The 144,179-nt window shown below is 40.5% G+C and overlaps 2 protein-coding genes across 6 annotated transcripts in view; both read left to right on the plus strand.

Moving 5' to 3' along the window:
• Positions 1-22,229: 22,229 nt before the first annotated feature.
• STAM2 (signal transducing adaptor molecule 2) lies at positions 22,230-83,919 on the plus strand. Of its 4 annotated transcripts, none has more exons than XR_011560714.1 (15): positions 22,239-22,578; positions 44,845-44,929; positions 45,980-46,055; positions 46,168-46,266; positions 47,163-47,309; positions 49,299-49,368; positions 49,974-50,160; positions 56,124-56,218; positions 58,448-58,527; positions 58,662-58,749; positions 60,544-60,598; positions 64,205-64,358; positions 67,051-67,220; positions 69,103-79,915; positions 83,786-83,919. XR_011560714.1 is itself a non-coding variant. In XM_070767856.1 (14 exons), the coding sequence occupies exons 1-14, from the start codon at positions 22,539-22,541 to the stop codon at positions 67,337-67,339; spliced, it is 1,368 nt and encodes a 455-aa protein (XP_070623957.1). In that variant the 5' UTR covers positions 22,230-22,538; the 3' UTR covers positions 67,340-69,088. The 4 variants fall into 4 exon arrangements, 2 of the variants coding, with proteins under 2 accessions (XP_070623957.1, XP_019828190.2); XR_011560712.1 differs by having other exon boundaries at positions 22,241-22,578; positions 58,445-58,527; XM_070767856.1 differs by lacking the exons at positions 69,103-79,915; positions 83,786-83,919 and adding an exon at positions 67,321-69,088 and having other exon boundaries at positions 22,230-22,578; positions 58,445-58,527.
• Positions 83,920-88,508: 4,589 nt separating this feature from the next.
• The window catches only part of CACNB4 (calcium voltage-gated channel auxiliary subunit beta 4), a 279,581-nt gene continuing 223,910 nt past the window's right edge, over positions 88,509-144,179 (plus strand). Inside the window, exons 1-2 of one of the 2 annotated variants that reach the window (XM_019972642.2) lie at positions 88,509-88,818; positions 89,305-89,388. In XM_019972642.2, coding sequence (XP_019828201.1) covers positions 88,756-88,818; positions 89,305-89,388 — 147 coding nt within the window. In that variant the 5' untranslated portion in view covers positions 88,509-88,755. Of the gene's footprint in view, positions 88,819-88,946; positions 89,079-89,304; positions 89,389-144,179 lie in introns of those variants that run through there. The other variant, XM_019972649.2, reaches the window with a different exon arrangement.

Genomic DNA, 144,179 nt, shown 5'->3' on the forward strand with positions numbered 1-144,179 from the left:
TACTGGAGTGGGTTGCCATTTCCTTATCCAGGGGATCTTCCTGACCCCGGGATCAAACCAATGTCTCCTGTATTGCAGGTGGATTCTTTGCTGCTGAGCCACCTGGGAAGCCCTAGTCACTTAGTTTTAATACAAAGTAAAATCATGTCTATTATTTTTTTTAAAAAAAACTAGTGTTTAAATAATCCTACCAGTGATTCTTTCTCTGAGCAACATTATATATATATGTGGATATATTATACCAAACCTAAGATGTATACATACATAAAATGAACTTTTAAGAATTCATTTTGAACCATTTGTTTATGGTTTATACAAATGCAATGTACTGATATTGATGTATTCAGCTGTGTGCCATATTTTGAAATTATTTTTAGTAATTCATAGATTACTATAAGTTCTATTATTCTGGAACAATCATATTACTTGCAAAATGGACTTTTCGTTTCTTCCTTTTCATCTCTATTCCTTTTCTTTATGCTCTTCTGTGTTGTCTAGGATACTCAGTATACTACTGAATGAAATAGCTATTGTGGATATCCTTGCCTTTGCCTGATATCAAGAGTAAGCTTTCATTGTTCCAGAAATAAAATTTTGATATTTTACTTTATTTACATCCTTTATCAAATTTAGAAAGTCCTTTTTTAGTTTTCTTAGAGTGTGATCACAAATAAATGTTCAATCAAATACAGTTTCTGCATTTATGAAGATAACCATATGATTTTTTTCTCCTTTAAACTGTTAAAGTGGTAAATTAAACCATGTATTCCTGAAGTTAAACCCAATTTTGTGAAGAATCATTATCTTTTTTACCTGTATTTGATTTGCTAATAGCCTTACGATTTTTGCATTCCAATTCATGAATGATAATGACTAGTAAATTTTCTGCCTTACACTGCCTTTTAAGTTTTCTACATAGATTTGCTCTTTTGGCTTCTTTGGCTAAAGTTTAGGACATTGATTTAAAACTTTTCTTCTTTTCAAATATAAACATTCAACATCACCGATTAGGCCAAGGTGGTTAACAATGTTCATAATCAGTATGTCTTTGCTGATTTTTTTTCCAATTGCCTTATCAGTTCGAGAGATCTCTCTGTGTTAAAATCTCCAGCTATAATTATGGATTTGTCTATTTCTCCCTTTGATTTTTTTCAACTTTTATTTATGAATTACACATGTTATATTGTTTGATATTATTCCTGTTCTTTATATTTTTAACTCTTTTTTTCTTTCTATTCTTCAGATTGAACAATTTCCATTTTCCTGTCTCCTAGTTCTTTAATTCTTTCCCCATCATTTCCATTTTGCTTTAGGTTGACCCAGTGAAATTTTAATCTCACATGTTGAATTCTTCAGTCCAGAATTTCTATTCTATTTATTTTTATAGTTTCTATTTCTCTGCTGAGATTTCTTATCCTTTCATTCCAGTGACATCTTCCTTTACCTCATGAGCATAGTACAATAGCTGCTTCAAAGTCTTTGGAATTTCCAACATGTGGGTCATCTGGGATATCTGATTATCTTTTCTCTTACATTTCTTTGATACTTTGAATGTCAAGACAATTTGGATTGTATCCTGGGGATTGTCAGTGTTACACCGTGCGATTCAAGACTCTAGATTCTTTCGTATTTCTCCAGAGTGTGCTAAGGTTTTGTTATAGCAGGATACTAATGGGTTAGACTTAAACGACAAGCTCTTTCTTGCATGGAGTGGCTGGAGTCTCAAATCTCAGTTCAGATCTTCTCTTTTAGGGAACTGCTTGCAGTCTGCCGTATGTAGCTGTTGTTCCGAGGTCAGCCTTGAGCAGAGTTTATACACAGGCATTTGGGGTCCCCTCCTTAGGCTCTCTCTTTTATGGGATTTTTGTCTCACTTACTGAGCTGTCTCACTTCAGGGAATAGAACCCGGGGTGACAGTACCCTGGGTTCTGTTCCCTGGCTTCTCAGGACAGAAGGCTGACTTTCTGTGAGAAAGTTCTGTGAAAGCTGCTCAGAGCATGCTTTATCTGCAGTTGCCCCTGGAGCCAAGCTATTAAAAAGCAAAAAATTTACCCCAGGCTAGTCTTGTTTTCCAAATTTTAATTTCTCTCTCAAATTTGCTGCCTTTTGTTCATTCTGCAGAGCTCTCAGTAGCTAGTTTTTATATTCTGTTATTTGGTTGGAGTTTCAGTCTATTAGGAGTTTATTCCTCAGTGCTGGGAGAGAAACTTTTCCACGTCTTAAGTTACCAAATCATGTTTTAGGAAGAAATGTTAGCCAAAGCGACTCAAAATTTAGTGACGGCTGACATAGTAAAATATGCCCTGGCACCCCACTACAAATTTATTGATGAGGGTTAATAGGGCTTTTGCCCTCCATTGTAGCAATGCCACAGCTGGCCAACCCACCCACTGTCTTTTTAGGGTTGTTCCTAAAGGCAAGGACAACTGTGAATAAACTGGGGCTGGTTTTGTCCTAAGCCTTTCAGATGTCCTTCACAACACAGTTTATTGTAAATCACTGACTTTCAGTATGGAGAACTAATTTCTTAGAGACAGCCCAGAAACTCTGGCTTTTTCATGGTCATCATGGTCACTGGCGGATTTATAATGTTTCAGCAACAATCTCCCAGAGCAGACATCACTTTATTAGCGCTTTCTAGGTGGCAGAGTTCATTTACCTCAGAGACCCTTCAAAAGCACTCATCGCTGTATTTTTGTTTTGAAGGATGGAAGGGTGAATTGCCTGAAGGCTGTACAAATCACTGTGGTTAATGTGTGGTAGGCTGACCCAGGCCCCTAGGAGGACAAATCGCATGTTCGAAAGCATCTAATGATACACTGTATATAGGATGTTGGACATATATTTAAATATAAAACTTGTCAAAAATATTATTTTTTTCATTCTTCTCATGTTTACAAATGAAATCATCTCAGTGAAATTTGGCAAGTCTGAAAATGTTCCAAGATCCTTAAACTGGCCTATACATCTTGTAATGACAGCTATGGGAAGAGAGAATGCTCATGACTGTAAGAAAAAGTTGTGTCCTTTAGATCTCAAATGTTGTTTTCTTTTCAACAGGTAGCTTCATGTCATGTTTAAATATTTTAAAGGAGTGTTTCTCAAAATGTGGCCCAATAACCTCTTGCATTAAAATCTCCTATGGTGTTGCTAAAAATGAGAATTCCTAACCTTACTTTAGCTCTAGAGAATGAAAATCATGAGTAAGGGGGGCAGGAGAGATGGGCCCTTCAATTTGCATATTTGTCAAGCTTCCCAGATGAATCTCATGCATCTGAAAGAGAAGAGAACAACTACATTAGATTCTTAGAAGGATATTCTTCAGCATAACCATGCCAGTAAAATGACGTAACACATTCTGAGAATTTTTTCTTTTTATCTGGTACATTCACTGTGTGTCTCCTAACTACAGGAAGCCATGCTAGGTGCTGGTGGGATGAGAAGATGGATAAAGCATAGTTCCTTTCCTGCTAAGGGAAGAGCAGAGAGCCCAGAATAGCTTGATTGGGGAAAAAAGTGCTGAATGTTCTAACTGAAATGTGATTTGTAATGAATATGTCTCATCTTAATGAATTTTTCAAGTTGTCTGGATTATATATAAAATAGAAATCAAATTAATGAGGGACTACACTATAGATCCATCTCAGAGACTGCTATAAAATCTGAGACCCACAAAAAGAATGGAATTCCAAAAGGTATTTCTTCTCGTTCAAAGACTAATGTATTTTAAACTATATTAATATATATATACTTTTTCATATTATTTTACATTAGAGGTTTCAAAAGGTATTTTTAAAAGATTTTGATGTGCATCATTTGTAAAGGCTTTATTGAATATGTTACAATATTGTTTCTGTTTTATGTTTTGGTTTTTTGGTTGCAAGGCATGTGGGGTCTTAGCTCCCTGGCCAGGGATCGAACATACACCCCTTACATTGGAAGGTGAAGTTTTAACCACTGGACTGCCAGGGAAGTCCCATTTAAAAGGTATTTTAAAACAAGTTTCCTCAGTGTCTCAGCCAGGTTCTAAGAAGCAGAGCCTGAGACAGAGATTCATTCAACTGGTTGATTGAGAAAATGCTCTCCTGAGACACTATAAAGCAGTGAGGCTAGTAGGAGAGGACAGGAGAAGAAGTCACACAAACATGTAGCTCGGGAAGAGGTCTAGCCCCAGCCTCTCCTGCCCCTCTGTAAAGTACTCGAGCAAAAGTGCGTGTGGGGCACAGCGGCCTTCTGCACACCTGCATAGCTACTGATGACCAGGAGCCACCACAGCAGCCTCCCAGGCCTCCTCATCATCTCCTGTCAGCCAAAGGCAAGCCTTCCCCAAAAGGTGCAGCTGTGAGCTGCTGCTGCTGCTGCTAAGTTGCTTCAGTCTTGTCCCACTCTGTGCGACCCCATAGACGGCAGCCCACCAGGCTCCACCGTCCCTGAGATTCTCCAGGCAAGAACACTGGAGTGGGTTGCCATTTCCTTCTCCAATGTGTGAATGTGAAAAGTGAAAGTGAAGTCGTTCAGTCGTGTCCTACTCAGCGACCCCATGGACTGCAGCCTACCAGGCTCCTCCATCCATGGGATTTTCCAGGTAAGAGTACTGGAGTAGGGTGCCATTACCTTCTCTGCAACTGTGAGCTAGTAGCAGCCAACATTCGAGTTGGCTAGGGATGGGTACACTGCCCAGTAAGGAGATCAGGGAGGATACCAAAAGCATATGTCTTACTCCCTCAGTGCCTGAAATGATTCTTCCTCTATGCTACACTGATTCTGCTATTCAGGCTCTGCAGTCAGACTGCCTGGGTTGAAAGCTCATCTTTTATTTTCCATCTTACAGTAGCCTCTTTGTGCCTCAGTATTCTCATCTTCGAGCTTCTCTGATGGCTTGGACGGTAAAGAATCCGTCTTTACCAAGACGGTAAAGAGTCCTGTTACCTGCAGAAGACATTGGTTTGATCCCTGGGTCAGGAAGATCCCTTGGAAAAGGAAATTGCAACCCACTCCAGTATGTCATGCCTGGAGAATGCCATGGACAGAGGTAGCCTGGTGGGCTACAGTCCATAGGGTCGAAAAGAGTCAGACATTACTGGGTGACTAAGCTTGCATGCACGCATTCCCATCTTTAAAATGCAATTTATAAAGTTAACTACTAGAAGACTGAGAGGAGATAATAGATAACCCTCACCAAGTATTCTGCACAGTACCTGGCATACAGTAAGCACGCAATATATTTTAGCAACACTAGATATTATTTTCATTCCAGGTTCTTAAGACCCTTAAGGTAATTCATGAAAAAATATTTTGTTTTCATGGTCCTGTATGTACAGCTGGGAAGCCATGTTAACCTTTAACTTGGCTGAGTCCTATCTGAAAGATTATTATGAAAAAAATATTAACACCTCATGAATGTCATATAAAAACAATGTCAACTACAAGATTACAGTGGAGTACTTAGGAACTATATTTTCCTTTCTTTGGCTCTAACTCAATATCACAACATGATTTATACTTACAGATAGACTAGGTGTATATAGTCCATAAATTAAAAAATTGGTATCTAGAGACTAGATAATGAAAGAGATGTATTTCTCATTTGTCTTTGTTTAAACCTCTAGATCTTTTTATGAACACAAAAGTCATGAACATTTTAATGGGGGCACAAATAGGAACACATGTGATGAGTGTTAGAGTGATAAAATCATTCATTTGTTACACTTAGGGTTTCATTTTGATATTTCTCTAATAAGTGAAATGCCAGGTTCTGCTAATGTGCTAATGAATCTGGGGAAAAAAAGGTTATTTCATATTAAGTGGAATATGGAAGATTTTACTCTTATGACTAAAGGTTAGTCCTAAAATAATAATTTGATAGTAGATTAAGACTACCATACAGGGTATTTAAAAGAATAGATCAATTTATTTGATTTTGTGTGATAATAGTTTCAGCACCTAAGTTTTGACTCTTAGACCATGGGGATGTTTTTGGAAGAACATTGTCCTCTATTTTCTCCTAACAGCTCATTGTGGATGGATTATTTACAACTTGATTTTAATTTTCTCTGGAACCACTTAACTTTGAGCTTGAGGTTTTAAAAAGTATATTGTGAATTCCCTAGTGGTCCAGTGGTTAGAACTCAGCACTTTCTCTAAGAGGGCCTGGGTTCAATGCCTGGATGGGACCAATAAATTAAAAAATAGATAAAAGTATCTCAACTTTATTGTCCACAGTATTAAGTGTATTTTGTCAAATTAGGCTCATTGTCTTAAATGTATCTCTTATAAACTACAAAGAAATCTTACCCACTTGTAATATATAAATATTTAGTTAAGAGGTGTATAATCACTCTGTTGATCTCCTTCATGGTTTTATATGCTATTTATTTTTTTAAATGAAGATTATAATGCTTGATTTTACTGATTTTTTATAGGCAAATGAAATAATGCAAGACTGTTGAAAAATAATTCCAAATACATATGAACTACAGTTTATGACCTCTGATCATATTCCTTCTTAACACCTATCTTTCTTTAGTTACTTTAGTTTAGTTAGTTTCTTTCTGTAGCCCTACTCATTTGGCTGGTGTTCAGAAAGCAGACCTCTTTCAGTTTATCATTCTATCACTCTGGAGATTGCTTTCTGGATATTTTCAAGTCATTATTTTCATGAAGTACCATATAATTAGAACCATAAAATGTATTTCCACAGCTTTTAGAGTACAGTTTTATTTTTTTAAAAAAAAGTAAGTTAATGTTTTCCACATTCTTTCTTTTTTTTTGGCCTCACTGTGCGGCTTATGAGATATTAGTTCCCTGACCAAGGATCGCACCGGTGCCCCTTGCAGTGGAAGCAGAGTCCTAACCACTAGACAATCATGGAATTCCCTTCTTATTTCTAAATGTATTCTCTATTTAAAAATCTTAAATACATTAAAAAGTGGAGGGTTATCCACCACTACTAAATTTGCTTGTCATGTAAGCTCAGCAACGTCACTTGCTATTTAGGAAGCTTCTATTTATTATTCAACTTATTAAATAAAGCAGTTTAGCCTAGTAGAGCGATAGACAGAAATAGTAAAATTTTTTGAGGAGGGAGCTTCAAAGAATTCCTCAGTCAATTCTTGCCACTGTTCTTTTCCTATAGCGATTGTACTGGTATCTCTCGAATGGAGACCTACGCTTGGATGTGCCCTCCTATGTTATACTGACCCTATGATAATTACAACGTCTTTCCTTATTTTTCTAAGTTGGGCCCATTATCTTTATAGAATTCCCTTTTACTTCTAGTCCAATGACTTCAACTACTGAGATAATATACATTGTTTTAAATGTGCTAGTTCACACCTACATTCATACATTTGCCCTGCATTTCCCTCTCATATTAAATGGGGGGCTTGATGACCCAGGCTGACTTAATATATGAGGGTAACAGAATTTGATGTCCAGGAGGATCTGAAACACAGAACAGTCAGCAAAGCTGGAGTAAGCCTGGTGGAGAGTTGAACTGGCATGAGTGTTGAATTTGCTTGTTGCTAACTGTAGGGGTAGTTAGACGGGATACAGCAGAGAATGCTGGGAATGAGACATACATAGGAATTAGAGACACTGAGTGCTGCAAGCGGGTTCACAAAAGAAAGTAGGAGGGAGACGCCAAGAAAGATTCCTCAAGGGGCTTAAGGATTGCCACAGGGCTTCTAGCAGGGTATCTGAGGCCCCGTGGGTGGAATCGAGACGTTCCGGAGACTGATACTATTCAGGTGCATTTGTTCAGCCAACAGTTGTCTGCACATCTGTGGAGCCAGGCTCAGGTAATTCTGGATTGGCCAAAAAATTCATTTGGGTTGTACCACTGCATCATATACAAAAACCCGAATGAGCTTTTGGGCCAACCCATTATAATGACTACTAAGGTGTCGCTCTTAGCACACTACGGAGGTATTATTTGATAATACTATATCTTTTTTGGTAGCAAACAAAAGAGTGTTTTTAGGACACCTTGTCTCTATGGTTAATCTAAGATCTATAAAATATCTTTTTAAAAACATGAATATATTTGTGGACAACATGATGAATCCCTGCAACAAATGTGGTTTCTTGTTCTTTATATAAATCTTTGAAATGTCCTTGAATTGACAATTGCCCTTGACTAGAAAGAACAGATTTTGACTAAAGTAAGAACAAGATAAGACTTTTGGGAAAAAGTAACCAAGCTGCATGCACACTGAGTTAAAAGGCATGCATTAATTATGCCCAAGAAAGGGATAGAATTTTGAGGTTGGTTTGAAGTTATAATTGTGAAGTTGGTTTCCTAAAACTATTGGTTCATGCTCAATATCCTCAAGAATTATTGAAAACCGAAAATGAAAATATAATCCTACCTGATATATCTCTGCTTGGAATATTTCACTTCAAAGACTGCAGTGTTTGTAGAAAGGATAAAAAAAGGGAACCCAAACTTGACAGGAGACAAAGGCAGTTTTATTAAAGAAAAAAATTTCTTCTTTATTTTAGAAAAAGAAAGATTTAAAAATATAGGAGCTTAGGAGCATATAATAATAAATTTAGAATAAATTCTGAATACTAAAATTAGGCTGGGCTTTCGAATCTGCCTGCAATGCAGGAGCCACCGGAGATGCAGGTTCAATCCCTAGGTTGGGAAGATCCCGGGAGGAGGGCATGGCAACCCACTCCAGTATTCTTGCCTGGAGAACCCCATGGACACAGGAACCTGGCGGGCGACAGTCCATGGGACTGCAAAGAGTTGGACACTACTGAAATGACTTAGCACGCATGCATTAAAATTAGGTTGCACCCTTTAAAGCTAAAAGAGGTATATCTTAGAATAACTAAAAATGACTACTCCATAGCATGCATAAACTGTGGCTGTATATTGCCTGAAAGCAACGTTTTAAATTTCAAATGTGTGTTGAGCTTTTATCTGTCTTTTGTGCTCAGTCCAAATAACTGCTCTTCTGACTGTACCTCTGCAGAGATTCATGGAGTTATGGTCATTGTGGGCATAACAAACATGGTTAAATGACTGGCACAAATGAAATTATGTATTAATAAATACTATCTTTACAGTAAAACTAAAATGGGGATAATTTATTATATTCTCCTGATGAAAAATAAGTAAATAATTTTTAAAAACATATGCTGGTTTATTGACATTCATTGGCAAAATGAATTCATCAACAAATACTTTTTATTTTTTTATTTTATTTTTTTTTAACAAAATCCAGCTCCTGGAAGTTATTTCTTGGGAGCTGAGATTTGGGGCTTCACCGTAGTTCACAAACATGGCCGTCCTAACTCAGGAGGAGGTAATGACCAACAAATACTTTTTATTAAACTCAATGTAGGATGTATACAAATTTGGTTTATTATAATGCGGTATCATTCCTATGACTTTTTAAGATAGATAGAAACGGCAATGTTTGATTGGCCAACTGAGTCCCTGAAATTGGTTTCAACATTAGCTTCTGTATTTTGTAGTTAAGGCCAGTCCTGTTGCTAGGAAGTGAAGCAATGCTGCCACCTACTGTGCAGGGCTTGGTAACGACGATGATTAAGGGAAAAATAAATAATTCTCAGAGGGAGACAGAGGAGCCTGGTAGGCTGCAGTCCATGGGGTTGCAAAGAGTCGGACACGACTGAGCGACTTCACTTTCACTTTTCACTTTCATGCATTGGAGAAGGAAATGGCAACCCACTCCAGTGTTCTTGCCTGGAGAATCCCAGGGACGGCAGAGCCTGGTGGACTGCCATCTGTGGGGTCGCACAGAGTCGGACACGACTGAAGCAACTTAGTAGTAGTAGTAAGTGAATTATGAAGTAGAAATTAAGCTAATTTTTGGTGTAATTACATTATGTTGTTGTTTAGTTGCTAAGTCGTGTCTGACTCTTGCGACCTATGGGCTATATCCCACCAGGCTCCTCTGTCCGTGGGATTTCCCAGGCAAGAATGCTGGAGTGGGTTACCATTTCCTTCTTTCCAACCCAGGGATTGAACTGGTGTCTCCTACATTGGCAGGTGGATTATTTACCACTGAGCCACCAGGGAAGCACATAATTACATTATCAGTTCAGTTCAGTTCAGTCTCTCAGTCGTATCCGACTCTTTACGACCCCATGAATCGCAGCAGGCCAGGCCTCCCTGTCCATCACAAACTCCCGGAGTTCACTCAGACTCACGTCCATCGAGTCAGTGATGCCATCCAGCCATCTCATCCTCTGTCGTCCCATTCTCCTCTTGCCCCCAATCCCTCCCAGCATCAGGGTCTTTTCCAATAAGTCAACTCTTTGCATGAGGTGGCCAAAGTACTGGAGTTTCAGCTTCAGCATCATTCCCTCCAAAGAAATCCCAGGGCTGATCTCCTTCAGAATGGACTGGTTGGATCTCCTTGCAGTCCAAGGGACTCTCAAGAGTCTTCTCCAACACCACAGTTTAAAAGCATCAATTCTTTGGTGCTCAGCCTTCTTCACAGTCCAACTCTCACATCCTTACATGACCACAGGAAAAACCATAGCCTTGACTAGACAGACCTTTGTTGGCAAAGTAATGTCTCTGCTTTTGAATATGCTATCTAGGTTGGTCATAACTTTCCTTCCAAGGAGTAAACGTCTTTTAATTTCATGGCTGCAATCATCATCTGCAGTGATTTTGGAGCCCAAAAAAATAAAGTCTGACACTGTTTCCACTGTTTCCCCATCTATTTCCCATGAAGTGATGGGACCACATGCCATGATCTTCGTTTTCTGAATGTTGAGCTTTAAGCCAACTTTTTCACTCTCCACTTTCACTTTCATCAAGAGGCTGTTTAGTTCCTCTTCACTTTCTGCCATAAGGGTGGTGTCATCTGTATATCTGAGGTTATTGATATTTCTCCCGGCAATCTTGATTCCAGCTTGTGTTTCTTCCAGTCCAGTGTTTCTCATGATGTACTCTGCATATAGGTTAAATAAACAGGGTGACAATATACAGCCTTGACGTACTCCTTTTCCTATTTGGAACCAGTCTGTTGTTCCATGTCCAGTTCTAACTGTTGCTTCCTGACCTGCATACAGATATCTCCTTCAATTGTATTTTCAGTAAACAGGGTTACTGAATAGACTCAACCAATTCTGCTGGGAGTCCTATGAAGCTAGGCCTTGCGGCCATGGGCTTTTAAGATAAACCTCCTCTCAGTATTTTTCTTTAAAAAACATACACATGTGCACACATAGAATTTTGTGAATTCATACATCTTTTTTCCTTCTCCAACCCTTTTAGTTGATCTTTTAAGCATGATCTTTTAGAGTATTCTTTACTTTTTCCATGTTATTTTTTTCTTTTTTTAAGCTTAACAAATTTTTTCTGTGACATATTTTTTATTTTTAAATTTATTTATTTATTTATAGTTGAGCCATGTTTTATTTTTCATAAACTGATTTGCAAAATGATTTTTTTCTATACTGTCCATAAATAGTTTCCTGTTTAATTTTGCTAAGGATTCAACCTATCTGATTTGTGAAAGTTTAGTTCAAGATAAAATTTCTCAATTAGAATCAGAAGCATTCCAAACACCAAATTTGTTAGGTTGCTGCTGCTGCTGCTAAGTCGCATCAGTCATGTGCGACCCCATAGACGGCAGCCCACCAGGCTCCCCCGTCCCTGGGATTCTCCAGGCAAGAACACTGGAGTGGGTCACCATTTCCTTCTCCAATGCATGAAAGTGAAAAGTGAAAGTGAAGTCGCTCAGTCGTGTCCAACCCTCAACGACCCCATGGACTGCAGCCTACCAGGCTCCTCTGTCCATGGGATTTTCCAGGCAAGAGTACTGGAGTGGGGTGCCAGTGCCTTCTATCCTCAAGTAAGCAATTAAAATGTTTTACATAGCCATATACCAAAATACCAGTGGTCTATATTCCACCATCACTTGGTATTTCCCTGCTTTTTCCAATGTATTCTCCTCCATTAATCGATCATTTTCATAAATCACTCTCTCCTTCTGAATATAACTTATTTGAGGGCAGCTGTATATCATTTTCATGCCCCCATCATCAACTCTTGCCTGTGCCACTGGTTTTTGAAAACAGGAGACACCCAACGTTTACTAAATTACATAGGAAAACTGTAATGTCCCTGAAAAAAATGCTTTTAGTCACTGTGCAGGAGTGGGGAGGATAAAGGAACACAAACTTAGAAAAGGTTAAGTATTTTATTGGATATTTGGGCATTTCTTTCAGCCAACTTGGTGGTGGGAACTGGAATGTGAGTGGAATGAGTCCCAGAAGTAAAGGACAAGTAATCAATCAAACACAGAGTTACTCAGCGGCTCAAAGTGTCAGAGAATGCATGGCTTATAAACAACAGAATCTTATTTCTCACAGCTCAGGAGGCTGGAATTCTGAGATCAGGGTGCCAGTATGGTCAGGTTCTGGGGAGGGTCTTCTGGGTTTCAGACTTCTGATTTATTATACCCTTGCATGGCACAAAGAGAGTGAGCTAGGCTCTCTGGCCTCCTATTATAATGGCACTAATCTCATTAATGACAGCCACACTCTGCTGATGTAATTACCTGCCAATGGCTCCACCTCCAAATATCATCACATTGGGGGCTAGATTTCAACAGATGAATTTGGAGGAGACATACACAGTTCACAATGCAGTGTTCACATATTTTAAGTAATGGGCATTTAATTGCTGTGAAGGGGCACAGAGTCAAAAACCACACAGATCCTTATATTGTGCTCTTATGGAGTTACAACTACTACACAAGCTAGGTGAGGGGAAAATGAAGTGCAGCGTTCACCATTAGTTCAATAAATGAACCAAGTGAAAGACATGAACTGGGACCAACTAAGGAATGCTTCTTCAGAATGTGGGTGTTGAACTGGGTCTTAAATTTCCAGATATGAAAAATGAAAAGAGGTAAAAGATGAAGATGGGTGAAAGAAAGAAGCATGTATTTTTGGAAAGAGAAGTATCATGAGACATAAATAATACATACAAAAGACACCTCTATTTCCTTCAACTGATTTTCACAATGTTGACTAGTGCTAGCTCTGTCTTAAATACTAGCCACTAGCCACATGTGGCTACTCAATGTTAATTAGCTAAAATGAAATAAAATTTAAAATTCAGCATCTTTTCAAGAGATCAATAGCCACAGATGCCTAGTGGCTACTGTACTGAACAGTACAATTATAAAACACATCTATCATTGCAAAAAATTCTTTTGTAAAGGCTGTAAGTGCTACTGACCACATACTATGCAAAAAGCTCTGATGATCCCATTTAATCTTCATAGCAAACTTAAGAAGCATATATTCACAAATAAGAAATCTGAGTTCCTAGAACTTAAGTATTTTTCCAAAGTCACATAGTCAGTGGCAAGGCCATGATTTGAAATTTCCTCTGACTCCAAAAACTGATGCTTTAATCCATGGAAAATAAGGTTTACTGGATAGGGGAAAATTGAGTTATTTACCAGGGACAATGACAGCCCAGAATGAACTTTCTGTGGCAGGTAAAATCCAGAGTTTCTCATGTAAGGGAACAAAATCATAAAGCTGTTGCTTCTGGAGAATTACGTTGGTTTTGGATGCAGGGTTAGGCTAGCCCATGAGATGTCTTGAGAAGAAAAAGGCTCCCACTCTGGGAGAGATGTAGCCTGTGGGTTAAAGACTCAGTTAACAGAGCATGAAGTTCATCCCAGACCCCTCCTCACTCCCCTACAATGGATGCCCTGTCTCAAAGGGAAGAATTAGAAGGCGTGGAGGAAAAGAGAGAGCCTGGGAGAGAACAGAGGTGATGTCAGGGAGAGGGAGCGAGTGGACAGCAACAATTTTTAAGAAAGAAGTGAAACAACTGTGTTTTTAAAAATTGGAAAAATAAAAGCAGAGTTAGAGCTTCTTCAAAGGTTTCTAGTATGTTGGTCCAAAATATCATGCTTGTGACAGAAAAGAGGCAGACAAAAGCCAATTTCCACTTTCTAGTCCAGAATCTAAGGATCTTAGGAGTTGTCACCCTGGTCCACATAACAGGAAGAAAATCACTGAACTTAAAATCAACAACTCTTCTTAGGTCCATCAGAGAACTGAAGTCACAGGGCAAACTGCTGCCCTAAAGTTGGAAAGACAGGCAGACATAGAGAATCACAACTTAACTAGAGCAGAAGGCCCTGCCACAACCAGTGCTGAGGTAGGAAAACCTGAACTGTAATTGATGAACTGCTGGAGGCTTGCCGCAGACAAGCGTGAGAGTTAAACACTCCAGGAGGACCCAGTAATAGGGAGGCGCCCACATTTTTGTAACCTTTAGCCCTAGGAGCCCTATCAGATTCCCATAATGAAAATCAGAGAAAATCCCCTTTTGCTTCTGACAGAGGGAGGGGGAAAAGTAACCATATTGAAGTAAGCTCAAAGCATTCTGTTCTTCTTAAGGAAGTCTGACCTCAAAAGAAACTATTTTACCAGATTCTAACCAACTAGGGGTTTATCAGAGCCTAAGAAAGCTATGAAAAACCTAGACAGTGTATTAAAAAGCAGAGACATCATTTTGTCAACAAAGGTCTGTATAATGAAAGCTACAGCTTTTCCAGTAGTCATGTATGGATGTGAGAGTTGGACCATAAAGAAGGCTGAGTGCCGAAGAATTGATGCTTTTGAACTGTAGTCCTGGAGAAGACTCTTGAGAGTCCCTTGGACAACAAGGAAATCAAACCAATCAATCCTAAAGGAAATCAACGCTGAATATTCATTAGAAGGACTGATACTGAAGCTCCAATACTTTGTCCACCTGATGTGAAAAGCTGACTCATTGGAAAAGACCCTGATGCTGGGAAAGATTGAGGACACGAGGAGAACAGGGTGACAGAATGAGATGGTGGGATGGCATCGCTGACTCAATGGACATGAGTTTGAGCAAACTCTGGGAGATAGTGAAAGACAGGGAAGCCTGGGATGCTACAGTCCATGGGGTCGCAAGAGTCGGATATGATTTAGTGACTGAACAACCACCACCACCCACTTGGCAGAAGGGAACCCCCCAGCTCCAGCCCCGCCCCTAGCCTTCCTGTCTCACCTAAGAGAAGAGGTAAACCTGAGAAGCACTCTTTACCTAGTCCCAGCCCAGACACACAAGCTCAGTGAAGACTGAGACTCAATTATAGCACCTTAGAATACATCCCCTCCCCCAACACCTCACCACATCAACAGGGCTCCTGTGATGAGGACTACAAGTGAAAGCTACATATCTCAGATTGTGTTTAAGTCTCTCAGGAACCCAAAGACAACAGGACAGACAAAAACAAGAACACCAGAGGAAATTAAGTCTCTGACACCTACAGCTACAGCAAATGGTAAACACAGCCTAACATTTAGCTAGATAAACAATTGTCAGAACTAGACTCAGATCTGTCAGGGATGTCAGAATTATCACATCAGTAATTTGGATGAACTATGATTAACATGCTAAGGCACTAATGGGAAAAGTGGACAGCATACAAGAACAGGTGAGTAATTTAGGCAGAGAAATGGAAATTCTAAGGAATGAAAAGGAAACACAGAAATCAAATAAAAATGTGAGTGCGTGCTCAGTCATATCTGACTCTCTGCAACTTCATGGACTGTAGCCCACCAGGCTCTTCTATCCATGGGATTGTTCAGGCAAGAATAGCCCACCAACCTTCTCTATCCATGGGATTGCTCAGGCAAGAATACTGGAGCATGTTGCCATTTTCTCCTCCAGAAGACCTTCTCAACCCAGGGAACAAGGCCCCGTCTCCTGCATTGGCAGGATTCTTTACCAGTGAGCCACCTGGGAAGCCCAGAAATCAGACATACTATAATGGAAATGAAGAATGTCTTTAATGTGCTTATAAGTAGACTGGACATGGTCAAAGAATCTGTGAGTTTGAAGAAATGTTTAACATCCGTGCCATGTCTAAGTCTAGTTCTGATGTTGTTCTTCAAACTGTTTTGTTTTGGCTTTTTGTCTTCTAATATGCCTTGTGAATTTTGGTCAAAAGCCAGACATGACATACTGGGTAAAATAAACTGAGAACAGGGCTTTTTCGTGAGGTTTTATGTTTACCTGGCTAGGGGTTAGGTTGTGCTCCACACAAGACTTACTGTATCAGAAACTCTGCAGGAGGCTCCAGAAATCTGTGTTTTTAACAAGCTCTCCAAGTAGTTCTGATGCCAAATGTTGAGAACTACTTCTGTAACTTCACAATTACGAAGATCATGGTAAATTGGATTTGGGTACAGGTAGAAGGGCATGCACTGGCTTCTAACATTTGAAAGAGGTGAAAAGTATGAAAGAAGCCCTAACATTTGAAAGAGGTGAAAAGTATGAAAGAAGCTCTAACATTTGAAAGAGGTGAAAAGTATGAAAGTGTCAGTTGCTCAGTCATGTCTGAGGGTTCATGACCCTGTGGAGTGTAGTCCCTGTCCTTGGAATTCTCTAGGAAAGAATTCTCTAGGAATGGGCAGCCATTCCCTTCTCCAGGGGATCTTCCCAACTCATGATTGAACTTGGGTCTCCCACACAGCAGGCAGGTTCTTTATCATCTGAGCCAACAGGGAAGCCCTTGAGAGAGGTGAAGAGAATTATAAAAACTGTGGAACTAGCTGGCTGTTGTTAATTATTGTTACAGTGCTACAGGGAGGAAATGACAAGCTCAGGTTAGGCAGCTCTCTACTCAAGGCACATCATGAAAGCTAGGAATCTTCTATGGAAGCCTTTAGAGAGAGTGTCAGAACCAGCTTGTCTTTGAGAAATATTTGATTCTAAGACTACCGCAGAGAACATACAAGATTAGCCTAGAGCATCTTGTAGCACCAGAAAGTAAAGAAATGCTCAAAAAAAAAAAAAAAATAGTGACACATCAGAGGGACATAGAAGTCAACTGAAAGAGCTCCCAACGACCAAAGCTGGAACACTTTAAGCAAAAACAAACACAACGGCAACAAAACGTATTGCTGGATTATAACCCAAAGTATAAGATAAATATACATGAGTTCATATTGATAGAAACAATTTAATAAATAGGTAAATATGAGAGAAGAGATGAATTTTCCTTATAGGAGAATTCCAATAATGTGCTTATTACAAGTATTCCCCTCTACAGAAGGTGAAGTTTATGGCCTTCACTTTCCCTTGAGGGTGGACTAGACTCTGTGACCTGCTTCCTAAGAACAGAGTAGGGAAAGGGAAAAATATTAACTTTGAAGTGGAGAAACTTGGCAAATGCTGCATTTACCAAGTGCTAAAAGTTGCCATCACCAGATACCATGTACTCATTACAGTAATGTGATGAGGACACTCCACCTTTGTGATTTTCTTTCCAAAATCCCACAACACTCATTTAAGCATGAGAAAGACATTAGACAAACTTAGATTCAGGGATAGTTTACAGGATATCCGGTCAGCACTTCTCAAGACTGCTAAGGTTGTGAAAAGCAGGGAAAGACCGAGAGACTGTCAAAAATCTGAGGAGACTAGGGGAGGTATGACAACTTACATGAATTGTGAAACTCCTGTTTGCAGAAAAGGGTTAGCCTAGCAGGTCTGAGACTGCAATCCTTAGAGAGGCCTGCTTGTCAGGCCATTATATAAAGTAAATCAACAACAAGGATTTATTGTATAGTGCAAGTAACCATAATCAATATCTTGTCATAAACTATACTAACGGAAAAGAGTCTGAAGCTGTACACCCAAGACTAACACAGTATTGTAAGTCAATTAGAGTTACAGTTTTAAAAAGCAACTAGAGATTATCATATTAAGTGAAATAAATCAGAAAAGAAGGGCAAATATTGATATCACTTACACGTGGAGTCTAAAATATGACATAAATGAATCTATGAAACAGAATCAGGGACATAGAGAATAGACTGGTAGTTGCCACAGGGGAATAGGGTGGAAGTGGGTTGAATTGAGAGTTTGGGGGTAGCAGATGCAAACTGGTACATATAGAATGGATAAATAGCAAGGTCTATTGTATAGCCAGGGAACTATATTCAATATCCTGTGATAAACCACAAAGAAAAAGACTATGAAAAAGAATGTATGTGTGTGTGTATAAAACTGAGTCACTTTGCTGTACAGCAGTAACCAACATGACATTGTAATTCAACTGTAGTTCAATAAAAAATAAATTTAAAAAAGGGAAAATCCTGCTTGCAAGGTTGACCCTTGATTGGTATCTGGGAACTTAGATTTGGGGAAAGTTGCCACAATATCCCTGATAAGGATGACTCCTGGTGCCTGAAGTGTTTGTACAAACAATATGGTTTATGCTGAACATCTGCTTTCCTTCTGAGAGTCTGGAAGTATGGGTGGGTGTTAGGTAGAAGGTGACTGTGTGACTAGCCCCCAATAAAAAAACCCTGGGCATTGAATTTGCAATGAGCTTACCTGGCAGATGACATTTCACACAAGTTTTGGGTTGATTTAGGCAAGTCCTGTGTGCCGCCTCTGAGAGAGGACTCTTGGAAGCCCATACTCCAGACTTTACCCTATGTACCTTTACCCTTTGCTTATTCTGTTTTATATCCTCTAGTTGTAAAAAAAAAAAAAAAATACAGTCATGAAGGTGACTATATGCTGAATCCTATGAGTCCCAATGAATCATTAAACCTGGTGGTAATGTTGGGGACATCTGGCACACCAGAATTGGATTCTGGAAAAAAAAAAAAAGAGGCCATTAATGTAAACGTTGGTAAAATCCCAACAAATCTGGGGTTCAGTTAATAGTAATGAGCTAATGTTAGTTTCTTAGTTTTGACAGATTTACTATGGAAATGTAAGATGTTAACCACAGGAGAAAGGAGCGAGGAATAAATGAAACCTCTCTGTACTATCTTTGTAACTTTCTTGTAAATCTAAAATTATTTGAAAAAAAAAATTTTATTTCAAAAATACTCAAACCCACAGATTGAACCCGCATCTCCTGCATTGGCAGGCAGGATCTTTATCACTGAGCCACCTGGGATGCAATTGTGAGAGTGTGTTTAGTTGCTCAATTTTGTCCAACTCTGCAACACCATGGGCTGTAGCCTGCCAGGTTTCTCTGTCCATGGGGATGCTCCAGGCAAGAATACTGGAATGGATTGCCATGCTCTCCATCAGCAGATCTTCCCAACCCAGGGATCAAACTGTGGTCTTCCACATTGCAGGCGGATTCTTTTCCAACTGAGCCACCAGGGAGGCCCAATTGTGAGAGTAGCAGAACTTAAAAGAAGGTTGAATTCACGACCCATAGCAGAGTGTAGACTAAAGTCAGGGCCCTGCAGGGGAAAGGATGAGACCCCAAGATCTAGGATGATGGGGATATCTAGGATGAGACCCTGAGATCTAGGATGAGACCCTGAGATCTAGGATGATGGGGATATCTAGGATGAGACCCTGAGATCTAGGATGATGGGGATATCTGGGTGGATACTCTGTAAACTCTGAGCTGATAGATTACCTCAGTATCCTGGACCCACACAAGTGGTGTGCTTGACCCTTCTAGAGTACAGTGGCTTCCGTAGCCTGAAGACCATGGAGAAGCTCCATCTGAGGAAGATGCCTTCCAAGATGTGAGCTTCCCTTCTCAAGATTTCCCTTTTTGATCCAGAACCAATCAAATCCCTGCTTTCTTTGGTTACCTCAATCCTAATTTTCTGAAGTACTGAAAAGAGGTCATGTTCCTTACTCTTTTGCAAGGGAGGGGAAAAAAAAAAAAAAAAAGATTTCCCACAACCCCTTTTAGTGTTTCTAGACCAATAACTAGCATCAAGTTTCAAGTGCCTCTCTTCTTCATGGCCTGACTGGGGAAGCACTGACTCTTTTGTAAAATAAAAAGAGTTATTCACCAAATTTGTACTGGCGGAGTTGGAACATACCTGGGGATAGATTTTGTTATGTTCAGAGAAAGTGGTGTGAATTAAAAATATAGATTTGTAGAGTGTAAACCTAAAATAACAGCAACAGTTAACAAAAAACCCTAGACTGAATTCATCTGAAATTGATGAGATTATTTTGTTATCAGGGAGACTAGGGCTCAAAAGAGGTTGTACTACAGAAATTTTGCACACCTGTACTTGTGGACTGCCAATGACATATCTTTTAATTCTTCATTAACTTCATTAGGTAAGTAACAATGAGCTATCTTTGTATCTCCCTGTTTCTAATACAGGGTCTGGATCTTAGTGACTATTAGGTATTTTTTTAATTGGATTCACCAAGAGACTGGAGTTACTTGGCACAGAAAAGTAAATACCTAGAGATTCTTGAGCATATTTGCTATTAAGATGTGGAAGAGTTAAGGAATCTCTTTAAAATGTGAATACTTTCCAAAGGTGAAGTCTCAGCCCTTTGCTCTTATCTCAATACAATCTCCTCTACAACATCTCTTCTTCAAGTACCTCCTAAACTAGCTGTCTGGCCTGCTTCTTAACGTATATCATGCACACTGCAGTCAGGTTAGTATCTGGAAACTTTTTGTGTACTCCTCTGCTGCTCAAAATCTTTAAACAATCGATGATCCAGTGCCTTCAGTGATAAAATTAAAAATTCTTAACTTGCTCCTTAAGGCTCTTTCCTGTTTCCTCTTATGTCTGTCTAGCCTCATTTTCCATTCCAACACTGTCTTAATCCCAAATTCACCTAGAAAATCTCCAGATATATTTTGAACATCCTAGGTTCAATGTTTTTTGAAAATCAGCTTCTCTTCACCTGAAAATGTTTCCTCCTTGTTAACCTCTTTATGATACAAAATGCAACCACTTTTCTGAACTATGCCATGTATAAAGGTTCTCTCATCTTTGTTTCAAATCTTTATACCAGAGGTTGTAAAATGGTTTTGTTTGGCCCGTTGTTAAAATGCTGAAGTCATTTTTAGGATTAAAAAAAATAATCATTGATAAATTGGAAGCTCTGGTAGGGTTCACACTTCAACTAATGGTTTAAGTTTACTGGTAGTTGCCAAGTACTGTTTAGTTGCATTTGAAAGGTATTTATTGAGCTTTATTTGAAAGGTATTTATTAGGTGCTGGACACTGTTTTCAATGCTGGGGATACAGCAGGGAACAAAATCATGGAGTTTATATTCTGAAGAGAGAGAAAACATAGTAAGTAAATTATATATTGTTATTATTGTTTAGTTTCTTGGTCCTTTCCAACTCTGAGACCCCATGGACTATAGCTTGTTAGGCTCCTCTGTTCATATCTCCCAGGATACTGAAGTGAATTGCCATTTCCTCCTCCAGAGGATTTTCCCAACCCAGGGATGGAACCCACATTTCTCCCGTATTCCAGGCGGGTTCTTAACTGCTTAACCACTGGGGAAGTCCCAAGACATACTAGGGATTTTTTTTATATATTAAGAATTTATTGGCCCTAATATATTATGATATATATTATTTTGAACTGTGGTGTTGGAGAAGACGCTTGAGAGTCCCTTGAACTGCAAGGAGTTCCACCCAGTCCATCCTAAAGGAAATCAGTCCTGAATATTCACTGGAAGGACTGATGCTGAAGTTGAAACTCCAATACTTGACTACCTGATGCCAAGAACTGACTCATTGGAAAAGACCTTGACGCTGGCAAAGACTGAAGGCAGGAGGAGAAAGGGACGACAGAGCAAGAGATGACTGGATGGCATCACCGACCCCAAGGACATGAGTTTGAGTAAACTCCGGGAGTTGGTGATTAAGGGAAGCCTGGAGTGCTGCAGTTCATGGGGTCGCAAAGAGTCGGACACGACTGAGCGACTGATCTAAATTGAGTCCAGCAGTATTCTCATGGCGAGACCACGATGGAAAGCGAAAAGACAGGAGTCGGCACAGAGCCATTGTTACTTCGGCCGCTGCTTCTAGGGTGGTTATTCCCGCGGAGTTTAGGCGCCGGAGGAGAGTGCCACCCTGCAAGCGCCATGGGCGGAACCAAACCCTTCGCCGACTCTCTGCGCTACCAAGGCTCCTTCCGTTTCCAAGGCAACGGGACTGTGACGCGAATGCAGCCGCGGCCCCAAGGCCGTGTGGCACCACAGCTTAGAAAGGAACCAATTTGGAGAGAGCTTGGTCGTCTGAACCCGCAGCCCTAGGCGGAGAAACCCGGACGACCATACCCTCAGAAAAGCGGCCACCTGCAGTGCAACTTCCGGGCCTGTGGCTTCGCCCAGTCCCAGGCGCTACGACTTCCGGCCCCGAAGGTCCCCTGCTCCGTGGCTTGCGCGGGTCCTAGCCATGGACAGGTGGCCGCGGCAGCTGCCTGACCCTTATTGGAACTTCGGACCAGGGCTGCCGCCTCCTCCCCGCGGGCGGCGGACACAGGGGCGCTGAGAAGATGCCAGCGGCTGGCGGGACCTCTCCCCAGGAGGAGAGTTGAGGGCGGAGCGCGGACCGGGAGCTGGCCCATCAGGCGGGAGCCGGGCAGATGCGGTGGCGGAAGTGCTGGGACGTGGTCGGGGCCGAGCTAGACGTCTAGGAAGCCGCGGCCGCGGGTCCTCCAGCCCCGAGCAGCTGCCGAGCCTCTGCGTGATCGCAGCGAGGAAGGCTCGGGCACCGGCGAGATGCCTCTGTTCACCGCCAACCCTTTCGAGCAAGATGTGGGTAAGTGCTGGGCCCGGCCCTGGGCCGCTGTTTGTTGTGCTAGAAAGTGGGCGGTGGCGACTCTGGGAACTGGAAAGCCTAGGAAAGGGGGCGGCGTCGCCGCTCCGAGGCAGCCAGGATTTTTTTGAGAGGGTGGGCAACCTCGGCGCGTCCCCAGCGGCTTGGGGCGTGTCTCTAGCCCACCTGAGGTTGGGGACCTCGAAAAAGAACCATTCCCCTCGCCAAACTCAGGAATAGGGAGGAGCCTGGGGCTCTCTGGAGACTGCACTAATTGAGCGGTGGAGGAGTTGATGACACAAACTTTCAGCTCCCACTAGAGCTGGTTGAGTCTTGTGTCCCCCGGCCCTCCAGTCCCCTGCCTCGTGCTTAGGAAATGGTGCAGCAGACGCTGTTGTGTAGGGCACTCAACACTTAGAGACTTAAACTTGTTCCTGTTCAGTAGAAGGAAGGTGTTTTACCTCGCTTATATCCAGATGCGTCCGAGCGGTGATAGCATTTACGGTAGTTGGAAGTGTTACTCTACCCATGGATGGCGCAAGTGCTATAAGGTGTCTGTCTTACGTTATGAAAAGGAAAACCCCAAGATTTCAAAATAGTCCAAAACAGCTGATATTTTACTTGTTGAGGAGTCTTCAGTGATTATGGAGTGAGAAAAAGATGGACTGGGTATGAGAACTTACTTGTGGCATTAGAAAAGCAGTAACTGAAGCTGACTAAAGTAAATATTGATATTTTTGTAGCAGCAGTTAACTGTAGGTAGAGTTTTAGGATTTACTGTAATGAAACGCATGGCTGAAAATTGCCAGTCATACTGAATATTGCACATCACACAGTATTGCACCTGTTTCATAGTTACAATTTTCTCATTATGGGGAAGGTCTAGAAAGTGCCCTATTTTGGTTTGTGATTCCAAAAGTGCTTGTTCAAAAGTCTAATAAGTATTTTCTATTTCCAGAGAGCTAGACGGTTTTATATATTTTGACCCTCGTAGTTTTCAAGTATGTATTTCCATAATTTCATTCAGCTTTTTTTCTTGGTAGTTGAACATTGGTGACTGGTCTAAATCTCGGAAGCATCACGTTGAGGCTCACAGCCTCTGCCTTTGGAACACCTAATGATGTCTTCTTCCTTGCAGTGAGACCTACACTTTTTATTGTTGTTGTGAAGACTTTTGTTTTGTCACAGTTTTAAAAAAGAAAAAAGCAAACTAGGATAAGACAAATGATTTTCAAACTTAAAAACTGTGGAACTCTTCAAGGGAGATTTTTCCTGGAAGCCTATTGTTTTCTGATTGAAAACTTCTCTAGTGAAAGTAAGCCTAGTTGCTTTTCTAAACCTCCCCCTCAGTGGCTCCTGAGGTTCCAACATGGTTTAGTAGATCACAGTTCAGTACTGCTGTAGTAAAAGAAGCACTGCTCTTCAGACAAAAAAACAAAACAGAACAAAACCATGTATAGATTATTTAATGGGCAGTGCCATCAGCCAAAGCTTCAGGCACTTATTTGTTAACTTAAGTATGACTGACTGGAAGTCAGTATCCAAAAGACAGTTTAAAAATAAAATAGAAAGCTTGATTGTAAACTTCTTTTAGGCAAGTGGTTGGAATTAATAGAGAAAATGGTATGATTTAGGATTTCAAATTGACTTTATATCTCTATCATAGAAGGAAAATTATATATTGCTCTTTGAAAGCTTAAAGCCTTCTTTAATTTGAAATTAAAGTACTATGACACGCAAGTCATTATTTAACTTGAGATGTCCACAGGAATGTTCCTTTGCAATGTCATTGTCCTTTTCACCTGTGCTGTCTTTGATTCAGTCAGATTTTTATTACCATTGTTTCTTTTTTGTCACTGCCTTGTTTACCTTTCATTTAACAAATAGGCATGAGTGGTTACTGTGCACCAGAAATTGTGTTAAGTTCTGGGGACACAAATTTAATAAACAGACTGTGTTCCCTCAAGCAACTCTCTCTGTAATGGTGGATTCATACACATATAAAAAGATAATTGTCGGGACTTCCCTGGTGGATAAGAATCTGCCTGCAATGCAGGAGACACAGGTTTGATCTATGGTCCAGGAAGGTTCCACATGTGATGGAGAAGCTAATCCTGTGTGCCACAGCTACTGAGCCTGTGCTCTAGAGCCTGCGAGCTGCAACTACTGCAACAAGAGAAGCCAGCACAAATGAGAAGCCCATGCACCACCAGGAAGCGCGGCCCCCACTCTCCACCGCTAGAGAAAGCCCACAGACAGCAACGAGAGACCAGAGCAGCGAAAAAGAAGTAAAAATTAAAAAATTGTAATACAATGTGAGAAATACAATCCTAGAAATACAGGCAATGCTTTATATTTTCCCTCTATTTACAACAGTTATTTTCCCTGAAAAGAAGACAAGGACCTTCAGGTGTACATTTTATCTGTACGGGCGTTGACAGCTAGCCTCTCTCTCTCCCTGCTTTCCTGCTGCTGCTACTGCTGCTAAGTCACTTCAGTCGTGTCTGACTCTGTGCGATCCCATAGACGGCAGCCCACCAGGCTCCCCCTGTCCCTGGGATTCTCCAGGCAAGAACACTGGAGTGGGTTGCCATTTCCTTCTCCAATGCATGAAGGTGAAAAGTGAAAGTGAAGTCGCTCAGTCGTGCCCGACTCTTAGCGACCCCATGGACTGCAGCCTACCAGGCTCCTCCATCCATGGGATTTTCCAGGCAAGAGTACTGGAGTGGGGTGCCATTGCCTTCTGCCTTCCCCTGCTTTCCTGACAGTACTTAAACCTGCAGGGAGTAACCACCTCTTACCATGTGTATGATATGGTCATTTTATAATTAACTGAAAGTTGAAACTACCTTCCTTTGGTTGGTGCAGTCTCATCAGAGGGTGCACAGTCTTTCTGATATCATTCATGTGGAGAAGAAATCCTTTGCTCGAGGCAAAAGGCTGTAGTAAGTCATGATGTCCAAGAAGGCAATCGTGAGTCGATGGTATTTGACTTGTCAGATGGAAGCAGGTCAAAGTCTAGGAGGTAAAAAGCTCTGGCAAGTTCCCATTTTTATCTTGAAGTCAAAACCTATGAATCCTGAAGGATATGCTAGGTATACCATACCTAGCATTAGAGCTCTTTAAATACTTACTGGAATTCTTCTAATCTGGATTTACTGTTTGTTTTGTTGAATAAGATTTCTCTGAAGCTGTGCTGAGAAAATATCCACATGTATCCCTCCGCTGACCCCCACCCCTGAGTCTTCTCTTGAAGGGGGAGTGTAGGTTTCCTGAGGTGGAGCCTGGTTAGGGCAACCTTTTTAGGGGATTCCAAAGAGAAAGTAAAACATGAGGGACACAGTCAACAATAGCAAGATTTAGTGATAGTGTTAAAAGGACTGATGTCATTTCCTTATATTCTCTATCAATTTTTTCCAGTCTCATGACATTGGTTCCCGAATCATGACTGTTCTGCTCCCTAACTCCAGTTCTTATTTGCATATCTTTTTTTCTCCTTACCCAAGTCAGGCAGTCTTTCTTACCAGTCTCCGCCTCTATGCCTTTTACTGTTCACTGATAGATTTTTGCTTTTTCACCAACTCTTTTTCACCAACTCCTTCCTTAAGAGATATACTTAATTGTGTTCCACAAAGCTGAGCTTAAACTCTGCCTCTATAAAAACTTTTCAGACACAGTGGATTGAAGTATGAACTGTTATCTATAAGGAGACTTTTTCAAATAAAATTTGAATGTATGTATTGCTGTCTTTGGCTTGTGTTTTGTTCAAATAACTTGACAGTGAGGTGGCTTACGATTTTCTGCATGGAATTTTTTTCTCCAATGAAATTTTATAAGAAACCCTAATATAAAAATAGATGTTGATAGCTCTCTGATAATACAAATTTACTTTATATGTTTAAATTCATTACATTTATGTAGTTAAGGCAATTCTTGAACACATGGAGTGGTTATAATCTTTGTAAAAAGTTAAAATTAAAAAAATTTTCGATTATAGGTGAGAATGGTAGCCTTAACCATCAGTTTTTTTTTTCCCCTATACTTTCTTTTGCTCACGTGGTACCAAAAATCTAGTTATAAATTATAATTGATATATTTTGTAATTTTTTAAACAATAAGATATTTTTAGCATAAAGCATAGAATATAATGTAAACTTCTATTCCTATCTATCACCCCTGTCGAATCCTAACATTTGTCACACTTTATTCTTGTTTTCTTTGGAGAAGGCAATGGCGACCCACTCCACTACTCTTGCCTTGAAAATCCCATGGACGGAGGAGCCTGGTAGGCTGCAGTCCAGGGGGTTGTAAAGAGTCGGACATGACTGAGCCACTTCACTTTCACTTTTCACTTTCATGCATTGGAGAAGGAAATGGCAACCCACTCCAGTGTTCTTGTCTGGAGAATCCCAGGGACGGCAGAGCCTGGTGGGCTGCCGTCTATGGGGTCGCACAGAGTCGGACACAACTGAAACGACTTAGCAGCATTCTTGTTTTCTTAGGAAAACATTCAAGATACAATGGGAATTATTACCTGTATTTAATAACTACTTGATACTATTCTTTTTCCTGTCTTCTTACAGTAAACACTCTCCAAAAAGATTAAAAAAAACTATGTTATAATATATACTAAACATGTAAATATATGTATTGTTTTACATGTTTTTAAACTTCATAAAAAAATACTCTTTGTAGTCATTTTCAACTTGTCATTTAGCACTTTTGGGAGAGTTATGCATATTGATGTTTGTAGCGCTAGTTCATTAATTTTAAAAGCTGTGTAATAGTCCACGTTTTTAAACTCATTATCCTATTAATGAACATGAAGTTTTTTGCAGTTTTTTTTGCTGTTACAGACAACACTGCAGTGAGAATTCTTATCCATGTTTTCTTGTTCATAAGAGTGAGAGATTCTACATGGATTGTATCTTGAAGAGGAATCCTTTATTAAAAATGTATATAGTGCAAAGTTGCAAAATTTTAAATAATACTGGATTGTTCTTTCATGTATTTTGTGGAACATTTTACTCCCACCAGCAGTGGAAGTCAAGCCTCTGTTCCATATTCTTGATTAACACTGGGTATTGTCATAATTTAAAATTTATGCCAATTTGATGGGTATGAAATAGGGCATTGTTTTCATTTCAGTTTCATTGCAATTGAACATCTTTTCATGTTTTTTGGTGAGTCGGTTTTCTGTTTGTAAAAATTGGGCTTCCCCAGTGACTCAGCAGTAAAGAATCCACCTGCAATGCAGGAGCCACAGAAGATAGGGTTCGATCCCTGGGTCAGGAAGATCCCTGGAGGAGGGCATGGCAACCTACTCCAGTATTCTTGTCTGGAGAATTCCATGGACAGAGAAGCCTGGCAGGCTACCGTCCATAGGATCTCAAAGAATTGGACACGACTGAAGTGACTTAGCTCACATACATGTCTGCTCGTTACTTTCATATACTTATTCTGTTGGATTATTTTCTTACTGAGTTTTAGCATTCCACATGCATCCTCTACTAATCTTTCATTGTTTACATGAATTGCAAATATATATCCCAGTCTGTTGCTTCTTTTTGTTTCTGATACCTTTTACTGTTAAAAAAAAAAAAAGTTTCTATTTAGTAATACTGTCTTTCTCCCTTGGTTTTATTTTTTTTTTTTTTTGTTCTAGAAAGGCTTTCTCTCTTCTCTTGAGTCTATAAGAATGTTGTCATGTTTTCTTCTGGAAGTTTTATTGGAGTTTTGATTTTTGTACTTAGGTCTTTAATCTTACATAAAGGACTTGGTCTTTATGTAAGCTCTAAGGAGGGATCTGATGGGATAGTCAATTCACAATAGACAGTAATCAATTGTTTAATCACCATTGTTGAACAGTCTATCCTTCCCCTATTAGTTTGGTGCACTTTCTCCTACATAGTAAATCCCTTCCCCTGCATGAAGCCTGCATCTGTGCTTTCTGTTCACTGTTCTCTTTATCCTGTACCAATACCACATTCTATTCCTATGTCAGTGGCTTTTTTAGGTGTGGGTCAGGGTCAGGCCTGTGTCTTGTTTTTCTTCATTTTGCTAGTCATATCTGTTTTGGGCCTTTTTTTCTTCCATTTGGGTTTATTATTAGATTAGTAAAATCATAAAAGGAAATTTATGTTCTTTTAAGATTTGAGAAGACATTGTAGTTTATAGTTTATTTATTTATAGTTTAAGTGGCCACAGGACTGGAAAAGGTCACTTTTGATTCCAGTCCCAAAGAAAGGCAATGCCAAAGAATGCTCAAACTACCGCACAATTGCACTCATCTCACACGCTAGTAAAGTAGTGTTCAGAATTCTCCAAGCCAGGCTTCAGCAATACGTGAACCGTGAACTTCCAGATGTTCAAGCTGGTTTTAGAAAAGGCAGAGGAACCAGAGATCAAATTGTCAACATCTGCTGGATCATTGAAAAAGCAAGAGAATTCCAGAAAAACGTCTATTTCTGCTTTATTGACTATGCCAAAGCCTTTGACTGCACGGATCACAATAAACTGGAAAATTCTGAAAGAGATGGGAATACTAGGCTACCTGACCAGCTCTTGAGAAACCTGTATACAGGTCAGGAAGCAGCAGTTAGAACTGGACATGGAACAACAGACAGGTTCCAAACAGGAAAAGGAGTACATCAAGGCTGTATATTGTCCCCCTGCTTATTTAACTTATATGCAGAGTACATCAGGAGAGACGCTGGGCTGGATGAAGCACAAGCTGGGATCAAGATTGCTGGGAGAAATATCAATAACTTCAGATATGCAGATGACACCACCCTTATGACAGAAAGTGAAGAAGAACTAAAGAGCCTCTTGATGAAAGTGAAAGAAGAGAGAAAAAGTTGGCTTAAAGCTCAACATGCAGAAAAGTAAGATCATGGTGTTCGGTCTCATCACTTCATGGCAAATAGATGGGAAACAGTTGAAACAGTGGCTGACTTTATTTTTCTGGGCTCCAGGATCACTGCGGATGGTGATTGCAGCCAGGAAATTAAATGACACTTGCTCCTTGGAAGGAAAGTTATGACCAACCTAGACAGCATATTAAAAAGCAGAGACATTACTTTGCCATCGAAGGTCCATCTAGTCAAGGCTATGATTTTTCCAGTAGTCATGTATGAATGTGAGAGTTGAACTATAAAGAAAGCTGAGCACCGAAGAATTAATGGTTTTGAACTGTGGTGTTGGAGAAGACTCTTGAGAGTCCCTTGGACTGTGAGGAGATCCAACCAGTCCATCCTAAAGGAGATTAGTCCTGGGTGTTCATTGGAGGGACTGATGTTGAAGCTGAAACTCCAATACTTTGGCCACCTGATACGAAGAGCTGACTCATTTGAAAAGACCCTGATGCTGGGAAAGCTTGAGGGCAGGCAGAGACAGGGACGGCAGAGGATGAGATGGTTGGATGGCATCACCGACACAATGGACATGGGTTTGGGTGGACTCTGGGAGTTGGTGGTGGACAGGGAGGCCTGATGTGCTGCGGTTCATGGGGTTCCAAAGAGTTGGACACGACTGAACAACTGAACTAAACTGTAGTTTATTCTTGATTTATATGAACTGATGATATTAATAGCTAATAATACACTTTTTTGTTTCCTGATACTAATAGTTCTAAGCTTACTTAGATTTATAGTTGACCCTTGAACGACTCAGGGGGTTAGGGTTGTCGACCCCCTTGCACAGTTAAAACTCCATGTATTAACTTTTGACTCCCCCCGAAAACTTAACTACTAATAACCTACTGTTGACAGGAAGCCTTACTGATAACACAGTCTATTAATATATTTTTGATGTTATACGTATATCTACATATATCTTATGCATTCGTGACACACCTTTTTCTTAATCTTTAAAATATTTCTAGGCTTCCCAATTTGTCTTCAGTTTTTTTCACATTGTTATAAATGTCTAAAAATTTTTTATAGTTATTAGAAAAGTTACATGGATATGTGCAGTTCAAACCCATGTTATTCAGTGGTCAATTTTAAAGTTAAGAGGGCAAGAGGAGGATTTTTCTACAGGTAAATATACAACATACTACAACTTAACACAGAGGGTTGAGAGGAAAGAATTTTTTTAACATTATTGCCTTATTTGTCTGTAACTTGTTAGTGACTGTTTGCATTTAGTATAGGGATTGAACCTAAGAAGGTCGGTGTGACAGATATCAAGACTTTGCCCCCTGAAAACTATTGACATTTTGAAGCTGCCACCTACTTAGTTTTAGCTCATATTGCTTCATTTTCATGTCAAAATTTTGCCAGTACATAGTGGTGTAGTTTTGAGAATTTTAGCCATTCTAATGGCATCTCATTGTGGCTTTAATATGTATTTATGTGCTTGATCTTTAGTACAGTCACTAAATTAATATTCTCTTTTTTGAAATACCTATTTAAGTTTTTCATCCATTTTTCTTTTCACTTAATTTTCACAACTCCTCTTTTAAACATGGCTGCTGCTGCTGCCGTCGCTTCAGTCATGTCCGACTTTGTGCGACCCCATAGACGGCAGCCCACCAGGCTCCCCCGTCCCTGGGATTCTCCAGGCAAGAACACTGGAGTGGGTTGCCATTTTCCTTCTCCAATGCATGAAAGTGAAAGTGAAGTTGCTCATTTGTGTCCGACTCTAGTGACCCCATGGACTGCAGCCTACCAGGGAGCCATTCTAATTTCCATTTTACAGATGAGAACATGGTTTCAGATTTCAGTCAGAGCTGAGGGGAATACCTAGAAGCCTTAAGCTAGTCTATAAGTTTCAGAGCTGGGAATAGAGAAGGTGAATCTTCAGTGTTTAATGGGTGATGTGTGTGCTCCACATGTGCCCAGTGATTTCCTCAGTCTGCAGAGGACAAGTAATCATCAGCCCAACCTAACTGCTTTTCATTCTCCATCGCTGGTGTTTTGGCAAGTTAGTGGCTACTTTTGGAGATTCATTTTTCCTTTTCCCCATCTATTAGTGTCTTCCACATGAAACTTTCTAGTAAGTCTGTTGAAATGGAAATTATACTTACTACATTTATACTTCTGCCCTGTTTCCTAATGTCAGAGTGTTTGTAGAAATGAGCATAACTGTTCTGTGGAGTTGGGAGTGAGGTATGAGAAAATATGGTCCACTGGAGAAGGGAATGGCAAACCACTTCAGTATTACTGCCTTGAGAACCCCATGAATGGTATAAAAAGGCAAAAAGATAGGACAGTGTAGATGAACTCTCCAGGTGGGTAGATGCCCAGTATGCTACTGGAGATCAGTGGAGAAATAACTCCAGAAAGAATGAAGGGACGGAGCCAAAGCAAAAACAACACCCAGTTGTGGATATGACTGGTGATAGATGCAAGGTCCGATGCTGTAAAAAACAATAGTGCATAAGAACCTAGAATGTTAGGTCCATGAATTAAGGCAAATTCAGTTCAGTTCAGTTCAGTTGGTCAGTCGTGTCCAACTCTTTGCAACCCCATGAATCGCAGCACGCCAGGCCTCCCTGTCCATCACCAACTCCCAGAGTTCACTCAAACTCACGTCCATCGAGTTGGTGATGCCATCCAGCCATCTCATCCTCTGTCCCCTTTTCCCCCTGCCCCCAATCCCTCCCAGCATCAGAGTCTTTTCCAATGAGTCAACTCTTTGCATGAGGTGGCCAAAGTACTGGAGTTTCAGCTTTAGCATCATTCCTTCCAAAGAACACCCAGGGCTGATCTCGTTTAGAATGGACTCGTTGGATCTCCTTGCAGTCCAAGGGACTCTCAAGAGTCTTCTCCAACACCACAGTTCATAAGCATCAATTCTTCGGCGCTCAGCTTTCTTCACAGTCCAACTCTCACATCCATACATGACCACTGGAAAAACCAAAGCCTTGACTAGATGAACCTTTGTTGGCAAAGTAATGTCTCTGCTTTTCAATAGGCTGTCTAGGTTGGTCATAACTTTCCTTCAAGGAGTAAGCGTCTTTTAATTTCATGGCTATAGTCGCCATCTGCAGTGATTTTGGAGCCCCCAAAAATAAAGTCTGACGCTGTTTCCACTGTTTCCCCATCTATTTCCCATGAAGTGATGGGACCAGATGCAATGATCTTAGTTTTCTGAATGTTGACCTTTAAGCCAACTTTTTCACTCTCCTCTTTCACTTTCATCAAGAGGCTTTTTAGTTCCTCTTCACTTTCTGCCATAAGGGTGTTGTCATCTGCATATTTGAGGTTATTGATATTTCTCCCAGCAATCTTGATTCCAGCTTGTGCTTCTTCCAGCCCAGCGTTTCTCATGATGTACTCTGCATATAAGTTAAATAAGCAGGGTGACAGTATACAGCCTTGACGTACTCCTTTTCCTATTTGGAACCAGTCTGTTGTTCCATGTCCAGTTCTAACTGTTGCTTCCTGACCTGCATATAAGTTTCTCAAGAGGCAGGTCAGGTGGTCTAGTATTCCAACCTCTTTCAGAATTTTCCACAGTTTCTTGTGATCCACACAGTCCAAGGCTTTGGCATAGTCGATAAAGCAGAAATAGATGTTCTTCTGGAACTGTCTTGCTCTTTCGATGATCCAGCACATGTTGGCAACTTGGAAGTGGTCAAACAGGAGATGGCAAGAGTGAACATCAACATTCTAGGAATCAGCGAGCTAAAATGGACTGCAATGGGTGAATTTAACTCAGATGATCGTTATATCTACTACTGTGGGCAGGAATCCCTTAGAAGAAATGGAGTAGCCATCATAGTCAACAAGAGTCTAAAATGCAATACTTGGATACAATCTCAAAAATGACAGAATGATCTCTGTTCATTTTCCAAGGGAAACCATTCAGTATCACGATAATCCACGTCTATGCCCCAATGAGTAACGCTGATGAAGCTGAAGTTGAACGGTTCTATGAAGACCTACAAAACCTTTTAGAACTAACACCCAAAAAAGATGTCCTTTTCATTATAGGAGACTGGAATGCAAAAGTAGGAAGTCAGAAAACACCTGGTGTAACAGGCAAATTTGGCCTTGGAGTACAGAATGAAGTAGGGCAAAGGCTAATAGAACAAGAGAACGCACTGGTCATAGGCAAGAGAACTACTGCCAAGAGAACGCACTGGTCATAGCAAACACCCTCTTCCAACAACACAAGAGAAGACTCTACACATGGATGTCACCAGATGGCCAACGCCGAAATCAGACTGATTATATTCTTTGCAGCCAAAGATGGAAAAGCTCTGTATAGTCAGCAAAAACAAGACCAGGAGCGGACTGTGGCTCAGATCATGAACTCCTTATTGCCAAATTCAGACTTAAATTGAAGAAAGTGGGGAAAACCACTAGACCATTCAGGTGTGACCTAAATCAAATCCCTTACGATTAGACAGTGGAAGTGACAAATAGATTTAAGGGACTAGATCTGATAGAGTGCCTGATGAACTATGGATAGAGGTTTGTGACATTGTACAGGAGACAGGGATCAAGACCATCCTCAGGAAAAAGCAATGCAAAAAAGCAAAATGGCTGTCTGAGGAGGCCTTACAAATAACTGTGAAAAGAAGAGAAATGAAAAGCAAAGGAGAGAAGGAAAGTACACCCATTTGAATACAGAGTTCAAAAACTAACAAGGAGAGATAAGAAAGCCTTTCTCAGTGATCAATGCAAAGAAATAGAGGAAAACAATAGAATGGGAAAGTCTAGACCTCTCTTCAAGATAGTTAGAAATACTAAGGGGACGTTTCATGCAAAGTTGCACTCTATAAAGGACAGATGGTATGGACCTAACAAAAGCAGAAGATATTAAGAACAGGTGGCAAGAATACACAGACGAACTGTCCAAAAAAGATCTTCACGACCCAGATCATCACGATGGTGTGATCACTCACCTAGAGCCAGACATGCTGGAATGTGAAGTCAAGTGGGCCTTAGGAAGCATCACTACGAATAAAGCTATTGGAGGTGATGGAATTCCAGTTGAGCTATTTCAAATCCTGAAAGATGATGCTGTGAAAGTGCTGCACTCAATATGCCAGCAAATTTGGAAAACTCAGCAGTGATCACAGGACTGGAAAAAGTCAGTTTTCATTCCAATTTCAAAGAAAGTCAATGCCAAAGAATGTTCAAACTACCGCAGAATTGTACTCATCTCACACGCTAGTAAGGTAATGCTCAAAATTCTCCAAGCCAGGCTTCAACAGTACGTGAACTGTGAACTTACATATGTTCAAGCTCGTTTTAGAAAAGGCAGAGGAACTAGAGATCAAATTGCCAACATCTGCTGGATCATTGAAAAAGCAAGAGAGTACCAGAAAAATATCTATTTCTACTTTATTGACTATGCCAAAACCTTTGACTGTGTGGATCACAAGAAACTGTGGAAAATTCTGAAAGAGATGGGAATATCAGACCACCTGACCTGCCTCTTGAGAAATCTATGTGCAGGTCAGGAAGCAACAGTTAGAACTGGACATGGAACAACAGACTGGTTCCAAATTGAGAAAGGAATACATCAAGGCTGTATATTGTCATCCTGCTATTTAACTTATATGCAGAGTACATCATGAGAAACACTGGGCTGCATGAAGCACAAGCTGGAATCATGATTGCTGGGCGAAATATCAATAACTTCAGATATGCAGATGACACCACTTTCATGGCAGAAAGCAAAGAACTAAAAAGCCTCTTGATGAAAGTGAAAGAGGAGAGTGAAAAAGTTGGCTTAAAGCTCAGCATTCAGAAAACTAAGATCATGGTGTTCGGCCCCATCACTTCATGGCAAATAGATGGGGAAACAGTGGCAGACTTTTTTTTGTGGGCTCCAAAATCACTGCAGATGATGACTGCAGCCATGAAGTTAAATGACACTTGTTCCTTGGAAGGAAAGTTATGCCTGGCGTGCTTGTTCCCTGGGGTCGCAAAGAGTTGGACACAACTGCGCGGCTGAACTGAACTGATGGTTTTCAGCAAACCGTATAACAGAGGGTATCTTGGGAGTGTCACATAAGAAGAAAGTGAACTTGTAGGGAGGTAAAGCCTGCCCTATACCTTTTACCTTTTTAATAAATTACAATATTAGAAGGCAGTATATGATTTTTTTATTTTTTTTCTTTCTTCCTGTCTCCCCAACTCTCTAAACTTTTCCTAGTCTCCCCACAAATGTTGGCATGACACGTGAAATGAGAAAAGAGTAGCAGTCACTCTTCTGTATTCCACCAGAGCAAGAATTTCAAATGTATATATTGTTTTACTAGATGATGTAGTAAATGGAGTTAAGCGTGATATTCTATCTGATCCTTTGCTTATAAAGCAGAGTTGATCTAGCATTTTTATTATTCAGTATGTTTAAAATGTTCCTACATAGAGAAACTGACAACTGACTTGTTAAAAGAGTTAATTTAGCCATTTTGAACAAAAATTGCTGCCAAGAGGCAGTTTAATAGAAAATATACCCTGAGCCACATTGCCTTGATTGGAATCTTTTTACTGTTTACTAACTGTATGATCTTTGCTAGTTACTTTTCTGTATCTCAGTTTCCTTATGTATTAAATGGGAAATCTTCTTTGGTTTCAACGTAAATAGTTGAGCATATGTAAAATGCTCTGGAACTATCACTTGTGGTTGTTTTTTAATTATTGCCTGTCATTCATTACTCAGAGCTGTAAGTAGGTTTTTCTTTTAGGAGATAAGTAGTGTATTAAAGTAGAATTTATATTACAGCTTTCCCCATAGTAAACTGTATCAACAAAAATGTTCCCCAAACAAATCAAAACATTAAATGAGGAGAATTAAAAGATAAAAATGTATGCTAAACCCAAGCACTCCAAAATGCTGAGTTTATGGTGGTTGTCATTGGAGTCAGAAAAGCAGGTGAAATATTTATCATCTTATCAGTGTGATGTATTTGGCATTTAAATATTTTAATCTAAATTTAACTAAACTAGAATTCTAGAGCAAACTAGAATCTAGTGTGGTCTACTAATTTAATAGCAAGTATATTTTATTTTAATAGTGTAAATATGTAGGATTTGCAAGCTAGAAAAAATTGGCTGTCCTGTATTTTCAAATAGTTATTTAGTATGTAATGAATTGGTGTAAAGAGAGAACATTTTTATGTCTTTAGTAAAAGCCTCAGCTGTGGTTTCCTGTTAGATACCAAAAAGAATTCTACTTATTCATTTGCTTTCCATTTTCTAGTTATTTCTGCTTTTGGAAAACAAATTTTTTTTCAATTTTTCACAGTTCTTCTCCTGTAATTTTAAGGTATAAAAATAATTGTTTTTTAAAATAAATACATAAAAAGCAACTTTTCCATTAAGGCCTAATAAGCATTGCTTTAGTCATGTCCTGAGATACATGCAGTATCCTAATTATAATAGTGTTTTATATTTCCTTCATTATAGTCTTAATTGTTTGTATATTGTGATTGTTAATGTCCATGTGATGGGGTGTAGTGTTGGTCTAATACAAACATATTGCCTTCAGAGAGCACACTGAGTATATTGTCCTAGATTATCCTAGGTGTTGGTAGTTTTGTGCACATTTGAAGGAGTATTGAAACTGTGCTTTAATGTACAAGTAGTCTTCATTTGACATGATTCCAGTGTGCATGCATTTAGTTACCGTGTGTTGGTTAACTAGTTTTCTTTGTGAGATAGGTCTGTTTTGATATTACTATATTCTAGGATGCCTTTACTCCTAAGGTGTGATAGCGTTTTGGAGGTTTCAATTGATAGCCTAAAATATGGTCCTCTCTACTCTAGTTGGCTGGGGTACTAATCTGCTTGGGCTGCCATAGCCAAATAACGTAGACCACGTAGCTAAGCAACAGAAATCTGTCTTCTCACATTTCTGGTGACTGGAAGTCCAAAATCAAGCTCCCAGCAGGGTTGGTGTCTAATGAGGGCTCGCCCCTGGGGTTGCAGATGGTTGTCTTCTCACTGTGTCCTCACCTGACCTCATTTTTGTGCATGTGAGAAAAGACAGGGAGCTCTCTGGTGTCTCTTCTTTTGAGGACACTAATCCTCTTGGGTCAGGGCTTCAACCTTATGACCTTATTTCACCTTAATTACTTCTTTAGAGTCTGGTCTCCAGCTCCAGCAGTGCTGGGTACTTCATGGTATGAATTTTGTGGGGACACAGACACTCAGTCCATAGCAGGTAGGAACTTGTAAACACTCCTTGCATTGTGCAGCCTTCCAGTCTAATAGCAGGTGATCTGTGCTAGACCTCATAGAACCTCACCCAGAGTGTGTGGGAGTGTGGGTGTATACAGCATAGCCCTTGACCAACAAGGACCCACGATTAAATCCCTATGCTCAGAAATCTGGCCTCTGTCTCCTAGGTGCCTTATTTGGGCTGTTTCTACTTGTGTTTTGGGCTTCCCTGATAGCTCAGTTGGTAAAGAATCCACCTGCAATGCAGGAGACCCTGGTTCGATTCCTGGGTCAGGAAGATCTGCTGGAGAAGAATACCCACTCCAGTATTCTTGGGTTTCCCTTGTGGCTTGGCTGGTAAAGAAGCCACATGCAATGCGGGAGACCTGGGTTTAATCCCTGGGTTGGGAAGATCCCCTGGAGAAGAGAAAGACTACCCACTCCAGTATTCTGACCTAGAGAATTCCATGTATAGTCCATGGGGTCGAAAAGAGTCAGACACGACTGAGCGGCTTTCACTACTTGTGTTGGGACAAGAAAGTATGCCCAAGTAGAACACTAGGGCCATGGTGAGGCTTACTTCATATTTCCCTTCTTTCAGAAACCTCAGATGTGCACTGCTTGTTGTTCACTTCCTGACCACAGTTGCCTCATATATTTTGGCCTGTTTTATTCTTGTTTTCAGCCCCATGGTGGCTCAGATGGTAAAAAATCTACCTGCAATGCAAGAGACCAGGTTCCACCCCTGGTTCGGGAAGATCCCCTAGAGAAGGGAATGGCAACCCACTCCAGTCTTCTTGCCTGGAGAATCCCGTGGACAGAGGAGCCTAGTGGACTACAGTCTCCCTGGTTGCAGAGAGTTGGACAGAGTGACTAATAACATGCTTGTTTTCAATAGAGTAGCAAGTCTGGTACCAGATGTTCTGCCATGGTTGAAAGCAGACCAGTCGTGAGTTTTTATTTTCAAACATAGTAGGAAGAGCTTTAAAGATCTCTTTGAGGCATGCTTGTTTTATATAATTTTTTTTTTTTTATTACTGATGGAACCTATTTTCTTAAAAGTTTTACAGGTTAGACTTGAATCCTTTTTAATGCTGTGTGTTGAACATTATGGGCTGTGTAGAGGGTGAGTCTTTTGTTCCTTATAGGTATTGATGGACTGATTCTTTATGATATTCTTAGAATCTTTCTGAAGTATTTCACAGTGTATTTGAAGCTCTCCATATACAATCATAATCTGGTGATGGAATGTTATGACTTATACCCACCAAACCCTGGAAATTTAGAATTTAGGCCCCAGGAGGGCTCTTTTAACTCTCCCCCGCTCTATGTATTTGACATAGGATAATGTGAGATAGGGCCCCAACACTGGGCATGGTGACATGCTATAAAAGAATGGTTCCTTAATTATAATATTTAAGATTTTTTCCTGGAGTTTAAAATACTTTTAAGTGCATAATTTAACTGTTATTTCCTTCACTTGAAAAATGAAATACTTTTTGGCAGGCCATTATAAAGTCTTTAGATTTTATACTTTTTAAAAAGGGTAATTGTGAGTCCTATATTTGTAGAAAGTAAACTATGCTGGATAGAGTATTTAAATTAGGATTTTTCCATTTTCTATAAAAGATCAAGTAAAAAAAATTCTGTTGAGATATTTTTGAAATTGTTGGAAGGGTTTTGAGGGGATATCAAAGAGGCTTCACACACAATTATGTATCACATAGCCAGAAGTGAAAAAACAGTCATTAAAAATTGAGTTCTAGCAGGAATAGGTAGGTTATTGGATGATCTAAAAATCAGTTGTGGAGGAGCGGGGCGTGAGTGGATGTTGAGTGTATTGGTACTGATATACATGTATGCTGACAAAATTTGGTAATTGATGGTGCTGGCTTCTCAGATCAAAGAAGAAAGGATAGATTCTTAGATCCCCACTTCACCCCATGTGCCAGATGAAATTCCAGAAAGACTAAGAATTTACCTGTAAAAGATAAATAATATATATATTTATATATAAAGAAAAATATATTGGGGGAATATTTAATCTCAGGTAGTTCTAACACTGCCAAATGACATTAAAAAAAAAAAAAATAACCTATCTGTACAGCAAGAACAAAACCCCATCCATTATAGGCAGAGAGAAAATTTGAGCATGAAGCTGGCAAGTTGTAATATATGTGATTTGCTCTTCAGACTCAAGATAAATATATATCACTGTACTAGAATCCTTTGCCTCCTTCTGGAGGCATTCCTTTCCCCATTCACCCTGGCTGTGTTTTTAGATGGACTCCTAGAGGTATTGGTATTGTCATTCCTCTTTAGTAAACAAGCGGAGAAGGGAACCTCCCTTTAAAGCTCCCTGGTGCTGTTGCCTTTTGTTGCCACTTGGTGTTGCTATTGAAGCTTGATTCTGTGGAGCTCCTTGTATTGCTCAGCTATGAGGCTCTTAATGGTCCAGAAGCTTGCACAGACTTCACTGGGGCCACATGGAGCTTCTTAAGGCTATTAGAGTTCATTTACTCAGAAGCTCTGCTGTTGTTTCCCCCTTTAGAGTCATTGTACCAGGGTTATAGGGTATGAAGGAGCAACCAGCACCATTCATTCATTCATTCAACAAATAATTACTTAGCACCCGCTGTGTGCACTGGATACTGTTTTATTTATTTTAAGTAATAATAGTGAACAAAACAAAGCAAAAACTTCCTGCCACTTGGAGTCTACATTCTTTCTGAGGGTTGGGTGGAGGGAGAAGAGTGGTGGCAGAGAGAGATGATGGGGTTAAGTGTTAATGCTGTGACACATCTGCAGAAACTTCTCTGCACACAGTTCTGATCTCTTTTAATTATTTTGCTATTTATTCTATGTGGGACATCAATATGAGTGATTCCAGTAAGTGTAATAAAGAAGAGAGGCTGAGTACTTGATGGATTTAAATTTACAGTTCACTGATGACTTCTCGCTAGCTTATATAGGCACTTTGTGGCCACGCTGTATGTAGTGGTGCATCATGCAGCTATTAAAAACGTTGGTGGTGGTTGTTCAGTTGCCAAGTTGCGTCTGACTCTTTGCAACCCCCTGGACTACAGCACATCAAGCTTCTCTGTCCCTCACCATCTCCTGGAGTTTGCCCAAATTCATGTCCTTTGAATCCATGATGCCATCCAACCATCTCATCCTCTGTCATCCTCTTTTCCTTCTGCCTTCAGTCTTTCCCAGCATCCGAGTCTTTTCAAATGAGTTGGCTCTTTGCATCTGGTGGCCAAAGTGTTGGAGTTTAAACATCAGTCCTTCCAATGAATATTCAGGGTTGATTTCCTTTAGGATGACTGGTTTGATCTCCTTGCAGTCCAAGGGACTCTCAAGAGTCTTTTCCAGCACTACAGTTCGGAAAGCATCAATTCTTCAGTGCTCAACTTTCTTTATGGTCCAACTCTCACATCCATACATGACTACTGGGAAGACCATAGCCTTTACTATATGGTATAGACATGTATTTATGAACATGAAGAGATGATTATGTTAAGTGGAAAGGCACCTTAGGAAGTAATATATTTAGGATGATCACATTGTTGAAAAGTACTTTTTCTCTACCCCTGAGGTCTCCTTCCTGAGCAGGGAGTTCTGTTAGTTTCACCCAAGTCTGCCTCCACTTCGTTATTTACTCCATCCCTGGTATAATGACTTGAATACACGTGCATGCTGAGTCACTTCAGTCATGCGACCCTATAGATTATAGCTTACCGGATTCCTCTGTCCATGGGATTCTCCAGGCAAGAATACTGGAGTGGGATACCATACCTGCCTAGATCTTCCCGACCTAGGGATCAAACCCACATCTCTTATGTCTTTGGTATAATGACTTATCTGATTGTAAATTTGAGAGTAATTGACCCTCCTGGTGCCTGTTGTCAATGTAAGAGCTGTCTGGTCTTTTTACAGCCATGAATCGATTTCTTCTTGGAATAATTGTGCAGGTGCTCAACCCTGCAGGGAGAGGTCTGCTCTGTCTTTTGCTAACACGTCCATCTCTGGGGCTCACTGCTACCAAGCCCATTTGTCCAACATACCTAAAGCTTCTATTAGGAATGACAGTGATATTTTATTTTTTGTTTTGTTTCTTGTTCATAACTTTGGCAGGGAAGTGGTTATCAGTTTTTGGATGCTCTCTTTTATTTAGTTTTATACATATTTTCCCCCATATACATGCTAGAAAAAGGTCTGGGTAAATATGCATCATAGTTTTCCAAGAGGTTCGTAGAACTAGGAGATTTCCGCCCCCCCTCCTTTTTTTTTTCTGTCTGTACTTTTGAATTAACTGGGATTATTAGATATGTTTGAGAAATAGTTAAACATTTTCAACCTCTGAAAAATACAGCCTGGCCTGACTTTCCCTGTAAAAGAACTAGTCATCTTTCTACCAGGGAAGAAGCTAGACTTGAGTGATAAGTTTCTACCTGTAGAGCTTGATGCTTGAGTCTACAACTTATAATAGGCAAAAATATATTACTAAAATCTCTAACTTAACATTTCATCATCAGAATAATTGCCTTTATCCTTAAATTTACAAGTTTTCAGTTTTTTGTATCCCTTAACTACTCTTCTGGATATAGATGAATTTACTTCTTTTGTCTTTTAACCTTCCTACTACCTTTGTAAGTACTTAATCTACTATCTTCACTGTACATTTGCCTTTGCCAGTGAGATTTTTCATTTCAAAATGTTTGTATTTCTAGTTTTGATGTTTGCTGCTTAAAGCTTTAACATTTCTCGTAAAGACAGTTTCAGTTCAGTTCAGTCACTCAGTCGTGTCCGACTCTTTGCGACCCCATGGACTGCAGCACGCCAGGCCTCCCTATCCATCACCAAGTCCCAGAGTCTACCCAAACTCATGTCCATTGAGTTGGTGATGCCATCCAACCATCTCATCCTTTGTCGTCCCCTTCTCCGCCTGCCCTCAATCTTTCCCAGCATCAGGGTCTTTTCAAATGAGTCAGCTCTTTGAATCAGGTGGCCAAAGTATTGGAGTTTCAGCTTCAACACTAGTCCTTCCAATGAACACCGAGGACTGATCTCCTTTAGGATGGACTGGTTGAATCTCCTTGCAGTCCAACGGACTCTCAAGAGTCTTCTCCAACACCACAGTTCAAAAGCATCAGTTCTTCAGCACTCAGCTCTCTTTACAGTCCAACTCACATCCATACATGGCTACTGGAAAAACCATAGCCTTGACTAGATGGACCTTTATGGGCAAAGTAATGTCTCTGCTGGACTGGAAGAAACATAAGCTGGAATCGAGATTGCTGGGAGAAATATCAATAACCTCAGATATGCAGATGACACCACCCTTATGGCAGAAAGTGAAGAGGAACTAAAAAGCCTCTTGATGAAAGTGAAAGTGGAGAGTGAAAAAGTTGGCTTAAAGCTCAACATTCAGAAAACTAAGATCATGGCATCCGGCCCCATCACTTCATGGGAAATAGATGGGGAAACAGAGTCAGACTTTATTTTTCTGCACTCCAAAATCACTGCAGATGGTGACTGCAGCCATGAAATTAAAAGACGCTTACTCCTTGGAAGGAAAGTTATGACCAACCTAGATAGCATATTCAAAAGCAGAGACATTACTTTGCCAACAAAGGTTCATCTAGTCAAGGCTGTGGTTTTTTCTGTGGTCATGTATGGATATGAGAGTTGGACTGGGAAGAAGGCTGAGTGCTGAAGAATTGATGCTTTTGAACTGTGGTGTTGGAGAAGACTCTTGAGAGTCCCTTGGACTGCAAGGAGATCCAACCAGTCCATTCTGAAGGAGATCAGCCCTGGGATTTCTTTGGAAGGAATGATGCTAAAGCTGAAACTCCAGTACTTTGGCCACCTCATGCTAAGAGTTGACTCATTGGAAAAGATTCTGACGCTGGGAGGGATTGGGGGCAAGAGGAGAATGGGACGACAGAGGATGAGATGGCTGGATGGCATCACTGACTCGATGGACGTGAGTCTGAGTGAACTCCGGGAGTTGGTGATGGACAGGGAGGCCTGGTGTGCTGCGATTCATGGGGTCGCAAAGAGTCGGACATGACTGAGCGACTGATCTGATCTGATCTGATCTGAATGTCTCTGCTTTTTAATAAGTTGGCCTTAACTTTCCTTCCAAGGAACAAGCATCTTTTAATTTCATGACTGAAGTCACCATCTGCAGTGATTTTGGAGGCCCCAAAAATAAAAGTCTGCCACTGTTTCCCCATCTATTTCCCATGAAGTGATGGGACCGAACACCATGATCTTCGTTTTCTGAATGTTGAGCTTTAAGCCAACTTTTTCACTCTCCTCTTTCACTTCATCAAGAAGCTCTTTAGTTCTTTGCTTTCTGCCATGAGGGTGGTGTCATCTGCATATCTGAAGTTATTGATATTTCTCCCGGCAATCTTGATTCCACCTTGTGCTTCATCCTGTCCAGCGTTTCTCATGATGTACTCTGCATATAAGTTAAATAAGGGTGAGAATGTACAGCCTTGATGTACTCCTTTTCCTATTTGGAAGCAGTCTGTTGTTCCATGTCCAGTTCTAACTGTTGCTTCTTGACCTGCATACAGATTTCTCAAGAGGCAGGTCAGGTGGTCTGATATTCCCATCTCTTGCAGAATTTTCCCCAGTTTCTTGTGATCCACACAGTCCAAGGCTTTGGCATGGTCAATAAAGCAGAAATAGATGTTTTTCTGGTACTCGCTTGCTTTTTCAATGATCCAGCAGATGTTGGCAATTGGATCTCTGGTTCCTCTGCCCTTTTAAAACCAGCTTGAACATCTGAAAGTTCACGGTTCATGTATTAATGATGCTAAACTCTTTTAGCTTTTGCTTGTTTATGAAACTCTATCTCCTTCAAATCTGAGTGATATCTTTGCTGGGTAGAGTGTTTGTTTTTGTTTTTTTCAGGTGGGTGGAGTATTCTTGTTTGTAGCTTTTTCTCCTTTCATCACTTTGAAAATATTACGCCATATTCTTCTGGTCTGCAGAGTTTCTGCCAAAATATCAGCTAATGGTCTTATAGGAGTTCCCTTGTGTGTAATTGGTTTCTTTTCTCTGGATACTTTTATGTCTTTCCTGGCATGTAAGACATCCTAATTTTTTGTATGTTTATCTCTTATAGAAAAGGCTACAAATGAGTACAACACTACAGAAGATTGGAGTCTTATTATGGACATATGTGACAAAGTTGGAAGCACTCCTAACGGGTAAGATGGCCAGTCATGCCCAGTGAATGTCTAGGAGCTTAATAATCTGTATCTCTTTTCCTGATATAATTCTGGAAGGAAATGGGATTTTTACTGTTTCCTTTTGGGAGTAAAAGTAAAGACATGCTACTGGCTGAATTTATGTGGTTAATCTTATTCTGAAAGAACAAACAGAAAAGAATTAACTGAAAACTTGAAATATTGAAATGTATAATTAAAGCCTTGATACAGGGAATTCCCTGGTGGTCCAGTGCTTAGGACACTGTGCTTTCACTGCTGGGGGTCCAGGTTCAATCCCTGGTCAGGGAACTAATCCCAGAAGACTCAAGGTACAGCTCAAAAAAAAAAAAAATATATATATATATAATGCCTTGATTCAATAGGGACAGATGTTAACAATGAATAGACTTAATTATTTAGGGCATTCTCCTGTGACTTAGACATGTTATTAATGAAGTAGATAAATATAACAATATATAATATATTGAAAAGATCTTTCAGTAATGAATAGATAAATGCAATAAATCATGATGAAAAAGTGAATATAAATAATAGTGCTTTGAGGATGGAATGGGGCCATTAACCTGATTATACATTAGAGGTTTAGAAGACTGATGAAAGCATTTGTTTTAATGTTCCAGCTTTTTGAAGTTTATTCATGCATGGTTATACTTAAATCATATGAGACTATGTATCTTGCTAGTTTTTTTCCCCACAAGATAAGAATTTGCTGTCTGAAAGCTATCTTAAATGTAAAGATAATTTTTATGATACTGTTCTCTTGTCATGACTGACCTTTTTGAAATGATTTGATTTTTGATTTTGGGATACACAACCTTTGCAATAGCATTTTTTCCCCTCTACAAGTCTATGAGCAAAAGGTGTAAGATCATTTGATAGATTTATTCCCTTAATGAAGTAAAGTTTGCAGGTGTACATATAAGGTATTGTATGACCAAATAGCTTTTAAAGTTACTTGGTTGTAGAATACCTTATGTATTTAATGCTTGAATTGAAATTCTGAATACTTAACTTTCTTCATTTTTTTAGAGCAAAAGATTGCCTAAAAGCCATAATGAAAAGGGTAAATCATAAAGTTCCTCATGTTGCTCTGCAGGCATTAACTGTAAGTGAAAGTCATGTTATTATTTGGCCCAAATTTTAAATGTGTTTGTTTCAGTAAGTTAAGTAAAATTACATCTCAACATTTGTATATTGATTTTTATTTTAATTAATAGCTTCTTGGGGCTTGTGTGGCAAACTGTGGAAAGATATTTCATTTAGAAGTGTGTTCCCGTGATTTTGCAACAGAAGTACGTGCTGTGATAAAAAATAAGGTAAATTTTAAAAAGAAAAGAAGTTTGAGTCATTAAAAAATACATATGCTGTGTTATTTTAACTGTGTTATAGCATTAGTAGAGTTGTAAGTGAAATCCTTTTAGATAAATTTGAAACAAAACAAACTTTCTGTTCTAAAATTTGTTGTTTGCATTTGTAACACCAAAAACTGTTTTCCTCCCTAAAGCATATATATAAGTGATAAAGCTGATCTTTATTGAGGGTTAGCAGCCACTGCTTTAAGCATTTTATGTATGCTATCTTGTTTAATGCTCTTAGCAACTCTTGGAAGTTAGATTCCCAGGTAATTCTTATTTTATAGATGGAGAAACTAAGACTTAAGAGTAACTTGTCTAAGATTATGCAGCTAATAAGTGGCATAGCTAAAGTTCAGATGTAAGTGTCTGTGATACCAGCATCCAAACTAACCATCATTCTGTCCTGATTCCCATTAGAGATGGTGAACAAAGGAGGCCTTTGTTTTAGAGAACAGGGTGGAGAGGGCCTTTGTGATGGGGTTGTTATTGGTTTATTTGTAATAGAAACTCTGATTCACTATGTTCATGCTATTAGTGACAGAAATCTCAGAATTTTACTTTAGTTGATATAAAAAGTTTAATCTAATATTGAGAATATTAGGAAAACATGAAATAATCTATGAATATGACAGATTCATTGTCATTGTATAAGACATAAACATTAATGTTCAAAATAGGTAATTTTCCAAGAGACAAGTATATATTAAAATAGGTATTTATCAAGTGCTCGTCTAAACTAAGATTTGCTGGACTTTTGTGGATATTCATAAAACTAGAGAATTTTGGTGGTAATTCTCTTTGTTAAATAATTCAAGTGCTTATTTTAACTATTTTATTCTTTGCCTTTACTTTAAAAGGCTCATCCTAAAGTATGTGAAAAACTGAAATCTTTAATGGTAGAATGGTCAGAAGAATTTCAGAAGGACCCTCAGTTTAGTCTAATATCTGCAACTATTAAATCTATGAAAGAAGAAGGAATTACTTTTCCTCCATCAGGTTCTCAGGTAAGAGATTCATTCAGACTCATGGATGACCCTATACTATAGTATGTTGAAGGTATATACCTTATTTCAAAGCTGGCAAGGTCTATCTTAGTCATTACTCACCTCCACTCTATATGAGTTTGTCTAGTGTGGTGCCTGTAATTGTCGAGTGAATTCTACACATGAGAACTTTGAGAAGTGAGTCATCCATAAATAATCTGTTTAATGTGACTCTGAATCTAGAGTCATGCAAAAGGCATAGATGTGTGAGAGAGCCCTTATGTTCAAGGTATTTATAGTCAATTGAAAGGGTAGCTTTATTTTTTTTTTTTTGAAAGGGTAGCTTTATATATGTGAAAAATAACTGATTATAAGTGACAAAGATGGATGAGGGGTGCAAAAGTTAGATGCCAAGAAGAGGTAACTGTAGACTGGGATGGTGAAGAAGTTGAAGAGTAGAATTTTTAGGCTGGAATGTAATTCAGTATGTAAGGGGAGTAAAGAGGTTGTCAAGGGAGGAATGACATGAATCATTTCATGGACTTGAGAAAGCTCGAGGCCTGTCTGCTGAAGAGGGAACATGCCTGGAGTATGCTGTAGTTTACGTATAAAATGTGTTGGCCTGTAAGGCTAGAAGTTTATTTGAGGACACAGGGACAGCGTTTGCAGGACCGGGGTGGAGGCAGGGATAATGATTCCCAGAGTCTGTGGTGTATTTTGTGTCTGTGGGGGAAAAACACTGTATCTTGGGTTCTGCTCTCAGTGTCTCTTGTTTTCTCAGGATATGGGCTAGGCAAAGAAACTAAGAGAACTGTGTATTTTTTCAATTTTAGACCATAGACTGAAGACACAAAAAGAACCTTTTCAGTTGATCAGATCTATGGGTTCAAAGTAGAATGTAGTGAGGTGGATGAGCTAGAACCTGTTACAGAGAGTGAAATAAATCAGAAAGAGAAAAACAAGTGTCATGTATTAGCCCATATAAATGGAATCGAGAAAAATGGTACTGATGAACGTATGTGAAGGGCAGGAATAGAGTTGCAGACATGGAGAATGGACTGGTGGGCACAGTGGGGCAACACAGGGTGGTACAAATTGAGAGAGTAACATTGACATATATGTACTATTATGTGTAACATAAGTAGCTGGCAGGAAGCAGCTGTATGTAGCACAGGGAGCTCAGCTTCAGTGCTCTGTGATGACGCAGATGGGTGGGATGGGGGATGGGGTAGGAAGGAGGCTTAAGAGGGAGAGGATATATGTATACTTATAGCTGATTCACATTGTCATAAACAGCAGAAGCTAACACAACATTGTAAAGCAGTTATCCTCCAATTAAAAATACATTTAAAAGTAAAAGTCTTAAAAGTAATAAAAAGCCAGCTTTTCCTTGCTCTGTCCTTTCTGCAAGTCATTCTCAAAAATCTGTGTTGATGATTCGGAAAAAACTGGTTGATGGTTCGGAACCCTGGACATCTCTGTCTTCCATGCCCTTAAGTTTAAGCATGACTTTCCTTAGTCCTCTGCTATGTCTGAAGAGTCACCACCATTCAAACACAATGAGTAGTGAAGGGGGTTAACAGGAGCTGCCCCTGTTGTTTGCGTCCCGCCTCTGCTCTTCTTCTTTATCCTGGCTTCTTGGTACTTCTGTGCAGCGTATCACCTCTCACTGAATTAGAGGCTTTGGACCACCGAGATCAGGAAGTGCAGTCAGGAAAGATGTATATTTAAGTACTTTTCTTTATGCCAGGTTCTGTGTCAGATACTAAGATTGATACAAAATGTAAACCAGTTCATGCCCTTTGTGATTTTTTTCATGTTTTCTTGAAAATTCTGATGTTCTGTTTTAGTATTTGAAAACAACTACTTAAAATTATCATAAAGACCTTCACTTTTAAGTCAAACTCATTAGTTACATTAGTTGTTTTTTTAATTAGCATGTGCAAGTAATTATAGAGCTTGTGTTTTCTTTGAAAAGGTAGTTGTGTTCATTTTACTTATACATTACAGACTGTCTCAGCTGCTGCCAAAAACGGTACATCATCGAACAAAAACAAAGAAGATGAAGATATAGCTAAAGGTAAAGAATCAAGCACATGTAGTTTAGTATTGCTGATCTTTGCAGAATGATTTATTGGAATAAAAATTAAAATAAAACTGAGTTTACTTATAGTATTTTACCTCAAATCTAAAAATCAGTGGAGTCTGAAAATGTAAGAGAAACAACTGACATGATATAAGGTTAATTGAATTCATAATCCTTGCAAGTAATGGTTTTTAGTGTCCTACCTTTGAAGAGATTACATTTCACCTTTTCTTTAATGCCAAAGTTATGAGTCAAGCACAGAAATATGTTCATGACTTGTTCTATATGGAAAGCTACCCATATTATAATGTCACAATCTGTTTGCTGTAAAAATAATAGCTGCTGTATATGACAGACTGTGATATTAAGGAATGAGCAAAAACTTTATTTTCAAAAATGTCATAGTTGTCTGCCCTGTCCCCTTTTGCCCCCACCCCCACCCTACAAAAGCTAATTGTTTAGTATTTAACTGGACAAATAACATTCACTTGATTTATTCTTATTAAATAGTATATTATGTAATATTTCTTTTTAAACTCTTAAAAAATCAGAGTTAATACTGTCTGTCTTGTTTTTTGCATTTTAATTTTTCAAACTAGCTATTGAATTATCATTGCAAGAGCAGAAGCAGCAGCACACAGAAACAAAATCCTTATATCCATCTGCAGAAATTCAGTCAAATAATAAAGTTGCAAGGAAAGTGAGAGCTTTATATGATTTTGAAGCCGTTGAGGACAATGAACTCACTTTTAAACACGGTGAAATTATTATTGTTTTGGATGACAGGTATGTTTTAAATGTTTCTGGAATATTTTGAAGTTATTCAGTATCATATCCTTAATTTAGAATGCTGAATATTCAGCTTTTGACTTTGGTGTATTTAAATCATACTAGAACCTTTTCTGCCTTAATTATTTCTTTCTAAAATTAGTTAGGGTAGTTTGAGTTTCTTATTCTTTCATTAAATTTGGTAATAAAGTGTTCTTTGTATCTTGGGTTAAAAATGTATTGAATAATATTGTTTATTATCACAATTGAGACGCAGAAATATTCAGTCATTTGGATGTATTTACATTGAGAATTGTATATACCAAAATTACTGGCAAAAAAAAACAACTTTAGGAAGAGATATAGCTGTAATACCTTTGATCAGCTCAGCTAAAAACTATGCTCAGCTCCTCCCCAGTTGTTAATCTGCTACTGCCTCTCCCTCACAATTTCTCTATCACTTATACTTGTAATAAAGAATAGATTTGTCTTTACTGAGACTAATTCTACTTTAGTTTGCTTTTAAAAGAAATTGATGAAATTTAGCAAGAGTGAGACCTAACAACTCGTTACTAACAGATTGCAAATGTATTTGGTATCCATTATAAATAACTTAGTAAGGATACGTTAGTGTATTTTTAAATGGGTAGAAACCCAAAATGGTTTTACTTTGCTGCAGTAAATATTTATTGGGAAAATACTATATGAATATGCTGTGTTTATTTATAATAAAGAATGAGGAAATAGTTCTTTTCTTCATAAAACCTAGAATAAAGGAAGGGAGTTAAGATTACTTTACAAGTAAATATGTGGTATGGAGATTGTGAATGCCATAAAAGGTAATGTTGGGGTCCAGAAAAAAGCGGAGTCACACCTGGTACACACCTCTAGGAAAAAAGGATTATCCAGTAGGTTCACTTTGGGTGAACTTTGATCTTACAGAACAGGAAAATGAAGGTCTCTTACACAGTCAAGATAACATTATGTTTACTTAGAAAATAATCATTTTTTTTTTCTTTAAGAGTCTTTTTTTGTTTTTCTTTTTTAAATAATCATGTGGACCAGAGCACATGATCCCTGAAGGAGAATAAATAGATGTGAAGGTGAAGGGTTAATATGGGGTCTGAATGCTGACAGTCTGAAATGTCAGGCTTCTGGGTGTAAAATGTTTATAGAAGAACTTAAGTTTACACTTCTGATACTTTTATACAAGCATAAAATGAAGGACATTTATAAAATAAATATAAGAAAAACTACAAAATGAGCATTATTTTTATGTAAGGAGAAAATTTTCCAGTGTAAGTTACTGCTCACAAGGTAAATAACAGTACCGATCAGTGGCACAGCTGCTTCCTCATTTTCTTCAGCAAGTCTGTTCTGCTCACTGCTCTGATAACTCAATTTTCTTCTGATTGTTTCTTATGTGGTTGTCGTGACTCCTGCATACATACCATATCCCTTGATGTCATTTGATGTTCATGTGGCATTATGTTATCTGTATGGTCTGCAGGCTTGCAGTATGTAAAGGGTTACGTCATTGTGAAGCCATGTGTCTTTTCGTTGATGTCTAGTTAAAGCACAAATCCATTAAATAACTTAGACTCATATGAAACTATTTTCAGTTAAGGCTTATCCTTGCAAAAGAGAATGTTTTTTTCTGTTGTAAACTACTAAGAGAATTCAACATGAATATGATGGAATATGTAGGTTGATTAAATGTCATTTTGATGTTGCTGCTGCTGCTAAGTCACTTCAGTCGTGTCCGACTCTGTGCGACCCCATAGACGGCAGCCCACCAGGCTCCCCCGTCCCTGGGATTCTCCAGGCAAGAACACTGGAGTGGGTTGCCATTTCCTTCTCCACATTTTGATGTTAGGAAACCCCAATCTTAAAACTGCCATAGATGTGCTCATCAACACACATAAGTAAAATGTTATCATTCTAGGAGATTGGTTATTACTGGCAAGATTTTAAACACAAATGCACACTTGGGTACTAAAGTTAAATGGCCGTCTTGCATTAAAAAAGAGGTCATCTGGATGATCCAGAATATGACTATATCCATTGTTTTTATATTCTGTTGAAATTAAAAGTACAAAATTTAAAACTTCACATATAGAACTTGAAGTCCCTTGAAAATATATCATTCTCAGACTTCAGTTTAAGAAATACTCAGCTGATAGACAGGTGCAGATTCCTTATTAACAGAGTATACCAAAAAATGTCATTCTTAGTGCTCCCAAATATTATAAAGGATCTAGAAATAAATAGGAGAAGGCAATGGCAGCCCACTCCAGTACTTTTGCCTGGAAAATCCCATGGATGGAGGAGCCTGGTAGGCTTCAGTTCCTGGGGTCGCTGAGTCGGACACGACTGAGCGACTTCACTTTCACTTTTCACTTTCATGCACTGGAGAAGGAAATGGCAACCCACTCATATTCTTGCTTGGAGAATCCCAGGGATGGCGGAGCCTGGTAGGCTGCCGTCTCTGGGTCGCAAAGAGTCGGACACGACTGACGTGACTTAGCAGCAGCAGGAATAAATAAACCTAACAAAGACACTTAAGGACTTCATGGAAAAAAATTATAAATCCTTTGAAAGATATAAAATAATATATATATTAATATATCAATAAATATAAATGGAGTGAGATGTCATTTATGCTGAAGAAACCTTAATATTGTAAAGATTACTTTTTCTAATATTAATACATAAACAGTTCATTCTGTCATTAACAGCTCAATAAGACTTTTTTCCAGAGAACTTGGAAACATTTTTATTTTGACATTAATATGGAAATATGAAGGTCTACAATAACACAGAGAAGGTACTTTTCCTGTCATGATCAAGGCATATTAAGAGGTTATAATAAATATAGTCTATGGCAACAGGATGGAATCCAGAAATAAGCTTATGAACAGATAGCAGCTTGCTGTTTGAAAGATAGACTATCATAAATCAGTAGGAAAAATGAGGTACTATTAAATAGATTTTGCTGGGATGAATTGACTTTCTATGCAGTATAAATAAAATTTGATTCAGCTTCACACAGTACATAAAATTTCATTCCAAATAAAGACCTGAGTGTGGAAGAGTGCTATAAAGGAAAATGTGAAACTATTAGGCAAATATAAAGGAGAATAGATTGAGGAATTCAAGGTATTTGCATAATACAGACAAACAAATGCTCTTCAGATATGTACAGAACTCCTACATATTCATGAAAAGAGACGAATGACCCAGTGGAAAAAGAAAAATGGACAGAAGATATGAACAAGCAGTCTAGGGAAGAGCCAGTCTGGATGCTCAGAAGTGCAAATGGGCACAGCAGTAAGAGATGATTTCTCCTGTGCAATCCAAGTGCTGCCTGGACAGTTAACCCCTGGGAGCAAAAATGACATTCTCACATGCTGCTGAGGGAAAGGAGGTTGGTGAATTGCCACAGCCACTTCAGGGAACATTTGACAGCATTAGTGAAATGGAAAATGCTTAGGTTCTGTGGCCCAGCAAGCCTGTCTCTGTGCACATGCCTAGAGAATTGTTGCATGTGTGCCCTAAAATCTAGAATGATTATTACCCCAGCCTTTATAAGGGTGAGAGAAAAGACTGGAAATAACCTAAATGTCTGCCTGCATGAGGATGAGTACATCAGATATGCCATATCTGTGTGATGGATCTTTAAAAGGGATTAATAAAATCTGAAAGAATTAACCTATAAAATTTAAAAGATATATAATGATGAACATTTATGTTAGGTTGGCGTGAACGTAATTGTGGTTTTGGACCATCAATTTTAAATCATTATAACTAAGCTCAAACATATCTTCATTAATCAAAATAGGAACCTTTTCAATCAACACATTTTTGCCAACAAGAAATAAGTTTACTTATTCCTGTAGTATAAAAATCTGTGCTCCAGATCAATCCTAAAGGGTTCTACTCTACAGCATTGTGTCTAGGATTATGGTCTGTACTGTGCACTTAAAATTTGCTGTGAAGGGAGATCTTACATTGTGTTATCACCAAAAATTAATAAATAGAGATGGGTGGAGAAAGTTTTAGGAGGTAATGGATATATTTATTGTATAACCTGTGGTGATGATGTTCAGATGCATACTAATTTGCAAATCCATCAAGTTGTACGGTAAATAGGTACAGCTCTTTGTATGTAAAAACTTTAAGAAAGTGGTTTCAAAAAATTAAAAAAAAAAAATCCGTTCTTCGGGATTTGACTCTTGGAAAGCATTTTCTGCCTCAGGCTGGTTTGTGGAATCATTTTCCCTGCAAAAAGTTGTTGAGATGCTCAAAGAAGTAGTCAGTTGGTGAGAGGTCAGGTGAATATGGCGAATGAGGTAAAATTTTGTAGCCTAATTTGTTCAACTTCTGAAGCATTAGTTGTGCAACATGTGGTCAGGCATTGTCGTGGAGAAGATTTGGGCCCTTTCTGTTGACCAAAGATGGCTGTAAACATTGCAGTTTTCAGTGCATCTCATCGATTTGCTTAGCATACTTCTCAGATCAGTGGTTTCACCAGGGTTCAGAAAGCTGTAGTGGATCACAGTGGCAGCAGACTACCAAACAGTGACTGTGACCTTTCTTGGTGCAAGTCTGGCTTTGGGAAGTGCTTTGGACCTTCTTAGCAGTCCAACCACTGAGCTAGTCGTCACCAGTGGTCTTATAAAATCTACTTTTCATTGCATGTCACGATGTGATCAAGAAATGGTTTGTTGTTGTGGCGTAGAATAAGAGAAGATGATACTTCATAATGACGATTTATTTGATTTGTGGTCGGCTCATGAGGCACCCACTTACCGAGGTTTTTCACCTTTCCAATTGGCTTCAAATGCCAAATGACTGACCATAGCACGATCGACGTTGAGTTCTTTGGTGACTTCTAGTGGTTGTAAGAGGATCAGCTTTGATGATGTTGTTACCTTCCGATGGCTGGCCACTATGCTCCTCCTCTTCAAAGCTCTTGTCTCCTTTGCAGAACTTGAACCACTTGAACCACTGCACTGTCCATTCATTAGCAGTTCCTGGGCCAAATGTGTTGTTGATGTTGTGAGTTGTCCTTGCTGCTTTACTTTTGAACTCAAATAAGAAAACCACTCCAATTTGCTTTTTTGTCTAACATCATTTCCCTAGTCTAAAATAAATATAAACAAGTAATAAGTCATTAGCAAAAAATATAAAGCAAGAAATGTGCATTAAAATGGTGTATAACATAACCATATTTATTTAAGAACACTCCAATATCAAATGGCAAAGTTCAACAATGCAAAACTGCAATGACTTTTGTACCAACTTAATATCTATAGAGTTGGCTATACATATCTATATATATCTATATCTGTAAGCTCTATAGATAAATATAGAGTTTATAGATATAGTGAATGAATAACAAATATATCTGAAGGGAGGTGACGTATCAACTTGGTGGTGGTATGAAGGATGGATGTGAGTTTGGGATTTGGAGGTGTTGATAAAGGAAACTTCAGTGTTATCTGTAATGTTTTGTTTTGTTTTTTTTAAAGTACAGAATCAAATATGACCAGTTGTTGATAGGTTCTGAATTTAAGTATGAGAATATAGATGTTTATTTTATTTGTACTTTTTTATATCTCTTATTAAGTTTACTTCCCTGGTGGCTCAGATGGTAAAGAATCTGCCTGCAATGCAGGAGACCCAGGTTCTTTCCCTAGGTTGGGAAGATCCTCTGGAGAAGTCATGGCTACCCACTCTAGTACTCTTGCCTGGAGAATTCCATGGACAGAGGAGCCTGAAGGGCTATAGTCCATGGGGCCACAAAGAGTAGGACATGACTGAGCAACTAACACACAAGTTTAAGAAGAACTACTTTTAAATATAGTGGGATTTGAACTAGTATTTTCAAAGTAGACTAAATTTAATTTTTATTTTAATTACTCTTGACACTAATGAAATATAGAGTAACAAATGGCATTTTTGTACTGTATTTTCAGTGATGCTAATTGGTGGAAAGGAGAAAATCACAGAGGAATTGGACTCTTCCCATCTAATTTTGTAACATGTAATTTAAACATAGAATCAGAGGCAGGTAAGTTAAATCTATGGAAAGGTTAAATCTATTGAAGTTTTCTGTTTGAATTTTATGATTTGGTTTGAAATATAAAGTAGATTGGCATTTAATTCTTATTTTCAATAATTTATTCATGGATAATACAGTTTAACCTACTTCTTCCCAAATTAAGGGGTTAACTTATCCCAGGTCAATTCCAAATTAGAGTTATTTCCTTATCATTATATTTTAAATCCTTTGAGAGTTAATGTGCATAGGTACATATAAGGCATAAAGTAAGCTATGCTTGACCATGTAAATATTTACATCAGTGTAATTATGGTTTAAGAGGCTATTTGCATTTGTCTAGTACAAAAAATGTTTTATTCATCATTGAAGCGCAGTATCAAAGCAGGCAGGTTGGGGGATCCATTGACAAGTGCTGAGTGTGATTACAGGAGTTAGGAGTACTCCTAAATTGTAGATTTTTCCTTACATTGATTTGGTCCCGGGGAACTCAGAACAATAACAAAGTAATGTAATCAAGACAGTAGGTTCCTAGTTCACATCTTCTGAACTTCCCTCAGTTTTGCAGCCACAGACAGTTCTACACAGCTGCTGCCAACCATGCCAAGAAAGCGTCCATTTGTTAGGCAGGCAGGGAGTTGGGGGGTAGGGTGGTGGTGCTGAGTGTGCAGAACAACTGGTAATAATACTAATGATGGTGAGGGTCAAAAATAAAATTGCTCAGTGGTGTTTAAGCACTCGTTTATCAGCTGTTGTGCAAAGTCCTTTGCTTGCACTATTTCATTTAATCTTCTTAAGTCTGTGAAATAGGTACTTTTGCTATCCCATTTTATAGATAAGAAAACTGAGGCTGAGGTTATTTGGCTAGTAGGTGGTAGAGCCAGGATTCTAAAGTCGGGTACTCTGCCATTAGAATGTACTTGTACTGACATAGCTGCTGAACGTACTGCTTCTAATCTTTATCGTTCTAGAGAACTTAAATTGAAAGCTCTACAGCGTGTGTAGCATCATCTTTGTGTATTCTGAATGATGCATTCAGTTAAAATTGAGAGAGATGAATACTGAGTACTCTGCCACTCAATACTTCTTTTGCCTCCATTCTGACTCTTAAGTTGATATGAACATTGGAGACACTAGGTTTAATAGCTTGATAGACCATGCTCAGGGAATGCCGTAGAATTCACTATAGGCTGGAGAAATTGAGCTTCTATTTTTAAAAGTAAAAAATACTCTGGATTTTCAGTAAATCCTCGTGTTATGCTAAGCTCTGCTTCTTAGGGCATACTTGAAAGTTAACTAAATATTTGAAATAACTGTTGGGACTTAAAACTTCTTTGGTTATATAGTTTTTGATTATAATTTTTTTTTAATTTTATTTTATTTTTAAACTTTACATAATTGTATTAGTTTTGCCAAATATCAAAATGAATCCGCCACAGGTATACATGTGTTCCCCATCCTGAACCCTCTTCCCTCCTCCCTCCCCATACCATCCCTCTGGGTCGTCCCAGTGCACTAGCCCCAAGTATCCAGTATCGTGCATCGAACCTGGACTGGCAACTCGTTTCTAATTCAAATTTACTTATTAAAATATAGTACATTGTGGCAGTTCTCCAGTGAGCATTTAAATAATTTTCTATATATATGTATATATATTTTTTTAAGTTATTTTTCAACCTTCTCTTTTCTAAGAAAAGTTTTTGTTTTGTGTTACTGTAACTATTATCAGGTTGAAATCAGGTCTCTTTTTAAATTTTTTTACATGTAGAAAATAATTTTTTATAGCAGGAAAGAGTGTAGTTCATAGATTTAACTCTGAAATTAGCTAATTAGATAATACTCTACTCTCGTATATATATTTTCACCTTAGCAATAACACTCAGTTTTAGAAAGGTGTCTGTAATGACAGCTCCCGTTAATATTGCTTACTTGTTCCACTAGAATGTAAGTTATATCAGGGTAAGGATTCCTGTTTGTTTTATTCACTAGTGTATTTTCAATGCCTCGAACAATGCTTATCATATAGTAAGGGCTAAATAGATAGTTGTGGCATGAATCAATGACCATATGTAATAACGTATATTGATTACAAAATGTTATGATTATATTGATTATGAAATGTTGTTATTTAGAGTTTCCTTTTTTTTTTCTTATGAATAATCACAGGCTATTTATAAATTAATGACTAAACTACCAAGGTGAATACTGGGGAACTTAAAGTTTACTTTGTTTCCATAGCAGCTGTGGACAAATTGAATATAATTGATGATGAGGAGGAGGAAATTAAGAAATCAGAGCCTGAGCCTGTTTATATAGATGAGGTAGAGTCATTCTTTTGTTTAATGGTTAAACTGTCAAGACTTTTAAAATGTGTTATTCTTGAGAATGCTTGAAAATAAATTTTTATAATCATTGAAATTAAAACTCTTCGTAAGGTGTCCTGTTACTTTTTTAGGATAAGATGGATAGAGCCCTGCAGGTACTGCAGAGTATAGATCCAACAGATTCAAAACCAGATTCTCAAGACCTCTTGGACTTAGAAGGTACTAAGTGAATATTAGGGATTACCTTAATGTCATTTAATGTTTTAGCAATTTATAATGTCTTAAATTTTTTCTGCCTTGGGTTGCTTCCAGAGATTAGAAATCTTTGGTAGGAGGTAGACTAGTGTAGTAAAATAGTAAACATATGACTTGGAAGATGTTACAACCTTCCTATCCTGTTCATTGGGGAAGTCTTTACTTTTCTTTAAGCCCACTCATGAAATTTGCAGTTCAGAAAAGGACAGAATTAGAAATAGCATCATAAAGTAACTGAGCAAAATGTTGGAAATTCTTATTCCTCTTCTAATTCTCTTGTATCAGAATTTTAAAGGTCAAAATTATACATGATCTATGTTTACTTTGTAATGTAGGGGTATTTGATACATGCTGATGTGTCTTTTTACTCTCTAAGAAATTTGAAGCAATTAAAATAGATGTTTTTGTGCCTTTTTAAAAAATCCATTGGGAGAAAAATCTCTGGGATAAATGTTTTAGTTCAGTTCAGTCGCTCAGTTGTGTCTGACTCTTTGCCACCCCATGAACTGCAGCACACCAGGCTTCCCTGTCAATCACCAACTCCTGGAGCTTACTCAGACTCATGTCCATCGAGTCGGTGATGCCATCCAACCATCTCATCCTCTGTTGTCCCCTTCTCCCACCTTCAATCTTGCCCAGCATCAGGGTCTTTCAAATGAGTCAGTTCTTCTCATCAGATGGCCAAAGTATTGGAGTTGCAGCTTCAAAATCAATCCTTCCAATGAATATTCAGGACTGATTACCTTTTGGATGGACTGGTTAAATCTCCTTGCAGTCCAAGAGACTCTCAAGAGTCTTCTCCAACACTACAGTTCAAAAGCATCAGTTCTTTGGTGCTCAGCTCTCTTTATAGTCCAACTCTCACATCCATACATGACCACTGGAAAAACCACAGCTTTGACTAGATGGACCTTTGTTGGCAAAGTAATGTCTCTGCTTTTTAATATACTGTCTAGGTTGGTCATAGCTTTTCTTCCAAGGAGCAACCATCTTTTAATTTAATGGCTGCTGTCACCATCTGAAGTGATTTTGGAGTTCCCCAAAATAGTCTTTCACTGTTTCCATTGTTTCACCATCTATTTGCCATGATGTGATTGGACTGGATGCCATGATCTTAGTTTTCTGAATGTTGAGTTTTAAGCCAACTTTTTCACTCTCTTTCATTTTCGTCAAGAGGCTTTTTAGTTCTTCTTTGCTTTCTGCCATGAGGGTGGTGTCATCTGCATATCTGAGGTTATTGATATTTCTCCCAGAAGTCTTGTATAAATGTTATTAAATTTTTCATAGAAGAAAATCTGGTTATGAATATAGAATATTGTGCTACTGTATCAATGTTTACATTTGGAGATATAAAACTGTTATTTTGAAATGGTTTAAATAAATGAAATTTTTCATATCTAATCTGTATATAATTATTTTATATATTGTGACAAGTTCATTTTATTGTAACTAATAATAGTATTCTAAGTATTTTTAAGGTTTTTGAGATAACTCCAAATTTCAGTCTATAAAGTAGTACTTTGGAAGAACATGGTGGGATTTCTGCTCTGATTTTTACTTTGCCTTGGTCACATGATATTAATATTAGTGCTGAATAGTATTACTGTTGGGTCTATTGCAGTCCTTTCTCTAGCATAACTTAATTCTCTTTATATTTTACATGGTGTTACATATTGGTGCTCTGTTGTTAAAAATTGTTGAAATTGACTTAAACTGGTTTTTTAGTTTCAAGATTTTTAAATATTTTTGTGTTTACAGATATCTGCCAACAGATGGGTCCAATGATAGATGAAAAACTTGAAGAGATTGATAGGTGAGATTCTTCATGCAGGAAATGACAAGTATAGTTTTCTTACATTGACTTGTTTTGGCAGAACTTTAAGCTAGAAAGTTTTTGTGGAACTGTTCAGTCTTTTGAAATTGTTTCTGTTTCTAAAAACCCTTACAGACTAATAGAATGGTACTTCTAATTTCGGTAATAGCTTTTTTCATGGCAGTGTATTATATGTAGAATGATGGACTCCTATCTTCATTTTTGTACTTGGGCTGGAGTTGAGGGATAATGAATAATGAAGAGTAAATTTGAACAGAGCACAAAATAGAACAGGAATCATAGGCAAGCACTGTTTTATTATATAATGCAAAGTAGTATTTTTTGAAGTAGTATATAATGAAAAGTATTAAAACTTTACAGTGAAATTTCTTTTTTTACTCTAAATCCGATTTACACACCTTCTCTTCTCATATTTCTTCCTTGTATTTCTGTATTTCTATTGTCCTTTTGATTTCATTATCCCATCGAGTCTTACTCTTCCTTAGAGATAGCAGCCCTGAAGGTCAGACTGTCAGGGTTTTGAGCTTTTAACTTAGTTTTGCCCCTTCTCTTATTCCTCAGAGCTTTATATCTTAAGTCAGAGGGGGCATCCATGGTGAATGGCAGACAAGGAAGAAGGCTTTAGTGTCCCACCATCATCCCTTTCTAATATCTGTTTACTGAACTTGGGTATAAAACAGCATAGGAAGAACAGGAGCTACTTTGCTTCTTATCTGCCTTTACCAGAGAAAAGTAGTAGCAAGGTTTTTTCTAGTCACTGAGGATTATAATCTTTGTTCCCTAGGACTTTTTTTTTTTTTTTTTTTTAAATAAAGTTGTTGTATTTTCTATAGAAATGAAAAGTAAATCCCTGTCTCAGTGAATGAAATTATGGTGTCAATTTCATCATATTTTTTGGTCTTATTTTGGAGAAAGCATGGAGTATCTACTGTTACTTTGTTATTTTGGTTTCAGTGCAGGTATGTTAATGGTTAGTGAATAATCAAATGGAAAAGATTAAAAAGAGGGCTTCCCTGGTCGCTCAGTGCTAAAGAACCTGCTTGTTAATGCGCAAGACACAGTTTGATTCCAGGTCTGGGAAGATCCCATGTGCCACGGCACAACTGAGCCTGTGCACCACAACTCCTGAGCCTGTGCTCTAAAGCTAGGGAACTGTAACTGCTGAGCCCACATGCTGCAGCTGCTGAAGCCTGAACCCTCTCGAGCCTGTGCTCAGAAACGAGAGAAGCCGCCATAATGAGGAGCTGGCGCACCGCAGCTAGCCCCCATTCACCACAACTAGAGAAAAGCCTGCCCACATAGTAGCGAGGACCCAGCGCAGCCAATTAAATACATAAATAAAATAATTTTTTTAAAAAGATTAAAAAGAAAATAGTATTATCTTAGGTGTGGCTAGGGCTGCAATTATTATAAACCTTTCTAAAGACTAAAAATAGTCCATATCTTTTAACTCAGCAGTTAAGCAACTCAGTTTAAGTCTGTATCTTAAACTCAGTAAAAAAAACTTTACCATCAGAATATTAAATTTTAGCTTTCATTTCTGTCATTGTACAGAATGAAATTTTGTAGCATTTATCCTACTAGGAAATTATATTGGGTAAACATGTAAATTGACTTCAAAGAAAGGTGTAGATAGAGTTATTGAAGAAATATCCATAGCCTGAGCTTAACTGTGTTTCAGGCTGTATTAATGTTCTTTCCTACTGCCTTCCAAAAACCATTTTTTACCAGCTATGTCAAAGTGCCTTTTCTACCACCTTTTCACTCTTCCCTTGTGTACCCTTCTTGTTTCTTTCAATTGCCTTGATTTACACTGTCCCACTGACCTGACTTGGTCTTCCTTTTTTGCTTGACCTTTCCATCTTTCCTGGGATACCAGCTTAAGTCCCGGCTTCTCCATAAAGCCTTGATAATCACATTAATTCCCTCCTCTAAACTCTTTGGTCCCCTGCCTATTTCACTGAACTTTGCATTCGGTTATGTGCTATCTTATATCATTTGCTATTTTTCAGGCCTTGTCTTCCTAACAGACTACAGTCTTTCTGAAGGAGAGAATGATACTTTTGCCTAATTTCTCTATCCCAGGATAGTGTCAGGCACAGTTTAGTAAAAATTTGTTAACTGCTTTGGGATTGTGTCTCAAATCCTTGAAGATGATCTCAAGTGTGCATTCAACCTGCCCTTCAGTGTTCTTCTGGTGTTTCATTAGTATAATACTGGCTTATATGGACTCTGGTTCTTAGAGCCTATGGTTCTTAGAGCCTGTGGTTCCTAGTGACACATCTGTTAGCATGGACGCTCATTTCTGAAACTTCCAGTGCAATTTACAACCAATATTTCTGAAAGTAGAGTTCAGCCTTCTTGTTACAGTCACACATGCAAGAGAGCAAACAGCACTTTTTGTTTCAGACATAACAGTCTCTGATAGAGGAAAGGTGATAAGTCCTGGTAGGACTCAGTCCAGGTCATATATTGGGTAGACCTATGTCTGGCTGCTTGCTTTGCTTCTTGTCTCTTGAGTCTCTCTGTGTATATATTTTAAAAGCTACATTAATAAACAGATTTGTGGGTGCTTTAGGCCAGATTAAGTGGCCATTTCACTTTTATGAACTTTACAACAACTCCCTTGTTGTACAGGGAGTTCTTTATTACCCCAGAATGATAGCAGAACTGTACCAAGTTGAAAGGACTGGCTTTGCAATTTCCTGGGCAGATTTGAAGATGCAAACTTGAAAATATTATTTTGACCTATATTCACTCACTTTCAAAATAAACCAATGAACAAGCTGTAGAGACTAGTTTATGTATACATTTTTTAAATTTGCATTTTCAAAGATAATTATTAATTTTTTTTAGTTGAGCCTTTCATGGTATAAGCAAATAAAAATGTGTCATTTTGTTTGTGAATGTGCTTATATCTCAGTCATACTGTATCTCACACCTGGCTCTGGGCCTTGCCTGAGTACTTTCTTTTTCTACTAAGATTTTTAATTAAGACTTGGACTCTTCCTAAATTCAAAAATTACTCGTTTGTAATTGAATTTTTAACAGAAACCTGTAACATAAGAAAAAAAATTCTCCTAGCACCAAAATTATAAATTGGTTGCATTTTATGAGTTGTGGAAAGGAATTGCCCTAGTATTATGAAGTTATATCAGCCTAGTCATTACATGAAGTAAATAATTCCTCCTCCTGTTTTCCCTGTTTGAATATTCTTTCATAGTAGAATTTTTAAAATATGAATAGAAAATGTAAATTTAAAAAAATAATTTATGTTGCCAAGTGAAAAATGAAGTTGCTCAGTCATGTCCGACTCTGCAACTCCAGGACTGTTGCTTACCAGGCTCCTCAAGTGACAGTCCATGGAGTTTTTCAGGCAAGAGTACTGGAGTGGTTTGCCATTTCTTTCTCCAGGGGATCTTCCCGACCCAGGGATTGAACCCGGGTCTCCCGCATTGTAGGCAAACGCTTTACCATCTGAGCCACAGGGAAGCCCTTCTTTTTATTAGTCTCGTATGCTGCTAAAAATATGCTTAAATGCTTAAAAACTTTGAAAAGTATTAAAGAGCTTTTCTTCTATATCAGGAAGCATTCAGAATTGTCTGAATTGAATGTAAAAGTCTTAGAAGCTCTGGAACTTTATAATAAGTTGATGAATGAAGCGCCAGTATATGCAGTCTATTCAAAGATCCACCATCCAGCACATTACCCAACTTCATCAGCTGGAGTTCCAATTCAGGTGAGCATATCTTTTGAGAACATTTTTCAAAATTGAGAAAAAGTTTTAAATTAAAAACAAGCATAGTATTAAAATTTCTATGGTGCATGAATAACATTATAAAATCCATCTTCATCAGAAAAATGTTGGATAAACAGTTAAGTGTTCACCAGGACAATTAGACACTCATATTTCACAAATATATTTTAGTTCATTTATAACATAATTAAGAGACAATTAAATATATGAGTGGAGTTCTGTTCTTCATAAGGTTTTGTAAGTATAAATCCTTTAATTTAGGACACTCCTGGCATGTCAGGAGTCTTCCAGATGTGGTACTGATGCTGTTCCTGTTGCTCAGCAAGCAAAATCTAACATTTATTTTAAATTTCTGTTAAGATTTCTTTAACTTCTATGATGATTAAAAAGGCCTAAAGAACGTATTTTGTTCTCAGATCATGCTTTGTATTTTCTCAGATGTATGGCTTACACTGTTAAAAATCCACACATGATGAGAATATGATGCAGATCTATACATACAGGTTCCATTAGCCTTTCATGAACATCTTTTCCAGGGCTTTTTACACCTTTTCTGTGCTTCCCAGCTGAAGTGAATATTTATATTTGTCAGTATCCGGTATTCTAAAGCCTTTTTCAAATTTCAGCCAGTTAGCAGTTGAAGTCAGAATGAGCTTGGATGAACAAATTTCATGTTAATGTATGAAAACTGGTATGTAAAGGAGTGTGTGAAGGAGACACCAAGGAGAAACAGAATGTGGATGCATAATCTAGGTGACTTGACACAACATACTTGTTAAGTAAAAAAAGAATAGTTACTATGGTAACTGTCACATCAGACAAGATGCATTTATCAAATATGCTGTTCCCTGAACTTCTGAAAATGATGAGAGTCATTACATGTGAGGGTAGAAAGGACTTCTAGGTGCAAAAGACAGCTGGAGTTTATTCAGTATTGCTTCTGTTTATCTGCTGCTGCTGTGGACATGAAACAAAACAAAATGCGCCATTGTGTTATAGGACTAGATGTTGGATTTACTGCTTTGTGTGTCTGAAAAGGGTCCTTCCTGTGTCCTTCCTGTGTCAGAGTTTATGTTTAGTTGCATACTGTTTACAATCTGTGTTTCACTAAGCACAACTTATTCCTTTAAAAAGTTAGCATTCTGTCTAGTTTGATTCTTCATAGGATGTTATCTATATTATTCATGCATAATAACATTTGAAATATTTAAAGTTCCTATTCTAATTTGAAAAAGAAAAGTTCATACTAGAAAAAGTTAGAGTAACACACCATTAGCTGCATCTGTGAAGGCCATTCAGGAATCCTAACGTGCAGAAGAGGTTCACTCCCACCATCTAAGCCTGTTGTCAATGGGCTGTGTGTGTCTGCTAAGGAGGTAGTATGATTTTTTTTTCCTTTTTAAAGTTTTGGCTGCACTGCACATCTTAGTTCCCAACCAAGGATCAGACCCATGCCTTCAGCAATGAAAATATAGAGTCCTAACCACTGGAAAGAAAGTGAAAGTCGCTCAGTCATGTCCAACTCTTTACAACCCCATGGACTATACAGTCCATGGAATTCTTCAGGCCAGAATACTGGAGTGGGTAACTTTTCCCTTCTCCAGGGGATCTTCCCAACCCAGGGATCGAACCTAGGTCTCCCACGCTGCAGGTGGATTCTTTACCAGCTGAGCCACCAGGGAAGCCCAAGAATACTGGAGTGGGTAGTCTATCCCTTCTCCAGAAGATCTTCCTGACCCAGGAATTGGACTGGGGTCTCCTGCATTGCAGGCAGATTCTTTACTAACTGGGCTCTCAGGGAAGCCCCCTAACCATTGGACTGCCAGGGAATTCCCATGATTATAGTTGTCAATGTAGTAGTTGATTTGGCATTTCTAGAATTCTGTATTTTCATGTTATTGGTCTTTGCTTTAAAAATAGCTTAGTTTAAAATTGGAGTGATGATAGTTACTAAATGATACTTGTTAAACATGCAGTTATTTTGAATGTTGTATTTTGTAAGCAGGTTGTAGAGCCTGTCCTGAAAGAGATGTTACCCTGGAAATTAAGTAGGGCACACATACATATAAATATCCAAAGAGACATAGACCATGTTGCTAGTTCTTGAGGGCACATCTCCTTTACCCAGAATTCTTCTCTCCTTTTGTCCTATCTGTCCTGCAGGAAGGATGAAGGAGGCATTGCCAGAGAGGGCCTGCACCCTGCCTTGATACCACTTATCCTTCAACTTATTCTTTTAAGTTTCATTCTTAAGAAGTTGAATAAGGTACCCTGAGATAGGGGTGAAGGTCATCTCTCTCACGGTGACTTGAAGTGATACTGTGCTGACTTCAAGGGAGTATATAGTCTTCTGTGGCTTGACAGCAAGACATGTTACCTAGTAATAGACAGCCTAGGTGAATTCCAACCTGTTGCTTAAAAATACACCACCTCCCTTGCTTTCATCCCACTGCAAAATAAAAGAATGAGCAAGTAAATCATAAACTTCCATGGATTTGGCACTGTGATGTGGAAGCGCTCCACGTTTTATACCAGTGTGGACAGATTGGTGAAATCAGATTGCTCTCCAAAGAACTAGAACATTTTATTTCATTTAAGTCTTTTAAAGTTTTAATGTATTGCTAGGCAGTAGTTTGGGAAATCAGTGAGTCAACCTTTTCTCCTTGGTTAACAGACATACCCAGTTCAACCACATGGTGGAAACTATATGGGTCAAAGTATTCACCAAGTCACTGTTGCCCAAAGCTACAGCCTAGGACCAGATCAGATTGGTCCACTGAGATCTCTGCCTCCAACTGTGAATTCCTCAGTGACAACACAGCCTGCTCAAACTCCGTACTTAAGGTAAGTTTTGGGGAGCTATGTTAATTTTGTAATTACATACATTAAATTTTCACAGATGTTCAGAATGAGAGTAATTAGACCCTTTTCTTTATAATAATAGTGCCCTCTTTTGCTGTTGAGGTGAAGTTATAGAAGTGCTCATTCAAGATCCCATGAAATAGGAATGCTGCTGTCTTAGCTTTGCTACCCATACTGAGATGGTGCCCAGACCTGGATTATAGTCTGGGTCCCTGGGAAAAAAATACAGCTAACTTGGAGAAGAAAATGGCAAGCCACTCCAGTACTCTTGCCTGGAAAATCCCACGGACAGAGGAGGCTGGTAATCTACAGTCCATGGGGCCACAAAGAGTCAGACATGACTGAGTGACTTCACTTTCACTTTCACTTCCCTTATAGAAGCCAAGCCAATGATATACTTAGCACGGTGCTATAATTAGTAGTCTCAGTGAAGACAGAAGTGGCAACCCACTCCAGTATTCCTGCCTGGGAAATCCCATGGACAGAGGAGCCTGGCGGGCCCATAGGGTCGCAAAAGAGGCGACATGACTGAGTGACTGAACGACAACAACAAAGTAGTCTCAGACATATTTTAGGAGTGTGTATTCCTAAAAAGCAAAAACCTTTGCCGCTTGACTCTTAAAAGAAGTATGTTTCAGCTGTGGAATTTGTCGTCTGATTTTTTTATATTCTTCACTTCTATTCTGAAAACCATGTTTGAATCTTGCCTTCTGTTAACTTTGCTTAACACAAAATGTCTGTTTAGTAGTCATATGTAATGATCTCGAAAATCTCTTCCCACTCTTAAATTCCATGAGTATAAATTTTAGATATTATCTGGTCATTAAATAAATCTGTTCATACTGGTATTTAACTCAGTTAAAATGTAAAAATTTTGTTATCCTGGGTGACATTAGGAATTACAGAGAGAAAAACTATAGAGGAGTATAGACATTAATCCTCCTGTATTGAAGCAGTATATTTGGTGCAATTAAAAATTATAGCCACTGGGGAAGCCCCTTTTAAAAGTTACATTATGTTGGGACTTCATTGTGGTCCAGTGGTTGAGAATCCGCCTTCCAATGCAGGTGACATGAGTTCGATCCCTGGTTGCGGAACTAAGATCCCATATGCCGCGGGGCAGCTTAGCCCGTGTGCCACAACTAAGGCTTGATGCAGCCAAAAAAGTAAATAAATAATAAATAAAATAAAAGCTACACTATAGTAATTATAGGAACAAATAGGTGTACCTGCAGTTTGGTGTGATTTTCAACTTAGTAGGAATTTGGGATTTTTTTGTTTTGTTTTTGCAGAGTGTTAATATAGTCTGTTGAGGGTAGATTCAGGTCCTGTGTGGATTCCATATTCTCCCTGCTTGTGTTATTTTTATGTAGGCATTCAGGTTAAGCTACCAGGGGCAGCTTGGAAAGGGTGCTACCAGAGGACAGTGTGAAGAGTGGGTAAGGAAACACGGTCTCCGCTGTGCTGACTGAGAGAAGGGGACAGTGGAAGACGGGCCAAAGGGTACTTGGGCTGGGGTTCTGCTCTCAGCACAGCTGGTCAAGAACACCAGGGGCAGAAACAACCTGCATCTCTCAGAAGATTTCCAAATGTTTTCCATGAGAGATTTTGGGGAAAACAAAATTAGATAGGCCTTATAATCCTATATTTTATTTTACTTGGAGTACTTCCTTCTTCCCAAATATGAAAATTACATTAACAGTGTTGGATAGCTGGAGTGGTTAAATCATAATCAGAATAGTAGAGCTATATAAACTTAGAAATATGGAAAAGACATTTTTATTTTGTCACAGTGATTGATCTCCAACCGTAACCCAGACAATGCAAAGTAAATATGGTTTTCTTTTTAAAATTTTGTTTGCAGCACTGGACAAGACACTATTTCCAATCCTACTTACATGAACCAGAACTCTAACCTTCAATCAGCTCCTGGTGCAGCTGCTTACACACAGCAGATGGGGATGTCTGTGGATATGTCATCTTACCAGAACGCTACTTCCAACTTGCCGCAGTTGGCAGGCTTTCCGGTGGCAGTTCCAGCTCATTCAGTTGCACAGCAGCAAACAAATTACCATCAACAGCAGCCTCTCCTTTAAAATCAAACCAAGCATTTTCTTGAAAGCCTTCATAACTGTACTACTCAACCCTTGTGATTATAATCTGAAAATACTAAAAGAAGGAAAAAAAAATTTTCTCAACTGAAAAGACCCATGAATAAATAAAGCACAAAAACCTGTCTTTCTTTTTATGCTATAAAAAGTTCTTTTCAAGTTCCAGCTTGTTTGAAGTCAGACTTTTGATCAGAGGCCTCTTCAAGTTGCTTCCCGTTAGTTTTTTCTTACTTTCAAATCTCTCTACACAAATCTGGACAAACAAACAAATAGCCTTATGACACTAAACAACAAGAGATAGGAGTGTAGGAGTGTATAAGGAAAGCAGCATTTACCCCTAAATTGTCATGGTAATTGGGAAAGCACTGAAACCTTTAAGTACTTTCTGTCTGCTCTTTTTTTTCAGTTTCCCACATACCATTGTTTAAAAAGGCGAACATGTTTTTGTGCAAGCATTTAGCTTCCCTGCGTATTTCCTTTGTTTCCTTAAATTGCAGTTGTGTTTGCAGTACTGTCAGTTTTGCTCTCAGTGATGTGCTGAGTAATAATTAGCATAGAATTGTCTACGGAAGGAAGAGCACTTTGGGAGGAACAGAAATGTTTTCTGTTATTATTAGTGAAGACCATGTAAATGCAGGTGTGTGTTAAAGTGTTTAGCCAGTTCTCCAGTCATGCCAACAGTGGGTTGAGGGATGCCCCATGAAACATTTCCATTCCCTGGGAAAAAATAGAAAACATTTTTTCCTACAAGGGTCCTTAGCATTTAGAATTGTCACTTAACAACCTTTTCAAGTGGTTTTGGCCAGCATCTAATGAAGATATAAGGTCCATTTGGTTTTTTTTTTTTGGTTGGTCGGTTGGTTTTGTTTTTCTGCAGCATGGTGTGCAGAGACACTGCATTTCCTTTTTACAGACTGTGTGAATTTGAGCTACGAGACATTCCTAATAACTTGATGCAGTGTACACCAGGCGTGAATAATGTGTGTTTTTACTGATGTGTTGTTTTTTTAAAAGGTGATTTGAGTACCAATGGTATGCCAGACTGTTGACAATTTTGGCCATTGCTTTCAGAAGTAATCTTGAGCTTGTGGAATAATAACAGGCAGTGGATTTATAGGGAAGCCATCAAGACAGTTTTCCTGAAGCCTATGTTCTAGGTGAGTGTGAGGTGCTAATATATTCCACGTACTTTGGAAGTTAGGTAGTAAACCAATAGGGATTGTTTTCTTTCCTAAGAATTTGCACCACTACTGCATCATCTACCAACCTTTTAGATAGCACAAAATGTGAATACATATGCTTACAGATTCATGGTATTTCAACTGGGAGAAACAATGGATGTAAAGTTAAGTTTTTAAAAATTTAACTAGCAGGAATTCCCTGGCTCTCCAGTGGTTATGACTTGGCCCTGTTACCACTGGGGTCCATATTCAAACTAAGATGCAGCAAGCTGCAAAAATAAATAAACTTGCATGGAAGCAAGATTTCTATATTGTTTTTTAAAGAAAGCCCTTAATCTTTCTACTAAGAATCCATTTGAAGATAGTGCTCTGGAAATATTTGTCATTTCTGTATTTATAGAAATTCCATTATAAATATGTTCCTTTTTCAAAGAAACTATATTCTGGGAAAAAACAGTCTTCTATATACTACTTGGTCTACATTTAAAGGGAAAAACAAGCAGAATTTGAAAAACCCAATTTCTGTCATTGTTTTATTTCAGATATAAGTAACTGGAAAGAAACTTTTAACCTTTGATGTCTGTTTTCTGTTTTTTATCCAGTATTTCCCTTCCATGTGAATTCAGTTATATACTTGTAAGAAATTCTAAAATAGCACCTTACTTTTTTGGAAATGAATCTTCTATAAAGAAAACAAAACAGAAAAAACATTTTCAAAACCTCTTGATAATAATTAACATTTGCATAATATATGAAAAATCTTACATTTTCCTCCCAAACAATATTTAATAGTTATTTTAATGTTTGTGTAAATAATTTATGTATAATTGTGATCTGAGTTGTAAAAGCTTGATTCTGTGTAAGTCTTTGAATTACAATAAATACTGCACACCCACTAATTTGGGTTCTGCCATTTTTAAGTTCAACTAATGTAGTTTTGAAATGATATAACATGAAACATGTATATAGTGTATATTGGCATTTATCTGTGAAATTTTATATATCTGGAAGTTTCTTCTCCCTTTTAAATTAAAAATAATTTTATTTTTGCCATACTGTAGCGAATTTTGTGTTACAGGTTGTTGATAGTATAAAAATGTTATTAAATCTGTGTACTGAGATGATATTTTTGGTGTTAATAAGAAAAACAGGGTTATTTTTCTTTCTTTTTCATGATCTTATGGATGTGTTTAAGACCTGTTTATAATTAAATGTTTTCTGCCAAAAGAATTGTCTAACATCAGATTTCTACATTAGTTTCATACTTACTATTTTATATAAAAAATAAAAATAACTTCTACTTTTTCATATGGAAATCTTGGTACATTAGAAAGAATTCCTGACAATTTATAATACAATTTTCACGAATGTAGGAAAAATCTACCCTAGATCTTAAACTATATTAAGTGAGATATGTTCTTACACTTTGAAAAATACATGCTGTACCAACATTGTCTTGTAATTAGGTAACTTGTTTATAAAATTACTTAAACATTAAATAATTATAATACTTATCAATTAACAATTGATACCTGACTACATAACAGATATCACTGTATATTTTGAAGACAGTTACAAAGTTTCACCGTCCAAATTTTTTAAAATTTGATTTTAGATGTTAAAAATTATGGTTTAGGAATTTTAAAAGAAGGTTCTTAGTAAAAATTGTGCCGAGGCCCCTGACTTCTGGGAGAGGATTTATTGTCATTTTGATGAGAAAGCTGAAGTTATTTTTGTAAGTAATAAATTATAAATACTATAGCACCAATCTGTCATACTTTGTTTCTGTCAAAAGGCATTTTTCTTATTTACTTACATCAGTTTTAGTAAGTAGAGGACTCAGTTCTAGGGATTTGATTTAGTTTCTTTTGAAGATTAAAGATTTATTTTTTAAATAAAGTTCTCCACAGAAGATTGGTTCTAATCTTACCAAGCAAATTAAAATTTGCATTTTGAAAAAACCTTACTGTGTCAAAAAGAGAAATTAGGTTGCTTACATAGAGTAGTGGGATGAATGAAAGTGAAGTCGCTCAGTCGTGTCTGACTCTTTGTGAACCCGTGAATTGTAGCCTACCAGGCTCCTCCATCCGTGGGATTTTCCAGGCAAGAATACTGGAGTGGTTTGCCATTTCTTTCTCCAGGGGATCTTCCCAACCCAGGGATCGAACGTAGGTCTCCCACATTGTAGGCAGACGCTTTACTGTCTGATCCACCACAGAAATTCCCACATAGCTCAGTCGGTAAAGTATCTGCCTGCAATGTGGGAGACCTGGGTTCAGTTTCTGGGTCAGGAAGTTCCTTTTGGGATGAACAGTGTCCTCCCAAAATTCATGCTCCTCTAGAATGTCAGAATGTGAACTCAACTGGAAAAAATCAGCAGATATAATTAGTTAAGGATCTCAAGGTGAGATCACTCTGGATTTAGCATGGGCTCTAAATCCCATGACAGTGCCCTTATGAGAAGAGAAGACACAGACACAGCCAGCAAGTTATGAAGATGGAGGCAGAGATGGGAATTAATCTACCACAAGTCAAGGACTGCCTGGGGCCATCAGAACAGGAGGAAGCAAGGACAGATTCTTCCCTAAGAGACTTCAGAAGGAACATGGCCCTTGATTTCAAATTTCTAGCCTCTAAAACTCACAAGAAATCAATGCTTTAAGCCACTCTGAGGTACTTTGTTATGGCAGCACTAGGAAACAAATGAACTTGGATAAAAGTCTATGGTGAAATCTGAATACCGGGCATTCCAGACTTTTACAAGACTGGTTAAAATTGTCACAAGAGTTCTGAGACAAGTAAGTCCAGCTGCTAGACTTTTATTATCTTTTTCAAACTATAATGAAATTGTATGGATAAATGAAGCTACTGCTACTGCTAAGTCGCTTCAGTTGTGTCCGACTCTGTGCGACCCCATAGACGGCAGCCACCAGGCTCCCCTGTGTCTGGGATTCTCCAGGCAAGAACACTGGAGTGGGTTGCCATTTCCTTCTCCAATGCATGAAAGTGAAAAGTGAAAGTAAAGTCCCTCAGTCATGTCCGACTCTTAGCACCCCCATGGACTGCAGCCTACCAGGCTCCTCTGTCCATGGGATTTTCCAGGCAAAAGTACTGGAGTGGGGTGCCATCGCTTTCTCTGAAATGAAGCTAAGACCCCTGATAATCCCATTTTTAGTGATTAAAAAAATCTGCATTTCAATAATTGATTTCTTTCTGCCAGAGCTTATGCAATTACTATTCGCTCTTCTAGTGGGTATTGAACAAAAGGAGAAATGTTCAAAGCAAGCAGAGGGACAGAAGAAGAAACCAGAAAACTGGGTATTCTCCAGAAAGGCTACTGAAGAATGGAATTATGTTTTTATTTTATACCATAAAATAAAGGAAAAGACTTTCCAATACTTTTACAGCAGGTCAACGACCTCTACTAATTATATGTAGTCTAGGGAGCCATCTTTAAAAAAAATGAAGTGAAATCATGTAACATAAAATTAGCCATTTTGAAATGAACAGTGGCATTTTAGTACCATTTACCATCTCCCCAAATTAGTCTTTTTGTTGTCTTGTTTTTCCACTTAGCATGAAGTTGTTGAGGTACATTTCCACATATAACGTAGTAAATGAGGTTCATATACCACAGGTTGATTTATCCATTCATCTGTTGATGGGTACTTGGGCTGTTTCTACCTCTTTGCTCTTGTGAATAGTGCTGCTATGAATGTGTGTGTACATATTATTTGAATACCAATTTCCAGTTCTTTTGTATCTATATATTAGGGTGTAACTACTGGGTCATATGTAATTTTATATTTCATATTCTCAGGAACTGTCAAACTTTCATGCTGCCACCAACAATGCTTGAGGGTTCTGATTTCTCTACATTCTCACCAATGCTTATTTCCTATTTTAAAAAATTGTAGTCATTCTGATGGATGTGAAGTGGTGCCTCATTGTGGTTTCTATTTGTGTTTCCCTAATAGGTATTGAGCATCTTTTCATGTGCTTGGCCACTGTGTATCTTTTTTGGAAAAATATCTGTGAGCCTTCTGCTCATTTTTTAAATTGGATTGTTTGTCATTGAGTTGTAAGAGTGCTTGATATATTAGGGATACTAGACACATGGATCTAGTTTCTTCCATTCTGTAGGTTGTCTTTTTATTTTCTTGATGATGTTCTTTGATGCATGAAGGTTTTTAATTTTGATGGAGTCCATTTATTTACAATTTCTTTTGTTGCTTGTGCTTTTGATGTCATATCTAAGAGTTCATTACTGAATCCAAGGTCATGAAGATTTTCTCCTGTTCTCAGAGTTTTATGGTTTTAGCTCTTGAAAGTAGGTCATTGATCCATTTTGATTTAATTTTTGTGCATAGTGTGAGGTAGGACTCCAACTTCTTTCTTTTGCATATGGGCATCCAGTTGTCCCAACACCATTTGTTGAAGAGACGGTTCTTTCACCACCTACTTTTTGACACTGCTATAGCATACGCTAATGGTAGTCAGTTCTAGAACCTAAGTCCTCTAGCTGCAGTGCATCAACTGCATAGCTGTATAGTTTGCAGTTCTAAAAGGTGATGGCCTTGTCCTCATCTGGTGACTTCTGTCACATACCTAAAAGGGGAGTCAGTGCTAGCTTGTCAGGATATCATTCCTGGTGGTCAACAGATTAGCCCATGAACAGACAGATATGTTGGGTGACAATGTAGAGATTTGCCTTTAGCTATCATGTAAGTTTTTTTCCTTCCAAGTAACTTCAGACAAGCGTTGTGAAAAGTACATTGTCTAAATTTAAAAAATGGGACCTAGAACCCAAGACAAAAGTAAGTTTTAGCATTTCTTTCCTAGGAAACCGTTCCCCAGAGATTTTCACCTACATGTCTGGTCAGTACTGTGTCAAGAGGCTACCCTTAACAGCAAGTGAGTCTGGGAAAGTGAGTATTTTGCTTTCAGCCTCTATATAGAGAAGCCAGGGGAGGAGATGATTGGGAATAAATGTAGGAGTGAGCCATTCTATAGTACCTGACACAGAGACAGACCTGTGCACATATGTTTACAACCTGGTATTACTATTTGCCTGGTAAATAGACTCGGATCACTCTGTTCCTGCCCAATGACAGCTTATTTGCTGTCAAATAAGCTCTTGTTAAGATTCTCTAAGTATACCATAGTTTTTAGTCAATAAAGGCTAGAATTAGCATAGTTACCGGAGAAGGCGATGGCACTCCACTCCAGTACTCTTGCGTGGAAAATCCCGTGGACTGAGGAGCCTGGTAGGCTGCAGTCCATGGGGTCGCTGAGAGTCGGACACGACTGAAGTGACTTAGCAGCAGCAGCAGCAGCAGCAGTATAGTTACATCTGACTTGATCATTAAAACTGGGACTTTTTTTTAACCTCAGGAGAGACCAAGAAGGTCCTGGAAGTCTATAGAGATGGGGATTAAAGTTTTAAGTTGCTCCTGTCATTTCTATTTTGAAACAGATGAAGAAATTAAAGGTTTATTAACATTCATTAACTAATTCATATAATAACATAGGTACTACATGCTGCGGATGCTAAGAACTGAATTTCCAAGGTTGCGTTGTGCTTGTGGCTTTGCCGTGCACTAACTGGTTGTATAACATCAGATGTTGCACTTGCACTATGAAAAACTTCTCGTATACATTGTCATTGAATTCGCATAACACTTGTTAGGTAGGCAAAGAGGTGACATAATCCTCACAAGGTCACACAGTTACGTGGCCAAAGTTGCGATTATGACCTGGTCTGTCTGAGGCCCATGCCTGTGCCTTTTCCCACTACACTGGTGTGACGGTTACCTAGGAATGATTTGTATATTCAGGCTGTTAGCTAGTATCTTATAACAGCTTCCTTTCCCACAAGTCACTGAGACAGGTCCCAGAGGGCTCACATGGGGTAAAATGCCTTCAGATGTGAGTGTGCTCATGTAAGGAACAGCATGCAAGTGGCTGGATCTGTTTAACATGTATATTCTGGTACAGTTAGCTCAGTCACACGGGGGATGATGAGACCAGATCTTGATGCAAATAGCCTGGCTCTGAGATCCTGACAGTGCTCTGTGTTTTCTGAATAGAAAAGAGTGAAATTCAAGGAATTGCTCTGAGGAAGACAGCAGGTGACAGCTAATTGAGATTGATTTGAAGTAGGAGAACTAGTTCTGAGTTGAAATCTGGGGCCCAGCATCCACATATACAGGTTAGTTTCTCCAAGGACCAAAGCTGCTGAGAAAAAATCATCCAACCTGAGCTTGGAGTCCTGTCACATACTCAGTGAGGGACCAACTTAGGAGTCATGTACTAGTTACGGTCTTTATGACCTCACCCTTGGCAGCCCTTCTAACATCTTCCACTTTCTCATATACATGCTAGATTTCTACATTAGCTCAAAATTCCTCAGGTGCTAATACTGCTTTGCGTGTGTGTGTGTGTGTGTGTGTGTGTGTGTGTGTGTGTGTGTGTGCCTGCCTGTGTTTGGCCCTGTTGTTTTTCTCTGCCTGAAACGCTTTTGATCACCTAATAAATTGTCTTTGTGTCAGCCCAAATTCTTATTCTGATTCTGGCTCCTAGACCCTGCTGCACGTCTGCGGGGAGCATCTTGTAACTCCGTAATAGTTGACACATTGCATTGGAATGATCTGTGTGTGATACGGATCTGTCTTTAGGTCAGATACTACAGCTTGACTCATTCAACATCCAATTTCCAACCATCTCATTAATATTCCTCCATATGGAAATCAGCAAACAAGGTAATAATGTTTGCCTTCCCAAATTCCTTTGGGAATCAGCCATGGGTGACCCAATGACATAGGCTTCAGTCAATGAAATATAGGTCAGAGTTCCTTGGGTGGGCTTTCTAAGATGAAAGACAATTTTAAAAGAAAGGGCTTTTGGCTCTTCCCCCTTCTGGCTTAGAAGGCAAATGCAATATCAAGAGATAAAGCAACCATATTGTGACCATGAGGAATAAAGTTATGAGGGCTCAGAAAAGTTTAAAGATGCCTGATTCTTTGTTTGCACCTTTGAGAGATACACCAGTTCTAAACTATCTTCCTCTGGAATTCTTGTGTTGGGGGAAAAAAAATCTGTCATTACCCCTATTTGTCTAGGTTTCTGTTGGTAGGGCTTTGCTATTTGTATCTGAAAATATTCTTACCTTCACTAGATCTACAAAATCTTTCAGAACTTGGAGTTCTGTTTTACTCAGTGGTGTATTCACAGGACCTAGCAGAGGCATATAAAATATTTTTGGAATGAAGAATAATTGATTTAGCAGAGAGCTGCATAGCACCTCACAGTGCCTGGCATTCAAAAAATATGCGTTTTCTTCATCTTTTTTTTACTCTTGTACTTGTTTATTGTAATCATTACACTTTAACATGTGTGAAATCAGGATGTATTTTATTTTCCAGTGGATGAGCATGTATATTGTAGGACTTAATTTTCTTCCCTTAAAGCTGTTCTACCAGTGATGTATCTTAAACTCCAAGTTATCTTAGAATCCAGGGACTATTCCATTTTAACTATCAAGAGACAAAAGGCCCTGTCATTGTCAATATGGTCAGTAGCTCTTGAAAAAATCGTAGTGTCTCCAGTGCTTAGCAAATAATACTCATGGATGCCTTCCAGGACAGCATGTTCATTTCTCTACTTTGAGCCCAGGGGTTGCAGCAGAGCAGAAGCCCAGTGAATATTTCCTTATGACTCATGGCAGGTGACAGTACATCACAGACCTTGCTACGGACTGGAGAAGGAGTGAGTGGTTCTGCAGAACAATAAACAAAGGAGTCACCTAGAAGATGGAAAGGTCATGGTTGGGATTTCCCTGGTGGTCGAATGGTTACGCATCCACCTTCCAATTCAGGGGAGGCGAATTCAACCCCTAGCCTGGGAACTAAGATCTCACGTGCTGTGAGGCAACTAAGCCCACGTGCTGCAACCACTGAGCCTGTGTGCCACAACTAGAGAGGAGTCTGCACTCCACAGCTAGAAAAGGCAAGGAGTGTGCGTGGGGCAACTAACACCTGACGCGGCCAAATATTTCTGAAAAGAAAGGTTACGGGGAATTTGAGCAGGTGGTATTAACAGGAGACGCAGCACGAGGATGTGGAGATTAAGGAAAAAGAAAATTCTACGTAATGGGCCTGACAATACTGGATATTCCACTTCCAAGTTATCCTTCAGGTTGAGGGTTGTATTGTTTGTAGGTTTTTGCTTTCCCCCTTTCCTGGAAGAGGCTTGTACGTATCTGCCCATGCTCTTGACTTCTGGATTAGTATGTTTCCATGCAGTGAAATGGTTGCATGTTGTGTATTAGCCAATGGGATGTAAGCAGGTGCAACAAATGCCCACATCTAAGCAGAAGCTTAAAGAGGCATCTCAAAATTCCTGTAGCCCTCTGGTTTCTACTCTTTTCAGAGCTAGTACATCTCAGATTGGGGCTGCTTCTTTAGCCTGGACCTGGGAATAGGAAGACAAGCAGAGACAAGCCATCTGCTGGACCAGAAACGTGGGATCCATGGTATTGTATTCCACTAAGATTTGGGTCTTCCCTGTTGGTCCAGTGGTTAGGAATCCGCCAGTCAATGCAGGAGACACACGTTCAATCCCTGGTCTGGGAGGATTCCACACACCTTTGGAGCAACTAAGCCCAGGCACCACAACTACTGAGCCTGCGGTCTAGAGCCAATGAGCCACAACTACTGAAACCCCTGCACCTAGAGCCCGAGCTCCACAACAAAGATCAGCCCCCACTCGCTGCAACTAGAGAAAGGCCACGCACAGCAACGAAGACCCAGCGCAGCTAAAGATGAATAGATAAATGTGTTACTAAAGCAAAGATGACAAATAGGACTGGTAAAAAAAAATAAAAAAATTAAATCAGCTAATAGTTAGCATCTCAATGACTTCCCTGGTGGCTCAGACGGTAAAAGTGTCTGCCTACAATGAGGGAGACCCAGGTTCTATGCCTGGGTCGGGAAGATCCCCTGGAGAAGGAAATGGCAACCCACTCCAGTACTCTTGCCTGGAAAATCCCATGGACAGAGAAGCATGGTAAGCTACAGTCCATGTGGTCGCAAAGGGTCCGACATGACTGAGCAACTTCACTACACTACACTACTAGCATCTCAATATAATTCCCCACTTTATCTTCCCAGGTGGCACAGTGGTAAAGAATCCACCTTCCAAGCAGGAAATGCAGAGACACGCAGGTTTGATCCCTGGATCAGGAAGCTCCCCTGGAGAAGGAAATGGCAACGCACTCCAGTATTCTTGCCTGGAAAATTCCATGGTCAGAAGAGCCAGGTGGGCTCCAGTCCATGAGATGGCAGAGAGTCGGACACAACTGAGCAACTGTGCACATACAAGATATGTGAGTCATCTTCACAGTAATTATACTTCAAACTTGAACCTAAAAATTTACTTCCATTACTATCTGCATCATTTGTACTCTTTAAAATTGTATCCAGAAAACAATATTTTCACTGGTTTTTATAGCATATAAGCTTTTTAGGGTTAAGAAAGTAGACTTTTTCCAATTTTTGAATCTATAACAATCTTGAATATCCTGAAGGTCCATGGCCTTATGTGACTTTGGAACAGATTTTCAAAGTTTGAACCAGAGTATTAGGGGAGAGGGGGAGGAGAAGAGGTAATTCTGGATAAATTTTTTAGAACAAGACAAAGTAGATCCTCCTGAGACAAAAACTCAGAAAATTTACAGTGGGATTGTCATGAGATAAAGGTGAAAGGTTAATTACACAAACCTATGAATGCAGTTGAGTACATGTGCTACTGTTATGATTTTTGTATACTCTGAGCTTAAAAATACAAATAATATTTTCCTAGATGCATGGACCCTAGACAAAATTTTTTGTGACTTTATTTTTAAATATGAAATTACTGCCATCTTATGATTCTGAGCTCTGTAAATCATGTCTTTTTTCAACAGTACTTCAGACAGAATTTTGACTGTAGGAAACACTTTTCAAAATGTATTTAAGTGACAGAATAAAGTTTTAAGAGTATTTGCAGCTGACAAACTGATTTAGCAGCATTCAACGTTTTAGGAAGGAAGACAGAATATCTGTCAGTTCAGTTCAGTTCAGTTCAGTCGCTCAGTCTTGTCTGACTCTTTGTGACCCCATAAATCGCAGCACACCAGGCCTCCCTGTCCATCACCAACTCCCGGAGTTCACTCAGACTCAGGTCCATCGAGTCAGTGATGCCATCCAGCCATCTCATCCTCTGTCGTCCCCTTCTCCTCCTGCCCCCAATCCCTCCCAGCATCAGAGTCTTTTCCAATGAGTCAACTCTTCGCAGTGGTCAATTGCTCTTGAGTAAGTCATTCTCTTGAGATCAGATTCCTAATTTGCTAAAAGTGGGGTTTGTTCTAAATGGTTACTAAGTTCCCTTCCAGCTATAAAATTTTAGACTTAAAAAAATTTTTTTAAATCTTGGGATTTAAATCTTTTCCAATGAGTCAACTCTTCGCAGTGGTCAATTGCTCTTGAGTAAGTCATTCTCTTGAGATCAGATTCCTAATTTGCTAAAAGTGGGGATTGTTCTAAACGGTTACTAAGTTCCCTTCCAGCTATAAAATTTTAGACTTAAAAAAATTTTTTTAAATCTTGGGATTGTTTTAGATTTACAGAAAAGTTGTGAAGATAATACAGAGAGTTCTAAATGTTGTTTCCCCTATTAAAAACATTTTACCTTACTGAAGTACATCGGTTACCACTAAAACCAGTACTGATACATTATTATTAACTTAAGTCCATACTTGATTCTGGCTTCCTTAGCTTTTGCCTCATGTCCTTTTTCTGTCCTAGGATCCCATCCAGGATACAACATGCCATTTAGTTATCACATCCCCTCAGGCTTCTTTTGGCTGTGACAGTTTCTTGGACTTTCCTTGGCAGTTTTGAGAAGTTCTAAGTCATGAGTTTTATAGAACCTCCCTCAATCGAGATTTGCACGGTGTCTTTCTCATGATTAGACAGGGGCTGTGGGTTTGAGAGAAGACCCTCTCTCAAACCTTTGCCCTCCTGTGATATCAAGGGTGTGTATCATCATCCTGGTCAGGTGATGCTGATCCTGAACACCTGGCTGAGGTGGTGCTGGTCGCCTTTCTCCACTGCTCCTGGCCAGGTTGCCCTCTTTGGAAGATCACTGCGCAGTGCACACGGAGGGAGTGGTAGCTATGGCGTTTCTAATAGATTATTTGGAATTCTTCCTCATGGGAGATTTGTCTCTTCTCTTCCGTTTATTTATTCAGTCATTTATTTTTATCACTATGAGCTCATAGATATTTATTTTCTACATTAGGATATATTCCAATACTACTTTATTTTATTGCTCAAATTGTTCCAACTTTGGCCATTGAGAGCTCTATCAGTTTGCTCCTGTGCTCCTTTGATGTATATACCCAGTCACTTTTTTTTTTTTTTTTTAGCACTTCTTTACTTTCTGACATGATAATGCTCCAGGCTTATCTTATATACTTCCTGCCCTGCTCCTGGAGTCAGCCGTTTCTTCAAGGTGCCCTCTTATTAGAGGACAGTATTAGAAACCAAGACCTGAATTCTAGATGCATTTGTTGCTACTGAGATGCAGTTATTTCTAGACCCTCAACTGAGGACAGGAAAACAAGTGTGTATATGCTAACCCATGCATATCTTTGCATATTTCTATATAGAACCATCTGAGTCTCACACTGAGCTACACTTGAGTTCACACCTGTGTCTCTGACCCTAATCCATTACCACACGGATCATCCTAGACATCTCCCCTTGCCCATCTGTATCCTTCCACTCCAACAGTAGAAAAACCTGGCTCCCAACACCTGCCATCCATTTACCTAATTATTCCATTCCAGTATGTATGTATAGGGACTTCAGAATTGTTAACCCATCCTCCTCAGGGAACAACTTTGTCAACTGCAGTGCAGTCCTGCTTCTGCACAGCTCCTTTTGCCTTAGTCTCATAGACCCCACTCATTTCAAACATTACTTAGACTAGCACCTTCCCCCTCTCCCATGTCCTTCATTGAAGTTGTTTCATGGTTTGCTATCATAATAATAATATTCTTTTGTCACATTCTGCCTCCCACCTTGGGAATGTCCAGAATTTCTAAATGATTTTTTTAATTTGCACACATTAAGGTTCACTCTTTGTGCTGTAAAGTTCTCTAGGTTTTGACACATGCTTAGAGTCAAATATCCAGCATTACAGTATCCTACAGAGTAGTTTCAGCATCCTAAAAAAATCCTGTGCTTCACCTGTTCAACCCTCCTCCTTTCTACTGATCTGTTTACTGTTATAGCTTGACTTTTTCTAAAATTGCATATAAATATAATAATTTGTGTGGGCTTCCCAGGTGGCACTAGTGGTAAAGAACCCACTTGCCAATGTAGAATATGGAAGAGACGCAGGTTCGATCCCTCGGTTGGGAAGATCCCCTGGAGGTGGGCATGGCAACCTACTCCAGTATTCTTTGCCTGGAGAATCCCATGGACAGAACAGCCTGGTGGACTATAGTCCCTAGGGGCGCAAAGAGTTGGACCTGACTAAAGCAACTTAGCACTCACATAATCATTTATGTAGTTACAAATGTAGCCTCAGATTGGCTTCTTTCATTAAACAAGATGCATTTAAGGTTTATCCATGTCTTTTAATGGCTTGTTAGATCATTTTTTATTAAAATCACCAAATAATATTCCATTGTACCATTGACTATATTTTAAAAGATACATTTGCCTATTGAAGGACATCTTGGTTGCTTCCAGCTTGGGGTAATTATGAATAAAACTGCTACCTACATTTGCATGCTGGTTTTTTGTGTGCACCTAAGGTTTCAAGTCAATTGTGTAAATACTTAGGACCACAACTGCTGGACTGTTGGTGTGTTTAACTTATTAACAAACTGACAAACTATCTTCCATAGTGGCTGTGCCATTTAGCATTCCCATCATCAACGAATAAGAATTCCTGTTGCTTCTAATCCTCGATAAAAAGTGCTATTGTCAATTAAAATTGTTTTTAAGCCTGATAGGTGTGTGTTGGTACTGTATTGTCATTTTAATTTGTATTTTCCTGTTGACAACTGATGTTGGGTATCTTTTCATATGCTTATTTGCTACTATATTTGGTAAAGTGTCCATTCAAATCTTTTGTCCATTTATTGAGTTGTTAGTTTTCTTATTGTTGAGTTTTGAGAGTTGTTTGTATATTTTGTTTACAGGTTCCTTATCGGATTTGTGTCTTGCAAATGTATTCTGCCAGAAACGTATTCTGTCATTTCATTCTCTTAACAGAGTCTTTCACAGAGCCTACAGTAGTTTTTAATTTTAATAAAGCCAAACATGTCAATTTTTACTTTCTTGGATACATTTTTGGTAGTAGTGTATCCAAAACCTCATCACCAAACCCAAAGTCATGTAGATCTTCTCCTATTTTTTCTCTTAGAAGTTTTAAAGGTTTGTACTTAGATCTATGATCTGTTTTGAGTTCACTTTTTATAAAGTCTGAAGATTTTTTCAAAGTAGAGGCTTTGAGATAGTTCACATACCACACCATTCATCTATTTAAAATGTACAGTTCAGGGACTTCCCGGGTGTTCCAGTGGTTAAGAATCTACCTGCCAGTGCACAGCACATGGGTTTGATCCCTGGTCTGGGAAGATCCCACATCGTGTGGAGCAGCGGAGCCCTGTACCCCACGACTGCTAAGCCAGTGCTCTAAAGCCCATGCTCCACAACAAGAGAAGCTACCGCAATGAGAAGCCCACGTACCACAACCAGAGAGCAGCCTCCTGCACTCACCACAACTGGAGAAAGCCTGAGTGCAGCAACGAAGACCCAGTGCAAAAATAAATAGGTAAAACATGAAAAAGTGTGCAATTCAGTGCTTTTTAGTATTTTTAGTAACATTTTCTTTGCCTCAAAAAGAAGCCCTGTAGATTTAACTATCACTTCAATATCCCCCCAACCTCCCCTGCCCTAAGCAACCACTAATCTGTTTTTAGTCTCTATAGATTTATTTATTTGGGATATTTCATGTAAACGGAACAATATAATATATGACCTTCTGTGACTTATTTCTTTCACTTAGCTTAATATTTTCAAGGCTCACCCATACTGTAGCATGTATCAATCCTTCGTTCCTTCTTACTGCTGAATAATATTCCATTGTATACAGATACCACAGTTTCTTTTGTTTATTCATCAGTTGGTGGACATTTGGGGTATTTCCACTTTTTTGGCTATTATGAATAATGCTTCTTTGAGCTTTCTTGTACAAGTTTTTGTACAAATATATGCTTTTGTTTATCTTGGGTATATACTCAGGAGTGGAATTGCTGGCTCATTTTATAACTTTATGTTTAAACACTTGAGTAGATGCCAGACTGGTTTTCAAAGGAGCTGCACCATTTTACATTCCCACCAGCAGTGGGAATTTCTGATTTCCAATTTCTCTATATCTTTGCCAATAATTATTATCTGAGGTTTATCTAGTGGATAGTATAGTGGTATTTCATGGTTTCAGTTTGCATTCTCCTGATGACTAAAAATATCAATCATTTTTTCATGAGCTTATTGGCCATTTGTATATCTTCTTTGGAGAAAGGTCTATTCAGATTCTTTTCCTATGTTAAAATAGGGTCATCTGTCTCTTTATTACTGAGCTGTAAGAATTTTATATATATATATATATTTATATATATATATATATACACACACATATATATGATACAAGTCCCTTATTAGATATATGATTTGCAAATATTTTCCTGCATTCTGTTGTCTTTTCACTTTCTTGATAGTGCCCTTTACACTTTCTTGACAGTACCACAAAATTTAAAAAGTTCAGACATTTTAAATTTTGAAGTTCAAATTTACTTTCTTTCTTTTGTTGTTCGTGCTCCTGTTGACATATCTAAAAATCCATTGCCAAATCCAAGATCGTGAAGATTTACCCTTATGTTTCCTTCTGATAGTTTTACACTTTTATTTAAGACCTCTTCATTTAGATCTTTGGTCCATTTTGAGTTAATTTTTGTATGTGGTGCAAAGTGGGGCCCAATTTCATTCTCTGAGTTCCAGTCCTGGGGGCAAGGACAATGGCATTCTCTGTGTGACATTTTCACTTTAGGAGCTGAGCGCTTGGTAGTGAGGGGCAGCAAGCCTGGGTCTCCTGGCTTCTCTCGAGGAGCAGTTGGGGCCTCAGTATTCTCTGTGGCACTGTGTCCCAGGCAGAGCCCCATCCCACAAGTGGGGGCTGGGCTAAAGAAAGGAGCCCCCACCTCTGCTGCATTTGGGGAACTTAGCCTCAGCAACAGGTGGCTGCTGCAGGATGATTAATGGCCTGTCCCTCCCAGGAAAATAACCCTCCAGCTGGAGCTGAAGGGAGAGGGAGCCCTGTATTCCCAGCTGCATCAGGTAGCCAGAGTTTCCCTCTTGCTGAATCAGATGAAGGTGGGGGTGGTGAGGGTGGGGAGAACAAGTCTTGGTTCAAATACCACAAGCTCACTTTTCTTATTGAGTTTTAGTAAATTTTCCTGAATGAATGTTTTTTCAGTGGCTGCATACCCTTCTCTGGACCATTTCCACAGATTAAAGAATTTTTTAGAAACTATTTTCACCAGTTTTGCTGAGGGGTAGGTAAAGAGAACTCTTCAATGTCATGCCACTGTAGATTCTTTTTTGATAACTCAAAGTCATAAGACTGTAGGCAGTAGAAAGCCAGAAAACTCAAATCCCAGTGCCCACATCATAATTCACTCTGTAAGTATTGATTAAGTATCAACTATGAAAATGGCTGAGAACTAAAAATAGATTGAGTTGACGGTAACTAAAGCAAGGGGTTCTGCATTGGCAGACATACCATTATCCACATACTTTATGGAATATCTATTAATATAACATGTGAGATATAAGAATGGAAGATAAAAAGCTAAAAATCTATTTTAGGAATTAGATTTTCACAAAAAGAGAACACGTAAACCAAGGCAGCCTGCACTAAGTGCCCAGAGAATAAATGCTCCAGTTTCTCAGGGCATGGTCAGGGAAGATTTCTGTGGAAGGAGAGTGTGGTGAACCAGGCTTGGAAGAAGGGTAGGATTCAGGTGGGTGGGATTGGGGGCAGGACACATTTCAGGCAGAGGTGCTGAAGAGGGATTGTGTTTGGTGTGTTTGAGCAATGAGTAGACTTTTCTGCTTGCTGTTCAGTGATCAAGTTGGAGAAAAGTGGTAGTGACCAAAGCAGGAGATTGGTTGTTGGACCAAGGAGTTTGGCCTCTGTCTTGTGGGCTGCTGAGAGCAATGAGCGCCGTCAACTACAAACTGACACTTGCCATCTACCTCTATAAGGGTTAAAGCATGTGCTCTGACCTTCAACAGCCTCTGAAAGGAGTTCAGGGTGGAGCGCAGAAATGAGGCATTCTGTGCTTGGGATGGGGTGGGGGAACTGGCAGGACAGATCTTCAGACAGGTATTTTGAGGATCTCATTTTATAGGTCCAATTCTTATGTCTCCTCATATCTAGAAAAGCACTAAAATCCTTCATGGTGATGATTGTTTCTCATCACTGGCAAAAAGCTTCATGAGACTTAGCAGAAACCTTCTGTACATGTGCTTAACTGTATGTATTTCCTCCTTTGCCAGAATCAGTGTATACTGACCTTCACCCCTGCCTCTTTGGAGCAGTCTCTCAGAAGTACTTGAGGCACCATTTCCCAGGCTGCAGTCCTCATTTTGCCCCAAATAAAACGGCACGTAACTCACATTGTACATTTTTTTTTAAGTCAACAGTGCTTTTTAGAAAAGAGTGAGTTGAGTAAACAGATTTTAGGAAAATGGTTTTGCCTGTAGTGTGTAGATAGAATGAAGTGTGTGGGTATGTGTGTGTGTGCAGGTGTATGCTCAGAGGAAGGCTGGAGGCAAGGAGATTAGTTATTATACTCTTACAAAGAATTGAAGGCCTGGATTAAGTGAAGCGGATGGGAATGGAAAGAAAGTGTCTGGTGTATGGCAAAACATTATCAGGACCTCAATAAGGCCAACCAATTGTTAAAAGAGACATGCAGTTTCGCTCATAAAATACTAGAACCCAAGGTGATAGGGGCTGATGTAGTAATTTAAGATATCACGCAAATTTTATTCATGGATTTCTCTTGCGGTAACTATTTACAATTAAACAGGGTCTCTTTATTTTTGAATTCGCATGTTTCTCTTCCTGCTTGTTACTTCAAGTCCTCCTCCCCACAATTCGCTTTTATTTGTTCTCCAGTTAATCTCTACTATGTTTTTGCAGGAGGAAATTTAGGGTTGCAAAACGCCAAAGACGTATGATTTCAAAGATGAGTTTTCTCCCTTGAAAACAGATATCCGCCTAGAAAGGGGAGGCACGTGGCCAACTCTTGCCTTTCAGCACGTCTATGTGACCTTCAAAACTCCTTAGGACACGCCGGTTTGCGGCGGGGCTGCATCCCCGTCAGACTCAGGTTGGCAGAATCTCCCGGGGCTGCCGGGTGTGCACGGCTTGCGGTTCCGAAGCTAGAGTTCACAGAACAATACAAAGACACGGACAAAAGCCAGACCACAGAACTCCATGCCTTACCACAGTGGGCTGATGGGTGAAGTCGCGGAAGAAAGGTTCTGCTCTTGCCCTTTTAAAATTCCAGTGCAGCAAACACACACCCGCGCGCTCGCGCGCGCACACACACACACACACACACACGCATACACGCCGGATCGGGTTTTCCCACTCCCTGCTACTCTGCACCAGTGTCCTTCCCCGAGTCCTGATTCATGAACCGTGCCACCTTTGTCTCATTTTAAACTGTGCAGACTATTTTCATCCTCCCACCCCCCTCCCCGGTTCCCCCTCTCCCTTCCTCCACTGGAAAGCTCTGATGTAAGGCGCTCGCTAGGTGGGAGAGAGCTTCTTTCCATCGGCTCGGGTCGGCGAGATCCCGAGAGCCCCCCTCCGCGGGACCTCCGCCGGAGGGGGCCGCTGCCCGGAGGTCCGCTGCGGGCGCGGGGGTGAGCGCCTCGATCCCTTTAAGGTGTCGCCGCGCTCGCAGGAGCCGGCGCGGGTCCCGAAGCGGGTGGGGAAGTCCTGCCGCCCTCCCCCGCCTCCAGCTTGCAAGCGTCCGGGGGGCCCAGCCGTCCTCCGCCCGCCGCGCACGGGCGGGCCATGCGGCTGTGAACCATGTCCTCCTCCTCCTATGCCAAGAACGGGAGCGCGGACCGGCCGCACTCCCCAACCTCACAGGTACCGCCCCCTCCTCCCCCTCCTCGCCCCGCCTTCGCGCCCGGCGAGCGGGGCCCCGGGTCCTGGGAGTCAGCGGCCCCGCTCCCCCACCCCTGCGAGGCGTCCCTCTCTCCTCCCGCCCCTCTTCTTTCTCCTCCTCCTCCTGCTCCTTCTCACCTCGTCTGGTCTCTGCGCTCCGGCTCCGGAGTCCTTAGCCTTCCCCAGCCCATGCCGCCGGGGACTCGGACCCCGCACCCTGAGAGTCTTTGTTAATGGATGTGGTGGGTGCTCGCGGGCGGCTCTTCCCTGGCGTCTTTCAGCCGTCGAGGCTTGAGTGGGTGGGTGGGGTGGAGGCTGTATGTGGGGACCGTGAAGGAGACTTGGGTGCGGGCTCTGGGGAACCCCCGGGGAGCTGGTCCTGAGGCGGACTCTAGCCTGGGGTGGTCGCCCGGCTCCCCACTGCCGCGCCCTCATGCGCTTCTCTCCGACCCCCTGTGTCGAGTGCAGGTGGCCCGAGGCACCACGACCCGGAGGAGCAGGTTGAAAAGATCCGATGGCAGCACCACTTCGACCAGCTTCATCCTCAGACAGGTAGGAGGCGGGCGCGGGGGGAGGTGGGGGTGGTGTTCCGGAGCTGAGCGCAGCCCCCTCGTGAGGGCGCGGCGGGCGGGGTCCCCGCGCGCCCCTTCCCTCCCCCGGCCTTCCCTGCGGCTGGTCCTTCTCCCTCCGTCCCGGCTCCCAAGTCTTAGGGTCCCGGGAAGTTAGTACGTGTGGACGCGAGCCAGCTGGGACCTGGTTGAATTTAAGACTGGAAGTATTTCTTTTTACACCTTCGATGCGCGAGGAAACCTTTTTAAGTCGTGTGACTTGACTTGACCAGAACCCCGGGCGCCGGACAACTGCTTTGATTCGCTGTTAGAAGCTTTTCTGTTTTGCCCTATTTTGAATACTCTCCTTTGTCATCTCCGAGCTCTGGTCAAAAGGAAAGACACTTTGAGCAGAAAGTTTGGTCTCGCTTTGGGACCTATTCTTTGGTTCGCTCGGTTAGGGAAAGACTGCCGGATCTGTTTAAATCCAAGTAAGCGAAGCCCTGCACTCGGTTTCTGGGGCCTGGGTGCTGCTACACTTAGTGTTCGTTTCCTTAGGGATTGTTCTCTTCTACGTGGTTCTAGCACGCGTTGAGTGTGATAAAGATCACTGGTTCCACCGAATGCTGAAGTGCCTTTTACCTTGACACAGGAAATTGGTCCTTAATTTCGTACTGTCTATGGGCTACAGAGAAACCACTCCTTCATAGCTACTGGGTGCTACAGAGATCATGCGAAAAGGAATCACCTTGATTTCTCTTTGGAGGAGAAGCTATCGAGGTGTGTGAGTTCAGGGTACCCTGGGAGGGCAGTGGTCATCGCACCAAGGCTGCGCTGTGGGCTGCTGGAATGACCTTGGGAAGTTCTTTTCCCTCTAGGTAACTCAGATCATCGTGTACTGTGTTTTTAACCTATGATGGCAGCTGCATTATATTTCTTTAGTGATTATCCTCACTTTAAACAGATTACCCCCAAGGAATGGGCATTAGACTCAAAATTGGACTCAGACCTCTCCTAAGAAGTCCATAAAGCGTATTTACATAATATTTATTACACAGGCATTCATTTTCTTCAGGAACAGAAATTACTGCAACTACTCTTTCATTCAGTGAGTATTAAGTGTGTGCATTATTAAAATAAATATATTTTGGATTCTGAATTCAAAAAGTGTATTCTATCCTTTTTGCAGTGTTTAGATTATTTACATATTTAATAAAGCAACACATTCTTCATCTTTTACAAAAATTGACTTATGTGACTGAGATCTTGTTTATGTTTATTTTGTAGATGCCTATTTTTTGTAGTGTTTTATTACTATAGATTCTTAGAAATACTAATTATACAGCAGTGTATTCCATGAGGCGTTTGACTGAGACTTTTATCTATACCATCACTTCAGTAATGTTTTATTCTTCCAAGCACAATCAATATTCTTTACAATATGTTAATCTTATTCTTTCCTCAAGTTAAATAATAAGTGAGATAATGCATGTATAAGTTCTCGTTAAATGTGCTGGTGTGTGTTGGCTTAAAAATGTAAAAAGTATTCATGCTGAATAATTTTGAGAGTAATTTAAACTGTCGCAGATTATGGGAACAAATATATTTCATAAGTCTTTCTGAAACTAGGCTAGGATATGTTGGTTTAATAAGATGATCTAATTTAAATTTGGACATTTTGTTGTAATGATATTATTAACATATACACAATCTTACTAATTTTTCTGCACAGAAATAATACATAATTTTTATGAGGACTTACAGCTCAGTAAGCATCCTGTATATGATCTTCTTTAAATGTCATAATACAGACTTCTATAATGACTATGATAAAATAACTGAGTTTTTATTTATTTGACAAGAGATGAAAAATGATTCCCAATGGAACTTTAACACTGTATTTTGAAATTAAATTTAACAGTTTTCATCCAAATGCCAAAAAAAATTTTTGTTTAAAAAAAGACCAGCAGCTGTTTAATGTTACTGGAGAGTTGTTATTCATAGAATGACCAGTGATTTACTGTTTTTGAATTCATGATGTATTTCACAATCTGTGTGATGCCTTTGCACAAGAAGAAGATAGTGAAGATATCAGTAAAAACAGTGCTGCTCATTTCTCTGCCATATAACCTATAAAGATATGGGGGTAAAGCTTTCACTTATTAAAAAAAAAAAAAAAGAATCAGAGAGGAACATCCCGGCTGGTGGTGAAGAATAGAGGACAGCTGGCAAACTTATCAAATAGAACAGTGTTTATTGTTTGAGCTGGTAAAAAAAACTCAGTGTTCATGTGTATATGTGCACAGATGTATGTATGTGCACATGCATACACATGCACACATGTGAGTTGGCCTGAAAATGAACAGACTAAGACAGCCTGTCTCTCCCCATGAGGACTGCTCACAAAACCCCTCAGGCATCTCTGACCTTATTTGCTGATCTGCTAGATTGCTGCTCTCCACAGTTTAGGAGGGATGGAGGTTTTGGAATGAATCCAGGGAGCAACTAAATGATTTCTTTGAGGAAAGGTGAGAAGGTTAAGTATTTCGTTAAAAAAGAGAGAGAACTAGGGGTGACCCAGTAGTGATCCCAAAGGGCACAGGAAGACTGTCCTTCGGAAATGTGGTGGGCTGTTCTGTCTTCATGGAGGCTGAACTCAACAGTTGGCTACAATTAGAAAGGAATGATACTTTATAGCAAGACTTTCCAAAGAGTGTTGATATCATTGAAATGGCTTTCCAAGAAAGGCTGTAGAATTTTCTCTCCGGAGATCACTTTTGACAGGCTATTTATAAATGGATTGTTTATTCATGCTTTAAAGTTTTAGGAAGCACTTACCAAACATTTGATACGTACCTTTCCCTGCAGTAGATACTGTGGAATAGGAATGAAAAGATGAATGAGACACAGCTCCTGTATCTAAAGGATTTTCTGATATAGTTACAGAGACATAGATGTATACAATTAATATGGTGAAATGGAGCAAGGAATTAGGGTGTCTGCAGAATGCCCATGTGTGCTGAGTATATGAGATACCGTGGGTGTCACAGCACATACAGTTTGTGTGGCAGAGTGCTCCAGGTTACTCTCACTGGGGTTACTCCCAGTTTTTTCCTCCTCTGGGGTTCAAAGGAAAATCTGATCAGAGTGGCTTGTTGACTTCTCCTTAAGACTGCCCTTATTATTGACTTCTCCTTAAAACTGCAGAGTCTTACAAGACCTGGATCCTACCAGCTTCCAGCCTCATCCTAGGCCATGATCTTAGTTCTGGAAACAGATCTTGAACATACCACTCTCCCACCTGCCACAGGCCCTATGCACATGTGAAGGTCTCTGTGTGGAGGCTCTCCCCTCTGCCTAGCTGATTTTTTAATCTTCCTTGAAACCTAACTTTAGTTTCCACTTCTTTTTCTAATCTCCTTAATAAGGGCAGTTCCTTAACCAAGTACCAGAGTGCACTGTGCTAGTTCTCAATAGTACCCTTGCTGTTTATTTAACATTTAACTATTTAACATGTCATTACATGTTTTGTTAATGTCTATTTCCCCATCCAGATGACAGATTCCACTGGGGCAGGGACATGTCTGCATTTTGTCTCCATTTTCTCCTAGCATTTAGCATAGTAGGTGTTCAATAAATATTTGAAAGAAGCCCTGGTTATAGACACATTTCTCTGATTTGAAAGAATGAAGGGGTAGATGGAATGAAGAAAGACTATCTTGATATATTTTAGGCATGAGGTTCTGCTCCAATATTAAACTCTTTATTTAATGGGGGAGAAATTGCCTCCTAACTGCTATCCCAAATTTAGTAACTTAAAAAAACAACATAAAATTTTTTTTCCTGTGTACTGAGCAGGCACACTTCTTCTTTGTGTGATGTTATCTGGGTACTGAGAAGACTGAAAGGTCTGAAGTACCCTTATATGTGTGGTTGGTGGTTGGTGCTGGCTGCTGGCGTTTTTGGCAGAGGTTCACTTTCCATCCACCTGAACCTGTCAGTGCGGTTGCTTGAGTTTCTTCACAACATGGTATCTGGGTTCCAAGCAGGAGCATCCCAGGAAGTAAAGCCTGAAGCTATAGACTTCACAGTGTTAGTTTAGACACTCAGTTGTGTCCAACTCTTGCAACCACATGGACTGTAGACCGCCAGGCTCCTCTGTCCATAGGATTCTCCAGGGAAGAATACTGGAGTGGGTTGCCATTTCCTTCTCCAGAGGATTTTCCCAACCCAGGGACCAAACCCGGGTCTCCTGCATTGCAGGTGGATTCTTTACTGACTGAGTTAGTAGGGAAGCCCATGTAGCTATGTAGCCTGTAGACTTTGTAGTAGCTATGTAACCCTGTAGCCATAGTTCCTGGAGAAGGCAATGGCACCCCACTCCAGTACTCTTGCTGGAAAATCCCATGGATGGAGGAGCCTGGTGGGCTACAGTTCATGGGGTCACTAAGAGTTGGACACGACTGAGCGACTTTACTTTCACTTTTCACTTTCATGCATTGAGGAAGGAAATGGCAACCCACTCCAGTGTTCTTGCCTTGAGAATCCCAGGAATGGGGGAGCCTAGTGGGCTGCCGTCTATGGGGTCGCACAGAGTTGGACACGACTGAAGTGACTTAGTAGCAGCAGCAGCAGCCATATAGCTATGTTGCTATGTAGCCATATAGACTTCATCAGATCAGATCAGTTGTGTCCGACTCTTCGCGACCCCATGAATCGCAGCGCGCCAGGCCTCCCTGTCCATCACCAACTCCCGGAGTTCACTCAGACTCACGTCCATCGAGTTGGTGATGCCATCCAGCCATCTCATCCTCTGTCGTCCCCTTCTCCTCCTGCCCCCAATCCCTCCCAGCATCAGAGTCTTTTCCAATGAGTCAACTCTTTGCATGAGGTGGCCAAAGTACTGGAGTTTCAGCTTTAGCATCATTCCTTCCAAAGAAATCCCAGGGCTGATCTCCTTCAAAATGGACTGGTTGGATCTCCTTGCAGTCCAAGGGACTCTCGAGAGTCTTCTCCAACACCACAGTTCAAAAGCATCAATTCTTCGTAGTTGATATCAAAAGCTACATGACTTCACTTCTGTTACAGTTGCTAGGTAAAAACAAATCAAAGGGACAGCCAGTTACAAAGGGACGGAAAATAAACTCTCTTTTGATGGGGTGCAGCAAGGTCACCTTACAAAGGAGCAGATAGAACAGAAGATATTGTTGCATCCGTCTTTGGGACAATCTACTTTCAAGCAAGGTTCCTTCTGTGTTTTTTTTAGATATGCTAATCAGATGATCATTACAATGATTCAGTGAACCCACATTATATATAGAGATCTAAAACACATTCAGATACTAAGTTGATACTGTAATAAAGCAAGTTGGCAAAAATATTCTTTGGGTTCTAATTTGAGCACCGGTTATAGACACATTTCTCTGATGAAATGCAAATTCATCAACAGAAGGTATATGCTTTGTGCATAGCTCTAAGAATAATCATATGCTTGAAGTCATGCATATGTGCAAAATTTATCCATAAGCTAGAATCACAGAATTTTAGAACAGGAAGAGATTGTGGAGGGAAAGTACTTTGATTCCCCATTTTCAGATGAATGAAATACAGACCCGAGGAGGTAAGGCCTTACCAAGGTCACACCAATAGATAGTAGCAGAACTGAGACAGGAGACCCCAGCTCAGATTCTATAGTTTCCCCACCACAGTACACTTCATCCCTGAATCATCAAGCCAGGCACACAAACACACGTGGATATGGACACATGGAAAAACTTACTCCTCTTAGATCCTAGAAATATTCCTAGTTTATATGGTTACTATGAAGACCAAAGCAACCCCTGGAGATTCTGGAGACTCTAGTTTTTCTCGGTTTTATCATGGGATGGAATTTTTGTTTGCATGGTTTATGGTTCACGGAGGTTTGTTAGTTTCTTTACTTACTAACGTTCTAGTCACTTTAGTAGCCAGTCTAACCAGAAAACAAAACAAAACTCAAAGGACTTGAAAGTTAGAGACAGGATTGAACAGGTGAGGCAAGAGCTTAGAAGCTAAACATAGAGGTTAGCAACATTGGGAAGCCACTATCACCTCCAGACTAGAAGGACAAGGGGAGGACATTGCCCTGGAACCCAGGGGCCAGAATCACCTGGTGGATGCTGGAACTGCTGGGGTACTGTTCATACAAGCAAGAGACACAGAGGGGATACAGCCAGAGAAGCCATTTGAGGTGGAGAAAATGGGGAGAAACACTCTGGCTTCTTCATTTCTTCTGCTCCCCGCTCCACCCCTGCCCAGTCTGTCACTGGCTGGGCTGGACACCAGCTGACATAAGAGACCGGGAAACTGCCTGCAGGCCGTGGCCCCCTTGAGACAGAAAGCAGAGCAGAAAAAGGAGAGGATGACTCTGAGGAAAACAGGCCAGGACTGGCACAGCCATTATTATATTTTAACTGCATGGAAGATATTAGTGAATCATTTTCACCAGCCAAATCAGAAATTTTTCCTTGCACTGTAAGTAGACCGTCCTTGCTAAACGGTATAATCCAGTGACATGGAACTTTAAGGAAAAGTTTATACCTCTTTCCTTTGTGAATTTTATTTGGAATACACCTTCCAAAATTGAGACCTGATAGAGCAAAAAAGAACTCTGCCTCTGGTGGCAAATGGTGCTTCATTCTGGCTCTTGGGCTTGAATAAATGGAACTGAATTTATGACGCTTCTGATTGAGAAATCTAATTACTGGACAGCTAACCAGTTAAGCAGTCATTTTTGCTTTTCTCCAAATTTCTGTTCTTGACACACTGAGTTCCCTAAATCTCATTTTTATAAAATAAAGAACTATTTACCCTTCAGTTTAGGTTGATAAGATTTTATTGAAGCTTACATAAATTCTGATTCACATTTTAATCCTTCTAGAAAATTATAGGATGCTGCGTGGAAACTTAAACTGAAAATGACCTTGGCTTCACTGTGACCCTCTCCCTGTAATTACTCCACATGCTGTCCTAGACAGTGTCGTCCCTGGGAATCAGGGGGCAGAGACGGTTCCTTCATCAAGAGAAAAGGCAAGGGTAGGGTGGAAAAGAATGTAGTTTTGTTCAACCATGCTCTAGAGCTGGTTGCAGAAATCAGTTTCTTGGCCCCTGATGAGTCTGCCAACTCAGTGGGCTCAGCTGGGCCCAGCACATAGAGCTCTGACCCATCTTTTCTGGTTTGGGCTGTGACCTTGTCCAAGGTCATCATTGTCCTTCAAGTTTGGCCCTTTCTTGGTCTCCTTTCTGCGGCTTAGACTCAGAAGGAAGCATAAGCCCGAACCAGGGTGACTGGGCTTGTACCTCACTCAGATTCACTGAACCCCAAGAAATGGCCTCAGACTTGTGGGAACCGGACAGGCAGCCCCATCCCATGCTCGGTCACTGCAGAGTGCTTCCTAAAACAGCACCACCCTCACTGCCTGCTCGCCCTTCTCAGCAGGAGTGTGTGTGTGAGAGAGAGAATCTTCTGAGTCCCTGTCTGTGTAGGCAGAGCCCCTGGACGGTGTTTACTTCCTTTGAGCCCAGGTGTGGCACTAGTATTTCTTTTGCGAGCTGTGCAGAGCACTTTCTTACCGTCCGCAATCACACATCACTCATTCTCTAGATAACACCTCTGCAGATTTGAACCCATCAAGTTGATAGGACGAGCTAGGCTGTTATCCCCCAAGCACCCCCATAAAACCTCATCCTCGTGTAAGAGGTGGGTATGGTCCTGCGTTCACACAGTTTCATGCCCTCTTTCTTCCTGAGCCAGGAAAACGTAGAAGAAGCACTCTTCATTCTTGAAGAGTCTAAGTTATGAACTTGACTACAGACTACGCATCAGGAATTTTACATGGATTTAACTATGTGAACTCGGGCAGGAAGAGGGGGAGGGCTAGAACTAGAAGCCTGAATTCATGAAGAGGCTAAATTATAGATTCAATTTTAAGGGATGGTTTTACTGCTTTCAAGTAACAGTAATGACAAGCTGTGTGCTTCCGCAGCCTGCATTCAGAAAGCGAGAAGGCTGATGAATTACCAACACCTGGCTTGAACATAGACGGTGCTTTGAAATTCCTTGAAGATGGTTTTCATTTTAACTAGAAAAACATGTGCCTCTGTTAACTTTCCTACTTTCTTTACTCTGTCCTTATGACACCCATAAACAGAACAGGGGTAATTACTTGAATCAGTAGGGATGGTGTAAAGCGTGTTGCTTTATGTACTGAAAGTGTTAGGTGGGGCTGTAAAAATGAGGGACACTCACTGAATCTTTCTGATCATTTCCCTGTAATCACTTGGAAGACAAAGTGTGCCTATTTTATTTCTCATTTTATGTTCTTTTCTGTTGGTGGAGGTATCTTTCTCTGGGGCTTCAATTTAAATTGCTGGAGCAGTAGTTTTGTTTTGAGAGGAAATATTTTGTAAACAAACTTAAAAAGAATCTGCATTTTTTTCCCTAGGTTGTCAGAATTACTAGAAATGGTAAGCTTTTGTTCCCTGTGTCTGAATATTATGATATTCTTTTTTAACTCCTTGGGAAAATTTGTTTTGCAATTTCTTCTTTAATGCAGGAAGGACCAGCAGTAATGGAAATGCATAATAACTCACGTAGATGAGTTTATCATCCTGTCCCACTTCGTTCTCCAGTGGCCCAGTGCTAGGATAACCCAAAGGCTGATTATAAAACCCTCACTGTTAAGGTTGGCGTGCTTTGTGGTCATGGCTTAATTATTTGGCCTCTGTGTGTGTGTGTGTGTAGAACAGAAAGAAGGAAGTCATCTTTCAAGAATTCAAAGGCTATATTCTGTTATCACCATAATCTAATTTTAGAACATTTTCATCACCCTGGAATCAAATCTTGCACCCATTAGCTATCATTCTCCAACCTCCTTCCTACCCCCAGCCCCCGCTCTTTGTGGTGGTGTTTAGTTGATAAGTCATGTCTGACTCTTTAGTGACCCCATGGACTGTAACCCTCTAGGCTTCTCTGTCCATGGGGGTTCTCCAGGCGAGAATACTGGAGTGGGTTGCCATTTCCTCCTCCAGGGGATCTTGCTGACCCAGGGCTCAAGCCCATGTCTCCTGCATTGGCAGGCAGATTGTTTACCACTGAGCCACCAAGGAAGCCCACCTCCAGCCCTGGGCAGTCACTAATCTACTCTCTGTGCCTATAGATTTGCCTGTTTTGAACATTTCATTCCAGGTTATATTCATGTAACTGGAATCATACAGTAATATGTGATCTTTTGGGATTGGTTTTGGATTATTTCATTAAAATATTCTCAACACCAGCCTGAAGGTTTTCCAGTCATAGCTGCTGGTCTAAATGTGCAAACATTTGCTTGCCTGTGGAAAGGGACTTGCCTTTTCTTAATCGTAGATCCAGACAGCATTTTAAGTTGTGGTGGTAAATAGGATGGGTGATTTGATACATTTTAGGGCTGCAGTGTCAGGTTATAAAGCTGAATTTGTTTGACCTGCATGAAAATCATATCCCTGACCTTGGCCTTCTTGTCATCAGGATTAAACAAAACTGAGTAACTCCCATCTATAGAAGGGATTTATGTAATAGAATGAGATCGACAGGACTAAAGAAAAGTGTCTGAGCAATGTAAGTGGGCATTGCCATCATTTTCAGTAATTTTTAGTAATAGAAATGCCTTATATCTTATAATTCAAAATACTTCTTTTATTTTACCTACGTGTTCATAATAACTCAGCTCTGGTAAATTCTATTTCTTCCGTGAGAGACGCAATTAATGAGAAAGCAGAGTGCTTGAGTCCCAAGCTAAGTACAATATTTATGGGAATTATTGGGTGTATAAAACTGTACTTTCTGTGTGGCAGGTGCTGCTCAATTATATTTGAGCACTTCCCTGGGGGACAAAAGTCAATTATCAACACAGTCGTGTGGGAGAGAAATAGGTCAGCTGCAAACATTCTCTGCTAATTTCAGAGAGCTTGAGGGGTGATTTCGATTGGGGGATTTTTTTTTTTTTTAATCCTTTGGTCTCAGTATTGTAGGAAGACCTTCTGGTTGGGAAAGACTCAGTTTTTCATTTGGGTGTCTTATGCAGTTACTTTACTATGAATACTTCTTTTGATCATGTAAAATGAAGATTAAATAAAATATCTTTTAGAAAATTGTCAAATTTACATTGTAAGAGTAATGTGTACCATGGGTATTATTATTATTATTAGTGTTTTTTGTACATTAGTAGAAATGCTCAGGGTTTAAACTCACCAGATAAAATGCAAATTTCATATTTCCAAGTATTTTGTTTACTATTTCTACATAGAAAGAATAAAAAGGGTTAATTGTAAAAAAAAAAAACGGCATTGGTTTTTTAAAAAAATTATGTTTATATTTTTATTGTGGAAAAATACACATAACAAACTTTACCATTGTAACCACTTTTAAAGGCGTAATTCAGTGACGTTAAGTCCATTCACTAAGAGCTGTTTTTTAAATGAATGTGGCAGGTTATTTTAAAAGTGCAGACCAGGTAAAACTTAATATAACCTACTTTGAAATACACTAAAAATGTCCACCATTGTCCAGGTCTCCAAATACAACTGTGGCCTTATTTGAAGCAACAGCAGCAGCAGGAAACATGCCCTAGAGTGCATCACCGTGCAGTGGGGACCCCAGTTGAGCAGAACCAGGGGGCGCTGTGGACCCCAGGCGGGGCGTGGGAAGGTGGGTGGGAATAGACTGGGGCTCTGGCCCAGGGCACCTGTTTTCTTCTTCTTCCGCTGTCTGAGATCCGATCAGTTTCTAGATAATTTGGGTTAACGAGCAGTCTATTTTAAAATTGTGAACCTTCCCAGGAGTCTTCAGGGGTTGTCATCGCTCGTCCGGTGCTCGTGATCATGGTTTGACTTACTGCCTGCAGGTAAGCGCGTTTCATCCTGTTACCCAGCAAGGCAGATGGCTCCCCACAAAGATCCCAGTTTCCCTGGAGCTGTTCCTCCCTTTAGTACGAGCACACCTGCCCAGACTCAGCACAGTCTCTGCTCTCTTCCCCTCACCCCCTCAGTCGTGCCATCCTTCTCCTGGAGGGAGGTCTCACTGTTTGCACTTGATGATGATCTTGCCATCTGTCAAACCCCTCTAGAACCCTCTCCCCCATGAAGCTCTGCGATATGGCTCCAGGTCTCCTTCTCAGGCACTCCCTGATCCTCTGTTTTGACTGTTCTGTATTAAATTCTTTTCTGTGTAAACTGGAGGTCCCCATACCCCACCAGCCTGTGGGTCTACGTGGACATCATTGCTAACTAATCGCGTGGGGCAAGAAGAAGGAGAGCAGCTGGGAGAGGAAGTCTTGATGTAGAGACATTAGTCATTTCCCTTTTGCTTTTTCACCTTGCTACCTGTAGACAGAGGACTGCAACGCCTTGCCTCCTAATAGCCTGCCCATTATTTCTGAGACCAGGGGGTGCGCACAGGTCTACCCTTATTGACCTTGGCTGCCACAAGCCTTTGACGGAGATTCGTCCTGCTGCAGGTTGCTTATCTGTGAGGACCCTGCCTCCTTCTTACTAAGATGCTGCTTCTCGGGCAAAATCTCAAAGGTGACAGATAGCACTATACTCTTCAGCTTCTCTGGACAAGCTGTGTTCCAGACTTCCTCATCCCTGGGTCCTGCTCTGAACCCTGGGCCCTGGAGTGACACTTGCTGTGTCCTGCATCTCACGTGTCCAGCTCTGTGCTTTCAGCCAGCGTCTCTCCTTTTGTAGGTTACACTGGGAAACAGGTGTCAATCTGCCTCTGCCCCAGGGCTGCACACAAAACTTGCTCCTAACAGTGACACTCCCACCCAGGCATACATAGTGACCTGCACATATTGATGTAAACAGAGACAAACTTTGAATCTCCTATTCGTCTTATCAACACATGCATATTTGATATATGCATAATGATCTTTGTATTTTTTTTATGTTTGTCTTATGAATTTGAATGGGGGCATGGAATAGGAAAAATAAGAGGAAAGAGGAAGGTTATACTGGCATCTAAAGCACTTTGGTAGTTAGAGCAGGCCTGGATTGGGTATCAGAAGAGACCTTGGGACAGAAGGAGGGCATTTGGTGCCTAGAGAGAAAAACAGTGGCTGGTGGAAGATGGTTTCAGAAAGTGAAGTGAATGAAGATCACACTTTGTCTGTTTCAAACTTTGTTCTGGAACTGTATCTGTTAGGAATCTTTCAGTTGCAAAGAAACAGAAACTCAATGCAATTGGCTAAGGTGAAATATAGAATTATTGGCTTATGCCAGTGAAAGGGTCAGGGGTAGGTCGTCCTAGCTTCAGGTATGGCTTGTTCCAGGAGTTCATGACTTCATCAGGCCTTCTGTTCCCTCTCTCTGAAGTTCTTTCAACACTGTGTGCTTTGCTGTGCTCAGTTCTGTGTGCTGGCTCAAGCCTTGGTTTGACATTTGTTACGGTGGCAGCAGTGGCTACAGTGGTTCAGGGTTTCCCATTCACCCCTGTTTAGAGGACGAGCTGGCCTCTCTTATGGTAGCTCCAGCAGAGAGGCAAAAGCTTTGTTTGCCTGTTTTTGGAGATACCACCCACCCTCTGAAACATAATACAGTATGCACACACACTTCTTGGATCTTCTTGGCCTAAAATGGCTCGTAACCAGCACTGTGGCCAGGGGACTAGCCAGTCAGTGGTTGACCACTGCTGGAGATGAGATTGGGGTCAGCCCCACTAAGGCTGAGAATGGGGAGGAGCAGGTCCCTAAGGGAATTTGGGAGCTAGTGGTAGATGACGGGGAAAATGGGCATTGCAGATGTGATTAATCAGACCTACTCGAGGAGGCACTCTCAGGTGGACCCAGGGAAGGTGGTGGGATTTCTTTCTTCTCTGCCTTCTTCTCTTTGTACCACATTTCATCCACTTAGTGGGTTAAATAAGAATCTTTTAAAAAATTGTGTTTAATACATTAACAAAAGTTACCATCATAACCATTTTTCAGTGTACAGTTCAGTGATATTAAGCACATTCACATGATTGTATTATCATCATCACCATCCATCCTAATTGTAATTTTGTAGAGAGTCAAATGTTCTGTTGTAACATTGTTTCTTAATGAAAAAATATGTACCAAATTTCAAATAACTGACTAAACAGTGAATTTATGGGACACCATCCGGCAGTGGCACCCCACTCCAGTACTCTTGCCTGGAAAATCCCATGGGCAGAGGAGCCTGGTGGGCTGCAGTCCATGGGGTCACGAAGAGTCGGACACGACTGAGCGACTTCACTTTCACTTTTCACTCTCATGCATTGGAGAAGGAAATGGCAACCTACTCCAGTGTTCTTGCCTGGAGAATCCCAGGGACAGGGGAGCCTGGTGGGCTGCCGTCTATGGGGTTGCACAGAGTTGGACATGACTGAAGTGACTTAGCAGCAGCAGCAGCAGCGTCCAAGTATTAATGCAGAGTGACTACCTGAATTAATATTTCTCAAGGCCTCAGTTTTCCTGTCTGTAAAATGAAGGTTGAGTAAGGTGAACTAGGGGATCTCAAGCTCTAGTATTACAGAGCTTTGTGCCTGGGTCTGCACATGTGTGTTGTCATTTCATGCATCTTGAGAGAAAACACTATATTCTGTAGTTTTTATGGAAGTCCAATGACACTTTGCTGCTGAGACGAACTTGTGAAACATGGGGTCATTCAATATCATATATTATTTGAAAATATTGGATGAAGACATCTTTGTAGAATGTAGCAAAGAGATGATGTGGAGAGACAAGAGGAAAGATAATTTTGGATGGAGTTGGAATTTATAACTCTTTGAGGCATATGCATCCAGCCTGAAAGGATCTTCAGCAAATAGAGTGGGTTGTCAAGAATGAGACATTTGTGAAATGTGATGAGATGGTTTGAAGATGTGCATCCTGGAAGCTATTAAGAGGAAGTCCACGGAGGAGTAGTGTAGCTCCTGTTATTACGATGATTACAGCCATCAGGAAGAGCACGGCTCACTAATGGGGCTTTAAATCTATAATAAAGAATAACAGAAGCTGTCATATGGAAATTTTGCTGAAGGTGAGTGGAGCCGCAAGATTGATTCTTAGCATTTGAAAACACTGCATTAGGAGCTTTCAATACCCATCTTCCTGCTTATCCCTACTTTCACAGAGGAAGAGTATTGAGCATCTGTAGTTCAGCTGCTGCTGCTACTAAGTCGCTTCAGTCGTGTCCGACTCTGTGCGACCCCATAGACGGCAGCCCACCAGGCTCTGCCCTCCCTGGAATTCTCCAGGCAAGAACACTGGAGTGGGTTGCCATTTCCTTCTCCAATGCAGGAAAGTGAAAAGTGAAAGTGAAGTCGCTCAGTCACGTCCGACTGGTATCGACCGAATGGACTGCAGCCTACCAGGCTCCTCCATCCATGGGATTTTCTAGGCAAGAATACTGGAGTGGCTTGCCATTGCCTTCAGCATGGCTCCCCATATTCCAATACACAAGGCAGGAATTTCTGTGTTGAAGTAACTCTATTTAATAAATAGACTTTGCTGGATATTTTTATAGAACTTCATGTAATTGAGTCAGGTAAGCTGGTGCACTTGATTGTTTTCGTCCCTTTTCCAGTCAGTGGGACATGCTCCTTATTTATTATTTAAAAAATATATTTATATCCTGGCTTGTTCTGGAAGTGACTTAAGTTAGCTTGTATGATATCACAAGTGAAAAAAATGAACTGAAGCAAAGATCAAGGCTAAAACAGTATGCCAGTGAAATCTGAGTCACTTGTTAGTTGGGGGCCTCCTGTTTGAACTTTCTAGGACCTACTCAGAGAGGAAAGCAAGGCCATTTACAGGATTTACAATGTCCAAGGGCAGAAGCAAATTTGTTGTTTAGGAGAAGCACAAATACTTCCCACTCTGAGACTAGGAGAAATTGCTCATGGAGGTGAGACTGTGTAAGACAGTAAATTAAACCCTGCTGTGGTGACACCGTATCATGATGCTAGAGTCTTTTTTTTCAAATAATATCCTTCACTATATAATGTCCCTCATCATGCTGGAGTCCAGTTGAGGAAAAGCATTTATGTGGAGCCATTGCTGTATCATTCACAAGATGTCTGTAATTCTCAACCTTGGCTGCGTATTAGAATCACCAGGGAAGTTTATAAAAATCCCCGTGCTAGGCTGCACTCCAGCCTCATTAAATCAGGATTTCTGGGTAGAGGACTCAGGCATCAGTATTTTTCAAATCTCCTCAGCTGATGGATATGGTTTTCTGACTCATGTAATCCAGGTAAGATTTTAGAGTGGTTGTTTTCAACCAGAATGTATTAGTAAGAATAGGTTAGATGATGCTGCTGTAATAAAACTTTCCCCAAACAACAACAGCTACAACAGCAAAGGCTTATTCTTCACTTACCTTCCGTCTGTCTCCTGGGTTATCTGAGGGCTTGCTCACAGTTGTTCTCACACCAGTGAAGCAGCCACTATCTGGAATGTTTCTATTTACTGCAGTAGAGGGAAAGAGATACATGGTGGATCATATACTGGCTGTCAAAACTGCCTGGGTATACGCTGAACTGCTGTAACTCTGAAGTCAAAAGATGTCATGTGTATTTGTTTGTCACTTATGAGTCCAGAGGTTGGGGGGCCATTCAGACGGATAGAGGGCTCTCTTCCAAGAGATCAGGGTCCAAGGACCCAGGCTGGTGGGTCAGCTCTGCCAGTCTCAGCATGCAGATTCCATCTTTGGGTCCAGTGTGGCTGCTACCTTTGTCACCATTTCCTAGGCAGATCAAAAGGGAAATATGAGAATAAGGAGCTCCATTTTTAAGGGAGTGACCTAGAAGTTAAACATACTTCTTTTGCTCACAACTCATTGGCCTGAACTTTGTCTTGAGGCCACACCTAGCTTCAAAGGATGCTGAGAAATGTGATCTCTAGCTGAGTAGCTGTGTGAGGGCTAAAAATTGTGACAGCTCTATTTCTGGAAAAATAGAAAAGATATTGGGGACACTTAGGCGGACTCTGTCTTATCACAATAGTGGTTTTCCAAGTTTGGTTTTACCATAAAAAAATCTTTTTTTCCTAAGGAAATTGCAGTTGTCATTCTTGGCAGTCAGCATATTTGGAGATGCTTTGATTGACGGGGGCGCTTGTATCTGGACCACTCTCTCCTCATGCCCCTGCAGCAGTTCTAGAGGCATCTAAGAGAATTCATAAAAATCACTGATGCATATTCTGAAGACGATCGTCCCAAAATATTCTTCTAGTCACTTCTATCTCAAAAGCCCTCTCAAGGCCATCCACGTCTCTCTGCATCTCTCCTGCCATCACTCTAGTTCCTAGTTTGAGCCAGCATCCTTTCATCTGGTCTACTTAGTTCCCCTGCTTCCATTCATCACCAGATCCATTCTCCACACAACTTCCGGAAGTTGTTTAAATCTTTCTTTTTAAAAAAGGAAATCAGATCATGCCATTCCCCTGTTTTAAACCCTCCAATGGATTCCAATTGTGTTAAAGTATAATCTGAATTCCTTATTGTGGTCTACAAGGCTCTTTAATGATCTGACTCCTGACACACTCTCTTATTTCATCTTCAACTCTCCTGCTTGCTAGTCTGCCCTCCCGCCCCTTCCCCCATTCCTGGCTGGCTTTGTGTACTTTGATAAGGCCGAATTAATCCTGTTTCTGGGCCTTTGCACTTCTGCTTCCTTGTCCAGGAGTGTGCTCCTCCCCCGACTCTTTACATGGCTGGCTCCTTCTCATTCTTCCCATCTCAGCCCGAACATCATCGTTTTCTTAGAGAGACCTCCTCTGGGAGCCTGTATGAGACAGCTCCCCTCACCCCTCCTTCCATGCTTACCTGCTGTCACTTCCTGTTACTATCAGAAATCACCTTTTAAGTGTCGTTTTCTTTCACCTTATTCATTCCTGTCAATCTTTGCTGGAATAGAAGCTCTGAAAAAGGCAGGGAACTGGCATGTCCTTGTCATTGCACATTCCCATGAACAGAGGAAGCATCTGGCATGTAATAAGTGCTTCATAAAACTGAGTGGTGAGTGAGTAGAATGACAGTGACTCAGAGATTCAGTAGCTGGGTAAGAATCTGAGTAGCACTGAGTCCCTGTTGTCGGTTAAGGGAGAAATAGTGCTAAGGATAGACTTGATGTTTTCTTTTAAGAGCTGAGGTCTCTGAGAGAACATATTTCCAAAAAGAAGGCTTAGGGGGTGGTCCAGGGATCAATCTACTCAGAGAAAGTAGTTTGGGATTTACTAAACAACGCACAGCTGGGATTTTCCTAGTGGTCCAGTGGTTAAGAATTGCCTTGCAATGCAGGGGACACTGGTTTGATCCCTGGTCCAGGAAGATCCTGCATGCCGTGGAGCCACGAAGCCCGTGTGTCACAACTACTGAGCCAGAGCTCTAGAGCCCCAGAGCCGCAACTAGTGAGCCCACAAGCTGCGACTACTGAAGCCAACGGGCAGAGAGCCCGCGCTCTGCAATAAGAGAAGCCACCGCAGTGAGAAGCCTGTGCACTGCAATTAGAGCATAGCCCTCTCTCACTGCAGCTAGAGAAAAGCCCATGTGCAGCAACGAAGACACAGCTCAGCTAAATAAATAAATCTTAAAAAAAAAAAAAAAAAAAAAAACAGACACACACAGACAGATAGATGTGTGGACCCATAGTTTCAAGTCCAGAGACACAACTACAATGTATTTGGCTTGGAAAAAAATTAAAGCAATTGTGGTCACATCCAACCTTGGTCTCTACCATGGCACGCCTAGCTCTGAGCAATTCCCTTCCTAATCCGCTTTCCCCAAAAGACCTCGTGACAGAATGTATACCCTGAGCACTGAGTTGTGTGGCCTGGTATCAGGCACGCCAGCTGCAGCTTGGTGACCTGCAGATAAGCAGTTGCTTTGCTGTCATACTTGTTTCATCAGGACACTCCATCAGGGATTTGCTTCAGGACGGTGTCTGCGCAAAGAGAGGGCATCTAAAGAAGCCTCTTGGTCAGTCCCGACTGACCAGCACAGGGCCTCAGCTTTCAGTCTCCTTGTGGCTGATGCTTTGGTCCGATGCCTGGTGCCCTGTCCTGGACGCTTGAGTTCCTGCCCACCAGATCCTTTCATCCCAGGCTCTCTTGGGAGGCGGCTGGATATGTTGGACTCTGGGTTTTGAGCCAGAGTGAGGACAGGCTGAGACAGGGGTCTCTGTGTGTGGCTGGGTGGGTGTGAAGAGACAAGGTTGGCAGTAGGACTAGACCTGAGACGAGGCTCTCTGTCCGGCCAGAGGTCAGACGTGGGAACATCAGCAGAGCCTGCGGAGTAAGTCAGCATGGCGTGCGTCCCTTGCATGTGCTGGGTCTCCACCTGGAGTGCTCTCCCCTGGTCAACTCCCACTCCTTTTCTCCCTGCTTGCATAAATGTCACATCCTCCGGAAAGCCTTCTCCCTCACCCCTGGGAAGAATTAGCTTCTTCCTCCCTTAGTGCAGTCAGAGCATCTCTTACCTTGTTTTGAAATATGTTGTTTGTAGGCCTCTCCTGCTGCTAGAGAGCCCCTTGAGGACTCGGCTGTGTCTTCATTTTCTTTGGAGAGGTGCCCCAGCGGCACTGCTCATAGAAGCAGTGGGTGGAAGTGTGACCCAGGCTCTGTCACTTTCTACCTGTGTAACCTAGGGCAAGTACTACTGTCCTCGAGGTTCATCTCCCTCACTCATAAAATGGGGGTAGCCATGCCTGCTTCCTAGGGTGTTGTGAGAATTTGAAGAAGTGAGCTAATATACATGTATTGTTGTTCAGTCCCTAAGTTGTGTCCAACTCGTTGTGACCCCATGGACTGCGACACACCAGGCCTCCCTGTCCCTCACTGTCTCCTGAAATTTGCCCAAGTCCATGTTGCATTGAGTCAGTGATGCTATCCAAGCCATCTCATCCTCTGCTGCCCTCGTCTCCTTTTGCCTTCAATCTTTCCCAGCATCAGGGTCTTTTCCAATGAGTTGGCCGTTCACATCAGGATATGTGTATATCCTGGATGAAAATTATTTTATTTAAAACCACAACCTACTGTAGCTATTCTGCTTTGTACGTTGGGTAGTGGCCATCGTTTGTATCCAGTGTTGCTGCCTTCCATGTTCAGAGACTGGTGCAGAAGGCTGACACTTGAAGCCTCTGCCAGTCCCTCTGTTATTGTGGAGGGGACGTCCTAAAGGGATGACGGCATGCGATGATGGTCATATTGATGGCATGGCCGGTGGTGGTGATGCTGGTGGTGAGGATGGTGTGGGTGGTGACGTTAGTGGTGACGGTGGTGTGTTGGGAGTGAGGGTCAGGATGATGGTGGTGAAGGTGGTTGGTCGTGTGGTGGTGGTGACTGTAGGATGGTGATGGTGCTGATCGCGTTGGGTAGAGGTCATGGTAGAGACGCTGATGGTGATGGAGGTAGAGGCACTCATGGGGGTGATGTTGGTAATGGCAGCAGTTATGATGGTGCTGAGGGTGGAGCTGATGATGGTAGTATCAGTGGCTCTGAAGGATTTGGGAACAAGCTAGTTTCTTTTTTTTAATTTAGTTTTTATTGACGTATAGTTGATTTACAACTTGTGTTCATTTTTGCTGTGCAGCAAAATGATTCAGTTATGCATATGTATTGTTTGTTGTTGTTTAGTTGCTAACTCATGGCTGACTCTTTGCGACCATATGGACTATAGCCTGCCAGGCTCCTCTGTCCATGGGATTTCCCAGGCGAGAATATTGCAGTGGGTTGCCATTTCCTTCTCCTATATATATGTAGCATATATATATATATATACTGAAGCTGAAGTTCCAGGATGTTGGTCATCTGATGCAAACAGCCGACTCATTGGAAAATTCTCTGATGCTGGGAAAGATTGAGGGTAGAAGGAGAACAGGGCATCAGAGGATGAGATGGCTGGATGGCATCACCGATGAAATAGACATGAACATGGGAAAACTTCGGAAATGGTGGGGGACAGGGAGGCCTGGCATGCTGCAATCCATAGGGTTGCAAAGAGTCGGACACGACTGGGCAATTGAACAACAACAACAGCAACAATATATATATACAACCTTTTTCATTTTCTTTTCCATTATGATTTATTACAAAGTATTGAATATAGTTCTTTGTGCTATACAGTAGGACTTGTTTATCCATTTTATATAGCAGTTTCCATCTGCTAACCACCCCAAACCCCCAGTCCTTCCCTCCTTAATGCTTCTCTCCCTTGGGAAGCTAGTTTCTGGCACTTACTCTAGGATCCTCACTTCTGTTGCGCAGCCTCCTAATTGATATTCACGGCCTCCAACTCCTGGGGTGAGAACACATCTTTGTTTTCTCTTGTCCTCTGCCTGCCTCCCTGCCTTATTCTGAACTCAGTCCCCTCCATGTGGGCTTACCTGGGACGCTCCACCTGGCTTCCAGCCCTGGACTCTATTTGGACACCAGCTTTGGTGGCAGATTCCTGGGTCTGGCAGAGAATCCTGGCCCACATGCCCCCTTCTCTCTACAGCCTTGCCTCTTTCGGTCCCAGATCCCTGCTCTTCAGCTTGGAGCCAGAGACACGGCTCCAGTACGCTAGTCCTTTGAGTTGCTTGTCAAGTGAGAGATTTTAGTGCTAGAGGGCCACGTTTCCTACTGAAGGGGTGTCTCAAGTTCTGAGAGCCCCCTTTAAGAACACAGCTGGCAATGGAGAATGGACTTTGTTTTAAGCAGTGACAGCAGATTTACCAGTATGCCCACAGTTTTCTCTTTTATTCTGTTCTCAAATTTTATCTCTAATTATCTTCACAGTTTTTATTATCCTGTGCTATATTCCAATCTCTTAACATTCTTTAACCTGTTTCTAAAATTTATTTATTTAGCTGTTTACCTTTCTGTCTCCACTTGTTCAAAATTTATAATAATTCCATTCTTCTGCTACCTTATGCCAGCCATGGTGATGCTGCTAGGATCTGGAGGCAGTGGTTGAATTCTTGTGTAAACATAGTGACAGCATGATTACACAGCATTGAGCTAGAGCAGCCATTTCAGTGGGGAGGACGCTTCCAGGTGTGTTTAGGGGTAAAAGGTGGGACTGCAAGGAGATCCAACCAGTCCATCCTAAAGGAGATCAGTCCTGGGTGTTCATTGGTAGGACTGATTTTGAAGCTGAAACTCCAATACTTTGGCCACCTGATGTGAAGAGCTGACTCATTTGAAAAGACCCTCATGCTGGGAAAGATTGAGGAGGAGAAGGGGACAACAGAGGATGAGATGGTTGGATGGCATCACCAACTCAATGGACATGGGTTTGGGTGGACTTCGGGAGTTGGTGATAGACAGGGAGGCCTGGGGTGCTGCGGTTCATGGGGTTGCAGAGTCGGACACGACTGAGCAACTGAACTGAACTGAAAGGGTGGGATGGGTGAGTTTTTGGACCTTTGATGACCAAGGGGAAGGCCACTTTGTTAAGGAGATCATTATGCTGACGTTGTGACTTTGTATGTTTGCTGATTGCTGACTACCCTATTCCCCTGGCCCTTTCTCTTTTTCTGCTAAGTGCACACAGTAGATATGTATAGATTTCTCCCAAAGACCAATAGCACTTGTGATATATTGCTCTGTGAGAGCACTTCCCTGTTATCTTGTAAAAACCCTTAAATTGGCACTAAATTCTGGTCTAGTAAAAAGAGGACAGTATTTACAGTAAAAGCCCAAGTTTAAGGTCTAGCTTAGCCATTTACTAGGCGGGGAGTACGTAAGTGACTTAACTTATTTGAGCTTTAGTTTCTATATCTGTAAAATGGAGATAACTGCTGTGCTTTATCAGAAGGTTTTGTTAGCCTTGACTGAGATATTATCTGTGAAAAAGACTTAAACCTTAAAAAATTTCTATTGCTGTTTTTGTATTTGGATTATGATACTTACCTTGAGGCATGAATGATCTGTAACTAGGAATTTTGCCTTTAAGAAAACTAATACAGACCTCACAGATATTTGTGAAAACAATTATACTTTAAATCGCTTTGCATGCAAAAATTTTCTTGTGATTTAATCTTCATTAAGCCACTCTAGCCGTGTTGAGTTTCTCAAGTTGTCTTGGAGCTGAGATGTAAACACTGCTTAGGGACAGACTTTCTGCAGCTCTCTGTTCCACCCTGTGCTCTCCGGTCTGCAATGACTGTCCCCACTTCTGCCTGGTGGGCTCCTCCTCATCTCGGAGGCCCAAGCTCAGAAGTCACCCCTTCTAAGTCTTCCTAGCAGAAGAGTTATTTCTGTTCTTCTACAGTTCCTTGTTCACTTATCTCTAAACAGCCCCACAGTTCTCACCTACTTGTAAACGACACCTGAATACAAGCTCCAGGAGGGCAGGGATTGCTGTTGCTTTTGATCACTGTGTGAGTCACAAGGCCTTGAGACATGCCTGGTACATAGTGGATGCTCAGTGAACCTTTACAGAATGAGTGAATGGATGAATGAATGAAGATAAGTCCCCTCCTTCAGTTTCTTAAGTGCGTGAACTGGTGTGCATTGATGTGCTTTCATCTTGGTCAGGGCTTGGCACCTACTAGGTTTACATGTTTGCTGAATGAATACATTTCTGGATTAAGGATTCTTATGTCTGAAAAACAGAATAGAAAGGCTAAGTATTATAAAGTCTTAATGATATCATTGTACTTTCTTGCTATAATTGTTTAAAATGCATGTTTTTTATTTTGTTTTTAGGTTAGTATAGGCCCATTTGCTATTTTTATAAAAAGCCTTGATCAACATCTGGAGACGTTTTATTTTTGTATTTTATTATTATTATTTTTTTTTAAGTCAGAGTCATACTTTAACTCAGATTGAACATGTTAAATGTGAAGACCACAGAGGGAATTTTAAGAATTTAAAAGTATTAGAGAAGAGCTAATGCCTATCCTTCTAAAACTCTTTCCAAAGGTTGCACAGGAAGGAACACTTCCAAACTCATTCTGTGAGACCACCATTACCCCGATACCAAAACCAGACAAAGACAACACAAATAAAACTACAGGCCAATATCACTGATGAACATAGATGCAAAATCCTCAACAAAATTTTAGCAAACAGAATTCAGCAACACATCAAAAAGCTCATACACCGTGATCAAGTTGAGTTTATTCCAGGGATGCAAGGATGCTTCAGTATATGCAAATCAATCAATGTGATACACCATATTAGCAAATTGAAAGATAAAAACCATATGATAATCTCAATAGGTGCAGAAAAAGCCCTTGACAAAATTCAGCACCCATTTATGATTAAAACTCTTTTCAAAAAATGGACATAGAAGAAACCTACCTCAACATAGTAAAGGCTATATATGATAAACCTACAGCAAACATTACTCTCAATGGTGAAAAACTGAAAGCATTCCCCTTAAGATCAGGAACAAGACAAGGGTGTCTACTTTCACTATTATTATTCCCCATAGTTCTGGAAGTCCTAGCTACAACAATTAGAGAAGAAAAAGAAATAAAAGGAATCTAGATCAGAAAAGAAGAAGTAAAGCTCTCACTATTTGCAGATGGCATGATACTGTACATAGAAAACCCTAAAGATAGTATCAGAAAATTACTAGAGCTAATCAGTGAATTTAGCAAAGTTGCAGGATCCAAAATCAATACACAAAAATCACTTGCATTTTATAGACTAACAATGAAAAATCAGAAAGAGAAATTAAAGAATCAATCCCATTCACCATTGCAACAAAAAGAATTAAATATCTAGGAATAAACTTACCTAAGGAGACAAAAGATCTGTACACAGAAAATAATGACACTAGTGAAAGAAAGAAAGATGACATAAGCAGGTGGAGAGATATTCCATGTTCCCAGGTAGGAAGAATCAATATTGTGAAAATGACTACAGTGGAAGGACTGATGCTGAAGCTGAAACTCCAATACTTTGGCCACCTGATGCAAATAACTGACTCATTTGAAAAGACCCTCATGCTAGGAAAGATTGAGGGCAGGAGGAAAAGGGGACGACAGAGGATGAGATAGTTGGATGGCATCACCAAGTCAATGGACATGAGTTTGAGTAAACTCCAGGAGTTGGTGATGGACAGGGAGGCCTGGCATTCTGCAGTCCATGGGGTCACAAAGAGTTGGACATGACTGCAACTGAACTGAACTGAACCAAATGCAATCTACAGGTTCAAAGTGATCCCTATCAAATTACCAATGGCATTTTTCACAGAACTAGAACCAAAAATTTCACAACTCATAAGGAAACACAAAAGACCCCAAATAGCCAAAGCAGTCTTAAGAATGGAGCTGGAGGAATCAAGCTTCCTGACTTCAGATTATACTACAAAGCTACAGCTGTCAAGGCAGTATGGCACTGGCACAAAAACAGAAATATAGACCAATGGAACAAGATAGAAAGTCGCACCTCTGGGTACCTTATTCTTGACAAAGGAGGCAAGAATATACAGTGGGGCAAAGACAGCCTCTTCAATAAACAGTGCTGGGAAAACTGGACAGCTACATGTAAAAGAATGAAATTAGAACATTTCCTAACACCATACACAAAGATAAACTCAAAATGGATTAAAGACCTAAATGTAAGACCAGAAACTATAAAACTCTTAGAGAAAAACATAGGCAAACACTCGATGACATAAATCAAAGCAAGATCCTCTATGACCCACCTCCTAGAGTAATGGAAATAAAAACAAAAGTAAACAAGTGGGACCTGATTAACTTAAAAGCTTCTGCACAGCAAAGGAAACTGTAAGCAAGGTGAAAAGACAACCCTCAGAATGGGAGAAAATGATAGCAAATGAAACAACTGAAAAAGGATTAATTTCCAAAATATACAAGCAGCTCATACAACTCAGTGCCAGAAGAACAAATAGCCCAATCAAAAAGTGGGAAAAAGACCTAATAGACATGTATCCAGAGAAGACATACAGATGGCTAACAAACACATGAAAACATGCTCAACATCACTCATTATTAGAGAAATGCAAATCAAAACTACAATGAGCTATCACCTCGCACTGGTCAGAATGACCATCATCAAATAGTCTACAAGCAATACATGCTGGAGCGGGTGTGGAGAAAAGGGAACACTGGTGCCGTTGGTGGGAATGTAAATTGATACAGCCCCTATGGAAGACAGTATGAGATTCTTTAAAATACCAGAAATAAAGCTACCTTGCTGCTGCTGCTGCTAAGTCACTTCAATCGTGTCCAACTCTGTGCGACCCCATAGACGGCAGCCCACCAGCCTCCCCCGTCCCTGGGATTCTCCAGTCAAGAACACTGGAGTGGGTTGCCATTTCCTTCTCCAATGCATGAAAGTGAAAAGTGAAAGCGAAGTCACTCAGTCGTGTCCAACTCTTAGTGACCCCATGGACTGCAGCCTACCAGGCTCCTCCACCCATGGGATTTTCCAGGCAAGAGTACTGGAGTGGGTTGCCATTGCCTTCTCCGTAAAACTACCTTTTATGGCCCAGCAATCCCACTCTTAGGCATATACCCTGAGGAAACCAAAATTGAAAAAGACACATGCATCCCATGGTTCATTGCAGTACCATTTGCAATTGCTAGAACATGGAAGCAACCTAGATGTCCATCGACAGATGAATGGATAAAGAAGTTGTGGTACATATACACAATGGAACATTACTCAGCCATAAAAGGAACACCTTTGAGTCAGTTCTAATGATGTGGATGAACCTAAAACCTATTATACAGAATCAGAAAGGGAAAGATAAGTATTGTAAACAAATTAAAAATAATAAATGAAAAAAAAACAGAAAAAAAGGAATTTAAAAGTAAAAGTCATTAAAAAACATACACAATTAAAAATTACTTCCTACTTAAATACCTACTTAAATAAATGAATTTAAAAACTTCTTCCTAAAGACATCATTTTTTCCTTTTTTTAAAAAAATTTTTTATTGGATTTACAATGTTGTATTGGTCTCAGGTATATAGCAAGGTAAATCAGTTGTATGTATACATATGTATTTTTGTTTTAGATTCTTTTCCCGTATAAGCCATTGCAGAGTATTGGGTAGAGTTCTTTGTGCTATACAGTAGGTTCTTATTCGTTACCTGTTTTATATATAGTAGTGTGTATATGTTCATCCCAGCCTCCCAGTTTATCTCTCCACCTCTTCCCCCTGGTAACTGTAAGTTTGTTTTCTATATCTGTAACTCTGTCTGTTTTGTAGATAAGTTCATTTGTACCAATTTTTTTTTTTTTTAGATTCCACATAGAAGTGATATAAAATGATGTTTGTCTTTCTCTGTATGACTTCACTCAGTGTGACAATCTCTAGGTCCGTCCATGTTGCTGCTGCTGCTGCTGCTAAGTCACTTCAGTCGTGTCTGACTCTGTGCGACCCCATAGACGGCAGCCCACCAGGCTCCCCCGTCCCTGGGATTCTCCAGGCCAGAACACTGGAGTGGGTTGCCATTTCCTTCTCCAATGCACTAAAGTGAAAAGTGAAAGTGAAGTCGCTCAGTCATATCCGACTCGTAGTGACCTCATGGACAGCAGCCCAGGCTCCTCCATCCATGGGATTTTCCAGGCAGGAGTACTGGAGTGGGGTGCCATTGCCTTCTCCGGCAGATGGCATTATTTCATTCTTTTTTATGGCTGAGTAATATTCTGTTGTATATATATACCACATCTTCTTTATCCGTTCCTCTGTCTATGGGCATTTAGGTTGCTGCCATGTCCTATTGTGAATAGTGCTGAAGTAAACAATTGGGGTGCCATGTATCTTTTAGAATTATGGTTTTCTCTGGATGTATGCTCCGGAGTGGGATTGCTGGATCATATGGTAGCTCTATTTTTAATTTTTAAGGAACCTCCACACTGTTCTCCACACTGGCTGCACCAATTTACATTCCCATTACCAGCGTGGGAAGGTTCCCTTTTCTCCACACCCTTTCCAGCATTTATTGTCTGTAGATTTTTTTGATGATGGCCACTCTGACTGGTGTGAGTTGATACTCATTGTAGTTTTGATTTGCATTCATCTAGTAATTACTGATGTTGAATGTCTTTTCATGTGCTTTATAGCCGTCTGCATGTCTTCTTTGGAGAAATGTCTGTTTCGATCTTCTGCCCATTTTTTTGGATTGGGTTATTTGTTGGAGTAGTTTTTAAAGCCAAACAAGCCAAATCATAGATTTCTCTGGACCAGTTTTTAATATAAATTGCTAATTTTTTTCTAAAAATGATATAAACATCATTAGTATAGAATACCAAAATATGTTCTACATTTTTAGTATCAAATGCACAGATATTAATAGCTTCCTCTTAATAAGAGTTACTGAAAATTCATGGTTTGTATCAAAATAATGATAGCCCGCAGTTTTGCAAATGGCCATTTGCCAGACTTTCTGCAGCTCCCTCCCCGCTACAGTGTTTGAGGAAGTCTTTCTCATAGTAAGGTTTTTAAAATTCTACTTACAGAATTTTATATCCTCTTCAGCAGATGGGCTGACCGGCTTACAGTCTCCATGGCAACAAGGTTTCTGTATTTTCCCCCCTTTTTAAAATAGCCTAAAGTCACAGAAGGGAACTTAGATATTAATAGCATAAGAAATTTCAGTGTGAACAAGTTATTAAATATGCTGCTTTTGATTACTTGTTTCTTGATCTAGGATCATTTATGATATATAGCAACTGTGATTAAGCATATATGACTGTAATTTTAATAGCCATACAGATTAGGAGGTAGTAGTTTGGTTTGCTGAAATTAACTGTTGGATAACCTGTTTAAATTAGCCCCTACTTTCCAACTTCCTTTTTGCCAGCCAAATCAGATTATTCCCTGTCCCTCACTTAGAAGTCAATAGCAGAGTAATAACACATTACATTATTTTTAACATCTGTGTGGAAGACAAAACTAAGACTCCTTTGTGACTGTGCAGTTTCTATGGACACCCATGTTTGTGTTAGACTTAAGTGTGATGTTTGTGCTAAATATAGGACAGGCATGGATGATTTCTTGGAGCCACAGCTCGCCCATACTGACTTGATTGGACTCTGGTGTCTTTGATTGACATGTATAAAGCATCACAACTCCAAGCCCAGCTAGTGCACAAATGATTCTCTAAAACTAGTACACTAGCAAAGCATGAAAAGCTATTTTTAAAAGGGGGGTGTATTTGGTTTGCTAAAATTCTGGCTTTTCCCCAAGAAGTGCCCTATTTTTGATACAGCACGGTTGAGCCTTGCACAGAAAAATTGATTCTTGTTTTTGGATCTTCTTATAAGTGTTTATTTTTGAGAAGTCATGACATATTCTTGCTTGTTTAGCTGTAAATATTGACATAGATTGTTATTCTATCAAAATATCTAGAATAAAGGATACATTTTTCTTTAAAACAGCAAGAGTTTATTAAACATATCTGGAGTGCTTGGTCCTGTGATGGTATTGTGATGATATTGTGAGAGCTATAATCTTATCACAAGATCGTCTGAGAGGTTCATTTAAATATCTACTAAAATTTTTTCCTCCTTGTTTTCTAGTGTTATGTCTCTATATTTATCTTCAGTGCTGTCAACTAATTAGGTTGAGCTGTAAAAGACCCAGTGTGGAGGGTGTGTGTGAATGTAGTGTTTGATTCCACTGGAAAAGAAAAGAAGGGGTGTTGTCTATATGCTTGTGATGGAGATGTAGTGGGAGGTTGGTTCGGAGTGGGTATCTGTCATCCCTGTAACTTCTGCTGTGGGACCATTTTTCTAGGAGGCTGAGGTCTTGACCCACATTAAAGCACTCCTGCCCCCATTATCCCTAACTACTGGACTTTGTTTCATCCAAAGTTCCTCTGAAAGCTTTAGTGCAGGTGGCTTATTTGGGAAGTGATTCTATTTGTAATTCTTATTTGGGAAGCAGCGGGGAGTGGAGAGTGAGAGCTAACACCAGAATGTGTTAACAGGTTGGCCAGTACTGGGAGCCACTAGTGATCGATGATGACACGAGGTCTCCCGAAGGAGCCTTATGAGATGCATGCGGAGCTGTCCACCCTGGGCAACAGGAGGGGGAAGCCTTTCTCCACTGGCTTCTGAGCCTCACTGACCATGGGTAGCTCTTCAGAGGCTGGTTCCCTCTCACAACCAGGCTGCACGTGTTTGAGTGCCAAGTACCTTGCACCGACTGCTCTGTGAGAGAGGTCCAGGGCCAGGGAGCCAAAGGGCCATGTAAGGGGGGGGGGCCAGGTCACACCAGTGCAGAGCTGGTCACTGCCTGTGTGAAGCTGATGCTGCATCAGGGATGGGAGTAAGAGGTCAGTCCTAGAAGCTGGGAAATGGCTCCTGAAAGGTACAAACGTGTATCCAAAGACACCCCTGCCTCCCTTTGCAGTCTGCTCTTTATGGTCTTGGTAAAGGGAGGATTCTTCTCTGTGACATTCCAAGAAGCATAGGTGATGAGTTCTTCAGTCTCAAATGATAAATTCATATTTACAGCCTCACCTGCCTGATCCTTGGATCCCTTCCTCAGTCTGGCATCTCTACCTCATTAACAGGGAGCTGATATCCAGTCCAAGCTTTGTGGAGCCATCCCAGCTGGATGTCAGGACCAATGTTAGTGTCCTTGCCAGGACTTTGAAGCCAGAGTCATAGGTGAGAGCTCTCATGTCAATAAGTTATTCTTCATCCAGCTTTATATTTTGTACCCCCTGGTCTAAAACCCCCAGGACCCACTCTAAATAATATTCCTTTGGTTCCTGCTGATATATATCCCTTTGATGAATATATTCTGCAGCAGGAACTCTGTTTCCCTGCTTGGACTGTGCTGATATTTGACCCTAGTTACTGGTTCACAGACAATGAAATGAGGGGGCAGCAGATCTTAAAAAGGACAACAGTCACCTTGTCAGGCACCTGCCTACCTGTGAGGTCTCTGGGAAAGGGAAGGAAGGCTGCTCTCCATTAGCAAGAAGGAGCGAGCTGCTGTTGATGGTCTGGAAGATTCAGGAATTTAAGGTTCTTAGGCTCATCAACCCAAATGTCCAGATTCCTGGTCATAGAGCTACCAGTTTTCCTATAGAGGCCAGATACTGACTTAGAAGATACACTGAGACTGCTTTTGGTCTTTGTGGATCTTCCAGCTCTACAGTTAGTTCCTGAGCCTGATTTCTGGCACTGTCTGCCTGGTGGCTGCAGGAGACGAACAAAGCTCAATCAAATGCTCTCAAAGAAGCATTTCACAGTGTGCCTGTGTTAATTGTTGGCTGACTTGGATACACAATTTTCTTTTTACCTCTTCCCAACTTCCAAAGAAGTTGACAAAAACCAGACAACTCTCTTGATTCTTATCATTACCATTGACCCTATATTATTCAAGTACCACAACTTCCGGTTCACTCAGTACCTCACATTCCATGTGTACCTCATCCTCATCCACCACAGATAAGAATAACAGTAAATGGGCTGATGCTACTTTCGGAGGTTGTCACCATCTTGCTGACCACCAGCTCCATGACCCAGAGAATCTGCTTTCCAAGTCCACTTCCTTATCAGCATTCTTAGCTTGGGTCCCCAGGAAAGCAGAGCCTGAGATAACTGCTTGGATGCAAGTAGTTTATTTGGGATGTGGCCCCAGTTGGAGTAGAGGACCTAGGAAAAGAAAAGGGAAGGAGAGAAAGCTGAAATCAAATCAGCCGAGGGCAATGGATGTTTGATTCCCCAGCACTTTTTAGGAGCCATGTAAGATAATCTCAGAACTATCTGCTTGGGGGCTGAAATGAAGAAAGATGTGTCCATTGGCTTCTGTCCCTAATGGTCAAGAGTGGCCCATAAAGGATGACTCCCCTGCACTCCTGGGTTGCAAATGCATATCTGTGGGTTCTAAAGCCTTGGTTGGCATTAGAAAACTTTGGAGCAGGAGGTGAAGGGTATGTGGACAGGGAGAGGAAGGCAGAGGCTGAGTGCTGTCAAATTGTACCTGCTTGAATCTGGTTGAAGCCTGTATGGACTTGGTCACTTCAGCAGGGGCTGGAGTAAGATGTGGGGCTGAGAGGTTGTGAAGTGGTGAGGGAAGGATGTCTGATACAGGCTTCATCCCACCTGATCCGTTGGTTAAGTGGATTCATGTTTTACGCTCCTTAGGAATACCCATTTTTCTTTGTTATTTCTAATATGAATATATTTAACTTTTGTAATCAAGAATATTATCCCCTTTATTAAAAAAATAAATATTAGAGTCTTAAAATGAGGATATGTAGGACTGCCTGAGGAGAAAGGACAAGTGAAATGTGTAGAGAGGAGAATAAATTATGTAATTAACTTGCTGCCTGCTGATACTTTCTAAGTGGAGAGTAGGGAAGCTCAGCATGGCATCACAGAGCCTGAACTTGCACTGTGTGAGGTCCTTGAAGACCTGGTCAGAACAGCTCATTGCCAAGAACTCCTCTTTCTAGCACTTTCCATTTTCTTGTACTTAGGAGGATTGTCTGTGTGTTTTAACAGATCTAACCAAGCCTTCAAAACAGATATTGTTACCAGTCAAGGAACTGGCCGGAAGTGAAACTCCATGGAAAAAAAAGTGTATTGCTCTGCCTAAAACCGGCACTGTCTTGTAGATGAGGGTTGGATGACAGATATGCAAGTAGGTAACATGTATTTTATAAACAAAAATGTACATCAAAATTCAAAAATCAAAAACTCTGTGTTGAGTATCTGGCCCAGAAAGGTAAATAAGGACCAGCCCTCAAGGGCAATTCCTTCTGCTGGTCCTGATTTCATAGGAGTGCAGCTATGTAGCAGCTGGCTGGGGACTGAAGGGTCAAGCTTTTTTATTTAATACTGAGTTTGTTGGTGAATTCCCTTTGATTTCTGGACAGAAAGATACAGATAGAATTTTTTATGTTTGATGGTCTAGTTTCTTTGTCTGAGAATGTGATATCAGTGTTGGTGTAACCATCACAGCCATTATTATATTTTAATGTATATCTATTATTTGGAAAATATGTATATGTACTACTTTAAAGTGTATATGAACACTGTAATGCAAATGTAAAAAATGAAATTTTAAAATAAAAGAAGTAGAAATACAAAGTGGAATGTTTTCTTCTGGCACCTCAGTGGATGCCCTTGCATGCCTCCCAGAGTGCCTGAAGTCCACTCTGGAGACCTTTGACTCAGATGCCCCTGGCTGCATTCATATACTCTGCTGCTAAGTCGCTTCAGTCGTGTCCAACTCTGTGCAACCCCATGGACGGTAGCCTACCAGGCTCCCCCATCCCTGGGATTCTCCAGGCAAGAACACTGGAGGGGGTTGCCATTTCCTTCTCCAATGCATGAAAGTGAAAAGTGAAAAGTGAAAGTGAAGTCGCTCAGTCGTGTCCGACCCTCAGCGACCCCATGGACTGCAGCCTACCAGGCTCCTCCATCCATGGGATTTTCCAGGCAAGAGTACTGGAGTAGGGTGCCATTGCCTTCTCCGTCATATACTCTAACAGGGGGGAATCTTGAGAGATGTTTGGCTTCACGTTCTTGCCATGGTATAACCAGACCAAAACCAACCTGTTTGTATATAGACATTCTTTGATTTACAATGGAGTTATGACCAGATTAACCCATCATAAGTTGAAAATTTTGTAAGTCAAAAATGCATTTATGGAGAAGGGCATGGAAACCCACTCCCGTATTCTTGCCTGGAGAATATCCCATGGATGGAGGAGCCTGGTGGGCTACAGTCCATGGGGTCGCAAAGTCGGACGCCACTGAGCGACTAAGCACACACGCAGTGGAGAGACAGACATGGTGAATAGACTTACAGACATGGAGAGAGGGGAGGAGAGGGTGAGATGTATGGAAAGAGTAACATGGAAACTTACATTACCATATGTAAAATAGATAGCCAATGGGAAGTTGCCGTGTGGCTCAGGAAACTCAAACAGGGGCTCTGTATCAACTTAGAATGGTGGGATGGGGAGGGAGACGGGAGGGAGGTTCAAAAGGGAGGGGATAAATGTATATCTGTGGCTGATTCATGTTGAAATGGACAGAAAACAAAATTCTGTAATTATCTTTCAATACATAAATAAATTAATTAAAAAATGCATTTAATATATCCAACCTATCTAATTTTATAGATGTTCCCAGGCTACCAAAAACGTGTTCAGAACGCTTGATTTGCCTCACAGTTGGCTAAAATCATCTAACACAAGCCTATTTTATAAAAAGTGTTGACTGGCTCATGTACTGAATACTGCACTGAAAATGGAAAATAAAATGCTCCTGTGGCTACAAAATGGTTCTAAGTCTATTAATTGTTTACCCCTGTGATCAAGTGCTGACTGGAACTGTGGCTTGCTGTAGAATATTGTACTGCATTTTGTTAGCCCAGGGAAAGATCAAAATTCAAAGAACAGTTTCTCTTGGACATGTATTTACTTTCTCACCATTGTAAAGTCAGAAAATTGTAAGTTGAACCATCGTAAGTCAAGGACCATCTGCAGTTACATATTGATCCCTGTCTTCTTAACATTTCAGAATCTTTACTAATTTCCAGTACTCTGCCATTTAGAAGGCCATTATTGCATCGCCTGCTGAGAACTTCGATGAATCCAGAACAGAGGTGGCAGCCGATGTTTGCAGATAGGTTTTGTTTGGCTCATCGTTCAAAGAAAATAAGCTGGAATGAGTGCCAGGATTTGAAAATTGTGGAGATTTTGCACAAGAATCCGAATTTTAAACCTTTTAAAAAAATGTGAGAATTGGCAAACCTAGTTCTATATCTTCTGGGGAGATAGTTGTCTGGGGAGACTTAGGTAGGCATTTGCTGTCTTGGTCTTCACTGACTCCCACCCCTCCTACTTCCCTCGACCCACACTCAGCAGGCTCCATCTGGTTATCCTGTCTTCTGTGGAATTTGTTTTCTTTGATATAAATTTTGTGGATGGTTGTTAACAAAGAAGGTCTCTTAAAATTATATAATCTGCAGAAAAGCTCTTCAAGGCTCATTCAAGGAATGCTATTTATCTGGTTTACTCACTCAGAACGCCAGAGTAATCTAGGTTACATGCCCTGGTTAGAGTTAACTTGGTTCAGTGTGGTTTATTGTAGTCTAGTGGAACCTTTGGAATGAGATTGCCTCAGCTCAAGTTCTGGCTCTGGCTCTGGCTCTGCCATTTCTTAACTGGAGCCTCAGGCACATTAATCACTTCCTGCCTCATTTCCTCATCTGTAAAATAGAGATGATAACAAGTGGGTAGATATAAAATTGGAAAAGACCCTGATGCTGAGAAAGATTGAAGGCTGGAGGAGAAGTGGATGACAGAGAATGAGATGGTTGGATGGCATCACCGACTCAATGGACTTTGAGCAAGCTCTGGGAAATGGTGACGGACAGGGAAGCCTGGAGTGCTGCAGTCCATACGGTTGCAGAGTCAGGCATGACTGAATTAACTGAACAACAAGATAAAATAACAACAAGTAAAATAACTGGCTAATATTAATAACATTGCCTAGCATGTAGTAAGTACGTGTTGGCTTTTATATTATCTTTATGGATTTTTTTAAATTGGTGTTTGATAATGATTATGAGGAGGTTTGTATCTGTTTGACAATGTCGAAACAGGTTGAGACTAACTAAATTCACAATGTGGAATGATCTGTGTGCAGTTTACTGAACAGTTAGCTAGCCTTAAGTGTGTGTACAGGGAATTCCCAAAAGCATTCTGGTGTGTCTGGTGCTAAATCCAATCCATCTCACTAAGGGACTAGAGAATCCTCTAGTGTGGAACAGCTGTGGCCGCGCTCTCTGTCCTGGTGCATCTGGACGCTTCTCAGCTCCTCTCCTGCGTGGCAGGCTGGCCCACACCCTCAGGCTGATATGAGTCCAAAGGGGCATCTCCTGTCCCAAAGCAGATATGCTAATTTCAGAGAAGTGCCAGCCTTCCTGTCTAAAATTGCTCACAGTTCACACCTCGTGTCCTGCCTTCTGCTCTGCTTCCTTCCCAGTTTGTCAGTACACAGGTCTGGGCAGAGCCAGATTTGAAGGAAGTTCCCTCTCCACCCCTGTGTCCGCCCCCTCGTGCCTGCAGCCTATCTGTCTGGCCAGGGTGCTCCAACTGATGTACTCCCCACAGAGCCTCCTTCACAGTTCAGAGATGAGGTGACTGATTTTACAGCGTTTCCAGTCTGGCTGGGCCACGAGGGGGCTTACTGTTTAAATTTCATGCCCATTCTCGGTGTGTTCCATCTTTGCTTGTTTTGGGAATGCGTGTGTCTGATGGAAATGCCATTTTTCTGAGCATTTCTTTGTTGTGGTTGGTTTAACGCCAACTCCTCTATACGGTTGACACAGACATATAGAGACTGGATCAAGATGAAAGTAAAATGACTTATAAGAGTGTTGGTCAGTGTGGGTCTCACCTCTACTTGTTGTCAAAACCTCTGGTTCTGGGGAAGGGGGCTTATGTGCTCTCTGCAGCATCTCAGCTGCCTGAATACTGTTTTTCTTAAACTCTCTGCATGTTTTTTTTTTCTTTCTACGTGCCTTGATGCATTAGAAGTTTCATATATTGTTGTCGTGCTTAGTCGCTCAATCGTGTCCGACTCTTTGCAACTTTATGGACCGTAGCCCACCAGTTTCCTCTGTCCATGGGATTTCCCAGGCTGGAATGGCATTTTTTCCTTCAGGGGATTTTTCCAACACAGAGGTTGAACTTGCATCTCCTGTGTCTCCTGCATTGCAGGTGGCTTCTTTACCTGCTGAGCTGGCCTGTGCTTAATATGTAGGGCCAATGAAAATAATAGTTAATTGACATTTTTGGAAAAAATTTACAAGTAAGATGACATGGAAAATGAATTTATCTGATGATCTTTGGCATTTGCTATATAAAAAGAATTACTCAGGGTATCAGACTATCCACAAAACATTCTTAATCATTTAGTGATCATTTCTTATTTTGCTATTTAAGATGAGTAGCTTCCCTGATTTAGGACTCAAATAGCACATCCTCTGGGACTTCTCAGGGTGCACTAGTAGTAAAGAACCCACCTGCGAGTGCAGGAGACGTAAGAGACACTGGTTCGATCCCTGGGTTGAAAAGATTCCCTGGAGGGGGGCATGGCAACCCACTCCAGTATTCTTGCCTGAAGAATTCTATGGACAGAGGAGCCTGGCAGGCTATAATCCATAGGGTTGCAAAGAGTTGGATGCAACTGAAACGACTTAGCACACACACACCATATGCTCTACATTGGCTTTTTTTTACTTCCCCAGTATGTGACTTACACAAGTCATTTGATATCTGTACAATGTATTTAATAAGCATTTCCTATGTCACAAAGTTTTGGGAGGCTCAAACAAGTCAACTTATTTAAAATTGCTTTTACAACTAAAATGTAATCAGTTTTGTTAGCTGCTTTTACATTCTAGAATATTAATTTAGTAAATATTCATTTCGGAGTCCATGTTTGCCAAATTAGGATAATACTAATTAATTCTTTTCTCTATTTTTAAATAAAATTAAATATTTTTGATTAAAAAGAAATACATGCTTATTGCAAAACATCTGCAAAATATAGAAAAATAGAAAGACCGACTATACTGTGATGACTGGTATCTATTAACATTTTGGTATGTATCCTTTCATGTTTTTTATTAATGCATAGGTACACAGAGCCTTAGGCAAAATCTATTTATACAAACATTTATATATCATTTGTTCCTTGCTCTCTTTATAGAAGACTCTATTGCAGGGACCTCCCTGGTGGCCCAGTGACTAAGACTCCACTCTCCTCATGCAGGAGGCCCAGGTTCCATCCCTGGTCAAGGAACTAGAATCTACATGCTGCAACTAAGAGTTTGCAGGCCTCAAATAAAGATCCTGTGTACTGCAGCTGAGGCCTGGGGCAGCCCAAATAAATGAGTAAATACATTTTAAAAAGATTCTATTGTAGACATCTTTCTTTGTTAATCAATAAGATCTAATTCATCACCTTTAATCCAAAGTGTGGCTATAATAAGACTTGCTTGCCCCTATTGCTGGATATTTGGCTTCCCAATTTTTTACTTTTAAAAATAGTGCTGATGTTTTATTCTTTTAAGATAAATTCCTACTCTGGATTTTCTGAGCATTTGTTCTTGAAACTAAAAAATCTAACACATTTCTACCATGAGTTATAGAATAGCTAGTAATATAGAACATATGCTTTTTAAAAGAGTATTTAATTAATATATTTTGAATGTTATAGCACACTATAGTATTAGGTTTATCAGAGCAATAATTTTTCTTGAACCTTTTTAAAGGAGTTACAGTTATTTGAAATATCTGAGGAACTTATAGTATAGTTTTACTTGTACCCCAGCACAGTGGTTTTCTTGTGCATTAATAAGCATTAATAATTAATTTTAAATGTAGATCTTCTAATGTAATGGTATTTAATTAATATACATTCAGCAAACATTTACTGAGTCTTTGTTTAATCATCTTTGTACCATGTACTGGGGATATAAAGATGAATAAAAAATCTGTCACTTTTATTGAAAAACTCAGTGTAGTGGGGGAGATGACATGTAAGCAAATAATTAGAAAACAGCATGGTAAATTATATTTATTATGTTGTACTATGTCCTCGGAAAAACAGAAGTCCCTTTCCCCACAGCCTGCCCTAGGCAGAAATTAGGGAGAAGGATAGGGCTTTGTTAGTGTACCTTGTTAGGATCGATCAAGGGTCAGATAATTTCAAAATCAATCTTCCTGTCTCTGTCTCTGTGTCTCTCTCTACATATATGAAAAACAGATTTTAGCCTGAGATATAAAATGTCATAGTAGAAGAGGGAAAGAAGAGGGAGAGACATGCTGAATAACCCATTAAAGTGGCCATAGGATTCTTAGAAACTAAATGTCCAAGATGGAGCTTTATGTTTTTAACATTTCTGTGGTGTAAAGGTCCTAAGCTCTGGCTCCTAAGCCGTGAGTAAAGTCTTCTGTATACACAACTGTCCCAAGTAATGGGGATGCTTATTTGTTGCATTTTGCATTGTTACCTATTGTTGTGGAAACAGCACACATTTATTATTTCATGGCTTCCACGGTCAGGAATCTGAGCATTGCTTAGCTGGGGTTTCTGCTTTACTCATGATCACAAGGCTGCAGTCAAGGTATCAGCCAGGGCTGGAGTTTCATCTGAAGACTTCGTGTGGGCAAGGATCTGCTTTTATGCTTACTTTTACGTGGATGGCAGCACAGTCAGTTCTCTATGGTCTGTTGGGCTGAGGGTCTCAGTGCTTTGCTGGCTGTTGACCAGAGACTACCCTTAGTTCTGTGCAGCATGGGTCTCTCTGGTCAATGAAAGGGAGTCTGATAGCAAGTCAAATCATTATCTTTTGTCATCTGATCAGAAAAGTAACATCCCTCAATATTGCCAGATTCTCTGTTGGTTAGAAGCAAGTTACTCAGAGGGAGGAAATTGTATAAGACCAGTAATATCAGGAGGCAGGGATTGTTCAAACCATCTTAGGAGCTGCTTCCTGTAGTTTTCAGTGGAAACCAGTATAGTGAGTTGAGGTCCACGTTTGTGGAGTCAAAGATTCAGAGCAGAGAACAGGAACTCAGTGAAGGTGAAAAGTCAGACATAGTAGTATCCACCAGAAGGGAACACCACTCTCTCCTCATCCTCTAGGAATTTCAGAAATCTTGGTTGGATATTGAATTTTCCACAGCATAGAATTCTGTTGTGAGCCAGTGGTGACTATAGTATAAAGGGCAGGGTGATTCTAGTTGCCATCTGGGTTATAATAATAATAGAACTATGAAGAAGATACTAAGGATGTCATACAAGTAGAATCTATAAACTGCCTGGTGAAATTGAGAAGACTTCACCAGGAAGGCAGCATTGTCTGGGTCTTCATGCGTGAGTAGGAATCTGCTCTGTGTAGAAGAAGCAAAGTACATTTGAGGGCATAGGAAATTTTAGGGGTCCAGTGGTTTTGATAAACTGGGAAAAATTTAATAAGCCCTGAGTTTGGGAAAGGTGGGAGGTAATTATAGTAAGTGAGCTGAAGAAGCATTGGGGGACCTAAAATTTCTGATTTCTAAATATTTCTAAAAAACCTTTCAGGTATTTGTGAATCAATTGATATAACCAGAATTTTGAATTAAGATCCCCCTGGCTGTGGTGTGAGAGGTGGTCAAAGAGGGTAGTGGTAAGGGCGAGTGATGAAATAAGAATATTAAACGTTGGCTGTCCCAATTTGCTGTGTATATTTTATCACACTTTGCCCAATTTCTATTTCCTTCCTCCTTCCTAGTCAGAGAATTTCAGAGGCTAGAGTTCCTCTGACAAAATTTATTTGTCTTTATAACAACTTTTTAACTGTCTTCACATCTGAGAATGGTGGTGGTGGGGCATCACTTTCCTTCCTATCCTTCACAGCTATTTTAAGTATTAATTAATAATTCTGAAAGCCTCCAGAAGCTTAAAAGCTATCCTTAGCCATGTGAGTGTTCAAGAATAATCATAGTCATAATCAGAGAGCAGCAGGACTCTGTGGGGAGTGAAAATCCATTCATGTCTCATTACCTGTGGGCTGTGTGGTCGCTGTGTCTGCATATATGAGTGAGTCAGGCCAAGGAGAGGCCCTGCTGCTAAAATGGAAAAGAACTAAATGCCTGAGACTGAGAAACACAGGCTGGAAAAAACCTTGTTTTAAAAAGGATTTGATCTTTAACTATGACACGAGAGCACAGGCAATCAAAGGAAAAACAGATAATTTGGACCTCATCAAAGTTAAAAACTTTTATGTTTCAGAAGACACTACCAAGAAAGTGAGAAGACAGCCCGCATGAAGAGGGAAAATATTTGCAAATCATAAATCTAATAAGAGACTTATATCTGAATATATAAATAGCTCTTACAACTCAATAATAAAAAGATGAACAATCCAATGAGAAATTAGGCAAAGGATCTGAATTGACATTTCTCCAAAGAAAACATACCAGTGGTCAATAGCTACATGAAAAGATGCTCAGTGTCACTAGTCATCAGGGAAACACAAAACCACAATGAGATACCACTTTATACCCACTAGGATGGCTATAATAAAAAAGATAATTTTTGGCAAAAATATGATTAGTGTAATATGGACAACTGGGTAGAAATGTAAAATGATTCAGCCGTCTTGGAAAATAGTGTGGTAGTTCTTCAAAAGGTTAAGTATAGTTACCTTATAACCTACCAATTCCATGCCTAGGTATATACCCAAAAGAAAGGAAAGCATATGCCCACATAAAAACTATACATATAAGACGTTATTGGGGGCTTCCAGGTAGCTCAGCTGGTAGAGAATCCACCTGTAATGCAGGAGACCCTGATTCAATTCCTCGGTCACAAAGTTCCCCTGGAGAAGGGATAGGCTACCCACTCAAGTATTCTTGCCTGGAGAATCCCAAGGACAGAGGAGCCTGGTGGACTTACAGTCCATGGGGTGGCAAAGAGTGGGACACGGCTGAGTGACTGACTAAACACAGCACAGTACAAGACTGTTTATTGCAGCATTATTTGTTAATAGCCAAAGAAAGGAAACAACTCCAAAATGTCCACCAGCTGATAAATGGATAAACAAAATGTGATAGGTATCTCTATGCAGTGGAATATTGTTCAGCAATAAAAAGGTGATGCTTTCAAACTGTGGTGCTGGAGAAGACCCTTGAGAGTCCCTTGGATTGCAGGAAATCAAACCAGTCAATCTTGAAGGAAATCAACACTGAATATTCATTGAAAGGACTGATGCTGAAGCTCCAGTACTTTGGCCACCTGATGTGAAGAACCGACTCATTGGAAAAGACCCTGATGCTGGGAAAGATTGAGGACAGGAGGAGAAGGGGGCAACAGAGGATGAGAGGGTAGGATGGCATCATGACTCAGTGGAGATGAGTTTGAGCAAACTCTAGGCTATAGTGAAGGACAAGGAAGCCTGGCATGCTGCAGTCCATGGTGCCGAAGAGAGTTGGATACAACTGAGCGACTTAAAAACTTGTAACAAAGCAAAAGAAACTAAGTATTAATACATGATACAATATGAATGAGCCTTGGAAACATTATGGTAAGTGAAAGAAATCAGAAACTTCCCACATATTGTATGATTCCATTTATATGAAAAGTCCAGGTTAGGCAAATATACAGAAACAGAAAGTGGTTGCCCAGGGAGAGGAGGGGTTGGATCCTGGAGTAACTACTGAAGGGAACAAGGTATCTTTCTGTGGTGATGAAAATATTCTTAAATTGTAGTGATGGTTGCACAACTCTGTCAAGTCTGTGACTGTTCTAAACCACTGTGATTGTTCTACTCTTTAAAGGATGACTTAATAGTTACGTGAATTATATCTCAATAAAGCTGTTACCAAAAAAAAAAAAAAGAAGTTGATAGTAGAAAGCAGGATGATGGTCCGGGAAAAGGACTTTATTAAGTAAATGGCATCAGCAGTCACTTGTCTTTACATTATGTCATTCTGTGTATTGCTTTCAGAAAAAGCGGATGCGCCTACATTTTTCTTTCCTCCTTGCTCTACTAGACCTGGCCCTATTTGCTTAAAAAAAAAAAAAAAAAACCAGTGAGCATTGGTGGAATGTTAATGGTCTGAACTATATTAGCTTCCCATCTGTCTGTTACTCTCCAGGAAGTCTCTTTTTATTTGATTGTGACGATTAGAGGTTTTGTTCATGTTCCATTTGTGCTGATTTGGCTCATTGAGAATAAATCTAGTTTGTGATTCGCCCTCCTCCCATCATGGAGCATTCTAAACAGCCTCCTTCAGAGCTGTGTTCTCTTCATAAATAGCAAGTGAGCCTTCTGATCTACTCGAGTGGGATGGAGATTGAGGGGAGTGCGAGGGTTAGAACTAGGGGTGGGAGAGCCCTGCAGCTTTCGCTCCTGGTCTCTGAATGACAGGCGGCAGGCTCAGCAGAGGGCATTACTTTGGGAAGTCATTTTCCTTTGGGAAGTCAGCTGTCATCAGCTGCATTTCACCAGGGCACTCACAGCCCTCTCCCAACCTGCTGTGTCCCACAGCAGTGCCAGCTGCGTGGAGATACGTCCACACAGCACAGGAGGGCTCCTGCTGGGGGTTCTGTGGGCCAAATTAAGGAATCTGGGCGCCCCACCACTGCATTGTGTCCTGGTTGCTTCAGACACAGCTGTCTTGCAAACATGTCAATACGTTTGGCCTTTCTTAGGAGCTCCTTACCTGAGGTTAGTGTGCATCGTGTGCAAACAGCCCTGACACGTGACGGAGTATGTCCTATAAAAGGAATCATTCTTTCATATGATAAAGCAGCAACCTAGCATATGGAGGTTTCATTCTTCAGGACACAGTTTGACTTTCTACAGAGCTGAATCTTTGGAGGAGGTGGAATCTAAGGCTGTGGCTGGTAACCTACTTCCTTCTTCTGATGAAGAAGGTCAGGGAGAGAGAGAGGGAAAGAAAGCATCAACCAGCAAGGGAGCCACAGAAAAAGAATTGTCGCATAGAGAATGAAAGGAAGTGAAGGGATCTGAGTGCATAACAGGGAGAAGGAAGGGGGAAACTGGTTTATAACATAAGAGGGTAAGAGAATGGTTGTAGAGAGGAATATTAGTATTAGGGTTTGAACAGGACAAGTTAGGATGGATAAAGATGGTGGGGATGCTGGACAATATGTAAAGCTGCTGCTGCTGCTGCTAAGTCGCTTCAGTCGTGTCCAACTCTGTGCGACCCCATAGAGGGGAGCCCACCAGGCTCCCCTGTCCCTGGGATTCTCCAGGCAAGAACACTGGAGTTGGTTGCCATTTCCTTCTCCAATGCATGAAAGTGAAAAGTGAAAGCGAAGTCGCTTAGTTGTGTCCAACCCCAGTGACCCCATGGACTGCAGCCTTCCAGGCTCCTCCATCCATGGGATTTTCCAGGCAAGAGTACTGGAGTGGGGTGCCTTTGCCTTCTCCGATGTAAAGCTACTTCTGATTAAATTTTTCCTTCTTGATGTCCTCTAAATTGCATTTGATTGTTGCTGACCTTAAGCCTCCTTGTATTTTCTTAAGAACCCAGTTCGTGCCCGCTGATGGGCCCTCCTGGATCTAACACAGAGTCTCTCAAGAGTGGGGGTGGGGTGGGGTAGGGTTGGGTGGGGGAAGAGGGTTCAAACTGAAGTTTCTGGTGGTGGTGCGAGGTGGGGTGAAATCTCATTTTACCCCAGTGGTTCTCAGCAGGGACGATTTTGCCCCCCACCCCCCATCCCCCTCCCCCTCTCCCAAGGACTTGCAGCAGTTCCTGGAGACGCTATGTGTTGTTGCATCTAGGGGGTGCTACTGGAGAAGGAAATGACAACCCACTCCAGTATTCCTGCCTGGGAAATCCCATGGACAGAGGACCCTGAGGACACAGAGTCAGAGATGACTTAGCAACTAAACAACAACCACTATTGGCATATAGTGGGTAGAGGCCAGGAATGTTGCTAATCATTCAGCAGGGCACAGATAGCCCCCCACAACAAGGAGTTCTCTGACCCACAAGGTCATAGTGCTGAGGCTGAGAAACCCTGATTGACCAGTCCCTGAGGCCCAGGGCAGACAGAGACACTTTCTCCTAACTGATGAAAGCATCGGGAGACAGGTTAGTCCAGGTACCCAGGGCTTGGGCAGGCTGCCTGAGATGATATAAACTGATGAGAATTTCTGGGTTAATTAACTTAATTAAAAAAGAAGAGGTTTGATGAAAAGCAGGCAGAATTCTCATCTCCTTTTGAGATGCCTGCTGCCCAACATGTGTATCTTAACCCCCCCTCATCAGAGGTCTCTGCCCAGGCTGACATCTTTTTTAGGGTGGAAATAAGGGCTCTCTGAATAGGCTTCCAGTGTTCAGCCTGTGGGGCTGAATAGATGGCACTACTAATTGAGGAGAATTAAACAGAAAGGAAGTGAGCCTGAGTCCGAAGGGTGATGGGCATATGCTCAAAAGGGCAAAATAGATTGTTCTGTTTGCCACAGTCAAGTTGAAACCAGTGACAGCTGTAAGGAAGAAATTATGGAAGGAAGATAATCATCTTAACGACTGTTCTATAAAGTTGCTCTAGGCCAGAAGTGTTTGCTTTAACATTTTTATAATTTAACGTCTTTTTACCTAGTTGAGCCACAGAGCGCGTTTGTGTTTGTGTTAATAATATACCTGTTTTCTCCATGAAGGAATTGTTTCTGTGGTCAACTGTGTCTGTGGTCACATCTGAAGAAATGGAAGCTTGTGTTCTCTCGTTTCCTCTGAACACAGTTCAGGAGATATAAAAATCCACTCTTATGTAATCAGTTTCCAGGTAAAATGTTTGCCATGCCCCTCTTGATCACTTATTTTCTTTTCTCTTTTATTCAAAGCTTTAACTCAAATTGATCTTACTTATATATGATGATTCGTTTTCCTTGTTATAACTGAAGTTGCTGTTAAAGAAAAATTTTCCATCCTTTCATTGATTCTCAGTTACTCTAAAGATCAAGATGTGTTAATCTCTAATATGCCTACTTTTTGGCCAATTTATCACAACTTTTTACCCCCTCTTCCAACCTCTGTTCCAAAAAAGGGGGAAAATATCCTTCCAGCTGTTTATTACCTGTGTTTTTTTGTTTCCTTTTCAATGAATCTGCAAATATTTAATGAACCCCTGCTAGCTGCAGGGCGCTGTACATGGAGCTGTGGGATCTACCGTTATGGATAAGGTACCATCTTGGCTCCCTTGGAACCAGGAGAGGGAATGCACAGGACTGTGAGCTCTCAAAACTGTTTATTCCAAGTGGGATATTTGAGGGACAGGGTTATGAGGTAACATATCTGTGAGTCTGCACTCCAGACCCTCTCTCCTAATACTTTATCTTTTTAAAAATCATGATAAAATTTACCACCTCCACCATTTTCAGAGTGCAGTAATATGTGTTAAGTATATTCACGTTGCAGGGTGCTAAGTCGATTCTGTTACTGCTAAGTCACTTCAGTCGTGTCCGACTCTGTATGACCCCATAGACAGCAGCCCACTGGGCTTCCCCGTCCCTGGGATTCTCCAGGCAAGAACACTGGAGTGGGTTGCCACTTCCTTCTCCAATGCATGAAAGTGAAAAGTGAAAGTAAGTCGCTTCAGTTGTGTCCAACTCTTTGCGACCCTTTGGTCTGTAGCCCACCAGGCCCCTCTGTCCATGGGGGTTCTCTAGGCAAGAATACTGGAGTGGGTAGCCATTTCCTCTTCAAGGGGATCTTCCCAGGGATTGAACCTGCATCTCTTATGTCTCCTGCTTTGGCAGGGAGGTTATTTACCACTAGTGCCACCTGGGAATCCCACCACCATTCACCTCCAGGACTCATTCATCCTCCTGGACTGAAACTTCCTCCTTCCTGCCTCTGGTGGCAACTAGTTACTCTGTTTTTGTGAATTTGACTACTAGGTACTTCTTGTAAGTGGAGTCATACAATAGCTGTCCTTTGGTGTGTGGCTTCTCTCACTTAGCATAATGTTTTCCAGTTTCATATTGTGGCAGCATCAGAATTTCATTCCTTTTCAAGGCTGAGTAATATCCCACTGTGAGTATGCATCAAATGCTGTTTATTCATTCATCTGTGGATGGACATTTGGGTTGCTTTCACCTTTGGATGTTGTGAATAATTGTGTACTGTCGATCTCTTTTCTTTTAAAGCATATTAAAAACCTCATCTGCTTGTTAAAGCACCAAAAAGAACTTAACAGGTGATACCTCTCCATAACAATGCATATATGCATTATAATGCATCATTATGCAAAGTTATGTATGTGATACCTCTCCATAACAATGCATATATGCATTATTATGCAAAGTTATATATGCATATATTGTCATGCATTATATGTATATATGCATAACATATGCATTAAAATGCATGACAATATATGCATACATAACTTTATGTGTTTATCTAGGTCTATGCTCTGGAAATAGTTACATGGTGGAAAATGACCTTTCTAATCTGAAATTCTGATCCATAACAGTATCATGTCATACACTTGTTTCATATTCTCCCTTCTCTGCACCCAATCTCTCCCCCAACTCTCTCATCTCTGATTCTGTATCTCTATCTATCTCTCCATCTCTCTCATACCACCACCATTCTTTCCAATCACTTCTTTCTCCTTCGTGCATGCGTGCTACATCAGTCATGTCCAACTCTTTGCGACCCCATGGACTGTAGCCCACCAGGCTCCTCTGTCCGTGGGATTCTCCAGGCAAGAATGCTGGAGTGGGTTGCCATGCCTTCTTCCAGGGGATCTTCCCTACCCATGGATGGAACCTGCATCTCTTATGTCCCCTGTATTGGCAGTGAAATCTTTACCACTAGTGCCACCTGGGAAGCCCCTTCTTTCTCTTAATTCAGTTCAATTTAACACATTTTTATTACTAAGAACTTTTTGGGTGCAAGGCACTCTGGAAATTTTGAAGAATAAAACTGCCTTTGGGATGTTCACGGTCTCTCATTGGAGACAAGCCCCTTTTACACCAGATGAGTGGCGAGGCCAGATACCTGCTGTGGTGACCAGGCTTTTCAAGAAGGGGCAGAGTTGAGGGCAGATGTGTTTCAGACAGAGAAAGCCAGCCGGCAAAGGACCTGGAATGAGAAAGGTTAGGGATGTTTCATCTTAAGCTGATTTTGTTTGAATGTGGCCTTTAAATGTTCTCTTTTATTATTATAGGCTTGATAAGCCGTCTGTGTAGGAGCAAAAGTGATTTATTTTCTAACCCCTATATTGTAGTTGTATTTAGGAAGTTTCTCTTTAATTGTTTAAAAAGAGGTGTTTGAGCTGATCTTAGCAGACATTCTCCATGGTTCAAAGAAAGGAGCAAGGTTTTTTTTTGAAGTTATTTTACATCAGTAATTTATTTTGATTTTTTCCATGTAATTTTATTTTTTATTAAATGAATATGATTGAATCAAATCTCTGTGAACCCTGGACAAGAAGACCTCTCAGTTTAACAGTTGACTATTTGAAGAATGAAGATGTTTCTATTTATTTATTTTACAAAAGAAACAAGTGAATTACATATGTTTTCCCCACAAGTATGTAAAAACCAAGTATGTGTATATATGTATCTGTATGAATGTATGTATATATGTGCCTGTGTATACACACTCTCACACACACGCACCCTTTAATTCCAAGTGTGAAGGTAAAAAATCAACAACACTTTCAGCCAGAAGGAACACCCTAAGATGGAAAATACTATTTTTCTTCCTCTTGATCATCTTCTAATGATTATTTGCTTTCAGCAGATGGCCACACAGTATGAGCAGTAAGTGATGTAGTAAATTTAGCTGGTGTTTCTGGTCAATGGTACTGCCTGTCTAGCTCCTTGGACCTCAGCCCGACTTCAAAGAATGAATCTCCTGGTTTGCAGGACTCACTCAGGAAATCTTGGAGGCCTGAGAGCTCTAGGATTTTTCTTCTGAAGAATCCTGAGAAATACAGCTCAACACCCTGCTGCTGCTGCTGCTGCTAAGTTGCTTCACAACAAAGATATGAGGACAGGGCCTGGGAAGGGGACAGATGGGGAAATGGAAATGGGATTGGACAGCATTCCCAGGGTCAGAAGGAAGCGGGAGCAGGATGTTGCTTTAGGCCTTGCTGTTGACACCAGGCTTAACAAACAACTTGTTTAATTCAACTTGTTAAGTTGCCTCCAACTCTTTTGTGACCCCCTGGACTGTAGCCCACCAGGCTCCCTCCAGGCAAGAATACTGGAATAGGTTGCCATTTCCTTCTCCAGGGCATCTTCCCTGCCCAGGGATTGAACCCATGTCTCCTGTATTGGCAGGTGGATTCTTTACCACTGAGCCACCGGGGGACCCTAAAAGACTTTCTAGCCTTCTCACTGTCCAGGCTTCTGGGAGCTCTTCCCCTAGGGAGTCATTGATGTGTTCTGACCTTGGATGTTGGGGAGATAGAGTGTTGCAACTGAAGCTCGAATTAGTCCATTCCAGACCTGCATTTATGGTGAGGTTTGGCTAGAAGAGTGGTGAACTGAATGGGCCACGCAGTTGATTCATTCATTCCCACATGCAACTAAAATTTATTGAGCACCAACTATGTGCCAGGCACTAGTCCAAGTATTGGCAGTGACTGGGTGAGCATGACAAAGGCCCCACATGGGGCTTATGTTCTGATGGATTTTTACATTTTGATATGTGTATCTATTGTGAAGCAGTTACCATAATAAGGTTGGTTAACACATCTATCACTTCGCATACATACATTTTTTTTTTTTTTTTTGGTGAGAGCGTTTAAGTTTTACTCATGCTGTGCAGTATTGTTAGTTCAATTATATACACCATGTTTTATGTTAGATCCCTAGAACTTACTCATCTTTCTGTTGGAATTGATAGAATTAGTGCTAACATTTGGTCTTCTGACTCCCAGGCATGTATCCTTCCAATAATGTTAGACCAAACACTAGCTTTTAATTACTTGCAAAGTATTTCCCTTTTTGATGGATTTGGAGGAACAAAGAGAAGCCATACACAGAGCTGTTTTTGGAAAGGCTCAGTCTTCTTTAGAAAATCAGAGGATTAATGAAAGGAAGTGTTTCCAGTAATGTATCCTAGGCTATAGATATATCTCCTAGGCTATAGATATATCTATATATAGATATCAAGATGTATCTTCTTGACCATGGACTAATTTTCCCAGATTCTTCTTTCTTCCTGCAAGGTGTCCATGCTGCAGCCCCCTATCAAAATTTAGACTTTTCATGTAGTGATTTTAGTAAACTCTCTCATAATCAGCAATTGCAATCTTCCAGCCAGTTGCCTTTCTTTGTTACTTCCCATGGTTATTTTAATTTCATTTTTAAAAAATTGGATTTAATCACTCATGGCACATTTAAACAGAAGTATATAATCCCCATTACAGACTGCCCTTTTCTTTATTCCAGAAATGTTTCCCTTGAGTACTCAGTTCATGCAGCTATTCAACGATGATGCCTTGTAAATTCATGGTTTGTTGAACAGATTCTTGAGCCTCAAATCACAGATCTGTCTATGCACAGAGGATTCTTCAGTGAAAAAGTTCAAAGGGAGGAAAAGAGTAGTTTGGGACTGGCTAATGGGAATGGGAAAAGTCATCTGTATTTCTTAATGTCTCAGAATAATTATATTAAAGTCTAAGGGTCTGTTGAGAGAAATCAGGAGGGCTTTATTTGAAGTTGAGATCTTTGTTATGTTCTTTCCATGTAATTCACCGATTCTGTTCTCCTGAACCTAAAAGACCAAGACTGGGGCTCACAATCATTGCTCTACTGCCTTGGGCATTTAGGGCTTTGCAGATGACCAGCGTAGAGATTTGATCACAATACAGCTTTGTTTTTGTGGACATTTTCCCATTAGGAAATTGTCCTGAAAATACCAATTTGTTTTACAGAAAATATCACCCGGGGGTTAATTACTGTCATCTGGCACTGGCAGCGTGCACATTTGGGTTCGAACAAAGGGCCAGATTTTTAGGTAAGGTCTAATAAATATTTCTTTGATCTTGAAGAATTTTTACTGAATTTAATTCACAGAAGGAAATATAACATCAGTGACTGACGACATGGTTCAGTTCTCATCTGAGCTACATTTGATAAAAGAGATATAAAAATTGAAGGTTCTATTTTGAATATTTTGAAATTTATTGAATTCTTTTTAAAATGTAGGAGTTAAATACCATGAAGTAAGAGAATCACAAATTTTCTGATACAGCAGATATATAAAATTCTGCTTTTTAACTAGTATATGGGTTAGACCTCTTGGTATTTTTAATACTTAAAAAAAAATCTCCCAGCTAATTTATTCAGCATAACCCATAAATGAGACATTTCCATTTAGCTGTAATGAAAACAGGGGCCATCATTTATCAGCCAGTGTAATTTTTTGTAGAAATAGAATGTGGAATTGGAGTTCATATTCTCCTTGGATATAAAGTACATTCATTTCCTTAATACAATTCAGAGGATTTAATCTTTGTCAGCAAATTATGCCCAAAGTATGTGCAAGATCAGTGTTGTAAATATCTTGATTTTGTTTCCTAGTCTGTATTTTAAACTCCTTTGAAAAACAGATGTTACCTCGTATGTGTTCAGGTTCAGTGCTTCCTTCACGCTTCAGGAACGACTGTTTCTGAGGACTTGTTTTGTTTTCTCAGAGCTTTGCTCTGCTTGTCCAGTGTCATAAAGGAAATTCTAGTTCTGTGAGCAACACTGGTCCCATGTTGTTCCCTTGTCCTGTGTGACTGCCCTGGGTAGAGTGATTGGTCAGATATTTTCAGTAAGAGATAGAAAGAAGCAAAGAAAGAAGCAATCAACAAGGCTTTAGCCTCCAGGAGCAAACAACGTAGCTGGAAGGGTAAGGTTGAGAGCTATGTGAAAACAATGAAGACTGTTTCAGGGCTTCACAAGCTGCTGGCGTATGAGTAGAGTAGGAAGGTGTAGGCTTTCCACAAAAGGCCAGCCAAGGAAAGGCCTGGGTTCAACAATGGGGGATAATAAGATTTTTAAATAGATAGAGAGATTGGAAATGTATATTTCTTGATTTTTTTTTAAATACAAGGAAATATTAGCATATAAAGCTAAACCTTTTAAATATGTTGTTTAATTACCACTATATAAACCAACTCATTGGAAAAGACCCTGATGCTGGGAAAGATTGAGGGCAGGAGGAGAAGGGGGCAACAGAGAATGAGTTGGTTGGATGGCACCACTGACTCAATGGACATGAGTTTAAGCAAACTCTGGGAGATAGTGAAGGACAGGGAAGCCTGGTGTGCTGTCGTCTGTGGGGTGGCAAAGAGTCGGACTTAGCGACTGAACAACAAAAGTAAACGAGGCACCTGAGTTCTAGATTACAGTTGACTCTTGAACAGCATGGGGGTTAAGCTCTGCCAACTCTCTTGTGCAGTATTTATAGTCTGCCCTTTCCATTCCATATCCGCGGTTTCTCCGTGTCCGTGGTTGTTCATACACAGATTCAACTGACCCTGCATCATGAAATACTGCGGTATTTACTATTGAAAAGAATCCTTATGTAAGTGGACACAAGCAGTTCAAACCTGTGTTGTTCAAGGGTCAACTGTAGTTTCTTTCCTCTGTACTATTCCAGGGCTCTGATAAGGGACTAACAGAGAGGCATCTCTGGGGAGATATCCTCTTGGGGTAGGCATGCACCGGCCTGGGAAGAGAGGAGGAGTTTCTTTTCTGCCCAGAGTGTCCTGGGCCTGGAGGCAGGAGGCCTGGGCTCCTGTCCCTCCTCACCACCATTTACACCACCATGCTGTGTGACCTCGACCAAGTAACAGCACCTCTCGGGGCCTCAGTGCCCATCTATGTGACAGCGCCCCTACCTCCCGCCTCACAGTCCCTGAATCTTTGAAAATGACTTGCAGCTGGTCCTGCCTTCTGTGTTTTTCGCTGAGAGATATGACCTAGAAGGGTGGGATTGAGAGGGTGGGGTGGGAGGGAGACTGACTAGGGAGGGGATATATGTTTACATATAGCTGATTTGGGCTTCCTTGGTGGCTCAGAAGGTAAAGAATCCGCCTGCAGTGCAGGAGAGTAAGGTTCGATCCTGGGTTGGGAAGATCCCCTGGAGGAGGAAATGGCAACCCACTCCAGTATTCTTGCCTGGAGAATCCCATGGACAGAGGAGCCTGGAGGGCTGCAGGCCATGGGGTCTCAAAGAGTCGGACACGACTGTGCAACTAACACACACACACACACACGCACTCACACAGTTGATTCGTGTTGTTGTACAGCAGAAACTAACACTGTAAAACAATTATATTCCTATAAGAAATAAAAAAAACAAAGAAATGGATCTTTAGCCTCTGCTTTAAAGACCTGAAGCAGAGAGAGACTGGGCTGCAATAAAGGGCCAGTCTGAGGCCAGGACAGCCTTTCCTCAGTGCCCTCCCCCCTGCTCCCTCACACCATCCACGTTCATCTCTGAGTCAGACTCGGCCTGGTGGCAGTCCTGAGTGCTCATCACCTGTTTTGAGCACGCTGGCTATCTGCAATCAGGCCGCACTCCAGCTCGCACCCCCCTCACCAAACCCCTGTTGTCTTTAGTAGAAGCCGAATCGGGGGTGCATGGTCTGAAGTGGGCCCATGAGGCCAAAGGCAGACAGCAGAACCGAAAAGGGCCCCGGGAGGACTGTCCTGCTGTGCCCACCCAGCATTGTGTGCCTAGGTTAAGAATTAGCAAACCCCGGAATCACAAGCTCACTCCCCTCTTGCCTTAGAAGGCTGTTCTGTGTTCCCATCACAGGTGAGCATCCTTGATGCTTTACAGAATTCAGGAACTCTGCCACTGGCAGGATTTATGGAAGCAACCAGCGCTCCCACTCTCACCCCCAAACCCAGCTTGGGAAATCACAGTAGGTTCCTGACGTGCCTTTCTTTGGGGACCCTTCTGATCCTCCCCAGTTTTCCCTGCCAGCTTGAACACTGAACAGGTCCCCCGGCCCTGCATTTTGTCACCACCTCTTTGAGGGCCATTGCCTTTGGCATCCAGCTGCCAAAGCCTGGTGCCATGCTCCCTGCAGGTTGGGGCGCTGCCAGCTCCCTGCTGTAGAATTTGGCAGGCAGCTCCAAGGACGCGGGGCATGCAGCAGTACTGCCAGCCCGCTGATGGCATGGCTACAGGATGGGCGCCCTGGCTGACTTTCAACCAACTGGGAAATGAAAAATCTCTCCGCAAAGTACTTCCTCCCTTCAGATCATCCAGGGAAACTCTGGCTGCCTCACATCAATTCTTTCTCTTCCTCTCACCCCTAGGAAGAGAAGAATGTCATCTTAAGTGCTGTGCCCTCACTTGGGAGGGGTTAGGTGCTTTTGGTCAAAGCAAGAAGAATGAGAAAAATATAGATCCACCAAGAGTCAGATCAGGTTGAGTTGTTATGGAATACTTCAAATGTGTTAGTTGGTGTTTCTTGCCTCAGCATGTTTTTTAGCTTTGAGATTCCTAAAACCAGAAGTCAGATAAATAAGCGTGTGTGGAGGTAGTTTATACTGACTCAAGAACACCACGATTCTTCCGTACCGTGTGCAGACGTATTTCTTTTAGGAAAAATTGAAGTTTGGGTCTAAGCAGGATTCATTTTTCGTGGAATGACTGATTTTGTAAATCAGTGGGATGCAGAATACTACACAAATGCCTTCTCAGATTCATACTCAAAGGCGAGAACCTCATGACATCATGAATATAGCGGGTTATTGCAATATCTACCCTATTAGAGCACTCATCAAACCATGAGTAGAATAATATTATTATTTCTATCCAAACCAAGATTCTCAGATATGACTAATTTAGAACGTAATGAAACAGAAGTCCACAGTGAAGACCTTTAAGTAAGCTCTTGGGAAGCTATTTGCCCTCCTAGGTAAACTGTGACTGGGTCAGTAGGTATGCAGTATGGTCTATGAGCGCCATCTTGTGGCAAATCCATTATAACCGTTTTGAGATAGAAACACCCAAATAAGGATTTGGCCAAGTTCACTGCCTTTTTGAAGCTGGAGTTCATGACAACTGCTTCCTAGCCTCTGGTGCAGTTCTTGGCATACTTAGCCAACCTGTGTCAAATGAGGGGCTCTCATGCTGTAGCAGAAGACCCTTGTCATATGTTAGGCTAGAAGGCATAGCCAAAATCTGATACTAAGTCTTTCAGCCATGTTCCATAGGCCCTGGGATCCATAGTGAGAACAAATAGTATTCTATTAATAGAAACTAGTCTGAGCACTCTAAAGTATCTTGACAATATCACTTCCCATGTGCTGGAACTTCTGCTTCTGGAGGTTGTCATTCTCATCAAAATCTATTCTTCATCCTGTTTAACACTTTTATTCTCATTGTTATGGTGGGCTTTAAAAGTCTTATGGAGAATTTAATTTATTCTTGAAGTTTTAAAACTCAGAAATGCTTAAGAGAACAAACTTGAGGGAGATTTTTAATTGATTAATCTGAGATAAAGTAACCTTGTGGTTCGCCAGCAAGGACAGCCTTAATCCATATTGGGTACATTCCAAAATCCTAATATTTTTGAAAATTGTCCTGAATAATTTGGGGAGCAAGGAAGGGAATAAATATACAAAATAAAAGAGTCCATTTAAGACGGTTCTTGCCTCCCACTAGGCCTATAATTGTTGCTGATAATGTGGAGGAGACAATGTCAGACGTTTCTCTCTCACACGAATATCACCCTTTCCTTCTCCTTCCCAGAGATCTGAGATTTTGAAGGGCCTGGAATTGTAAAGTTGCCTGGCCAACAGACGATTGGATGAGGACATTGGAAATGTGTTCACTTAGCAGTTGGGGGGGGCCACTTATCAACCACTGACAATGCTTTTGTCTTTGCATTCCCTCACTTCTGCTGCTGGAGTGGTTGGTTCCCTTAGTCGGCTTCTCTGCCTCAACCCTGCCGCTCATCCCACCAAGGAAAAAAGGCAAAACCACTTAGTTCCCTTTAAGCAGCACCACTGGGTTTCCCAGGTGTGCTAGTGGGAAAGAACGCGCCTGCTAATGCAGAAGAGACGTGGGTTCGATCCCTGGGTCACGAAGATCCCCTGGAGGAGGGCATGGCAACTGACTCTAGTATTCTTGCCTGGAGAATCCCATGGGCAGAGGAGCCTGGCAGGCTACAGTCCATGGGATCCTAAGAGTGGGATATGACAGAAGCGACTTAGCATTCACTCGAGCAGCACAGCACAGTGCTTAGGAAAGAATAAAAGGCCCAGGGCAACTCTTTGCCCTGTAATTTATTTTTCAGACCTCAGAGG

Source organism: Bos indicus, chromosome 2, assembly GCF_029378745.1.
Source record: "Bos indicus isolate NIAB-ARS_2022 breed Sahiwal x Tharparkar chromosome 2, NIAB-ARS_B.indTharparkar_mat_pri_1.0, whole genome shotgun sequence".
Classification (NCBI taxonomy): domain Eukaryota; kingdom Metazoa; phylum Chordata; class Mammalia; order Artiodactyla; family Bovidae; genus Bos; species Bos indicus.

Excerpts from the sequence above, each read along its gene's own strand:
- STAM2 (XM_019972631.2), top strand. The coding sequence starts at position 22,539 with ATGCCTCTGTTCACCGCCAACCCTTTCGAGCAAGATGTGG. Across the intron at positions 64,359-67,050 it reads CAGCTGGAGTTCCAATTCAG|ACATACCCAGTTCAACCACA; the intron begins GTGAGCATATCT and ends CTTGGTTAACAG. Across the intron at positions 67,221-69,102 it reads GCTCAAACTCCGTACTTAAG|CACTGGACAAGACACTATTT; the intron begins GTAAGTTTTGGG and ends TTTTGTTTGCAG.